General features: G+C 42.8%; 2 protein-coding genes across 2 annotated transcripts; one reads left to right on the top strand and one right to left on the bottom strand.

The window, feature by feature from the left end:
• Window positions 1-23,301: 23,301 nt before the first annotated feature.
• On the bottom strand, window positions 23,302-45,759 carry RAD51AP1 (RAD51 associated protein 1). The gene is given in 13 exon segments (XM_030538608.1): window positions 23,302-24,044; window positions 24,046-24,085; window positions 24,087-24,120; window positions 25,277-25,411; window positions 25,414-25,431; window positions 28,374-28,429; window positions 28,431-28,527; window positions 28,899-29,051; window positions 30,471-30,557; window positions 31,720-31,829; window positions 33,663-33,804; window positions 35,209-35,258; window positions 45,526-45,759. Coding segments are annotated over 13 exon segments (993 nt in total). The 5' UTR covers window positions 45,546-45,759; the 3' UTR covers window positions 23,302-23,993.
• A 39-nt stretch (window positions 45,760-45,798) lies between these two features.
• Window positions 45,799-78,898, top strand: C1H12orf4 (chromosome 1 C12orf4 homolog). Its single transcript, XM_030538600.1, is given in 15 exon segments — window positions 45,799-46,140; window positions 47,569-47,761; window positions 48,038-48,092; window positions 48,094-48,181; window positions 53,846-54,027; window positions 57,564-57,663; window positions 57,754-57,875; window positions 59,421-59,527; window positions 60,268-60,465; window positions 63,334-63,441; window positions 66,414-66,488; window positions 68,687-68,889; window positions 74,516-74,573; window positions 76,504-76,574; window positions 78,229-78,898. Coding segments are annotated over 14 exon segments (1,497 nt in total). The 5' UTR covers window positions 45,799-46,140; window positions 47,569-47,724; the 3' UTR covers window positions 78,322-78,898.
• Window positions 78,899-124,051: the final 45,153 nt, after the last annotated feature.

Here is a 124,051-nt window from a genome sequence, read left to right on the forward strand (position 1 = left end):
GAAGCCTTCTACTGCAAGACAAAGCCAAGAAAGAAACCAACAGGACTCCACTGGCCATCACATACAGCCCCCAGCTAAAACCCCTCCAATGCATCATCAAGGATCTACAACCCATCCTGGACAATGATCCCACACTTTCACAGGCCTTGGGTGGCAGGCCAGTCCTTGCCCACAGACAATCTGCCAACCTGAAACATATTCTCACCAGTAACTTCACACCGCACCATAATAACTCTAGCTCAGGAACCAATCCGTGCAACAAACCTCGATTCCAACTCTGCCCACATATCTACACCAGCGACACCATCACAGGACCTAACCAGATCAGCCACACCATCACTGGTTCATTCACCTGCACATCCACCAATGTAATATACACCATCATATGCCAGCAATGCCTCTCTGCTACGTACATCGGCCAAACTGGACAGTCTCTATGGAAAAGGATAAATGGACACAAATCAGACATTAGGAATGGCAATATACAAAAACCTGTAGGAGAGCACTTCAACCTCCCTGGCCACACTATAGCAGACCTTAAGGTGGCCATCCTGCAGCAAAAAAACTTCAGGACCAGACTTCAAAGAGAAACTGCTGAGCTTCAGTTCATCTGCAAATTTGACACCATCAGCTCAGGATTGAACAAAGACTGTGAATGGCTTGCCAACTACAGAACCAGTTTCTCCTCTCTTGGTTTTCACACCTCAACTGCTAGAACAGGGCCTCATCCTCCCTGATTGAACTGACCTCGTTATCTCTAGCTTGCTTGCTAGCATATATATACCTGCCCCTGGAAATTTCCACTACATGCATCTGAGGAAGTGGGTATTCACCCACGAAAGCTCATGCTCCAAAACGTCTGTTAGTCTATAAGGTGCCACAGGATTCTTTGCTGCTTTTAATAATGTTATGTTCTGTGCTCATTCAAGATCAATGCATTTCCTCCTGGGCCACTCCCTTTAAAGGAATATTGCTTAGTTAAGAGACACATAATTAATAATCAAACAGAAAGCTTCAACTGTGTCAAAAGTACCAGAATAAATAGTCTGTGTCATAAAATTACTATCTGCACTTAGGGCCTTTTCTTTATTGTGGATCTTTTCCATGGGTGGATGGATGTGTACTCTGACTGTTATACTGCCTTCTCTTGTTCAAGAAGCAGGTTAGTATGGACTGGGGTAGGGTGACTGTCACTGCCTCTTGGGGTGGTCTCTTCAGGAGTCTCATCATCTCCTGACTGATCATCCTTAGTTTGCTCTCAGTCAGGTCAGTTCCTGGACCCCCACCTTAAGTTAAGCCTGTCAGTCCTTCACTTTTTGGGCTTGCAGTCTCTTTCAGTCTCCTGACTGTTTTCTTGGAGGCAGCCCGGTGGTCGGCTGTAGCCACCTTGCTGTCCCAGACCCTTCTGACTCCCTTTCCCTCTCTGTACTCTTGCCTTTATAACCTCTATCCATGCTTGGCAGCTCTGCCTACATGGGGGTGTGATCAAGCTGCTTGCTTGTAAACAGGACAGACTCTCCTCTCCCCTCTATGTTCAATATGGCGTTTGTAGACCCAATTACAGTGACATTCCAGTAAGTGCCCATCAAGATTTCTTATTCTGAGCATGCAAAGAAAAAAAAGTCACAAAAATGAGCCATGCAATGGAAATGTGTGATGGAGGTTAAGCTGCACCCACAGATGTGAAAAGGAAAAAGTAGTCTGACTTCTCTCTCATTCCTTTTTTTCCTGCCTCGGAAATCACTAAGTGACAGTATGGTGACATAGTCAAATACTTTGGCTTGGTTTTAAAGAACTGAATAATTTTGTGACCAAATTTTGTGGCAATACAAGCTAAAAGTTAAGCAAAGGGAAGCTCCCACACTTCCAGGACTGCACAATTTGCCAAGAATGTCATGGGGGAATTGGTCACTTTCCTTGGAAGTGTAATTTATTAACCACTGCCAAGGGTAGAAAGCAGAGCAGATGGATTAGTAATCTGATATGGAAAATTCTATGTTCCTAACTCTTCTGTGTCTAGAAGAACATATTTACAGTAAAGTACACTTTTCCACAGAGAGTTATATTCTCCAGTCACTATGAAACTGCTTACCTTGAGAGGAAAACTTAAGAAAGCAAGGGATAGAATTTTCTCAGTAACTGGGTCACTATGGAACTCACTTGCAGAGATTAGAAATACTACAAATCTCACCACTTGCAGAACAAAGCATAAAACATGTTTTACCAACTAAAGAAGATTCAGTGGGCTGCCTCAGGGGAAGAAAGAAGTAAATGACTGTATGTGGGCCTTTGTACTGTGGTGATAATTTTTGTTAGGTTCTCTCACACTATGGTGAGACCTACTGATTAGGTTTTTTTCTTAAAATTAAAAATATATCAAGGCATTTGAAATGGGGCAAAAGTAGAACTTCACACAAAATGGACTTTGCAAAGAAATATAAGAAAATAAAAAAGATTAATTTTTGTTCCTAGAAGCCTTGACAGATATGAATTGAGAGAAAAACTCAATGATAGAAGCAAGAGAACAGACAATTAATCTTGGCTGTCTTTTCTCCCCCTCCCACCACCCACACAAAAGAAGATGAAGTGCTATGTGGAAACTCTTGGTAAATTGACATTGGCTCAAAATTGACAAGGAAAGCTACAGCAAATTGCATTAATGGAGACATAAACCTGAAGGACAGCACATTCAGCACAGCAATCAGTCACTTTTAAGTAGGACATTGTATTGTTTTGAAACTTACATTTTATTTTTGTTATCGACAAAGCATGTGAAGAGCTAAGCTACAGAACAGGTAGCAGAAGTAAAAAATTTCTAATCTCATTTACACTGATCAGATCATTTACATTGGTAGGGAAGTGTGTTTTAGTCCTGATTGGAAATAACTACTTATAAGGATGAGAGGATACATCAGTCTCCAAAGCTTCATTTCTTATGCTCACTTCTGAGATTGCCACCAGTCAGGCCAGATGTCCTATAGGAACTGAACTGAGACCACTAATTCATGTCACACATTCATTGGCCACAAAACAGCCATCAGTAGGAAACAACTTTGAGTTATTACATATCTGGGTCAATTTTAAACCAGTTACCTACAGCTAAGAGGATCCATACCTGATTACCACTTCCTTGAGGCATGCAGTACCATTACATATGCTTTGAGTGAGCCCTTTTCTGTAGCTTTATAAGGTACAAACACATTCTTTTAAAAATAATAATATATCTTTTCCTTTAGCTTTTTGATATGGAAAATATCAACAATATTGGGTCTATCTATTGTATTTATATTTCCTAATAGAAGCTCTAGAGTAGACCAGTGGTCCCCAAATGTTTTACGTCATGTCCTCCTGACCCCTAATATAATCTGTCCATGCCCCCGTGGTTGGGAGCCAGGGGTCGGGAGCCAGGGCCAGAAGTGGGGCTGTAGTTCAGGCCAAAGCTGAAGCCTTAGATGCAGCTGGAGCCGAGGCCTGGGCCAGGAGTGAGGCCAGGCTGCGACTGGGAGCCAGGGGCCATGGCTGGGACAGGAGCTGGGGGCTGAGGCCAGAACCAGGAGCAGAGCCATACTCAGGGCTGAGGGCCGCAGCTGGGGGTGGAGCCAGAGTGGAGCTGGGGCCAGAGCAGGGCTGGGGGGGTCTTGATTCCCAAAATGGGAGTTAGATACACATTTGAAAATTCCTCTAGGGGTCTGTCTGCAACTTTAGGTACCCAAATACCTTTTAAAATCTGGTTTTTAGGAGCTTACGTCTCACCGAAAGTCAGTGGGTCTTAGGGTATGTGCTGCTGTAGCAACATAGTTTAGACATTTCCTACAGCAATGGAAGGAGTTTTCTCATCAATGTGGTTAATCCATCTCTCCGAGATGCAGTAGCTAGGTCAGTGGAAGAATTTTTCCATTGGCCTAGGTGCATCTACAATGAGAGTTAGGTTGACCTAACTACCACACTAAGGGTGCAAAATGTATCAAGCCCTGGGCAAGATAGCTAAATCAATCTAATTTTTAAGCGCAGACCAGGCCTTAGACCATAGTCTGTGTTGCAAGTGCTGTTATCAAACTGAGTACTCAAATGTGACTTGAATGAATACATATCAGGCACAAAATCCGATAAGAGGCAACATCTCAGTGGGAGCAAAGCACTTAAGCACCTGCTCAATTTTAAGCATGTGAATAATCCCAATAGGATTACTTGTGCTTAAAGTTATGCAAGTGTTTGTGTGCTGTGCTAAATTAAGGCACTAGTGCAGTCTCAGTTTACAGTATGTTGCATATGCATATGTAAATTTCATTGACTAATGATAACTAATAAAAAATATTAAATAAACTAACTTTGCTTTTGAGGAGGAAGGGTCTAAGACCATCTTGAATCAGCACAAGAAAAAGTTTTGCGGTACCAAATTTATATCTCAGCATCTCCAAAGAGTTTATATCAGCATAGAAAGAGTTTATATCTCAGCATCTCCAAAGAGTTTATATCAGCATTGATTGAAAACAGTGGGACTTCTCACATTAAGGCAAGCAGGATTTGGCCAAGAGGGAGCTAAATAAGTAGATCCCTGCAAATCTGTGGATATCCACTTTATATCCTCAGATATCCATGGACCATGTTTGCGGATTATGTATCAGATGCCGATACAAATTTTATGTCCACGCAGGGCTCTGTAAATATGTGTTAAAATAGAAAGAAAGAAAGAAAGAAAGAAAGAAAGAAAGAAAGAAAGAAAGAAAGAAAGAATGTTTTTAATCAATAGTTTGATGCTGCAAAGCCTCACTCATGTAAGAAATTTATATTAATTTAAATAAAAGAGTACATATGTAAATTTTGCTTCATTTAGCTCCAAAAGAAAAATCGCACCCCTTGTGAGGAGGAAGGTTTATGTTAGAAGTTATGCTCTAGTGTTGCTATTTCTACAGAAATAGATCTTTTATAAATGGGTTTTTTTATGACTTGACGGAAATATAGTAATAAGATTCTCTCATGAATTTTTATATGGATAAGCAATTTTAGTGAGGCTATTTTCTCATTTAAATATTAGGAAAGATGGTTATAATTTCATTGCTTACCATATGCACAGGAATTAATCTGACCCAAGTTGGTACTGGTTTTTTCACAGTCTTGTTTCATATTGTGAACAACAGCACTTGCTTCCTTTTCCTGCGTGAAGGGATGCCATGAGTGAGATAAATTCAGTGACAGTGCACAAGGTAATAATGTCATTAGAACAACAAGAAATAATACTACATTTAAGCTGTAGGAAATCTGATCAGAAATTATCTTCTGGCAGAGGGAAGTGCACAGACAAAATCAGAAATGTACACAGAAGTCATTCAAAGGTATGCCAGGTATGTCGGCTGACTGATGATATAGGTCTGAATTTGGGTACCAGGCACACCTCTCACTGCCACCCAGTGGTTTAACGGATTGAAAGCTTGACTGGATCTGTGAGGTGCGGACAGGTTTAGAATGAAAGAAAGAGTGTACACAAGGATAGGTCCCTCCTTCCCTGGTGTTACGTAGCCCACTGGCTGGCCAGAGAAATGTGATCCATTGGCTCTGCCTTTGCACAATCCTTATTTTAAACCCAGGGTTTCTTGAGCGTCTGCCATTACCTTAATGACACTCTCTCCAACTAATCCAGGAGTGGCATTGAAAAGCTCTGCAGGGAGATGACATTCAAACCTTTTTGGCTGGAAGGATGGGTCCAAAATAAAGGTATTAAAAAGGAGAAATGTGAGTAGGCCTCAGAGGAGACACACACACACACTTTCCTCAAAATACACTCATTTCAGTAGAGCATATGGACCTAATTCTTATCTCACACCAGTGTATATCATAACTTCAGGGAAGTTCATGGAGTTAGTAATAAGTGCAAAACAAAGAGTTGAGTGGGAGAGCTTGGGCTTCCTACCACCCACCTTATCACAGATGTGGCATAAACCTCCTGTTCCACTCCTCCTATCAGGTCTGAGGAGAGGATGGAGAGGTTGAGAGCCTCAGGATGAGGGTGAGTCACCCTCATGGGTCTGGAGGTGGGTTTGAAGTGGGTGTCAAACTGCAGGTTGCAGAAAGAGTCTCTATTATGTTTTCAAGTATCAGAGGGGTAGCCATGTTAGTCTGGATCTGTAAATCAGCAAAGAATCCTGTGGCACCTTATATACTAACAGGCATATATATACCTGTCCTTGGAAATTTCCACTACATGCATCTGAGGAAGTGGGTATTCACCCATGAAAGCTCATGCTCCAAAACGTCTGTTAGTCTATAAGGGGCCACAGGATTCTTTGCTGCTATTATGTTTTATTAACATAACTATTATTTAACAGTTATGGTAGTGCTTAAAAGGTCTCAATCAGTTAGGTGCTGTACAAACATGTGGTCAATTTCAGGCCCTGCCCCAAAAAGCTTACAGCCTAAAAGACAAGAAATACCAGGTGCACAAACAAGCAGGTTAGGGCAAGAGAGAAGTGGTAACAAATATAACAGGATGTGCACAATTCTTATCCAAGAATTTTGTTTCCTCTTTACTACTTAATTTTTATTACTTTTAAACTGTAGTTGCCTTTGGCTCAAACATTTTTGAAATTTGTTTGTAACATCCAAAAACTGACCCTAATGTACCCAATATTAAATGTATATTGAAATATTGTTGAATCTTTTATAATTGTAGGTGGAGGAAAGTAAATACAGGCTTTTCTCCCCAGTGTGGCTGTGAAATCCAGCTTGTGCTAGCCAAGTTAATTTTGCCAGCTCTAATTCACGTATTTACTTGGAAATGGTAATCTCAAAATACAACAAACTATATAGCAGGCACTCTGTGTGCCATGTTCAGTACCTTCTGTACAGGCTAATGCTGGCCGTATAATCAGCAAGCCCCATTCCAGCATTAATAGCTATTTTGAGCATTCTCTTCTGTTCTGTTGGACCACTGATTCCTCCTGCTAGCCATGGGTACAAATGATTGAACAGACATTTGGACCAAGGCTGATACTGGGACCCTGACGGCAACTGCAGTGACAAGCCACAATCAGTTTCACTGTGTATGTACAAGCAGAATTTGGACAAACTGATGAAAGTGAAAATCATAAACACCAACAGTGACAAGAGACAACCAAGTCACCTGAGGATTGCTATCATATAGTCCACTGGGAACTTAGAGAATGGAAATCAACAATATGTTATTTTGGGGGGAAAGGTGACTACCAGTAAGAGCAGATGTTCCCTGATCACTCAAGAAAGTTCAAAGAAAAGCAAGAAAGCTATGCAATCTGCTCCATTAAATTCTACATAGTTTCAGTGACCTAGACACTAGCAGAAGTAATAGGGTATTGAACCTGTCAGATGCAATTGGAATCGATTGTTAACATAGATAAGATTTTGTTTGGAATTTCAGCGCTTTCTGGTGTTCCACTCTCACCTCTGCAAATCTTTCATCCACTCACTCTCCCCAGTTTCATCATCACATTACCATTTTCCCCAGCTTGCCCAAGGAAATTCATTGAACCCTTCCACAGAGCCTTAGGCAAAATACATTACAGTAATAATCAATAGCAGTAAAATGTGCACCATAGCCTGGCTAACAGCCATCACAATAGGTTAAAAATGTGTAAGTGACCATGTAGATTGACAACTCTAATTTATTTTCAGAGAGATTTTTTTTTCTATTCATCATTAGGCTAGGAAATCAGTCCCAAAAGGAAAAAGATGACTCTTTGTGGGTGGGGGCGTTAAAAAAATCTTACTTTAACATTATCACTTTTGTTTTCATGAGGAAAGAAAATAAATAGCATCTTTTAGAGCAATGGTTCTCAAACTTTTGTACTAGTGACTCCTTTCACACAGCAAGCCTCTGAATGTGACCCCCTCTTATAAATTAAAAACACTTTTTTATATATTGAAAACCATTATAAATGCTGGAGGCAAAGCAGGGTTTGGAGTGGAGGCTGACAGCTCGTGACCCCCCCACAATAACCTTGTGACCCTCTGAGGGGTCCCGACCCCCAGTTTTAGAGAGACTGTGGATGTTCTCCCCAAGGCTCCTTTGACAGTGAAACTCAAGATGACCTTGGGCATGTTACTTTGCTTTTTTGTGCCTCAATTTCCCATCTGCAAAATGGGGCTAATAGCACTTCCCTCCCTCACAGGGATGTTGTGAGGATAAATACATTAAAGATTGTGAGGTACTCAGATACTCTGGTGATGGGGACCATATAAGTATCATAGCGAGAAGATGGGGAGAGGGAGCTGGGACCACCTTTAAATTTTCACTGTACAGTTTTGTTCACAGCATATTACACTGACGTGTAGCATGGGAGGATGGCAGGGATATGCTGTAAGCATGGTGAGAGAGTAAGAAAATGTGAACTCTGCCATGCACCCATGATTTATGGAAAACACTGCACAGTATCAGAAAAAATGAGTCATACAGAGAATCTCATTGCCACCAGCAAAAGACAATGCCTTGATGGATCCTGATCATGGAAATGGAAGCTGGAAAAGTGGGCTTCAGAACAGATATTATAGTTAATACATGCAGTGTACTGCTGATAAACACAAGGCTCCACAGTTTCAGACAAGTACTGGACAAAAAAGGCAGCAGCACTTGAAGCACAGAAAGATAGGCAAACAGTGAATTACTAAGTAAAGAGCAGAATGAAACTAAATGCATTGCTTGAAATGATTAGTGGCTAATCCAACCCAAAGGAAAACATACATGTAATAACTACAAAACCTGTTAATAGCATAGTCCTTCTTTTATGCGAATATTGGCAGTTTACTATAGATCCACAATCACTAGCCAATGCAACCACAGCATTTCTAGGTCTAGGTTTTCAGTATTACGAAGCGAAGAAAAATGTCACAGGACAAGTGACTGCTTCATGGATGCCCTGCTTCTTCTCTAATTGACACCAATGGCAAAACTGGGCTCAGTGGGAACAGGAATAGGCCTCAATTACTTTTGCATTACTATTAATCCCCAAATCCCCCTTTTCGTTTGAGTATTGACTAGCCGGCTAACCCCAATTCAAAGTATAACCATTGTCCTGCATTGTAGACATATCAATGTGCACCGTGTGATCTTCAACTCAGTGGGCCAGATATCTCCAAGTGACCCTGCCCCTTTGTGTTGCACTGTCACTAGATTATGGCTGTACAGCTGCTGTACCTGGTTCTGTAAAGCACATCCTGCAGAGGTGGGGTCCTCCAGTGGCATAGAGCCAGGAGGGAAGCACTGAGGCCTGAATGCACAAAAGAAGTTATGCATGGTGACGCGCCGCATCACAACACCTAACTTCACAAATCCTGAGTTAGGCACCTAAGTTCCTATACAATGAACAGGGAGAGGTAGGCGCCTTAGAATGCACTTAACAAAAGACAGCAGGATAGGTAGGGAAATGCCTGCAAGCTAAACCTTGCCCCTATCATAGATGGAAGGGACCTCAGGAGATCATCTAGTCCAAACCCCTGCTCAAAGCAGGGCAAATTACCAGACTTTTTTTTTTTTAAACCCCAGTTCCCTAAATGGCCCCCTCAAAGATTGAGCTCACAATGCTGGGTTTAGCAGGCCAATGCTCAAACCACAGAGCTATCCCTCCCCCCTGAGTGCCTACTGATGGGTGGCAGGGTGGTGCCTATCTCAGCTGCAAACCCTCTCTTGTATTAGGCACCTACACTGCTAAAGAGTTGGTTGGGGGGCGAAAGAGGGAATGAGAGCGAGCGAGAGCACCTGCATATGTGCATGACAATTACTCTTTACCCCAGTGGTTAGAGCACTTGCCCAGGAAGTGGACCACCCAGGATCCAGTCCAATGACTCTCTCATTACTTATCCAGAGTGCAGTAGTTTCAACAGGAGAGGCTGAGCCAGCCCCACATTGAACTATCCCATAGCTCAGTAATTAGAGCATTCGTCGAAGGATATGTCTACAACTGCAATTGAAAACCTGTGGCTGGCCTGTGCCAAATGACTCAGGCTTGCAAGGATCAGGCTGTGGGGCTGTTTAATTGCAGTACAGATGTCTGGGCTTGTGCTGGAGCCCGGGCTCTAGGACCTTGCGAGGTTTGGGTGGGAGGTGTCCCAAAGCGCAGGCTGCAACCCATGCCAGAACATCTTCACTGCAGTTAAACAGCCCCACAGCCCAAGCCCCACAAGCTTGAGTCAGCTGGTGTGGGCCGCCACAGGTGTTTAATTGCAGTGTAGATAGACCCTAAGAGGCAGAAGGCCCCTGTTCAAATCCCTTCTCCCTCCCAAGTAGAAGTGGGACTTGAACTTGAACGAGAGCCTCCCACCTCCCAGGTGAGTTCCCTAACCACTAGGCTAAAAGTTTTGAGGGAAGTCCTCCTTCCCTCCCCTCCCTCAGCTGTTATTGTGTGAACTCACCAGGGGGAGGGAAGGCAATCTGGTAGGTGCCCCCTGAGCATGCTTACCACATTGGGACCTGCACAGCACATCATATGACTTGGGCAGCTAAACACTTATCTTCGCCTGGTTTGTGAATCACTATTGGAGGCAGAGCTAGGCATGTGGATTCACAGAGGGAAGTGGCAGTGCACACGCACAGAGGCAGTAACATTGGCACCTAGGCAGGGGCGCCAGAATGGAAGGGGGGGGGGATTAAGTGGCCGTGGCCCTCCCACTTTTGAGCTCCAGCTTCTGGCCTGACCTGGGGGCAGGGCCCAAAGGCACCGACTTTCCTCAGAGCCGGTGGGTGCTCGTGCCCCCCCGGTCCCACCCTTTCCCCCAAACGTGCCCTGCCCCCATTCCAACCTCTCCCTGCCCCTATTGGACCCCTTCCCCAAATCCCCGCTCTGGCCCCGCTTCTTCCCCGAGCATGCCGCGTTCCCCCTCTTCCCACCTCCATCCCAGCCAAGTGAAACAGCTGTTTCACGGCACAAGCACTGGGAGCTAGAGGGAAAATGCAGGCATGTGGCGCGCTCAGGGAAAGAGGCAGAGTTGAGCAGGGCAGGGGGATGGGGAGCTGCCGATGGGTGCTGAGCACCCATCAATTTTTCCCCATGGGTGCTCCAGCCCCAGAGCACCCACGGAGTTGGCGCCTATGGTGGGGCCTTGGGGACCGGAAGCTGGAGTCGGGCCTGGGTAAGAGCAGCCTGGGGAGCCTGGGCAGCTGTTGGAAGCCTTCAGCTGCCCATGGTGAGAAGGTCTGAGAATAGATTCTAGCCTGTGTCCCCACCCCTTACCCAGGGCAGATGGAGGGTCTGTGGCTCCCCAAAGCTGCCTGAGTGGCTCTTACAATGGCCTGGCTGTGGCCCCGTCCCCAGGCCAGGCCAGAAGCCAGAGCTTGGTCAGGGTAAGAGACGCTGGGAGGGTGGGGGTAGGGACACAGGTGGGGACTGCTCTTGCCCCCCCCTGCCCCGGCAGGTGTAGGGACCCAGCTCCCCGGCCAAGCTCCAACTTGGTTGGGGAGGGCGGAGCCTCATAGGAAAGAGGAGGGACAAGTATGGGGCCACGAAGAGTGTGGTGCCTAATTCCTCCCTGCCCCTCTTTTAAGAAGACTCTGTCACCCCTGCACGTAGGCAACTTTTATTCTACAAAATTTAGGTGATAAGTGAGCTGGATTTTTGAGCATTGCAGCAGTCCAAAAATTGAGACTTAGGTGCCTAACTCCTTTTGTGCATTCAGGTCTGAGTGGCCAACACAGAGGGGGATTAAGCAGGCTAAGATAGTACTGCCTGCTCCACTGACGTACATGTCCTGTTCTATGTATTGGAATGGGAGGGACCATGGTCCCTCTTGTCTCTGTTTAGGGGAATGTGTACCCCAAGACATGTGGCCTGAGAAATCCCTGAATTCCATCAAGTGCAGGATCTGTCATTATGATGCCCTTGTGTGGGAGGTGCACAAAAGACTACCAAAGCTTCTTGTGTCCTCCAACTCTGCATTCAGTCTGGCTCTTGGTTTTAACTGCCAATTTATTCCTACTTCTGGCATAGGAAAGTACCATCATATTCTGATTTAACAGGAAGTTACACCTACCTCTCTGAGATCTGCAAAGGACTGAAAATCAAGTGCTCTTACCTTTGCCTGTGTTAATTGTTGTTTTTTCCCTGATTTAATGATGACAGGGAGGACGCTAGATCTGCCTTTTCTTAGTTTTTCAGGCTTGGAAGCAATTTTCTTCCTATCAAGTGATGACAAAGAAAATTAATCAGTGGGACCACACAACTAAACACATTTTATATTATGCCTGTGCTTATGGGAAAACTATTCTGACCATCCTGAAAAAAAATGTTCTGTAATGAAGCTACTCAATTCACTGAAATATTGCAAGCAGTATCTATTCACATATAAATTCACTGGAATATAATATAAGAATATAATTTTGTTCTTTTTTGGATGAAAAATAAGATGAATAGTGTGCTGGCTAGTAAGTATCCACTCTTGGAATGATTAAAAAGAATTTTTCCTTTAGGGAACAAATTTGCATTAAAGAAAATTGAGTGAAGATGCATGGGCAGGAGATTTTTAGTAATATGTTGCTATCAATGTTCTTCAGCAATTTATTTGTAAGGAGGAAGTCAGGGAAACCCTCCTTTGCCACGGACCAGATTCTGATACCCTTACTTATGTTGAATACTATCTGACTCCATGAATGGCGCCAACAAAGTCAATGAAATTATTTATGGAGCAAAGTGCTATTAAGGATAAGTTAGGATATCAGGTTTTGGTCCTAAACACCTATTTTTGGATCTAAATGTTCTAACAAACCGTCCAGCCAGGCAGATGTTTTCTTTTTCCTTTCAGTATGTTTCTCCATCTTCGAGCTTTGGCTAATCTATGTGCCAAAAAAATAGAGCTTCCAACATTTCCTTTGGAAAACTATTCCACAGCCTAATTTTTTTCCCCTGGAGGCCACAGTGATAGGGGCGGGGTGGCATGCTCTTCAAAATGGCATCTCTTGTCCAATACCTGTCAAAACAACATCCAGTTTTATCTCAGTACCAGTCAGGGAACAAACCTTAGAAAAGGAGGACAAATAGCTTGCCTAGTGTTAGAACATATTTTTGAAAGAAATGTCTGATTGCTACCCTCCACTGTCATTCAATTAAGTTAGTGCTGTAACACGACCAAAATGAACAGATTTTCCAGATTTAAGACAGATACCAAAACTCAAAAAGCAAGAGATGCCATTGTAAGTTACCTCATTTGCTCAAGAAGGAAAACATAAAACTGCCCAACCTCTGATTTTTTGGAGCTTTCTTGGGCTTTCTATTCTGCGGCGTTTTGGCAGAACAGTAAATGTGGATTCCTGGGCCACAAGCACAAAACTGTGAAAGTGAAATTGGATCTGTAACCCCCTGCTTGCTCAGAGTGGTGCACCCCTCTAGTAAAGGGTGCCTACAGATAAAATAGAGGAGCTTGGATATCAGAGAGATGGGCATGCCACACATAAAGTAGACACACAGAGATAAGAATAGATGGAAATAATAGACCGAGGCAGGGGGTCTTGTAAAAAAAAAAAAAAAGAGGAAGAGAGACTACTATTGATTTTTGATCCTCCTTGTCCAAATTCACTTAAAGTTGGGGATTTTTATCTCTTTCCTGATTGGAACAATATTAAGATTATTTTTGTCTTTTTGCTTTGTAGTGGCAGTGGATAAAAACAGGTGGTTGACAAGGGAGGAAGCTGCAGAAAGCAAAACTTCGGGTTTTTAAGTGTGCCACTGTTCACAGGTATGGAAGCAAACTAACATCTTCCTGACCAAATCTCAAAGATGACAGTCAGCTGATCTACATGTGACACCTTGAGTGCTGAGTCAATGGACACTAAATAATATCCCACATCTTTGATCTCATCTACAATGGCCGATAGAGTCTTCTTTGCAGTGGAATGAATTAATCACAAACAGTCTTTGATATGATGTATGGCCTTTTCCATGATTTGCGTGTTCATTGATGTGCTGAGCTAAGAAAGGGTCAAACTTAGCAACTAGCTCTAGAACGGCAAGATAATTGCCATTGTGTTTTGATCCAACAGTCGTATCTGAGCCATGGAATGGCAGACCATGCTCAGCAAGAAAAGCTGTGGTTTCAGGTACATGTCTGAGAGCGTTCTTCCAATAAGCACTAGCTTCCAAAAACTGGTTTTCCATTTGGCTATCAATTCTGCCACTAACTTTCTTTCAGGCATGGCACCTGCTAACTGACCATGCATGCTGCTTACTCATTGCATGATTGGTAACATATGTAATATTCTTCCAATTATTGAAGTCTTCAGAGAACATTCCCCACTTTTTGGTATCGGAAAACAGGTGACAATAAAAACGGTACACTTTCTTCTTAGAAGGCTAATAGATGAGCCATTCTTCCTTGCCAATCTGTTTGTTAGGCTCCACATAGTCAAACATTGATATGGTCAGATAATGATTCTGATTGGTGTACTCTTGCTTTGTCAATGAAAAGTCAGCATCTAGAATCTGGCATTTCTGTGGGCACTTCTCAGTCCAATATGCAATGAGATCTTGAGAAGTCATGTCCCACTTGCCTGGATCGCTGGAGAAGGATATTTTTTTATTACTATCACTGGGAAAGTCTTCAGAGGAGTGGGGTGAGACTGCAGCTAGAGACGTCACAGGAGGCTGCTCCTTTTCATCAGGTGCAGGAGCAGCAGGTTACTTGGGTTGGTATTCGCCTGGACTTCCTCACCACCAGACTTAGTAGAAGGAAAAAAAATGTTAGGATGAAAGGAATACTGTTCAGCACTACATCTTGTCTTTGCCGTCTTTCTTTGGCCTCCTTCAATTTCTGCTATCCTCCTTTCTTTGCCATGGTTTCTATAGTCCAATGTAGGCCTTCTGTGTACAAAGTTCAGTATTGCTTGGGCTCACAAACACTTACTTAGTCCACAAAGACAAAATCATAACCACCATAAATTGAATTCACAATCTTGATGGATTAATTTGTACAAAGCAATATCTAATGAGACAAGAAAATTCCACTGGTCTCCTTACCATCACTCAGCTGTTACTTCAATATGGAATGGAGGGCCTGCAGTAGGGCCTAAAAATAGGAGGGCCTAAGGCTATAGCCTTATTAACCTATGCATTAATCTAGCCCTGAAAACACTTAATACACAATTGCATTTTTAATACAATGTACCTTACTAGTATTAACTGCTAATTCAATACGTTTCGGGGGAGAGGGCTTAGTTGGGGTGAACATGAAACAGGAATTAGACTATGATGTTGCAGTTCATTATGTCAATGTACAGCGGATGTCCAATACAGGTACACTGTAGGGAAGGGACACAGTGATCAGATAAAATGGATTGGTAAAAGATTTAAAGGAGGTATTCTTTAGAGCAGTGGAAACAAGAGAGGCTCAGGGCTTTTATGACTGATACAGCAACGAGCCAACCCCACTCCTTCACTGTCCCTCCCACCCAGCAGGTTGGCTGGGGAGCAGGATGGGTAAGGGCGAAGGCTGACAGAAGCCTCCTGGGTATATATTGAAATGATTATGGAATTACCTGCACTGTACACTTCCAGGCAGTTAAGAATAAAATTGCAGCCTAATTAAACCACATCCAGTGTCTCCTGTTCTTCTTCCAACATACCTTGATAATGAGATTATTAGAAACTTCTAGAAACTTGCTTAATATTGTGTGTGAGGAAGGCAAAGATGTAGCACATCAGAAGTGGACTTGATTCAAATAGGATTTTATTTTTCATTGCATTGATTTATGACACAATGCTGCCACACACCAGCTGCAGCTCACCAAAGCTACTTTGGAATTTCTGGACAGATTGTGGTCAAATGCAATAGACAGTTTACTGCATAGAGAATCACAGAATTAAGTGGCATGCCATCTAGTTTCTGTATGTTTGGGGTCTATAGTGACAAGGTTGTTAGTGTGTTGGGCCAAAGTCCACAAAGATGAGAATTAATCAAACATGTAAACCAGATAAATATTGATGTGCTAGGAAATACTGGTCTCATTAAGGGATATCTTATAAAGCATGGCCTGATACCTACTGCAAAGCCCAGGTGAGACTGTCTGTTTCACTGCCGCCAAAAGTGCAAGTAGAGTTTGAATGAGGGAGAGTAATGGAATTATTGTGCAGATTCATGAAGCATGAGTGGCATGACCTTATTGTTCCTGTTTTTGAAAACAAATAAAACGATAAGGATTTGTGTTGACAGCAACACTGAAATCAAAGTAAATTATGCCTTCACTACTTACCTCACCAATGCAAAGAGAGAGCTTGTAACAATAATGCAGTATCTTAAAGAGAGTGGCCAAACATACTACTAATGAGGGCTGAAGCTCAGACCTTTTTGCATTACTTAATGAATTGAGCATCACCACACTGACAAACCAAAAGCCTCTGAACTGAGAATAAATTCACAGTCTTCCCCAAAATACTAAAAGGTGAGGGAGTGATCCAGATATTTGAAGCTCACATGAGATTAAGCATATGTTGAGAACAAGCACACAAGCCATCTGGTACCTAGAAATGACTATAGCCATTAAAAATAAAGTAATATCTTGCAATGGCAGTGACAACAGGCTCCCAGCACAAAGAACATTTAAACTCCTCTGCCTGATGGATCATGGCAGCTCCAGCTATATCTGACTACAATGGCCAATCATATTTAGTGGTTATTAATATTTTTCATGTTTCATAGAGATATTACTCATGTGAACTACATTCGGCAAGATAGTTATAGATGAAAGTGTGTGTTTGGTCTCTATGTAATCTATAATCAGTTAATTTCCAATCATTTTTCATCTGCAAAATTCAAGTATGCTAGTCCGCTAGTCCATATTACCCTCAAGGGAATGGCAATGCAGAGAGAGAAGTCCAGAGCGTCAAAAGTATCCTGAGGTAGAATGAGCCATTCCAGCCTTCCTGAGCTAACTGTTTAAATAGTGATAAATAGTCCACCAGTTGTTATTAGAAAATCAAATTCACATAAATATACCATCATTTTCCTGAAACGAGAGCCTTATTGGCCAAATTATGAAAGGGTAATGTGTTATATGAAACAGAAAGATTCGTGTAAAATATTTCATGACAAAAGAAATTCTACTAAGCCCTTACCAGACTTGAACTCTGGAGCTAAAACAGTTGGCTAGAAATAGTGGATAAAAGAAAAAGGATAAATGAAATACTCCAAGATCCTATCTCATCAAAGCCGAGGGAAAAAATATTACAAATTATTTCTTCCTGCTCAGGAGTCCTGGATAGATTTTGCTGACATTTCACAAACAAACAAAAGTATAAACAAACAAGACAATTTACCAGGGCTGAGGTCATGCATAAAAAATTTAAGCTAAATGGATCATTTTTCATAAAGTTATGAGCAAGTGGAAACAAAATTTTATAATGTAAATTCCAATGTAATATTAAACAATGGCTTTTACTACTATGTAAGTATATATATATATAGCTTATTTTAATTGCTTAATTGCTTATCACTGCAGCAGTTTATATGATCACTCATCTTTATCTGTAATAATGTATTTGTGTATAGACAAAATTATGTATTGGTTTTAACTGTATTTCTTTTATTTATTATTTCATTGTGTTACCTATTGTTTATTTAGCTAATAATTTATCAGCTCTGAAGAAAACTAGAAAATAGGATGAGTACAAAAATCATAGCAGTGCTCATAAAATAGTGATACATCTTAATTCTCACTTCATTTTAAAGAAACCCCAATTGTAATTGTAATTCATAATTGCTTTAACTATCTGCCTAGGTTCTTCTACCACACCCATCACTGCAGTATTTCAGCACCTGAGAAACAATAAACTTGCAACAGTGTTTTCCCTCTTGAATGAACCCTAAGCATTTGAATACAAAATGTACTTTTCACATATTGATGAAATTGAATTTAGCACATATTTCTGTTCTAAGATGCTCATCGCAGATCTCTTTGACATATTTTGCATCTGATCAGTGAGCAAAACTCCCACTAAAGTCAATGGGAGTTATCTCTGGGATATGAACACAGACTGTGCAACCAAGTTCTGCAGCATAATCAAGAGTTAAGGAATGTGGATAAGTATTAGATCCAATGGGAAGGTCTTAATTCTAGTATCAAAGATCATTTCCAGAAGTATTTGGATGCTACCAGTCTCTCCCATGCCTCCTGATACTTTCTGCACATTTTATGAAGGCCCAACACTATTAGATAATACTTAGTCCTGCCATGAGTGCAGGGGATTGGACTAGATGACCTCTCAAGGTCCCTTCCAGTCCTATGATTCTATTGCCCTCCAATCTATCAATTTTTTAAAATAATATATTTTCTTTAATTAATACACTGCTCACATTATTAAGTCTTTCAACCTCCATTTCCAAACATCATAGACCTTTCAATATAATTATGTCATTATTAATAAACAATTAGTAAGTGTCTGCAAAGTTTCCCACCATGAATCAATAGAAGTTTCAGTTTTTAACAACTGTGGAGCCAAGGCATCAATCTTAATTTCCAACCTTTCCTCCATGGATCTTAATGCAGAAAGAAATGTCTTCCATGAGATCCCCAGAGAATCACCATTTTCAAAAATGGGGTCCCTGGGACTTGCCTGGCGTGAAGAATAGGGAGTTGCCACTGGGTGTACCCGAACATGCAGCTCCATCCCACCAATTCACCAGTACTTAACCTCAAATTGTGTTCAGTAAGCCTCTGCCGATTGTTCTCATCTGGCGATTTTCTCTTTTTCTGTGGCATTATTACTACACTCAAAGAGAGTCTGAAGTGAGAAATGCACAAGCCGATGACACAGAGAATGCCTGCAGGTAAGGAAACCTGCTGTATGCACATTCACAGCACCACCGTCCTGCACTGTCCCCAAGATTTTGCCATTTTGAATCTAGTTTTTATAAGCATGCCTGGGATCAATGCTACTGTTAGGGCCAGAGCAGCTGCATGGTGTTTGTGGCAGTGGAATTCTGCAGATTGTATCTATGATGTATTAATATTCTATATGACAAACTGGCATCTTGTTGGTCATAGTGACCAAACTACCCTCAAAGTCATGCAAATAGTTTGCTAATTTGCACGTGAGCTTGCAATTGTATTGTTTTTTATTTCAATCTGTAGGATGATGGTAGCCAGATTGTATATAGCTCTGAATACAATTCCTTGTTACTCTGGAGTGACAATCATCCTTTGCTTCAAATGGTCAGGGTCTCCATTTTATGCATTATCCAGTCTTTTTTGGCTACTTCTGTATCCCTTTATAAGTTGGGGCACAAAGGAAGCAAAACCCTTCATAGCTTGTGCATGTTCACACAACACTCCTTTGTTGTTGGAGCATGTCCACAGTTGGTGCTCTAGTATCCAGAGAGCAGTGCACTATGGGTAGCTATTCCTGTGTAGAAGCTGCTAGGAGTTGTGGGAATGGGGAATGGATACAGTGCATCATGGGTGCAGGCTCACCCATCCCTGATACATTTTTCTGTTCCATCATTCTGACTACATTCCGACTACATTTCGTGCCATTTTCAGTAGCCACTGTAAACTGTGTGCCTGCCATCTCTGCCTGAAAGCCATGGATCTTGCACGCTCTCTAGTCTTGTGATAAGTGCTATGAACACAACACGACTGATCATGCAGTATTTCATGATCTGCAAATCTGACAGGAATCTGTGGTGCTGACCCTGCTGTGTGCCATGGAAAGAAACAAATCCAGATTACTTTTGGCATTCATGGAACAGCTGCCACATGGTGGACCGTCACTATTGGGCTTGGGAAACAAGCAACTGAGTGGTGGCAGCAGAAGTTTCGGAATGCACAGTCACTTTCATGGAACTGTGTGCGGAGCTCACCCCTGCCCCACAGCACGCATACACCAAAATGAGAGATGCCTTCTCGGGGGAGAAGCACATGGGGAATCACTGTATGGAAGCTGGCAACCTCCAGATTGCTCCCACCTCAGTCATGAATCAGTTTGGAGTTGATAAGTCCACTGTGGGAGTTGCATTCACACAAGTATGCATGACCATTAATCACATCCTGCCAAGAAGGACTGTGACTCTGGGAAATGTGTGTGAAATAGTTAATGGATTTGTGGCAATGGGATTCTCTAACTGTGGCAGGGTGACAGATGGCATGCATATTCCAGTTCTGGCCCCGGACCATCTTGTGACAGAGTACATCAGTAGAAAGGGCTACTTCTCTATGATATTGCAGGCACTGGTGGATCACTGGGGTCATTTCACTGCTATCAATTTGGGGTGGTCAGGGACGGCACATGACTCACGCATCTTCAGGAACATTGGCATGTGTAGCAAGCTGCAAGCAGGGACCTTCCTTCCAGACCAGAAGATTCAAATGGAGGTGGTGAAATGCCCATAGTGAGCCTGGGAAACCCAACCTACCTCTTACTCCCATGGCTCAAGAAGCCATACACCAGAAACCTTGATAGCAGCAAGGAGTGCTCCAACAAAAGGCTCAGCAGCTGCAGAAAGACCATTGAATGTGCCTTTGACAGATTAAAGGCTCATTGGTGCTGCCTTTTTGGCAGGTTAGACCTCAATGAGGAAAATATTCCCATGGTCATAGCAGCCTGCAGTGCTCGGCCTAACATTTGTGAAACTAAGGGGGAAAAGTTCCCCCAGGGGTGGAGTGTTGAGGTGGCTCGTCTGGCGGCTGACTTTGAGTAGCCAGATACTAGGATATTAAAGGGACTCAATGGTGGACTATTTGAATCAGGGAGGCTTTGAAGTAGCATTTTGACAATGAGCCCCAGTAATGTGTCTTTCTATAATGCATTCAGCAAGGCTTTGTTTACTTGCCGCCTGGAATGACCCTTGTAATGACTGCTTCTTGAGCGTGATTAGTAGTCTGCAAATATGCCAATTGCCTCTGTGTATGAATTCCAGCACCAACCACTGTGTGGAGAAAAAGATTCATTTTCTATGAGTACATTTTTATTAACAGCAATAACGAATACATAGAATTCAATGTATTGCAAGAGAAATGACACTGAAAGAGCACTCTCTTAAGGAGGCTCTCATAGCTATTTGGTAGGTCCAGCTGTCATTAGGCAACCTGTTTGCAGGGATGGAGTGAAAGGGTTACTGCAATGGGCTGGGAACATGCAAAGAATGTATGTGGGGAGTTTGGGAAGTGGAAGGCATGGCACGGCATGCAGTTCTGTATAATCTCTCTACTCTCTTGGAGCATTTCACAATCACCATCGTCATCCTGCTCAGGTGGCTGGTAGTATATTCGTACTGATATATTCTTATTATTCAAGGATGGAATTTCTATCCCTAGAGATTCTATTATACAGTTTGAGTCATTTAAGACTTACTATATTTAATTTCATATACAGAGACACTCCCCATCCCCAGCACAACTTACTCTGTCATTCCTATATATTTTGAAACCCTAGTAGTACCATGTACCATTGATTATCCTCATTCCCACCAGGTTTCTATGACGTCTATTATATCAATACCCTCATTTAATACCAGGCACTCAGTTTCACCATCTTATTATTTAGAATTCTAGCATTTGTATGCAAGTATGTATAAAATTAGTCACTTTTTAGCTAACCGCCATTGTGATGTAATTGAATGGGATTCTTTTTCATTTGACTGTTTCTCTTCAGTTCACACATGTACTTGATCAACTTCTATTTTCCCATTTTACTAGGATGTAGAGAATCCTCGTTAATATATCCTCCCATAAGGAATGTCTCTGTCTGAATCATATGCTCCTCCACATCTGTTGGCTTTCCCCAGCCCTTAGTTTAAAAACTCCTCTACCAACTTTTTAATTTTATTCTGCCAGCATCTGGTTTTGTTTGGTTTAGGTGGAGCCCATCCTTCCTGTATAGGCTCCTCCTTTCCCAAAAGGTTCCTCAGCTTCTAATAACCCACAGTCCTCCTCCTACGACACTGTCTCATTCACACAGAGACCCTGCAACTCTGCCTGTCTAAACTGGCCTTACGCATGGAACTGGAAGCATTTCAGAGAATGTTATCATAGAGGTCATGGACTTCAATCTTCAAGCTGTGTCAGTCCCAGGACATTAGAGAGACAAAATGAGTGAGGTAATATCTTTTATTGGACCAACTTCTCTTCGTGAGAGAGAAGCTTTCAAGCTTATACAGAGCTCTTCTTCAGATCTGTGTAAGATTGAAAGATTGTCACTCTTACCAACAGACGTTGGGCCAATAAAAGAGATTACCTCATCTTGTCTCTCTGTTAGGATTAGGGTCAGTGATCAGAGGTTCTTTTGTTCTGTTTTAAATAATTTTGATGGGATTGTCAAACTATAGCAAACTGAGCTAAATACTGTGTTCTTTCTTCATTTATACTCTCACCCCCTTTGCTTTTTATTAACAAAAAAAGTATTGTATTAACGCTAGACCCCAAACTATACCATTACTTATGACAGAATATACAAATATTTACGACAGAAACCAAATCATGGCATGCAGTGAACATCTTGCTGTGAATGCATTTAGAGCTCAATACATTGCATAAACTACTGAAAGGAATTATATGTCTATCATTGACGGTCCAGTTTTTATCTAACATTGCCAGAGGGATGATTGAGGCACCCGGAGGTCAGGTGACTTGCCTAAAAAATTGAATCTATTACATAGAACCAAGAATTCCTCTTAGTTATTCCCAGGAAACCATTAACCTCTTCAGTTCTTAAATCCACAATAAATCTTTTAGTATCTTGTTTATTTTTATAATCACATTGTACTGCAAAAGTATAATTATATAAAAGGATTAATTACAGTTAAGTTATAGTTTACTTCAAACAGCATCATACGTCACAAAATTATATTCAAATATTATTCTGAACAATTGGGTATTTATCCCTTTAATGCCTTTGCCCCATATCCCATACTGAAGGGAATTAAGAAGTTAAAAACTATACTCTATTTGCAAATGATTCACTGACTCATTACCCAATCCTTTGAATTGTTATGAGGTCAAATTCATCCCTTGTGTTGGCACAAACTGACTTTTGTGGGAGTGCACCTGCTTAGACAAGATCTGCTTTTGGTTCATTGACTCATCATTTCTAAATTAAGGTCAGGTCCTAGTGGTTCAGTAACTACCATTCCAAAACTATATGAAAATCTATTTATTGTGCAATAAATAATCATAAATCCCTTGATTTTGCAAAATTTAAACATGTGCTTAACTTCAATGGGTTTGGATTTGTCTCACAACTAGTTCCACTGACTTCAAGGGACTAATCACATACATAAAGTAATGCTTACATATTTGCAGGACTAGGGCCAAAGTTTGTGAGAAATTTTCAAATGCATAAGGCAGCTACTATTACAACTAGCTGTCTACAAAATATATTTTATTTTACTTTTTTTTAAAATACAATTTTCTAAGCAAGACATTATACATTCTTAGCTATAAAATCCACACAAATACAACTATCAGTAAGTTTTAACAAGATTTGAGAATCAACTTTTCTGGACCGAGAGGAACAATGATTTCACTTACTAAAGGGATGCTTTAATTGGACTATGAACAGAATGAATACTAAAAATTTGGAATTCAAACTGTAACTTTAAGGTTACATTAAGAATCCATTCTATATATTTAGATCCATAATTGATAAACTGCTTTTTAGATTCTGTTTTTATGCAATTTAAAAATGTAATGCCTATTTTTTTTTCCAAAAGAGGCCAGACATCAGAAGGATACAGTCTCAAATATACAATCTCTTTCTTTGGGCCTGATCCATCAAGGTGCTGAGCAACCTGAGGTCTAGTTGATTAAGTAATATTATTCAGCAGCTGAAGGTGCCCAGCACTTCACTGGTGGTACACTGCACCTTGAAGGATGAAGGCCCTTTATTAGTAACAGACAAGCAACATTGACAGCATTTCCTCCCTCTGAATGAACAGTTTAATGAATAGTTTTCTGCTCATTTGTTTTCAACCCTGTTTAAAAACACAGAACCCTACCACACACCCAATTCTTTCCAACAGTAGTCCTTCAAGTGAGAGACGCTTTCATAGACCATTCAACTGCTGGCAGCAGCTGGGTGCAGCGGTTTCACTCGTGCTAATCTGGAACAGGCCAAGTCTGAGACCCTGAGTAGGTGATTTAACTGAATTCCTCCAAGTGGTTACTACTGCATCCTGAGGCAGCTGAAAGCATTTTAAAACAAAACAAATGTCAGAAATTAACAGAAAAATTGTCATCACTAACTTACAAAAAAGTTATTACAGAAGAGCTAATTAAGTCTCCTCTTATGGAAACTGCAGAAAGGCCTGAACAATTATTGCAGGAAAGCACATAAAAATAAGGTACGTTGCCAGTGGGAACATACTTGATAGCTACAGCAGAAGGATGCAAAATCTGTAGGAGACAATTTTAAGGCCCCCGCTACATGTAACCTCAGAGTGACACCAATACATTTCACTCTGCTACCATAATACAGCATTTCTCAAAATATGGTCTGCTGTACACTTGCTGGTGCTCTGCAGAGCATTAGCAGGGCTCATGGTCCTATATTCCTTCAGCTTTTTAAATCAACTGCTTTTATAGATATCCTGTCTTTATTGCCATGAAGAGGCAGGGTATATGTAAAAAACAACAGAGAACAAAAAGCCCATAGCCTAGCAGTTTACATTAGAGGCCGCTGCTACACAGGACAGATACTACGAGTCTCCCCTACAGGATCTGCTCTGCCTGAAACTGTGAGTTACCACTCAGAGCCACCAGCAGGGGCAGGACGTATGACTGGAGGATGAGCATGGAACTAGGCATTTAGCAGCATATGTAGTAGAAAAGGAGGAGAGTATGTAGTCACGTGCAAGGAAAGAGGACCAAGCATAAAGGATCCACATGCAGAAGAATAAAACAGAAAGGTGAAAAAGCAAGAGGCAGTAGCAGTGTGATCTAAGTTTCCAAAAAAGACCAAACACTTTTCATACTAAAGACAGCTACAAATACACAATACTTGCCCACTATTATTTCTGTAAGGAGCAAATAGTGCAATGCAACAGGGATGCTGGACCATCCTTAAAAGACGAAACGTCCACAATCCGTATATTGTGATTCGGCCACGCTATTGGGAAAAACTTGAGCACCTTTGTCCTTTCAGGAGAAAGTTATTGAGACAGCTGGGAAGTGGGCAAGTTAATTTTGTGTGGGAAAAGTGACTGTAGGACACAGAGATGAGTGGAGTAGCTCATGATTTGATGAGGAGGTACTCATTCAGAAATATAAATACTTTAGAGAACACCTTTTTAAACACATGTAAATAGGTATATTTGTCTACAGCTATCATACTGCATATACCTGGTGGTATCCATTTGGGCTTCTTCTTGTCTGTTGAGGGACTTGATGCGTATAAAGGTTCTCCAACAGGTTCTGGAGAACTTGATGTCTCCTTCAATGTTAACTGAGATTTTGCTTGGATTACCCGTGGAGAGAAACTACTGGAGTCACTTTGGCTGGAAAACAAAAAAAAGCTTTAGAAAAATTGCTCTTTATTAAAGAAATCATACGGCACAAAATTACTGTGCAAGTGAGGATCATTCAATTCAAAGAAATACAGGTGGATATGTCTTAAGAATCATGCCTTCCAATCAACGCAGGTTCATTTATTTGAACAGGTTATAGCCTCATATTTATTTCTTGGTTTAGAAGTAGGCACTTATCTCGTTACTGGCACACGATGTATTGTAGAACTGCATGAAAGGACAAGCTAACACAAATCTGCCATAAACTACAAGAAAAAAAACATTTCCCACACCACAATTAAACTGGTTCTGTAATATATGATTTAGCTGAAGCGTTTGAAACTAAATCACAATAGCAGGTCTGATGCATAGTTATTTAACACATATGTAAGAAATAGTTTTTTAAAAGGTGTTGTGTGATACATATGGTGGTTAAAGAGACCACGGTGACCCTGTAACTCAAGTGTGGTAAATAAATATCTAACTATGCTACTAATAACACTGAAGATCATTAAGGCTTTGATTCCCTGTAAGCAATCATTGTGGGTTCAGGGACCCACCAAGCCAGATGTGCTCATACGATAAGGACTTAAATGTAAAATAATGTATAAAACCTAAATTAATCATGGTTATGTTTTGGGGGTTTTTTATTAAAGGGATACAGTCAAATAAAAAAGAGCAAGTAAAAAATCACTTAGAAAAGTTAGATGCCTGCAAGTTACCGGGGCCTGATGAAATGCATCCTAGAATACTCAACGAGTTAATAGAAGAGGTATCTGAGCCTCTAGCTATTATCTTTGGGAAATCATGGGAGACGGGGGAGATTCCAGAAGACTGGAAGGGGGCAAATATAGTGCCCATCTATAAAAAGGGAAATAAAAACAACCCAGGAAACTACAGACCAGTTAGTTTAACTTCTGTGCCAGGGAAGATAATGGACCAGGTAATCAAAGAAATTATCTTCAAACACTTGGAAGGTGGTAAGGTGATAGGGAATAGCCAGCATGGATTTGTAAAGAACAAATCGTGTCAAACTAGTCTGATAGCGTTCTTTGATAGGATAACGAGCCTTGTGGATAAGGGAGAAGCGGTGGATGTGATATACCTAGACTTTAGTAAGGCATTTGATACAGTCTCACATGATATTCTTATAGATAAACTAGGAAAGTACAATTTAGATGGGGCTACTATAAGGTGGGTGCATAACTGGCTGGATAACCGTACTCAGAGAGTAGTAGTTAATGGCTCCCAATCCTGCTGGAAAGGTATAACAAGTGGGGTTCCGCAGGGGTCTGTTTTGGGACCGGTTCTGTTCAATATCTTCATCAACAATTTAGATGTTGGCATAGAAAGTACGCTTATTAAGTTTGCGGATGATACCAAACTGGGAGGGATTGCAACTGCTTTGGAGGACAGGGTCAAAATTCAAAATGATCTGGACAAATTGGAGAAATGGTCTGAGGTAAACAGGATGAAGTTCAATAAAGATAAATGCAAAGTGCTCCACCTAGGAAGGAACAATCAGTTTCACACATACAGAATGGGAAGAGACTGTCTAGGAAGGAGTATGGCAGAAAGAGATCTAGGGGTCATAGTAGACCACAAGCTTAATATGAGTCAACAGTGTGATACTGTTGCAAAAAAAGCAAATGTGATTCTGGGATGCATTAACAGGTGTGCTGTAAACAAGACACGAGAAGTCATTCTTCCGCTTTACTCTGCACTGGTTAGGCCTCAACTGGAGTATTGTGTCCAGTCCTGGGCACCGCATTTCAAGAAAGATGTGGAGAAATTGGAGAGGGTCCAGAGAAGAGCAACAAGAATGATTAAATGTCTTGAGAACATGACCTAGAAGGAAGGCTAAGGAATTGGGTTTGTTTTAGTTTGGAAAAGAGAAGACTGAGAGGGGACATGATAGCAGTTTTCAGGTATCTAAACGGGTGTCATCAGGAGGAGGGAGAAAACTTGTTCACCTTAGCCTCCAATGATAGAACAAGAAGCAATGGGCTTAAACTGCAGCAAGGGAGATTTAGGGTTGGACCATAAGGAAAAAGTTCCTAACTGTCAGGGTAGTTAAATACTGGAATAGATTGCCTAAGGAAGTTGTGGAATCTCCATCTCTGGAGATATTTAAGAGTAGGTTAGATAAATGTCTATTAGGGATGGTCTAGACAGTATTTGGTCCTGCCATGAGGGCAGGGGACTGGACTCGATGACCTCTCGAGGTCCCTTCCAGTCCTAGAGTCTATGAGTCTATGAATTAAAAAAAATCATGCCTCTGTCTGTTCATTTTGATTTTACTTGTTACACCTAAAACTGATAATTACTCTAACTTAAAGATTAAATAATTATTTCTAGGGCTGTCGATTAATCGTGGTTAATTCCTGTGATTAACTAAAAAAAATGAATTGCTATTATTTCCCGTTTTAATCACACTGTTAAACAGAATACCAACTGAAATGTATTAAATATTTTGGATGTTTTTCTACATTTTCAAATATGTTGTGATTTCAATTACAACACAGAATACAAAGTGTACAGTGATCACTTCATATTATATTAATCATAAATATTTGCACAGTAAAAATGATAAAATAAATAGTAGTTTTCAATTGATCTCATACAAGTACTGTAGGAAATCTCTTATTGTGAAAGTGTAACTTACAAATGTAGATTTATTTTGCATAACTGCACTCAAAAACAAACAATGTCAACTTTAGAGCCTACAAGTCCACTTATAGAGAGAGTCCTTCTAAAAACATTAAAAGTATTAGTAGCACGTGAACCTTAAATTAGAGTGAATAAATGAAGACTTGGCAATCACTTCTGAAAGAGTTGCTGACTCCTGTTGTAGATTCACACTCTGGCTGCATATTCACTAACTGTTTGTTTAGACAAGCCCTGTACTTTTTGCTGATTACATCAAGCTTTACCTGTAGCATTAATTCTGGATTTGAGGGGGTTCTTTTCTTTTCTGTTTGGACCTTTACTTAATTTCTTTCCTTTTATTTCTTTAGTTTCTTCTTTTTGCAGCAAAGTCTTCATCATCTTCCTCACTGAAATCTGAGCCACCCTCTGATTCCTCATCTAAACAGCAGAAAAAAATATATGAGGTTTGACATCTCTTTTCTAGGAGTGCAATTTATTGTTGGCCACCCTAGTTTTCTAGCATATTCTGAACAAAAGGAAACCATGTTTGGAGTCCTAGGCTAAAACACATTGAAGATCAAATATGGATGAATAAGCTCAACTGACAATGTCAAAAACCTGGCCCTTAGCTTTGGTCTCTTGAAATGCATTCAAGACACAACACTAACAACAAATTGTTGTATTTCAAAGAGGAACACAGGTATAAGATTGAAAACAGTACACATTTCACTGAAAATATTTCTCTCTCAGAATAATTAGACATATTCAAAACATATCCAATAGGAAATATTTAATAGTAGATAACTTACCAGACACAAACTCTGGCTCATAGTTATGAGCATGGTCTCCCTCATTACTGTCATCTATCAGTAACTTCTGCTGTGACACAGCTTTAGATGCTGCTTTTCTTTGCCTATGGCCATCTGTGGGGATATCACTATCAACTGTGACCTGATCGGGGCCTGCAGGATAAACATTGGTCTTATTAACACAAGTTAATAAAGGGACTGGTTGCATGCTTAATAGTAAGTAAGTACTAAGTGTTTTGCTGGACTGGAGCCATAGTTTCCACTACGGATTCTGAGTATTGTATATACTCGATCATAAGCCGGAAAATTTTTATAACCTGTTCACAAGCCAGCCCTATAATTCGGGTCAGCAACTTTGGCTCCCGGGCCATCAGGGTAAGCCGCTGGTCGGCCGAGATGATTTGTTTACCTTGAACGTCTGCAGGCACAGAGGTAAACCTAAGTAAACAAAGTGTCCCGGTGCGCCAGTGGCTTACGCTGATGGGCCGGGACAGCAACTGGTGGGGAAATTTTGGGGCGGAGAGAAGCTGGGAGTCAGGGGAGTAACCCCTGTGACCACTCCCCACATGACCCCACCCCTAGCCCGGGACCCCCACACTCTCACCATCCCATCCTTTCCCACCTTATCTGGGGAGGATGTCTCACCTGACTGGAGCTGCTCCGGCAGGGCAGCATGGTCACAGCCTGCTCCGGTGGGCCAGACCAGGTGGTGCGGCTGCAGCATGTTCCAGCGGGCTGGGCCGGGTGGCACAGCTGCAGCGTGCTCTGGCAACGTGGCCACAGGTTGCTCTGGCGAGCGGGGCTGAGCAGTCTGGCTTCAACCTGCCAGCCCCGGACCTGCAGCTGCTTCGGAGGCTGGGGGGAGAGCAGCATGGCCAGAAGTGGAGAGACTCTGGTCCCGCCTGTTCCCGTCTGGCTCTGCTGCCTCTCCTTGCTCCCTCTGTTGTGGGGAGGAGCTGTGTACCACCTCTCCCTCTCTATAGTCATTCATAAGCTGACCACCCCCTTCTCCGGTGATTCCCTTTCTTACTAAAAAAATTTGGCTTATGAACGAGTATATATATATATATATATTTCTGGAGATCATCATCCAAGTGCACAGTATCTGAGCTTCTTCAAACGTCTGTAATTCTCATTTTGTTTTATCTTTTTAAAAATTGCTCTGATGAGTCCTTTTTGCAGGTAAAAGTTGGCAATGCTATTCTGGAATCAAGGTGTTAAGAGTGAAAAGTCAGGGAATTGAGAGTACTTAGATCTTCCAAGGAGATAAGCCGTACCTTAAAATATTTGTGCATGCATATGATGCATGTGGCTTGTTCAGTGTTCACTTCTTGATGATAAATTGATAGTTCAAAAAGATCATTTGGAACTCAATTCTTACCAATTTTAAGACAAGAGCCAAATTTAGATCTAAACAGACTGAATATACCTTTCAGACCAAAGCATATCTATACAACTTAAAATTGTTTTTATTCTCCAACAGTTTTTACCTTCACTTTCCTGAAAAGAAACACTCTTACACGTAATATATATATATATTTACATATACAGACAGACACAAAAATAACTTACCTAAGAGACCACTATCTGCACTGCAGTCAGAGAGGAGGGAACTGTTATCTACACTTTCTAATTCAATTGCTGTACATTTTTTGATGCCTATATTTGAAAAAATGCATAAAATATTAGCATTTGAAAATTAGCACTATAAAGACTCAGGATATCAAGAAATGAAAGTAATTTAGCCAAAACAAGCTAAACTCGAGCAGATTCCATATAAAGCTCTCTTTAGGAGATAATGATGTCATTATTTTTCATCACAGAAAAGCTGCAATGTAATATATTAACTTTGACCAGAATTACAGTTGCCATACTGTGATGGGCTGAAATAATTTGTGATTTTCTCTCTTCTTTAAAATAAATGGAATTGCATTATATCCATGTTCACTATAAGGAAACAATGTGCAGACAGCACAGTACAGTGTTGAGGAAGAGGTTATAATATGGAGTATAAATGCAATTAAAACATTTTATCACACTTTTTTTTTTAAATTTTAACTATGTTTTTCTCCTGCCACACATTTTGGAAACAGAGAAAATGCATGTAATGTTTAGTAATACTTCTTTGTAATTACAGATCTACATTCCAGTAAAAGATTGGACAAAAAGATGGCATTATTGTGGAAAATCCACAAATTTTGAGTATTGATGCAGATTTTACTGTACACTCCAAAGACTAAATTTGCAATTGTAAAATTAAGTCTCTAATACATCCGCTTGCAAAGATCATCATCTTTTGTCAGGGATGGACAGTGTCCTCAGTAGTGTACATGCACCATTAAAACAGCTTCCGCTCCTCATTATTCCAAAGTCTAAATCTGCAGATTTTGAGGACTGCGAGACTTCATGGGCCCAATTCAACTGTCATTGAAGTTAATGGAAATTTTACTACTGACATCAATGGTGAGTTGCATCAGATCCTATGAGACAAAGTTAATATTGTTCTTGGAAAGTTTAATCAACCCAAGAGCTTTATATTTAGGATAGTCAAAGACTGAAACTTAATCTGTATAATAAACAAGTGATTCTGGTAGGTTTTTTTCAAAATTGCACAGCACTGCTTAGCATTAGCACAATTTGGTATGATAAACCTCCTCCCATCAACGAATAAAAAGAAATTTTCAAGTCTTCTCAATTAATTTATTAAAAGAAAGGATACAATATCAGCACAGTTATAAAGCAACTACAAAGGATGCCAAATACAATGAAGGAATAGCTTAAAATGGGAAAAGCTGAAATGCATTTTAACTGTAAAGAGAACCTTGTTCTTGTGAATCTTGTACTTCAAGGATGTCTGCAGATGGTTCTTTCACTGATAAGGCTAACGCAACTTCTAAATCTCGCTGGTAAAGTTTGTCATCCAAGGCTATCCTGAAACAAGTAAAAAACATCATAGGAAAAATGTTTCCAGCAAATCTAGTGAATATTATTTTCACGAACTGAAGCAATGCAAAGCTACTTCTGAACAGCTACTCATTAATGTAATTATAAATCAGTACTTATGCAGGAAATAATAAAAAATGTTACAATACATAATCTGTAATTTACTGCATAACAAATGAGCACAGGTTTGTGAAATTCACTTGATATAACAGAAATACTTTGCATTTACCAATATAGAATGCTTTATGTCTTCAAAATGATGTACACACATTAATTATCAATAACAGACTGAAAAAATAGATTTCATTTGTAGAAAATATCCTATTGGTATGGAATTCTACATAAAATATTTTCTGCCAAAAAAGTTGTTTAAAATAAGTTTTATTTGACTTTTATTAAGATGTACTTCTTAATTTCTGTAAACACGAGCTGAACTTTTGTTGAAGCCCAAAGTTTGCTCGTTTGAACCTTTCACTGTACTGCACCTTTAAGCGGAGGGAGGAGCTTGCTGGAAAGAGGGAATAGCACTGGGGGATGGAGTGGGGTGAGGCTCAGAAGCTGCTGCAAAAGGGGAGCGAGCCAGCGAGGCAACTGGCTGATTCATCCCAGGGGCTGGAAGGGCTGGGGAATTCAAAAGGGGCAAGCCCAGCGCAGAAAGCCCCTTTCCCTGGACCAGATGGAGCAGCACCTGCCTCCCTCCCCTGAGGTTGCAAAATACCAGTTTTGGTCAGAACCTGCTGTGGGAATCAGCTAGCCGCTCCTTTCTAGGAGGGTTGGGAAGGAATTTTTCCCTCACCACCCAACTGACTTAGATGGAGTGGGGATTTTGTTTTGCCTTCCCTTCACAACCAGATTGGCCTAGGTAGAGTGGAGGTTTTTTTCACCTTCCCCCATAGCAGGGTCAAGGAGGGTTTTGTTATGGTGAGTAAGGAAAGGTGTTAGACTATTATGTTGCAACTCATTATGTAAACGTGGGGTGGATGTCGAGTGCAGGTACTCCATAGGGAAGGGATACAGGGACAGACTGTATGGTACAGAATGTACAGAATGGTTGGTAAGGGACTTAAAAAGGAGCTGTTGTTTAAAGGAACAGAATGAGTGATGAGGGGTATTTGGGGCTCCTATGACTGGGAGCAAACCCCCTTTTCTCATAGCCTACCTTAACCATCGTTGAGAGTGGGTGGGAAGGGAGGATGGTAAAGTCCCAGCAACGGGTTGTCTAGGGGACCTGGCTGGAAAAAGTGGGGGGCAGTTGGAAGCCCCCCTGGTAGATATTGAATGAACACGAGCTACCTGCACTGTACACTTCTATCTGCCAGGTAGTCCCAGGCATCTAATAATGAAGTTGCAGCCCGATTAAAACCATGTCAAGTGTCGCCTGTTCACTTTTGTATACTAAGCCTATAGGCCATACAGTGTTTTCATGTACTATACTGATGGGTTCCCTAGAACTATAGATTAGGTTAGTCACAAATTTACATAATTTAGATCACAAACCTGCACTGGACCTATGCAGGCAGATCTCTGCACCAGTGTAGAGCCCTGTTGAAATCCACAGTGCTTCATGTCGGCAAAATGGTCCACCTAGCGGACTGTGGTGCAGGCACTCTTGTCATTAGACATTATTAGATTATCCTTCACTCATTAGTGAGCAAAAGAATTTGATAATAAATCTTAGACTAATATGCTAGACCTTTATTTGTAGTTATTTAAACTATACTCAAGGAAAGTGTAAAACTTGAGGAAAATTAAGAAATTGAAGTGTTGTTGAGATGAAGCTTTTCTATTGCACACAACTAACTACACGTCATTACCTCTTACCTTTTATTGGGTGTTTTCTTCGGCACTGTAGTCACCTCTCTGTGTGGCCTTTTCTGCTTCTCCTTTTTCTCTCTATTTGTCTCTGTAGGTACTACTCTAGATTTTTTTTTTAAAGGTGCAGGTACACAGGCAAAGTCTTCATCTGTTTACGAAAACATGTGCAAGTTAGAAATAGTTTAGCCCATACAGTGCAAGTTTCTCCAACAACCACGAAAAAGTCTCTCTCCTCAGAAAATGTATTTAAATCACAAATATAAAATATTCTAAAACATTTATGTTCTTATGGCTCTCATCTGAAACTATTAAACCAATTTTCAGTCTCATAATCAGATAACAGATGTAGCTGTAATGAGCTTTGAGATACTCTTGAACAAAAGGTACTAGCTAAATGTAGATCATAATCATAGTGAGACCTGATCATTCTCCCCCTTTTGCAGCAGCTTCATGGTGGTGAAGTCCATAAATGGCTATTAGCCAGGATGGGTAAGGAATGGTGTCCCTAGCCTCTGTTTGTCAGAGGATGGAGATGGATGGCAGGAGAGAGACCGCTTGATCATCGCCTGTTAGGTTCACTCTCTCTGGGGCACCTGGCATTGGCCGCTGTCAGTAGACAGATACGGGGCTAGATGGACTTTTGGTCTGACCTGGTACGGCCGTTCTTATGTTCTTACTATTTCTAACCATTTTCAAGATGTAAATATTCAAGTTAATTAATTATTATCAATATGAGGATAAAGTTTCAATCTCAAATGTGTTCTCAGAGTTCTCATTCACTTGAGATTCAAGTTCTTCTGGCAATTGAATACCATTCAATATACATCATTCTTACAGTCCTTGGTCTTTTGGAATCTTTTCCTTTTAATGATTCCCATTCTTAATGATCTCCCCCCTTTCATTACACTGCCATTCTTAATGATCTCCCCCCTTTCATTACACTGCCCCTTACAAAGTATACTTCTTTAGTCCTCCAAGGCCCAAACTGGGAACAAAGACTGAAAATCGGGGATAACAGACTAAAAGCAGTCCAAGAATTTTAAAATTTTGTCTTTAGCACAATTTTTTTTGTATAACTACGATGCAAAAAATTGCAATAAAAATAAGTGATAATATCAAGTTTGAATGGGATGGAGGTGAGAGAGGCATGAGACCTCTGCACAGATGGTCCTAGATTTCTGCAGATCACTGTGATTTACAGAAAACTCTGTGGCCTGTTCCATGGAAGGACATGGAATAGACCACTATCCCTCTGGAAAAACGTCAGAGAAATCTCTGCGAGAAAAACCTAGCAGAGCTCTCCTGCCCCAAGTCGCCTCCTACAATTTTTTTTTTCTGCAAGAGGGGTTGAACTAACCCAATATTATGAACAGGTCAGCAGTGTAAATATCACTGCTATTGTGTAATATCCTTATAATATGGATTGTACTCTAACAGGGCCTGAATTTGATTCCACTGAAGCCAATAAGAGTCTTTTCACTGAACCAATGTTTTAAACAAAGCTATTGCAGACCTTAACTCTTTCTGGTGTGGATAATAGTGGACCACTTACCATCATTTTCAAAGTCCCCAAACTGTGAATAATCAACAATTTTCTTATTCCTGTGACAAAACAACACACATTATTAGTCATTCAACACAAGAACCATTGTTTGTTAATTTTAGTTTCTCAGCATTGCACTAATTCCCCTTTTCAAATCAGTCTCTATTCATATATATAGTTAGTCATTGCTATCATATAAACTATAAGCTCAATTCAACATGCGTTAGTGTCCAGCTACTCAAGTATTTTGGCAGTAAATGGCTTTTTGTTGCCAAGTTGATTTATTTCTTCTATGTACACAATTTCTCGTGATAACTATTTCCTTCTTTAAAAAAATCTTATAAATCACATTATTGTCTCGTACAGTCATTTGAGATGTTTTCTTCATGGTACTTTTAGATTTTGTTTCCTAGACTAAATTGTAAGATCATACTATAAATATTACTATATGCAAAGACTGCATCATCAAAACTTTCAATACATTACTTAGGCCCTTGATCCTGCAATGAGTTACATACCAGCCAACTCAAGCCCACATGGAGATCTGTTGACTTTAATAGGATTTCTGACAAGCACAGGGATCTGCCTGCCTGCACAGAGCTCATAGCAGGATTGGGGCCTAAGATCTGATCCACAATATATTTATTCACTAGTGACTCAAACCTGCTGAGCACATTCAACTTCATTATGAGTGAGGACATGGAAATAATAGGTATTTAGGAGAGCAATGTGAGAAATATAGACAAAAAATAACAGTACAAGATAATGAATCTGGAAAAAAATCAGAAACAGATATTCAATGAAAGGGAAACACTGATCCTACAATGACTTCAGCACAGGTACACGGATCTGCCCATGCAGAGCTCATTGTGGGATTATAGCTTAGAAAAAAAAGCCAGTGTCAAAACTGGGGTCTTTATGTTCATTTTCTCAGACTGAAAGCTGTTTGGGGACAGGTGCAGATGCTAGAGTGTTGCAAGTCTTATAAGTCCTTCCCCATCCAAGATAGGGAAATAAATAACAGCAAACAAGTTTGGATAAATGTATGATTATATGTAGTGTTGTTGTAGCTGTGTTATCAGATATCAGAGATAAGCTCACCTCTCTCAGCGACAGAAGTTGGTCCAATAAAAGATATTACCTCACTCACCTTATCTTTTGCACATACATAAGCAGTTACTTGCAACCATATGGCACCTATCACCAAAGTGAGTGGAGAACTGTACATACCTTAGATGCATACTTGCCTAACATCAAGCTTTTAGGAGGGCTTCTCAGGCCTGGTCTACACTACATAGGTTGACGCAAGACAGGTTACATCAACCTAACTGTGGAAGAGTATACACTTACATTTCACTCCACAAATGTAACTGCCCCATTAAGCTTTGTGTACACTACACAGTTTTGTTGACAAAAGTCAGCTTTCGTCAGCAAAACAGTGCGGATATACGCACTGAAATGTTCTTCCCATCAATGTAACTCCCCTACTCTGACAAAATAAAACCACCTCCACGAGAGGCATAGAGCATTTTGTGATCTAGTTAGTGTGACTCAATGTCCGTCTAGACACTGAACCTGCTTATGTTGTCCGAATTGGCCTCCAAGAGGTGTCCCACAATGCCTATCACGACCGCACTGGTCGACAGTTTTATCTCTGCTGCCCTGCAGGAACACAGGCATGTATCCTTCAACTGATTGAAGGCCTAGGAATTTTTGAGATTCCTCTTTCTCTTTGCTCAGCATGGACTGTTCATACAGCATCTTCTCAGCTGACCATGCCGGCTTTCTGCAACAGAGGCGCTCCTGCCTGGAGTACACCAGACCTGTTGGATCTGCTTGATCTGTTGAGAGAGAAGGCTGAGCAGTCACAGCTTCAGTCAAGTTGTAAGAACTTTGATATCTATGGACAGATTGCTCATGGCCTGCAGAAGGGACAAACAACAGTGCCATGTTAAGATCAAGGCACTAAGGTGGGCATAGCAGAAGGCAAGGGAGGCAAACTATCACTCTGGTGTAGCACCAAAGATAAGTCACTGCTAACAGGAGCTGGATGCCATCCTCAGCAGCGACCCTACCTCTACTGCCCAGAGCTCAATGGATACTTTGGGGGGCTGGAGGCAGCAGCCAGCAGAGTTAACCGCAAGGACAAAGTGGTAGATCAGGAAGTGGCGTTGCGGGAGGATGTGGGACATGTGACAAAGTCGACTGGTGGCATTGCAAGTCAGGACCTATTTTTGACTCCAGGGGGGTTTAGTCAGTCCCAGCACTGATGCCCAGGAAGCACCAGATGCATGCTTTGGTAAACACACATTTTCCTTTGATACTGCACAGTGATGTGAGATTGAGGTCTCATTTACTTTGTTATATGGTAGAAGGATAAGGGACAGAAATTACTAACAGAGTCTATGCAGCTAAGTAGTGGGGGCCTGGCAGAAAAGTTTGTTAATGTCTAAGGAATCCTCCATACAGATCTCTGGGAAGCTTTCATATAGGTACTCTGCAATCCTCTGCCAACGATTCCTTGGCAGAGCTACCTTGTTTCTCCCCCGCTGTAGGAAACTTCGCCGCACCAATGAGCAATTATTTCTGCAGGGACCAAAGTGGCACATAGGCAAGCAGCATATGGACCCGCCCTGAAGCTGCATGCATGCAGAAGATGCACCGTTGAATCCCGGATTACCTTCAGGAGTGAGGTAATCGGATTTGATTACTCCAGCCTGTGGAAAAGGGTGCTAATACTCAGAATAGTCTCTCTAGACACATATAGTGATCCTCTTTGCAAACTACCCAGAATTTTTGTCCCTTCTTGCCCATTCCCTCTTCCTAACATCTTCCCCTCTCCCCCCCATCCACCTCTGCTGAACTCACCCTATTTGGGACTCTTGTCAAGCTGTGTGCTAGCCAAGGGACAGTGAGAAAGAGGTATATGCGACTATTGTGATTCACAGTTGTCAGTGCACTCACAATATTGTCTCTGTTCTTTGTTTCCTTGGCTTCTGCAGATGTTCCCTTGAGGATCAATTCCTACACCCCGGCAGAGCACCTCCATCAGATAAGGAAGAGAACCAGGAGGAGTAAAGAGAATATGTTTTGCAAGTGCTGCAGTCAACACATACAGCAGATAGCAAAACAAGATCATGGAGGGAAAACTCAGGCTGGACAGTCTAGAAAGGAGACAGGGGCAGGAGCAGATGATAGATGGACATGAGTAGATGATAAAGCTACTAGAGAGTCAGCGTGAGATGCCCAAGTCCCTCATAGTGCTGCAGTCTGAGCACATCCATGCATGACTCCCCCTACAGTGAATTCAGACTGCTGTTCCATGCCCTCTCCCAAACTTCCACAACACATTCTCAGATGTTCCCATTCCGTCGCAGTACCCCTTGCACTCCACCCCTAGAGACTAGTTTCATGATGAAAATTTGAGTTACACACAGCTCTGAGAGCCTTAATGGAGAGACTGTTCCTCATTGCCACGTCCCCCGTGTACAAAAAAAAAAATATGTTTTATCCTTTAATTAAAGTATAGTCTTTGAAACAAAATGAGTCTGTGTGTCATGCACATAGTAGTTTCTGTGAAAATTCAAATACACTGGCTATAAGTAGAGGAATATTTACTCACTACACTTTAAAGCTCAGGAAGCAAGCATTACAGGAGTCATTCAAGGAAGCAAGTAAACGCTCCTTGGCCGAATGCATCACATAAAGACACATTACTGAGGCTCATTGTCAAAACGCTCCTTCAAAGCCTCCCTGATTCGAATAGCTCCCTGCTGAGCTCCTCTAACTGATCTGGTATCTGGCTAATTAAATTCAGCAGCCAGCTGATCTATCTTAGCGCTCCATCCCTGGAGAAATATTTTCCCTTTGCTTCACAAATGCTATGCAGAACAGAGCAGGCTGCTATGACAATCGGAATATTGTCCTCATCAAGGTCTACCGTGCCAAAGGCACATTCAGTGGTCATTTGTCCCCCGCTGAGCCTGTTGTTGAAAACTTCCTTGCTGCTGTTTAGGTTCCCAGTGTAACCTAGACGGGGGCAAGAGGTATGTGGGGATCCCAGGATCACTATGGGCATTTGCACATCCTCCATTGGAATCTTCTGGTTGAAAAAGAAATTCCCAGCGTGCAGCTTTCTATACAGTCCAGTGATCCTAAAGATGCATGCATCATGAATCTTCCCTGACCAACCCACATTAATGTCAGTGAAACAGCCCTGATGTTCCACCAGCACCTACAAGACCCTGGAGAAGTAGCCCTTTCAGTTGATATACTCTGTTGCAAGATGGTCTGGGGCCAAACCTGGGATGTGCGTGCCATCTATCGCCCCACTGCAGTTAAGGAATCCCACTGCTGCAAAGCCATCAAGTATTTCCTGCACATTACCCAGAATCAGTCCTTCACAGCAGGCGACTGATGGCCCTGCAGGCCCTGCACACTTAGGGCTTGTCTACACTTACAGTTTTGCAGCGCTGGTAGTTGCAGCTGTGTTAGTACAGCTGTGTAGGGCCAGCGCTGCAGAGTGGCCACACTTACAACAACCAGCGCTGCAGCATGACCACATTTACAGCACTTGCAGCACTGTTGGGAGTGGTGCATTGTGGGCAGCTATCCCACAGATCACCTCGTCCCATTTCGGCGCTGTTGCTTGTGGGAAGGGGAAGGAAGTGTGAGGGTCTTTCCGCTTCCTGTTCCAATGCCCCGTGGTACTTTGCTACACATTTTGAGCAGTTCGGCGGCATTGTGATTCTGCAGCGCGATTTCTGCGGTTTTTGTTATAAATGGAGCCTGAGCTGCTGACGACCTTGCTGATGAATGTTGCAAGCACATCACGCATGGCAGTGGAGCTATTCCTTCAGCTGCAAAATGAGAGTGACAGTGACAGTGAGGAGTCAGACGATGATATTGAATCGCCTCACGGTGAAGACAGTAAACTGCTTGTGGCAGTAACAGACGTGCTCAGCTCCGTGGAACGGCACGTTTGGGCTCGGGAAACCAGCAGTCAGTGGTGGGATCACATCGTCCTGAAATCCTGGAACGATGAGCAGTGGCTGCAGAACTTTCGGATGAGAAAAGCCACTTTCATGGCACTGTGTGCTGAGCTTGCCCCTACCCTGCGGCGCAGGGACACGAGATTGAGAGCTGCCCTGCCAATGGAGAAGCGGGTGGCTATTGCAATCTGGAAGCTGGCAACTCCAGACTGCTTCAGATCGGTGGCGAACCAGTTTGGAGTGGGCAAGTCTACCGTTGGAATGGTGCTGATGCAAGTTTGCACAGCCATTAATCGCACCCTGCTAAGAAGAACCGTGACTCTTGGGAATGTGCAGGACATTGTGGATGGCTTTGCAGAAATGAGTTTCCCTAACTGTGGAGGGGCAAAAGATGGGACGCATATTCCTATTCTGTCACCACCCCACCTGGCATCAGAGTATGTTAATCGCAAGGGGTATTTCTCCGTGGTTCTGCAAGCGCTTGTGTATCACCGTGGGCGTTTCACTGACATTTACTCAGGATGGCCTGGAAAGGTGCACGATGCACGCATCTTTAGGAACAGTTCCCTGTTCAGGAGGCTGAGGGCCGGGACTTTTTTCCCAGACCGCAAGATCACAGTAGGGGACGTCGAAATGCCCACTGTGATCCTTGGAGACCCCACTTACCCCTTAATGCCCTGGCTCATGAAACCATATACAGGGAAGCTTGACAGGAGCAAGGACCGGTTCAACTACAGGCTGAGCCGGTGCAGAATGACTGTGGAGTGTGCTTTTGGCCGTTTGAAAGCCCGCTGGCGCTGTCTTATGGGAAGCTAGATTTGGGGGAAAGCAGCATCACCGCTGTTATATCCGCGTGCTGTACCCTCCATAATATTTGTGAAAGGAAGGGTGAAAGATTCAGTGAGGAATGGACCTCCGAGGTTCGACGCCTAGAGGATGAGTTTGCTCAGCCAGAGAGCAGGGCTAATAGGGAGGCCTAGGAAAGGGCTTCAAGGATTAGGGATGCTTTAAGGGAGCAATTTGATGCTGAGAGCCAACAGTAATGTTTGATGCATTTGATGTGCTTTGCTTTACAATATTTAACACTTCCAGCAATAATATAACGTAGTGAAAAAGAAAAAAAATCCTTTATTCAACATACAGTACATAAAAGGCAAGGGGGTTGGGGTGGTGGACTGTACATTCACAGGTTTGAATATGTCCTATTTTGATCACTATTCAATGTCTGCTGCACTTCAGGATTAGTATGCTGCAGGATAATGAGGGTGGAGTGAACAGGGTAAGAATTATAGTTATCAGGGCTGGTAGGTGATCGTACAGGTGTTGGGGGCAGCTGGGGATAATAAGGAACTGGCTGCTGGAGAAAGTTGTTTTGTGGAAATACTGGGGAACAAGAAAGAGGGCTTTGGGAGGGCTGTGGGTTACAACGGTACATATTTGTCTGCATGGCTACGAGAGACTCGAAAGACTCAGTTTGGCGAGCCAGGAGGCTTATCATCTGCTTTGTGGTTTTTTTGGCAGACTCTTGCTTTCTGTTTGCCTCCATTCATGTACACTCTGTCTCCATTCATACATTTTCTCTCTCCATTCCTGTGTCTTCCTACTTTCTCTGTTGTAGTGACTCATAACAGATTTGATCAATTCCTCTTTTGATTTTCTGGGATTCCTTCTCAAGTTCTGCAACCTACGTGAGGCCAGTGATCCGGCTGCAGTAGTCAAGGTCACTAGAAAAAAGAGAGATAGAACCATGTAATACACAGAGGCTACATTGTTTATCATCACACAGTGAAGGACTTTTTAGACTTTTGGTAGCATCCTTCTCACATACCTCACATAACACAGAGAGGGCAGAGAAGCTAAAAGTCATGGCGAGCAATGGGTGAGTGGTTTCCCCCGATTTCCCCTTGGGAGTGGGAATTGACCAATGGGTCACTGGGGTTTATCTGCAATGGGTACAGGAGGTAGCTGGTGTCCTGAAGAGGGGATAGTAGTGAACAGGAAGGTGGTGAGCTGCTTGGGGGGGGGGGGGGTGTTGGGCTTTGGTCCGCGTTCACGCCGTCCTGCTGGGGGGGGGGGAGGGGAGAGAAGCACCACGGTGCTGGATGCCTGCTTGGAGGGGGGTGCATAACACCGGAGCACACTGCGTGGATGCCTACGTGCTGGGAGGGGGGGGTGGGGAACACAGGAGCACACCGTGTGGCTGGCTACGTGCTGGGGGGGGGGGTTAACAACAGAGCACAATGGGCTGGGGAAAAGCGAACCTGGCGCCCTGCACTCAAGTATCCCTAAATTCTCAACAGGGTTTCCTACTGCCAGACATATCACTGCTGCGTGTTACCTGGGAAGAGAGGGAGGGTCTTCTACAGGAATGTGGATACCGCCCTGGCCCCTATGCAGCTTGCCTGTGTGCAGCCATGGTCCCCCCACCCCTCGCTGCACAGTGGATCGGACGAGTTAGCCTGATCGGGACAGGGACCACGGTGACTCTCCGTGAAAGCAAATTGCAAACGCTCTTGCTGCAACTTTTCAAGAGATTACCGAGGCAGATTACAGAGACGTGATAGAGCAAATCAAATGGGCTATTCCACGTTTAGGCATGCATGCAGGCAGCCATACCCAAAACCCTCCTCTCCCAAAACATAAAAATCTACTTACCCGAGCACGATCCTCAGTTTCTTCCTCACCATCAACTTCCTGCTGCTGCGATGGCTAGCCTCCTCCTGGCTTGAGAAGAGCTCCTGGCTGCCTGTGTACTGGGACTCCGGAGTGTCTCCCTCCACGCCAGTAGCCTCACTGTCGCCGTCCTCTACAACCTCCCCCACTTCTCCCTGCTCTGAACTCTCCATCGTGCTCCTAGGATTGGCAGTGGGGGTCACATCCAAGTATGGCATCCAGCTCCTGGTAAAAACGGTAGGTCGTGGGGGGCAGCTCCTGAGCGGTGATTTCCCTCACGAGCTTTGCAGTAAGCACTCCTCAGCTCTTTAATTTTGACCCTGCACTGCAACGCATCCCGTTCATGGCCCCTTCTCATCAAGGACTGCGATATCTGCCCATAGGTATCATAATTTCTCCTTCTGGAGCGCAGCTGTGCTTGCACAGCCTCCTCTCCCCAAACACTTATGAGGTCCTGCAGCTCTGCATTGGTCCATGCTGGGGCTCGTTTGGTGCGTGGAGGCATGGTCACTGAGTGATTGATTGATTAATTGCACTCCACACCTGGCTGAGCAAACAGGAAGGGGATTTTTAAAATTCCCGGGGCATTTAAAGGAGGGGTCAGGTGAGCCCAGGGCAGTGGAATTTGCATGATTACCAGAGAGGCTTCTAAGGTATGCTGGGATACCTGCTTATGCCACGGAGGTCAATAAAAACGCTGGTGGGTGTCTACACTTGCTGACCAGCGCTGGATCACCAGCGCTGGATCCTCTACACCCGAGGCTCGACCGGGTGTACAGCCAGCGCTGCAACCAGGGAGTTGCAGCACTGCCCGTGCTGTGCAAGTGTGTACATATCCTAAGTTGCAGCGCTGTAACCCCCTCACCAGCGCTGCAACTCTGTAGTGTAGACAAGGCCTTACATCACCACAACCCTCAGGATGGACTTTCCAACTCCAAACTGATTTGCAACTGACTGGTAGCAGTCTGGAGTTGCCTGCTTCCACACAGCAATCTCCACTCGCTTTTCCACTGTGAATGCAGCTCTCATTCTGGTGGTCCTTACACTACACGGTAGCGGCAAACTCTGCACACAGTCCAGGACAGTGGCTTTGCACATCCAAAAGTTCTGCAGCCACTGCTTGTCACCCCAGACACGCATCACAATGCGCTCTCATGACTCAGTGGTACTGACCTCAGATAACAAGCAACAGTCAATAGTGTGCAGCTACTCCATAATTGCCAGCAACAATCTTGAATTGTTTCTTTCGACTGCACACAGCAAGGCAGGCACCACAGATTCACCTTCTGTTTCCCAGCTCATTGAAATACTACAGGACCAGCTGCTTTGGGTTCATAATGCTTATCACCAGACTGTTTAGCAGTTCAGAACTGCTTCAGGCAGAGATGGCAAGTGCAGTTTACAGGGGCTATTAAAAAATGGTGCGAAATGAAGTTGGAAGCCCACAGAATGATCAGACAGAAAGAACTACATCATGGGATGATGAGCACAACCCCATGATTAATGCTAAAATTTTGTCACAGGTATTTTGGTAAAAATCAGGGATAGGTCATGGGCAATAAACAAAATTCACAGAAGCCTGTGACCTGTCCCTGACTTTTACTAAAATATCCCTGAACAAATGCGGATGGAGAAGATGGTCCAACACCCACAACTGCTGGGCTCCAGGGTCCCCCCACTGCCTAGGGCGGCTGGGAGCTTCAGGGGGAGAGAGGGCAGGGACAGGGACTGACAGCTTCAGCTCCAGCCCCAGCCCCACTTCCCTGGGGCTCAAGTGGAAAAAGTCATGGAAGTCTCTGGAAGTTTCAGAACCCATGACCTCTGTCACCTAATCATAACCTTACCCATCATGCACTGTGATCCATTCCCAGACCTGCCAGTGGCAGAAAGTGGCAAATTGCACAGTGAGATAACTACAAGGCAACACTCTGTCCATGCAAAAGATCTGATTGTGAACATGATCTGACGACACAAAGAGCGTTGTACAGATGTGCACAACTGATGTAATTAAAGCAGCTTATGATCAACATAACTTAAGCCAACTTAACTCTGTAGTGTAAACATGGCCTTAGTAACACCATTTCCCGAAGTGGTGCAGAGTCACAGTCAATGTAACATCAGTGAAGACACTGCGTAGCTTACATCAACTGTAACTAGCTTTCAGGGGCCATCCCACAGTCCCCAGGCAGAAAGTACAATCCACCCAACGCTCCCAGTGAGGCCCCGCACCGCGCACACACACCATGCAGTAACAGTGGCGGGGCCATGCTGACATCACTGAGCTAGACAGAGCGTCAGACTATCAAACCCCCCCCCGGCCACAGGCGCTGACAGTGACCAGGCCGCCAAGAGAGGCCAAGGGCTACGCTACAGAGGAGGAGCCACATGACCGTTACCCCCGGCCGCGGCGCTGAACTGCCCCCGGCAGACGGAGCCACCCGCTACCAGGGGTGAGTGAGACTCAGGCTGCGTCCTGGCTCGGACAGGCCTGACCGCAGCCCGCCGGGCCGGGCTCTGCAGGGGGCGGGGGCTTGTCACAAGCGACCCCCCCACCCCAACAGGTGGAGGCCGCGGAGCTGCTCCCGCGCTGCCCCGCCCTGCAACGGTCGGCGCCGCAGGGACAGCGCCCCTGGCCCGCGTGCGCTCGGGGGAGGGGACCCACCTCCTGACCGGCCGCTCCATCGCGGTGGGGCGGCGCTGACTTCCCCACTAGTCTGGCGGGCCGCTCCTCTTCCCGCGCGCGCTCGCGCCGGCCCGGCACATTCGTCACCGGCACAAAAAAGGAGGCGGGGCCCGAGGGAGCAGGAGAAGGCGAATCTGCGGCGCCGGATCCGAAGGAACCGCTCGGCGCAGCAACCCCGCCCCACTGTCCAAAAGCCTGGACCAGCTGCTCTCCCCGCCCGCTGGGGCTCAGGTGAGGGCGGGGCTCAGCTCCCTCCCCCCATCACTGGCGCCAGCGGCCAGGGCAGGGAGCCCAGGGCCGGCCCGGCTCTCGGTGGGGGGCCAGGCTCGCCACCCCCGCCCCTCCTCGCGGTGACTGGCGCGATTGACTTAGGCCTCGGGCGGGGTGAGAGGGCGGGACCGTTGGGTGTTTCTGCGCCGGAGCGCGCGGATGTTCTGTCCGGAGCCGGGGCTGCGTCATCCCCGAACGAACCCCGGTGCCGCGCGAGCCACTCCCGAGCGTGGGCAGCGCCGGGCTCGGGGCTCTAAGGCGTGTGTCGTGCTGGCCAGTGTGGACGGAAGCCCTGGCTCTCATTCAGCCTTCCTAGCGCTGCAGGTCAGGAAAGGATCGTTATGGTCAGTTAGTCTGAGTTAACCTAGGCCACCGGGGACAGAGTGTCCGAGGAGAGTAAAATCTCAGACATCATTAACTTTTCCCTTCATTTGTGCAATGGTGCAATAGGGCTTTTCTCCATCTCATCCTTCCCCCACCCTCAGAAATCCCAGGGTGCAGCTTCCCGCTGATAGTAGAATGGTGTCCTGCAGGTGACAAACCTCTTTTAATGCAGCCAGAGAAGTTCTGTCTGCATCAGGTCCCCTCTGCTCACATAAGCATAGGGGACATGGTCCTCCCCTATTCTTTTTTCATTAATGTATGTGGTTGTAAAAAGTGAAATAATTATTGGTTACTTTTTGCACTTCACCAAGTTTGGATATGACAATAAACTAGCCAGTTTCACTTTCTGTTCTCTTGGACTCGTACAATGCTGTAAGGTTTGAGTTGCAAACCTTGCAAGGCACTGTTTAAATACAAGCAAACTTCTAATTTGTCAAGTATCAGAGGGGTAGCTGTGTTAGTCTGGAGCTGTAAAAAGCGACGAAGAGTCCTGTGACACTTTAAAGACTAACAGATGTATTGGAGCATAAGCTTTCGTGGGTGCATACCTACTTCGTATTCTAATTCGTGTGTTTTTAAATTCATGAAAACATATTCATTTTAGGTTTTGTAACTTAGGTCTTTTAAAATTGTTCTATTACATTTGTATAAACCCCTCAAAACAATTTTCATTCTAAAATGTACACTTAACCCAAAATATTCCCTCCCTGTTTTAATATATCTGCATTAGGAGGAAGTGAAATCCTAATTAACATGTATGGTCTCTTTGGGTCTGAACATACAAATGCATGCTGTTGGACACAGCATTTGACTTCAGCAAGGCTACTGATGGTAATTTGCACTATGCCAATAGCATGTTTGAATTTGGGGGCCCTAAGCCACATTTTCAGAAATGGATGCTAAATCCATATTTAGTCACTAAAATCAGTGGAAGCTTCCAGGTGCTCAGCACTTCTGAAAATCAGCAACTTATTAAGTACCTAAATGTGATTTTTAGCAGTCTTAGGGCAAGTCTACACTATATTGCTACATTGGCTGTAGCGCATCCAGTAAAGACACACTGTGCCTACAGGAGAGCACTCTCCAGTTGTCATAATTACTTCACCTTGGTGAGAAGCAAAAGCTGCATCGCTCACCAGGGGATTTTTTCACACTCCTGAGCAATGCAAGTTATATCAGCTTAAGCTATAGTGTAGACCTGCCCTAAATGTAGGCACCTATATTTTTTAAAAAAAATGTTGGCTATTATGTCCCCTTCCCTGAATATTTTAATTATTGCCAAATCACATTTTGTGTTTCTTTTTGTTAACAGCTGAAATATGTGAATATATATAAAAAATACGACATGCTCTTTTGCTTATTATGCAGAAAATCAACAAAAGAAGATGAAGGCCAATAAAGGAAAACCTGCACTAGAGAGAGAGAGTTTTGTATAAATTCAATGCTGGAAATCAGCGCTTAGTGCTTACAGTGCCTCTCAAATTTCCTGTGCAAGAGAATGCCAGTCATTTGCATGGACGTCTAATGCTCCTGCACAATTTACCATGCTTCATAGAAAATGGTGAGTATTGGGTTTGTAAATGATCAGTATCATATGTATTAATGTGCTGTGGACAGACTAAGCAAAATGATATTATTTCTAAGAGATTTTAAAGAATTTTTAATAATATTTGGCTGTTTTTATGGTTTGACTGCATATTAATATATGAGGAAGGAGTGTGGTCAAGTAAACTTAGCAGTTTTTAAGTACATGTTCATACAGTTGTTTGATATAAAATAAAAGAAAAGTTCTAAGTAAACTCTGGTTGATGATGCCATTCTTTCCTTATCACAATAGACTTAAAGCAATCTCTTAGTCAATTCATTGAAGGAGAATCCATAAAGATTATGATAAGAAGCAGAGGCAGCCCTGAAAGCTGTGAAATCAGGAGAAGTGGACATGCACCAGCTGGCAAATGCTTGGGCTAAAGCTTATACAGAGGTGAGACTGAGAGTATGTCTACACTACAAAATTAGGTCAAATTTATAGAAATCGAATTTTTAGAAATCGATTTATACAGTCGATTGTATGTATCCCCACTTAAGACCATTAAAACCATTAACTCGATGGAGTGCGTCATAGTACGAGGCTAGAGTCCACTTCCAGAGCATTGCACTGTGGGTAGCTATCCCACAGTTCCACAGTCTCCGCCGCACATTGGAATTCTGGGTTGAGCTCCTAATGCCCGATGGAAAAAAACTTGCCGTTGGTGGTTCTGGGTAAATGTCGTCAGCCCCCTTCCCTCCCCGCCCCGCACCCCATGAAAGCAATGGTAATAAATCGTTCTCGCCGGTTTTTTTCCTGGTTACCCATGCAGATGACATTCCACGGCAAGCATGGGAGCCCGCTCAACTCACGTCACCGTATGTTCCTGGGTGCTGCCAGAAGTGGTACTGTAGCAGCTCATTGCCTTTTGGCAGCAGATGGTGCATTACGATTGGTAGCCATCGTCGTCATCTCCTGGGTGCTCTTTAGCTGACCTCGTGAGGTTGGCCAGGAGCACCTGGACATAAATGGGAGGACAACGGTGGCCAGCAGTCGTACTGCACTGTCTTCTGGGCAAGCAGCCAGGAGACCACGATGGCTTGCAATCGTACTGCATCGTCTGCTGCCAATCTAAGAGTATAAGAGAGATGGAGTGGATCAAAACAATAAAAGAGACCAAAGAATACAAAACAATCTGTATTCATTTGCTCCCTCCCTCCATGAATAGTGGGGGGAGGGATAACTCGATGGTTTGAGCATTGGCCTGCTAAACCAGGGTTTTGAGCTCAGTCCTTGAAGGGGCCATTCTGTGTGACAACCCTGTAAGCCATGTCATCAGTCACCCCTCCCTCCGTCAGAGCAACAGCAGACAATCGTTTTGCACCTTTTTTCAGCACAGATGCCATAGCACGGCAAGCATGGAGCCCACTCAGCTCACTGCTGCAGTTATGAGCACTGTAAACACCACGCGTGTTATCCTGCAGTATGTGCAGTACCAGACCTGCAAAAGCAAAACCAGGCAAGAGAGGCGACAGCAGCGCGGTGATGAGAGTGTGAGGACATGGACACAGATTTCTCGCAAAGTACGGGCCCTGGCAGTGTGGGACATCATGCTGTTAATGGGGCAGGTTATGCCGTGGAATGGAATTCTGGGACCAGGAAACAAGCACAGACTGGTGGGACCACATAGTGTTGCATGTCTGGGATGATTCCCAGTGGCTGCGAAACTTTTGCATGCGTAAGGGCACTTTCATGGAACTTTGAGTTGCTTTCCTCTGCCCTGAAGCGCAATAATACCAAGATGAGAGCAGTCCTCACAGTTGAGAAGCGAGTGGCGATAGCCCTGTGGAAGCTTGCAATGCCAGACAGCTACCAGTCAGTCGGGCATCAATTTGGAGTGGGCAAATCTACTGTGGGGGCTGCTATGATCCAAGTAGCCAATGCAGTCAAAGAGCTGCTGCTATCAAGGGAAATGACTCTGGGAAATGTGCAGGTCATAGCGGATGGCTTTGCTGCAATGGGATTCCCTAACTGTGGTGGGGCGATAGATGGAACCCATATCCCTATCTTGGCACTGGAGCACCAAGCCAGTGAGTACACAAACCGAAAAGGGTACTTTTCAATGCACTGGTGGATCACAGGGGACTTTTCACCAACATCAGTGTGGGATGGCCGGAAAAATACACGACGCTCTCATCTTCTGGAGCTCTGATCTGTTTCAAAAGCTGCAGCAAGGGACTTTTCTTCCCAGACCAGAAAGTAACAGTTGGGGATGTTGAAATACCGATAGTTATCCTTGGGGACCCAGCTTATCCCTTAATGCCATGGCTCATGAAGCCATACACTGGCAGCCTGGACAGTAGTCAGGGAGCTGTTCAACTATAGGCTGAGCAAGTGCTGAATGGTGGTTAGAATGTGCATTGGGAGGTTTAAAAGCACACTGGTGCAGTTTACTGACTTGGATAGACCTCAGCGAAACCAAATTCTCATTGTTATTACTGCTTGCTGTTCGCTCCACAATCTCTGTGAGAGTAAAGGGGAGACGTTTATGGCAGGCGGGAGGTTGAGGCAAATCAACTGGCCGCTGATTACGCGCAGCAGACACCAGAGCGGTTAGCAGAGTACTGGAGGCCGTGGTGCGCATCAGAAGAAGCTTTGAAAACCAGTTTCATTACTGGCCAGTCTATGGTATGAAAGTTCTGTTTGTTTTCTCCTTGATGAACCCCCCCACCACCCTTGGTTCACTCTACTTCCCTGTAAGCTAACCACCCTCCTCTCCCCCCTTCAATCACCGCTTGCAGAGGCAATAAAGTCATTGTTGCTTAACATTCATCCATTCTTTATTAATTCATCACACAAATAAAGGGATAACTGCCAAGGAGGAGTGGAAGAGGAGGGAAGCACCAGGTGCAGTGGGGGAGGAGGGAAGGACAAGGCCACACTACACTTTAAAACTTATTGAATGCCAGCTTTCTGTGCTTGGGCAGTCCTCTGGGTAGAGTGGTTGGCTGCTGGAGGCCCCCCTCACCGCGTTCTTGGGCATCTGGGTGAGAAGGCTATGGAACTTGGGGAGGAGGGCGGTTGGTTACACAGGGGCTGTAGCAGCAGTCTGTGCTCATGCTGCCTTTTCTGAACCTCACCCATATGCCGGAGCATATCAGTTTGTTCCTCCAGTAGCCTCAGCATTGCCTCTTGCTTTCTGTCACCAAGCTGACACCACCTATCATCTTCAGCCCACCACTTATCTTCAGCTCACCACCTGTCCTCGCATTCATATTGTGCTTTCCTGGACTCTGACATTGTCTGCCTCCATGCATTCTGCCGGGCTCTTTCAGTATGGGAGGACTGCGTGAGCTCAGAGAACATTTCATCGCGAGTGCATTTTTTCCCCCCTTCTAATCTTTGCTAGCCCTGGGAAGGAGAAGATAATGTGAGCATTGAAACATTTGCAGCTGGTGGAGGGAAAAAAAAAGGGAGAGTGGTAGTTAAAAAGACACATCTTAGAGAACAATGGGTAGACTCTTTCACAGTAAACCTTGCTGTTAATATTACGTAGCACATGTGCTTTCGGTACAAGGTTGCATTTTGCCTCTTATTGAGTGTATGCCGGTTTGGTGTGAGAGATCTTTCACACAGGGCCGGGCAACAGAATTTGGCGTGCAGGCAGCCATGGTAAGACACAGTCTTTTTTGGCTTCTTTAACCTTCATAACATGTGGGAATGGTTTCAAACAGCAGCACCCTCATTTCCCATACCAAGCAGCCATTGGGTTGGCCATTTAAAATAGGTTGGCCATTTAAAAGGAGGAGGGGCTGCAGTTTTTGGGTTAACGTGCAGCACAAACCCAACTAACCCTCCCCTCCCCTCCCCACCCTACACATACCCAGTTCTCTGGGATGATTGCTTCACCCCTCCCCGCACCGCATGGCTAACAGTGGGGAACATTTCTAGTTCAGCCACAGGCAAACAGCCTAGCAGGAACGGACACCTCTGAATGTCCCCTTAATAAAATCACCCTATTTCAACAGGGTGTCCAGGAATGATATCACTCTCCTGAGGATAACACAGAGGTAAAAAACTGATGCTGTTTGAATGCCAGCAAGCACCAGGACCATATGCTGCCATGCCTTGTTATGCAATGATTCCAGACTACATGTTAGTGGCCTGGTGTGGTAAAGTGTCCTACCATGGAAGATGGAATAAGGCTGCCCTCCCCAGAAACCTTTTGCAAAGGCTTTGGGAGTACATCCAGGAGAGCTTTATGGAGATGTCCCTGGAGGATTTCCGCTCCATCCCCAGACACATTAACAGACTTTTCCAATAGCTGTACTGGCCACGAATGCTTGCTTTTAAACCATGTATAATATTTACAAAGGTAAACTCATCAGAGATCCCTTTTCCGCCTGGCGGGTCCAGGAGGCAGCCTTGGGTGGGTTCGGGGGGTACTGACTCCAGGTCCAGGGTGAGAAACAGTTCCTGGCTGTCGGGGAAAATGGTTTCTCCACTTCCTTGCTGTGAGCCATCTTCAACCTCCTCCTCATCATCATCTTCCCCATCCTCAAAACCCGCATCCCTGTTGCATGCTACTCCATTGATGGAGTCAAAGCACAAGGGTGGGGTAATGGTGGCTGCACCACCTAGAATGGCATGCAGCTCATCACCGAAGTGGCATGTCTGGGGTTGTGACCCGGAGTGGCCATTTGTCTCTCTGTTTTTTTGGTAGGCTTGCCTCAGCTCCTTAAGTTTCATACGGCACTGCTGTGGGTCCCTGTTATAGCCTCTGCCCTTCATGCCCTTTGCGATCTTTTCAAATGTTTGGACATTTCATCTTTTGTAACGGAGTTCTGATAGCACAGATTCGTCTCTCCGTACAATGATCAGATCCAGTACCTCCCATTTGGTCCATGCTGGAGCACTTTTGCGAGTCTGGGACTCCATGGTCACCTGTGCTGATCAGCTTGCCACGCTGGCCAAACAGGAAATGAGATTCAAAAGTTCACAGGCCTTTTCCTGTCTACCTGGCCAGTGCATCCGAGTTGAGAGCGCTGTCCAAAGCGGTCACAATGGAGCACTCTGGGATAGCTCCTGGAGGCCAATACCGTCGAATTGCGACCACATTACCCTAAATTGGACCTGGCAAGGTCGATATCAGTGTTAATCCCCTCGTCAGGGGAGGAGTACTGAAATCAATTTTTAACAGCCCTTTAAGTTGAAAATAACGGCTTCGTCGTGTGGATGGGTGCAGGGTTAAATTGATTTAACACTGCTAAATTCAACCTAAACTCATAGTGTAGACCAGGGCAAAGTCTGAAATACGAATTTCCAGAGGTTCGCTACGTGTGTAGTCTTTCAAAATGTATGTAGGCAGCATTAGAAATTACGCTGAAATTCAGTTTTACTGATAACCCCACGTGGTGATAATTTGGCTATTCAGATAAAATCTGAGGGCTCATTCTGCAAGTTCTTAATCATGTCTGTGGAACTATCCACTGAAAGGACTACTCAGTAAGAGTTTGCAGAAATGAGCCCTCATGGTCAAATGCTCCCTTTATTAAAGGTCAGCAACTTCCATTGAAGTCTATGGGGTTGAACAAATGTAAATTGGGGCAGAGTTTATCTTTATACTTTGCCTAAGACTTTTCCTATTGTTGGACCCTTTTGAACACAGATCAGTAGGAATTTTTGTTGAAGAGATCCAACTGGAAACGATTTAACTGATTTTTTTTTGAAGTATCAACACAGGTAGGAAATGATAAATCATTTTTATTCGAACTCAGTTTCTGATAGAGAATGTTACAGGGTTATCAGCTCATCCACATTTGGAGGTTGAGCAGCCCCTGTTCTGTTATTTCTACCCTAATGTGCTGGGGGAGAGAATGATTGTGATAGAAATTAAGGGAAAACAGAAGATGGAATGGGGAAATGGAGGAGAAAGAGCAAATTTCAAAGATAAAAGTAGATGGGGGAGAGAAGCCAAACTAGAAAAGGAAAATTTTAAATTTTGAACGGTGTACATTGGCACAAAAATTAACTCTGTCATTTTAAGTGATTTTGGTTCGGTGTGCTTGTTTAAAAATTTCCATAGCATTTTTTAAAATATTTGACTTTATTACTTTCTAGACAACATTAGAACATGCAAGACCTGAAGAACCCAGTTGGGATGAAGATTTTGCAGACGTGTACCATGATCTGATACACTCTCCAGCTTCTGAAACTCTGTTAAACCTGGAACACAATTATTTTGTTAGTATCTCAGAATTAATAAATGAAAGAGACGTGGAACTGAAAAAATTACGAGAAAGGTATTTTTAAAATGTCTCATTAAACGTGATGTTTTCTATATGACTCTGTTACAAGTTCTGTAAATGAACAGTTAGCAATATAAGGCTTATTTTAGCTTTTTCCTTATTTAAAAAGAGTACAGGTCAGTTAAAATACAAAAATGTAACTCCATGGAATAACTGTTTCAACTTTGAGTCTAATCAAAAGCTAGAAAATGTAAAAGCTAAAATTATCTGAGTCACATTAATATGTCCAAGTTCCACATACATTGTGGAATATATAATTTTTTTAAGTACATAAGAATTAGGAAGCCTGTCAAGCAATCAGTGGGGCCACTGGATGCTAAAGGATCACTCAAGGAAGACAAGGCTATTGAAGAAAAGCTAAATGAATTCTTTGTATTAGTCTTCACTGCAGAGGATGTGAGGGAGATTCCCACACCTGAGTCATTCTTTTTAGGTGACAGATCTGAGGAACTGTCCAAGATTGAGGTGTCACTAGAGGAGGTTTTGGAACAAATTGATAAATTAAACAGTAGTCAGTCACCGGGACCAGATGGTATTCATCCAAGAGATCTGAAGGAATTCAAATATGAAATTGCAGAACTGCTAACTGGTATGTAACCTATAGTCAAATCAGCTTCTATACCAGATGACTGGAGGATAGCTGATGTGATGCCAATTTTTTAAAAGGCTCCAAAGGTGATCCTGGTAATTACAGCCCATAAGTCTACAGTACCAGGGAAATTAGTTGAAAGTAAAATATAGTAAAGAACAGAATTATCAGACAGATGAACGTGATATGTTGGGGAAGAGTCAGCATGGCTTTTGTAAAGGGTAATCTTGCTTCACCAATGTATTAGAATTCTTTGAGGGGCTCAGCAAAGGTGGGCAAGGGTGATCCCATGGATATAGTATATTTGGACTTTAAGAAAGCCTTTGACGAGGTCCCTCACCCTCTTAAGCAAAGTAAGCAGTCATGGGATAAGAGGGAAGGTCCTCTCGTGGATCAGTAACTGGTTAAAAGACGGGAAAGAAAGGGTAGGAACAAATGGTCAATTTTCACAGTGGAGAGGGGTAAATAGTAGTGGTGTCCCCCAGGGATCTGTATTGAGACCAATGCTGTTCAACATATTTATAAATGAACTGGAAAAAGGGATAAACAGGGAGGTGGCAAAGTTTGCAGACAATACAGAATTACTCAGGATTGTTAAGTCCAAAGCAGACTGAGAAGAGTTCTCTGTTCTGTTCATTCCCTCTGAAGTGTCTGGCACTGACTACTGTGAGAAGATGGGATACTGGGCTAGGTGGACCATTGGTCTGACCCAATATGGCCATCCTCATGTTCCTGTTGTATTTTAAAAAGGAAGTAGTATATAGACAATGCAGCATTTATTTATTTAGAGTCTAGAAAACGCAAAAAGGGCGCTATACAAAAGCTCCAGTACCTTTTAATGTGCCTTAAGTAATGCAAACCAACAACTTCCTCACATCAAAAGAGGGAGAAAAGACCTCCACTCAAGCCAATGATTATAACTTATAATACATATTATTGGAACATTGGATTCTAGATAACTGGTAGACTGTTGAAAAGCTGCAAAAGCCTCTTTATCCACTAGGGAAAGTATATGCAATGCTTTCCTCTTTAGAGCAGAAAATAAAAGCTTAAGCTGAAACATTATTATACAGAAAAATATATAACAATATAAAATATTAGTTTAAAAGGGACAGTTGTCAGGCTTCATTGTATTAACACTAAAATGTCACAATTACATAGCTTGTTGAGTAGCAAATGAAAGTAAATGTCTCAAAACATCACCCTTCTGATATTATGCCCACATTATATAGTGCATGCACACGTATTTAGTTTTTTCTCCTAGTATGAAGTTATTTTATTCATGACAGTTATGGAGACATTAAATTGCTACAATATGGGTATAGTGTGAGGTTTTGACTACTAGTGAATTATTTTCTCAGTGAATCACCTGTACGTATAAGCTGAAAAAAGAGCACATGGAAATAGCTCCACATTCTGTCTTGCAGAGCTTTGCTATTGCATAACTGTGTATTGACTTCATTGGAATTTATTTTCATGTACACCGCTATCCTGCTGTAACGCGACCCAAGATAACACAGGTTCGCATGTAGCGCGGTAGCAGCGGGGCTCCGGCGGCGCTTTAAAGGGTCTAGGGCTCCGGCTGCTGCAGGGAGCCCAGGGCCCTTTAAATCACTGCTGGAGCCCTGCTGCCACTACCCCGGGGCTGCGTCAGTGGGTCTGGGCTGGCGATTTAAACGGCCCGGGAGCTCTGCTGCTGCTACCCTGGGGCTGCGGCAGCGGGGCTCCCTGCGGCCGTAGCCCCAGGCTCTTTAAATCACTGCTGCAGCCCTGCCACCGCTACCCCAGTAAAACAGCATTTCACTTATAACGTGGTAGGGATTTTTGGATCCCCACGACTGCGTTATATTGGGTCAGTGATGTACTTTGCATGACCATGAATCTTCATATGTAAGGGACTATTGAAGTTACACCAATTGAATGTAGGCATTATATAGTCTATTTACACATGACCTGATTCGAAAACCGTGTCCCTAGGTTTTAAATAGATGTTTTGTGCCAGGTATTGCTGCCAGTTCTGTGCTATGTTGAGCTGATCTTTGCTTGGAGAAAAGTGTGCCTGCAAAAGAAATGATGAAGCAAGTGACAAAGGAGAGTTTTTAGCTGAGCTGGCTCAGATGATTGGTGATTATGTGATACTGAATCTTTCTTCCTTTGAACGTAGCTCACACTAGAAGTTGTTCAATATAAAATGATTTTATAGTTTCAGTCCAGTTTCTGGTAGTTAGGTATCCACATCAGAGAAACATTACCAGTTGATAGTCTCACAGGACTGAATGGGCTTAGAAGTTAAACTATCCTTTCAACACAACAAATACTCCCTCCAGCTCAGAACTGGGAGAAACTTGTCCTGCTCTGTTTCTGTAAAAAGGATTTTAGTATCCAGGTTGCTTAATTTAACACACTTCACCTGCTTTAATTTTTTAAAGGGAAAAGGATTAAAATAAACTGTATTTAAACTTATTTTCAACAAACAAAACTGACAGCCTTCTGATATGCTGAGATTTGAAAAGTTGCTACTGCACATGTAAAAATTGACTTTTTAAAAAATGGTTGGTGTTGTTGATCCTCAAACCGTGTGTAAAAAGTTCACTCTTAAAAGGAGTCAACCAGTAGCATTTATCTAATGCTAACAAACCATCCTATACATGGTTTGTTAGCACTGGATAAAAAGTTGCATAAAAAATCGCTTGCTTTATGCAGATATTCCCAGTGAAGTCCCTTGTACTACTTGTGTGGATAAATTGGGTGGGTTTGGCTCTGGATTTCTGATTTTTTTGCCTTCAAACTTAGGTTTAAATATAAAATTATCTTGAGAATGAAAATGTTGATGATGTAATTGACAGCTGTAAGTAGCTAAGCTTTCAACATTGGCAGAGATATCCAGAAAGTTTGCTTAATGTAACTATGCATTGGTCTAAATGATTGGCTTCTGATTTAGACAAGGAGCAGAAATGGATAAGGTGATGCAAGAACTAGGAAAATCTCTAACAGATCAAGATGTAAATGCACTGGCTGCTCAGCATTTTGAATCCCAACAGGTAAATTAAGTTCAGTGAATTGGAATAAATCATGCAAAGAATTGTCTTAAGAAAAAAAAATGAATTGGTTGGAATGATGTCTACTTTTAGGTTTTGGAGAATAAATGGACCAGTGAACTAAAACAGTCCACCGCCATCCAAAAACAGGAGTATCAAGAATGGGTGATAAAACTTCATCAAGATCTAAAAAATCCCAACAACAGCTCAATCAGGTACTTAGCTCTGCTGTAAAGTTCTCTTTAAATATTCTTTCTGTTCAACTACAGTAATGTACAGGACTCGCTTTTTAGTAACTGTTCTCTAATAGTCATTTAAATTGAAAATATACATTGAAAGGCTAAGAGCCGCTGAAAACAAAACCATCACGTTCTTTTATAGAAGAGAGAAAATGTATAACGCTTTGCATGGGCTTAAATTATGTCTTGTGTCTTCCTACTTTACCTTACCATTTAAAATGTGTATTTCTAATATAATGTTCCAGAATGCATTCTGAAGTCATTTATGGATGGTTTTGTATTGGGTGTAAGCTGGTGTAGTTCCAGAGTTGTCAGTATATACTAGTTGAGTTTCTGACCCTTGTTTCTGATTTTCAGAGTACCAAGGGCTGTAGGTCCTTAGCGCATCTGAAAATCATGCACAAGGTGTCAAGTCAGGTGGTACCCAAAAACGGAGCTACATGAACTTAGGCCGCAGTTCTGCAAATGCTTGTGGATGGAGTAGTCTTGTTGACTTTAATAGGACTACTCACAAGAGTTCACGGGATTGATGTCTTTGCTAACAGTTACAAAAGTTGGAGTCTTAATTTTTTTTAATTAAAGCTTTAATTATGCAGAAACAGATGGGGCACCTGGGAAGTGCTAATACAGCATGCCATCTCTTACTGTTTCAGCTGCACCCAGTTGTGAGAGGAGACTGAAAAGTGTTTAATGATTAATTTTAATTGATTTGGAAGATGCTATTTACACAATGGAGAGAATAAAAGTCTCAGTTTTTAAAAATAATACACAGTTATTCAACTCGATGCTCATTACTTTTTTATTTTTCCTTTTTTGTGACATTTATGTCTTAGTCTTCTTCTAATGTTGGAGAAACAAATATGTTTTATTTATTTGTGCATGAGCTGCACTAAGCATGTTGACAACAGTATTTTCTGAAAACAGTGTTTGCCTTCTGCCGGGGAATTCAGCAAGGGGAGCTTGTGTTCTTAATGTACCACAAAAGAAATGGAGATTTTCATATCATTCATTATGAGCAAACAGTGGTGGATTTTTTTCTTTTTTAAAGGACTGTTTAAAGGCTTTACTACCAGATTGTAACGATTTAAAAGTAGGTCTAATTTGAAGCTCACATTCCTTTGATATCCCATTTTAAAACATCCACAAATGGATTTTTATAAAATCCAGCAACTGCAGTATTATCTACTGGATGCTCACAACAGCTAGGTTAAGAGGGGAAATTCAATATTTTTTTTTTATCTTAAATCTCCCCTCCTTATAGTGGAATCTGTGACTTATGCTCAATTTAGAATAGAGTTGGGATTTGTAATCTCTCTGGGTCATACTGCTGTATTTTAATTATAAGGCTGCAGCAATCTGCTCTGTTTCATGCAAATTTTATGCAGACTTTTGGCTTCCACGGATCAGCTGGGCAAAATTTGTATGTCCCTAACACAAAACAAAACAGATTTCTGCCTTGGAAAAGAAGAGCATTAATGATAAACCTTCTAGAGCTTTTAAATGTATTTTAATGGATTTCAGTGAGGAAATTAAGGTTCAACCCAGTCAGCTGAGAGAATCTGTAGAAGGAAATGGAAGAATTTATGAAGAGCAGAGGCAGTTAGAAGAAAGTTTTACTATTCATTTGGGTAAGTATAGTAACATGATCCCATAGATAATTGAGCACTGAATTCTCAATAAGCCATTAAGCTGAAGTGTAGTTATATAGAATGATATGTTGTTCATACTTAGAACTGAGAATAAGTGACAAAGTATTAAAATAATACCTGGAATAAGGCATCTTGATCTGTTGTATTTAAACAATAGCCTTGCAAATAGCTAACTGAAAAACCCTTTCTAGGGAAAATTTCAAGATACAGATCAAATGTTGTTGTTTTTTTTACCTAGAGCCTGATTCAGCTTCTGTTGAAGTCAACTGCAAAAGTTTAAGAGTTGGATTAAACTCCAAAAAAAGAATTTCCAAAAATTAAATATTTAAAATGAAGTTTTAATTTGTTTATGCAATTGTATTTTTTTAATATTTGACATGTGCTGACAACCTACATATTTCATCCTCTGTCTCATGGTGGAGGATAGGACTTTTTAGAGGCCTAGATTTACCTTCCTCTATCACATACACAGTGTCTTATCAGGCCTTTTAGTCTTGTAAATTGCTACTATCGGTAGTATAAAATCTTGACACCTTTATAGATGCTAAAGGAAAGAATCTCACTCATTACCCTCATTTGATTATTTGTTGTGTATCTCCATTCTAAGTTTTGGTCACACACATACACAATGCATATTTGAGCATTAAAGGGTTGATAGCAATGAAAACTCTGTCTGAAGTTGTTTGGATTCAGCGCTCTTTGGTTTGCTTTCTACACAGGAGCCCAGTTGAAAACGATGCATAATTTGAGATTATTGAGAGCTGATATCCTGGACTTCTGTAAACACAAACGCAATCACCGAAGTGGAGTAAAGCTTCACAGACTTCAGACTGCATTGTCTCTTTATTCAACTTCTCTTTGTGGCCTGGTTTTATTGGTAGACAACCGAATCAGTTCATACAGTGGCATCAAAAGAGGTAAGCCATCTAATTCAGTGCACTGTTGAAGCGAACACCAACGTTACCCTTGCAGAATGTACTCTTGCTCCCTATCCCTTCTCAGAAAGAAGCAATTCCTATAAAACTTGATTTTTACCACAAGTCCTCCATTTCTCTCTGTATCTGACAGATCTCAAATCTTGTAGCTGAATTTGCTTCAGCTTATCTCTGTCCTCCAACATACTACTAAAATAGTCTTAAGTGTCTGGATCCCTCTCTCACTTGCCCATTCTGGAACTCGCTTAATAATAATTAATAGTATTTCCAGAGTGTGTTGTACTGCCTATACCTTTACAAAGATAAAGGTTTTCACAGTTGGGTGCCTAAAGCTAGGCTTTAAAATCCATATTTAGGCATCTAAAATAAATAGGCCTGCGTTTCTGAAGTGTTGAGCACTGCAAATTTGAATGGAAGTCAGTGAAAGTTGTATGTGCTTTCTACTCCAGAAAACGGAACTGGTAGCAGTTGTGAGAGCACTCCTTTTAAATAGCTAGACTTGTATAAATGGTTAGCCACTGTGGGCAAGGCAACTGAAATTTTATTTGCCCCAGTTCCAATCTTGGCCACATCGGCTTTCTCTGAACCACATTACAGACCTCTCCCAGCTTCCTCCTGAAATTCAGTACAAAAATGTTTACATTTCAAATGTTTGTTTTGGCCAGAGCCACTGTTACTGGTTGGGTGTCCTGTCCCTGACATCTTTTGTATCCTTTCCTTAAAAAATACTTCCAGTGAGAAGCAAAGTATTTCAAGAGAATAAAAACAGAGTAGCAGAAGAAACTGCAGCATGATATAATTGCCATTACTACTATTTCTAGGCTGCTTCAGATCCTAAAAGTATGTTTCATACTCACAATAATTATTTTTATTTTTTTACTTATTTCAGTTTATCCAGACAGACAAAACGCTGCTTGTCCTAATCCCTAGATGTCCTTAAAAATTATTTAAAAGTCATAATAAACAAAGATTAAAAAAGGCAGCAACTTCTGTCACAGGGTTAGGCAACCAATGGCACGGGTGCCGAAGGCGGCACACAAGCTGATTTTCGGTGGCACTCGCACTGCCCAGGTCCTGAACACCAGTCCAGGGGGCTCTGCATTTTAATTTAATTTTAAATGAATGTTCTTAAAACGTTTTAAAAACCTTATTTACTTTACATACAACAATAGTTTAGTTATATATTATAGACTTATAGAAAGAGACCTTCTAAAAACGTTAAAATGTATTACTGGCACGTGAAACCTTAAATTAGAGTGAATACTTGAAAACTCGGCACACCACTTCTGAAAGGTTGCCGACCCCTGTTCTATCATATATAGCAACAACTAATTAGAGCTAAGGGGGGAAAAGGTCTTCTGCCTTCTGTTTCCCAAAAGCCCTCTTAAGATTAACCGGGTCACATACCATGGATGTCAACAAGGTATATAAAAATGCTTACTACCTAACCTTTCAATCATTAGCTTCCTTATTTAGCAAATAATAGCAAAAGTACATGCATCCGATGAAGTGGGTATTCACTCACGAAAGCTCATGCTCCAAAACGTCTGTTAGTCTATAAGGTGCCACAGGACTCTGCTGCTTTTACAGGTCCAGACTAACACGGCTGCCCCTCTGATAAAAGCACTGTGTGCACTCTACACATTTTGAAGATATTTTCCCATTGTTTGTTTTTAATAACAAATACAAACTTGAACCTGGTGACTTTTATTTAGAGAGGGAATGGAGGAAAATTCTTAGGCCCTAATCCTGCAACATAAACCTACAAGTGGACTGTAGAGCCACAATGAAGATAATGGGGCTCCATAGGTGCACAGTGGTCTGCCCATGCAGTAAGCGTTGTGGGATCAGCGCCATGTTATTTGTTCAGGGCTGACAGTGTGCTCAGTACAGTAGAATAAAGAAAGTCTTATAACATACTTTGATAGCCTTGCTTATTTAGCCCTAGTGTTGCAGATATTTTAGAACTATCCATGTGAAGCATGTGTATATTATTATGCCCTGCAAAGATTTCTAAATCCTTATCTTTGCTCATGTGAGTAGTCCTATTGAAACAAGTGGAACTACTTGTGTGAGTAAAGTTAAAGATGTGTGAGTGGTTTTGAAAGACAGAAGCCTTGGTGGGATCAGTCGCTTACTCAGTGAGAGAGAGAGAGAGAGAGTGTGTGTGTGTGTGTGTAACCTAGCAAAATGGGGCCTTGATCTTGGTTGGAGCCTTTATGCATATCTGAAATACTAATAGTAATTCATTTTGAACCAAAATTGAACTTTGATCTAGAGAAATGCATGCTCTTGTTCACAGAGAGGATAAGGAATTTGCTACCAGCTGGGGCACTCTTCCGTAGTTGTAAGGTCTGTGTTTTTGGTGTTGAAAGACTGCAGTTCTGATTCTGGGTTCCTAGATACATTGTGTGAGAAATGTATCTATTATTTCATTTTGTCTGCAGCACATTTTTACACTAGCAGTCATACCAGTTGTTGGTAACTAACACTGTGACACATTTCACTAAAATATTTATGGTAAGTACCAACAAAAGAGGTTATAGCATTCAAATGTATATGTCTTACAAAATAAGAGAAAAAACTAATTTATGCACACAGTATTTTGGTTCAGGCACGGTCTTTTAGGTTATTTGGTATGTAATACCAGTCTTTAAAGATTTTCCTTTTTAAATAATCCATTTATTTAAAAAATGTTCTCTCTCTCTTGTAAATTGTTTGAATTTATTTAAAGTGGTGCACAGTAGATACGTTTGCTGTTTTCACTAGCTTGCTAGAGTACTAGCACAAAATTATATAATATTCGCAGACAAAAGCTGCAACTTGTGTTTTAAACTTACTTTCTTTTAGATTTTGCAACAGTTTGCCAAGAATGCACAGATTTCCACTTTCCTGGGATTCAAGAGCAGCTTGAAATTGTGCAGCAGGTTGTACTTTATGCTAGAGCACAACGCAGCAGTAAGTCAAAAAGACAGCATGGTCAGTGTCAATCAGAATTATTTTTCTTGAAATAGAACATCCCTGTGACTAAATGCTTTGTGTGTGTCTGTACGGGCAAGTTTCTTAATCTCTCTGTACCTCAGTTTCTCTATAGGTAGAATGGGGATGTACCTCCATAAAGCACCTTGGGATTGGGGGGCAGGGGGCAGATGACTGATATATAAGTACACAATAGTTTTATTAGATTGATTCTGTCTCTTGAAGCATAAATGGTCTGCCAAACTATGATTGTCTGAAACTAACGTACAAAATTTGCAATAAAAGTAAGCTGGAGAGCTCAAAGAAGACAGAAACATTAGGGATTTCTGTGGTTTCCAATATAAGTTCCTTTTACTTTGCTTCGTAGCAGTAATTCAGCCAGCTCTCTTTTTAATTTTTTTTTAAAGGTTCATATGTAGGCAGAAAAACATTAATCTGTTAGATCCTTTCTCTTCTTGACACTTAAATCTTTAGAGATCTCCGAAAGACAGGATCCAATATCTTTTATGTAGTAGGCAAAGAGTAATTATCTTCTTTGATATTGTTTACTCTATCTTGCACTGAATTAGTTTTAGACGCATTGTTCCTGGTGTGGAGAAAGCTATCTGGCACAATTTTGTAACTTCTACCAGTCCCTCTGTTAATGCCTGGAGCAACATCAGGATTATCTCTTTCCAAGCTACTGATGAGCAGAAATCAAGGATTCAAATATGCACTTTAATATAGTGCACATTGCCATATATCCTAAGCTTCTACACTTGTGCATGTGTATCCTGTAATGATTGTAACAGCTTTGTGTGTCGTGTCAAAAGGTAGGCGCAAGCCCTAAATGAAAATGCTATAAGAAAAGCTAATTGTTATGACATTTTCACAAACTCTGTATAGCCAGAGTCAAATTTTTAAAAGAAAAAAGATAGAGGTATTCTTCCAGTGTCCTCCCACAAAAGAAACTGTCTGCTTAAGAGGCCACTCATGATAGAGTGAGCAGATAATATGATTGTACATGTCCTCTAGGCTTGTTTACCTCTCAGTGGTGTTGAAATATACCGATACGTTCTCCTGAACTCCAATCAAGTGGCAGTATCTCCACATTTGTGAGGCCAAAATGAGATGTTAGTTATATTTGAAATACACCAGCAACTGAGTTATTGCCCTGTGTGATGAATGGGGAAATTCACCCCTCTTAGAGCTGTTGTTTCAGTCTGTCTGTAAACTTGGGTACACAATGTGGCCTCAGTTAACAGAAAAGACTTAATTAAAAAAAATCTTGAGATTCTGGTGCACAAAGTGGCAGCTTGGGAAAGGTTCTGACATACCATACCTTCTCCCTCTCTCCAATTTAAGCCTGCCTGTAGCAATGGACAAATTTTAGTCTGATTTATTTTTTTTATTTTCTGTCTAAAGATTTAGAAATTTCAATAATGTGGAGGGAGTTATGATTTTTTGCTTCACAACCATTGGGTAGTAAAGAAGAGAATATCCTAACTAACATAAGGACCAGAGGGGAAGTGCATCATTCACCACTCTACCTTGTATTTACAAGTGGCTAAGAGATTGCACAAAATGACAGGAAGTCTTCAACCACATGCTGTTGAGGCAGTAGTCATGCTTTTGTTTTCATGCAAAGAAGTACTTATGTGGTTTAAGTGAGTCAGTAACGTGAGTAGGCTCATAAAAGTATATAGAGAAACTATTTTCCTTTAAGAACCAGCATGTTGTAGTAGACAGTCTTATGAAAATAGTTTTCAGTATTTTCTTTACTTCTTTACATCTCCATAATTTTCCTTGATACAAAGTAGTACTGGTAATTCATTTCATGTAGTAAATCATTGTCGTTTTCTTATTTTTACACTCCCTTTAAATTCTTTTTGTATAAAATGAATGGCAAATTGTTGGTTATATGTTAATGGTCTTCCATAAACATTTATGTTCCTGTTTGCAAATGGAAAAAAAATCAAGTTACTGCTCTCCTCTTATCTGTAAGACTCTAATGTGACTTTAAAGCAGGAATTGGCAACCTTTGGCACACGGCCCACCAGGGTAAGTCCCCTGGCAGGCCGGGCTGGTTTGTTTACCTGCCATGTCTGCAGTTCTGCCAATCGCAGCTCCCACTGGCCACAGTTCATCGCTCCAGGCCAATGGGGGCTGCGGGAAGCGGTGCGGGCCAAGTGATGTGCTGGTCGCTGCTTCCCGCCGCCCCCATTGCCCTGAAGCGGTGAACCGTGGCCAGTGGGAGCCGCGATCAGATGAACCTGTGGATGTGGCAGGTAAACAAACCAGCTTACCCTAGTGTGCCACGTGCCACAGGTTGCTGATCCCTGCTTTAGAGAATTAAGACCACAAAAATAAATGAGAATTAGGAGACAAAGGGGGGGAGAGTGCAGCTTTAAGAAAGAAAAGCAGTGGTTCTCAACCTATTTACCATATTGAGCCACCTATGCAGCTATATGTGTTATGTGGGCCATATCCACACAGTATGCATAATGCCTGTATGACCCTGAGGATGTTACACGGGCTCCAGCTGTGTGCTGATTAGGCCATAGATGGGCTGTGGGTTGAGAACCACTAGCCTAGAGTGACTATACATTTATGCGTCCCCAGCATGATAGTATCTTAGTGCCTTGCAAGTACAGTGAAATAACAATCTTTCTTTCTTCCAAGTCTGTTCATAGCATTCTGTTTCTATTATACTTTGAGTGCATTTGGTTTTCAGAGCATCTCTCAGTAAAGGACTGCTGTGTGAAAGTGAAGTCAGAGACAGGATTTTGCAATTAGGACCTGATCCAAAGCCTACTAAAGTCCATAAAAAGATTTGCAGTAATTTCAGAGGGCTTTGGATCAGCTCCTAAATTCTTAAAATGTGATGAGTGAAAATATTTAATGTCCGTTTACCGAGGCTAATATAATAAATAGCTTATATACAATATATTTAATGGTTACATTACACACAGATTCAGTAAATAGAAATGGTGGAAATGAAGAGAAGTCCAAGAATATTGAGCGAAACCAATCAAATATTTTGCCTGGTGAGTACTATTATGAGGATTTGTATTTTTTTTTTTTAAAGCAGACTGTGCTTTAGAGATCCATATTTTTCTAGTTCTAAATTCAGAGCACAAATTTGAAACTAAACACAACTTGCCCTGAATAAGAGAGGAGGGGTGTTCTTGTGGCTAAGGCACGTGTCTGGATGTCAGGACATCTGGTTTCTATTCCCAGCTTTGCCACTGACTTCCATGTGATTTTGGGAAAGTCACTTAACTAGTCTGTGCCTAAGATTCATTTTGCTAATAAAAAACAACCCACCTTACAATATTTGAAGGAGTATTGAAATATTTTCAGAAAACAATTGTCTTTTAAAATAGTTGATACTAGTCACTATTGTTGTGATCCAGCAAAGCACTTAAGCATGTGCTTAAGTTTAAGCAAATGAGTAGTCCCACTGAAGTCAGTGGGACTACTCATACACTGAAAATTAAGCATATTCTTAAATGCTTTTTTTAACCAGGGACTTTAGGAGGAAATATCTCTCATTGCTTCTCTGTATGTGTTGTCCCATTAGTAAGAAAAGTCTATGTAGAAATGATTTGAACATCTACACACAATTTGTGCACTATTAGGAAACAGCTTTAGTTAAATCAGGGTAATCCCTAATGTGGACACTTTTTTAAAAATCACTCAATTAAATTAGTTTAGTTTAATTACAAGCCAACTTAAGCTAAAAGACATTCAAACTGATGTGAAGGTGTCCACGCTGGGGGTATGGTGGTTGCACTGATTTCACTAAAGCTGTTTCTAAACCAGGGCAGTTAAATGAATGTACAGACTGCATGTAGACCAGCCCTATAGGGGGAATAACATTTCTCCCTTGTTTTGTGTAAGCAGTGTTGACATTAGCCTACCAGAACGAAAGGCCCAACTCAGAACTTTGTTTCCCTTGTCACCTCCCATCACAAGTATTCTTTCCTTTTTGCCTCCTTTACTTTGTCTGCATTTTTTTTTTGCTGCACACACTTTTCCTTTCTATTGACCCTTTTACCTTTATAATTCTCTTGTATTCCAGTTCATTCACATACCTTTCCTTCAGCCACTTCTAAAAATCTTTGTATTTTGTGTGACTGGTGGTAGAAGAGTAGTGTTAAGTTCTCTCCTCTTTTCTCTCTTCAATTTCCAGCTGGCATGATAGCTGCTTTTACACTGCCTATAATATCCTTCATTTCAAAAATATTTTGTTTATGAAAATCCGCATCCTACTGATGCTGTTTCTATATCCCATCTTTATAATTAGGTCTCAGTCCTGCAATGAGATTCACGCAGATGACCCCCACCCCCAAGATTTCCCTCTTAACTTCAATAGGGCTAGACCCAAGTAGATCTGTTTGTTGGATTGGCATCTTAATTTGTGGTGGCTGTCCCCAAAATTTCCTCACGCCTTTATCTCTGTTACTTTGGGCTAATATCAGATCCAAGACTCCATTGCCCTTCATTGCTTCCTCCACTTTGGGGATTAAAACTGTGTTCCACCAAGTCTAAAAATACCTTTTGACAAATAGTTTTTAGGCACTTTTTAAACAAACCCCCATTACTAAGCCTTCTTTTTAATTTTGATGCTCTCTGATAACTTGCTTCATCTTCCTGTACATTCCTGTTAGATAACCCACTATCCTTTCCCACAGGCTTTTTGTAGCCTTATTTTAACCCATCCATTTTGGGTATTTCCGCCTCCCACATCTGTCTGCAGTTCACTGCTTGCGTATATGTTTTCACTGTTACACCTCCTCTTTATTTTTTTTCTCTACTGACGTCTCTACCACATATAGATCATATCTGTCTATATTGGCACTGTCATGCCTTATTACACCAGATCTCTGATGCCAACTAAATACAGTGGAAAAGCATGGAAATAAGTCTTGGGTCAATGTGAACAGGGGATGAGTGTAACTATTCTGCAGGTTTTTACATCTGTTAGTGTCTTTTCTTCTTATTTATAGCAACTGATCTAGGTTTGATGGGCAAATTTTGCCGTGTGTCTTTAAAATAACAGTAAGGAAGTACAGCAATTGATTTGATTTGATAAAGGAGCATTACACACCACATTAGATTCAGACCCTTGGTATTAAAACTTGTCATTCTCAGCATGCTTTGATGTTTATTATATATGTTTGTATTTAGTATAGATTACTAGCATGATAGAGATTACATTGTCTCTTCCATTATTTTGCAGGAGAATTTTACATCACACGCCATTCAAATCTTTCTGAAATTCATGTTGCTTTTCATCTGTGTGTGGATGATAATGTAAGGTCTGGTAACATTACTGCTCGGGATCCTGCAATCATGGGCCTCAGAAATATTCTCAAAGTTTGTTGTACACATGATATTACTACAATTAGCATCCCTCTTCTGCTGGTACATGATATGTCAGAGGTAAGTAAAAGCAAACAAAAAAACCCAACAAAACCACCAAGTAATCTAACCTCTATATTTGCACTCAGAAAAGGAGCACATTCCTACATCTGCTGGTCTAATTGGAACAGCTACTGTAGAGCTTTCTCATACTCCCAGTTTTCATTGATGCTGGTTGAAAAACAGTGGAGATGAGAAATTTAGAGCATACTAGCACTGTTTAGCTCTGTGTTCTATTTATTATTTGTAGATAGTATAAGATGGTCAGTCTTTATATAAAAAAAGAGGGTGAGAGTGAGGAAAAAGCAGCCTAACTTAAAATGCTACTTTTAGCACTGCATATTTCTTCTTCAGAAACTAATCCATCTGACCCTAGTCCTGCAAAGGAATCACCAATAGGGATTCTGACTTAAATGGCATGCCACACAGACATAGGGTCTGCACAGATTATTTTGTAGGATCCACTACACTATAGCCCAAGTCGATATACAGATGCTCCCTGGGTTACGCAAACCCGATTTATGCAAATCTGCACTTACAGAAGTAGTTCCCTACATCCCATAAGCTTTTTTTTTCCTTGCGTAATTGTCGGGTAAACGTTCCTGTCTTACACAAAATTCGACACTTGCGTAAGTCAGGGAGCATCTGTAACTTAAGCCACTCAGGGGGTGTGAAAAATCACACACACACGCACCCCACGCAACGCAAGTTTTCACGGTTCACACTGGCGCTATGTCAGTGGGAGACACTCTCCCACCAACATAGCTTTTGCTTCTCACCGAGATGGAGTAATTATGCTGATGGGAGATCGCTATGCCAATGGGAGAGCGATGTCTTCACCAGATGCGCTACAGCAGTGCATCTGCATCAGTGCAGTTGTGCCAATGTAGCACTGTAGTGTAGACTTGCGCCTCGTTTTCTGATGGGATCCTAGTTAAAAGACATGAACTAATGTGTGAAACTGAAGGATAGAATGAACACCTAGCTCTTTAGATTCTTAAATGCTAATTACTTTGATCTCCCTTTTTGTGTTGGTTTTCTGGTTTAAGCATTTGCAGAATAAACATGACCAGCATAGTATGTGTAGATGTAGGCAAAACTATATAGTCGTCCTTGATACACTTTGTGAATTGAATTGGAACTGTTGGTAACAAACAATTTACTGCAGCTGGCTGAGCTAATTTAAAACATGCAACTTTTGTAATACATTGTACAGGGAAAAGTGAACGATATCAGATTTCTGAAAACTAATCTGAATTTGGTGCCTTTGGAAACCTTGTTTTCTAAAGTTGTGTTTACCACCTACGTAAAAAATTTTTTTTGTAAAGTGGTTAACCAGGAGCACAGCTGCAGAGATGTTGAGATGTTTCATTGTGACAGGCATTCATCAGGAGCTTTCTTTGTTGTTCTGCAAAAAAAAAAAGCCCTTTTATAGATGGGTTTTTATAATTTAGCAATGGCGTGGAGTTTATTAAACTGAATGAAAGGTGACTTCTTTTTTACTGATATTGGGACTTCATATAAAGTGAATGTCACCAAAAAAAGTTGCTTTTACTGTTTCACTTGTGCCTAATGGTCCTGGTCCATAACTGGGGCCCCTTGGTGAAATGGCAGTGCAAATAATTGTAATAATAATACTGCTGTTTTTTTTAAAAAGTACACTCTGTAGACTTTAGTGCATGCAAAATCATACATTTTCTGCATTCTGTATAAACTGAGATAACTTCATACTCTTTCTTAATGGACAGGTGTTTGCATTTCATCACTGAAAACACCACAACTGGCACCTTCTGTATGGTAGTCTGAGCAGATGGACTGAACTCCTTTCAGACAGGATCCCCCCAGTCCCCTACTCAGTTCAGAACTGTTGCTCTGTTCCTCAGGTGTTGTGGTTGCTATGGATAGAGAGAGGAGGAATACTTTGTGGCCTCTGTTGCCTGTATTACTGTTCTATGGAAAAGCAGAAAATTTCTCAAGGGTGGCAGTCAGGCACCTTTTGTGACCATTACAGTGATACAGAACATTTTCTGAAAAGTCCAAAAAGTAGAAACGGAGATTTTACAATCTGTAGCATAAACTGGCTGTTTGTATCATTTTTGCGGATTATTTTGGGTATGTGCCCTTATACCACCATAAACAATTGCACTCCTCATTTCCATCAGATATATATATTATATGCTACCAAATTGGCATTTAGTCAAACTATACCTATTGTAGCCTGGTGTCCTTACTAAAGCAAATGTATTGAAATTAATTGGACTTTTCCCTGGCTGAGAACTGTTTAGAGACTTCAGGACTTGACACTCTATTTTTAGCCCTCCTAGGGCCTGATGCTGTAAAAACTTAAGCACCTGTGTGACATTCCCCAGGGTACAATCTGAACTGATGGACAGCTGTGTCCCCTCAGTTCTCCAACCTGGGGTCCCTTTTACATTGCTTTACTCTGAGAGCAACCTGTCCTTGTTCACACACAGACTCTCTAGCATGTAAATTACTCCCAGCTGAGTTATGAGTGCTCTTAGCCAGCCATTCCTGAATTATATGTCAGAGTGACACCAGCAAACTTCCAGACCCAGACTTGCCCCCAGAAATGTGTGTGGTGTACAGCCCAATACCCTTCTGGACAACACAAGCTCATAGAAAGTCTATCATTTTGTTAAGGTTTATGGATGTTATTTTCTATTATCTCAAATGAAGCTTCCCAAACACTTCAGTCGAAACACACACTGGTTTAAACGAAACAAAACAATAAAGCAGGTTTGTTAACTACAGAAAGATAGATAAAGTGATTACAAGTAATAAGGTATAAAAGTTAGAATTGGTTGCAAAGAAATAAAAGGTAAAACACAAACTAATACCTAACTTATCAAGCAAAGTGAATTCAAAGCAAAGATTTCTCTCACCACGTGCTTTATTGGTGTTACTGGCTGAACTCCTTTCAGCCAAGGTTCTCCTCTTCAGCCATGGTGTCACCACCGCACAGAGCACCGGGTCAGGCAGAGCTCTGCAGCTGTGCTGCTCGAGAAGCTCACAGCCCCACCGCCCAGAGCATTGTGCCGGTGGCAGAGTGAGCTGAGGCTGCAGGGAAGGGGGAACAGCAGGGAAGGGGCCAGGCAGGAGAGTCCCGCGGGCCGTAGTTTGCCCACCTCTGTCCTAGACAATGGCCCTCCTACTAACAAATCAAGCTCTTTTTTGATTGCTTTTAGAGGGCAAGACAGGGATGAGATCATGGTTACTGACTGCAGACCATAGCTCCCTGAACACTTCTTGTACCTCACTAGAATGATAGTATCATTCTGGGTTGACTTTTGATTAGTATCTTTTTTACCCCATACACTGGCACATAGGACCCTGCTCATCTGGTCTGAGTAGCCTTATGAATCTTAGTGGAATACTCTGCATGTAAAAAATAACCTGATAGCATCGTGAAATCATGAGTATATCACTTTTAAAGATAACACAGTAATGATTCAGGTTCTCATTCATATTTGAGTTTTTGTGGGTTTAATTCATTGACGTTCTGTGTTCAATCTGTTATTTCTGTGAGTACCCCCAACGCTTAACATCTGTACTCCTCTGATACTGTCCAAGAACTGGTGTCATATCCTGCTTCTTTGGTAGGTCCTTTTAAGGTATCAAATGTTCTCTGACCTTACTGACTGCAAAACTACTGCTAATTTGCCTTCAGGGCAACAGGACCTTTCTTTTTAGACACTGGTTTTTAAACTAGGCCAAAACAGGGATCAAAACAACCAACAAACGCCTACCTTACATGTGACAGACAGCCTGTGTAGGCAGATAAATTACAATGAAGACCCAGTATTTCTTCCGGAAAGCTTGAAAAAATATATATTTTGTTGTCCAGCGTTGTGCTATCTGATTTATTTGTTGCGTAATCTAAGGGCAAGGCAAACAGATGCTAAGGATTTGCATCATGAGAAAATTGTTTTTAAATGTTACCATTTTACGATGTTGGTTCTATCGCCACTCTAGTTTTTTTTTTTTTTAAATAATATAAAACTATCCACTGTATCTAGTGTAGGTGGGAACTGCGGCTTACAGCAACCCTCTGAGGCAACGTATAGGGTGAACTGTATTTGTGTTACCAAATGATCAGAAGTTTGATACTTTTTAAATAAGGCTGATTTTTTTTCCTGCTGTAGAGATGTTCTTTGTGTGGTGTTTGACAATCTGCCATTTACACTGTGCAGATTTAGAATGATTTGCTGGTTTTATGGAATACAAAAGTGCTTAAACTGGAAATTTGGAAGGGTATGTAGAGTAGCAAGTCCATGTTTATATGCATAGTTCTGTTCATACTGGGAGGTGCTTATCTTTTGAAGTTCCAGAGTGTGAATCATAGGAATGATTCTTTTTAAATAATGTTAATAAAATTGACATTTATCTATCTGCCACTGATGGATTACAAGTGAAATAAAAATAGTATTTTCCATTTCTTGGCTTAGATTCCAAGGAATGTCCAAAATTCATGTAGAGACACCCCCTGGGTTATGCAAACCCGACTTACGCAAATCCACACTTACGGAAAAAGTTCCGTAAGTTGGTTTTTTTTGTTTTTTTTTGTTTTGCGTAAATGTTGGGTATACGTCCCCGACTTATGCAAAATTCAAGTTACACAAAGCATTCCGGAACGGAATGCTTGTGTAAGTTGCGGAGCGTCTGTTACTGTTCTCCAGTGTTTAAACTTTTATCTAGATCTCAATTTTTTTTGACAAGTCCCTATTAGCCATGCCTCTTGGAAAACTTTATAGGCGCATACCTTATCTTGGTATTTAATGGAAGCTCCAAATTCCCTCTCCAGCTCTTCTTGTATCTGTGTCACTTGAATTACTGAATTTATTTTGTGATATAAATTCAGCCCCAATGCAAGATCTATCTGCCCAAGGCATTTTTAGTATGCCAGTGGCCATAGTATTAGGGTCATAGCTAGAGGTCCTCAAAAGGAATACCAACATTCAGTGACTGCAGTTAGGCTGTTGAACACATCCTTATTCTAGCAATCCAAAGTATGGATCTGACCATATAAGCAATTTAATTGTACCTAATACCTGAAAGCTGAGATTTTCAAAGCCGCTTATGGTAATAGTGCATGTGAATGTTCTTGAGACAAATGGGAGCTGTGCATCAATATCCCCCTTTGAAAATCTCAGCTTAAAAATGCATATTGCACTGTTCACGCAGTAGCCTGTCTCAGCACTGTAAATAACTCAGTAGCTGAGTTTTTGTGGTAATCCATAATAAACATTTCCAGAATGCATTGGAAAACTAAATGTTCTTTGTCTATGATATTATTTGAAAAGAATGAAGCAGATCAATAAACAACATTAGCAAATGTGGTCTATGACCTGAGATATTCGAGAGAGACCTCCGCTTAAGAAGAGAACTTTCTGCTTTCTAGTAGAGAAAATTGTGTTCAGCAAATGAGCAGGTGTGGAAGCTCATAACACTAGAGACTATAAAGACAATATGGGAGTAATAAAGACATTGGAATAAGATAAACACAAAAATATTAAAGACCTGATAGAAAAACATTGTCTTGCAACACTATTGTCTTGAGCCACTTGTTGATGCTTTTGTTATATTTTATTAACTTACACCAATTTTTAATTAGATTTTCTTTTTTAAGGAAATGACTATACCATGGTGCTTGAAGAGGGCAGAGCTTGTGTTTAAATGTGTCAAAGGTTAGTGCACTCTTCACCTATTATTCTATGTCATATTCACTGTCAGCAGAAATCACTTAAAATTACATGTCACAAAAGAGATGAAAAATGTGAGGAATTCAAAATAGAGCATCAGAAATAATTTTGTATCTGTTGGCACAACTTTTCCATTATGTGTATGTATTCTGTATTCTTTCCTGTTTAAAAAGTGATGAACATATGATACTATGTTAGAACAGAGGGGAAAAAGTAATATTAACACACCCTTGTCATGTGAGGATTTGTCTATACTTGAGCGCTACAGCTGCACCACTGTAAGCGCTTCGGTGTAGACACTATCTATGCCAATGGGAAGGATTCTCTCGTTTGGCATCAGTAATCCACCTTCCCTGAGGGGTGGTATCAAGATGGACAGGAGAATTCTTCTGTCCACCTAGAGCTATCTACACAAGAGGGTTAGGTTGGTATAGATCGGTCTCTCAAAGGTGTGGATTTTTCATACCCCTGAGAGATGTAGCTATATGCCTGTAAATTCCTAGTGTAGACCAGGTCTAATGCCTTGTCTACAGTACAAGGGGAAGATTGATCTAAGTTACGCAACTTGAGCTATTTGAATAACGTAGCTGAAGTCAACGGACTTAGAATCTATTTACCACGGGTGCCACACTATGCGATGTCGACTGGAGATGCTCTCCCGTCGACTTCCCTTACGCTTCTCGTTCAGGTGGAGTACAGAAGTCGACGGGAGAGCGATCTGACCTGCTAAATCGACCACCAATGCATCAATTGTTATGCGTCGAACCCCTGGTAAGTGTAGACAAGGACTAAGTCTAGAAGACAAAGATGAAAAAAGACACATTGCATCATCAAGACCTTTATCTGACAGTGCAGAATTGTTCCTTCACAGTATATTTTCCAGTATCTCATTCAGTTGATGTTTAAAATGACCACCACAATGGAGCTTCTACTTGTTTGTGTTTTTTGGGTGATTATTTCAGAGGTGAATGAGCAGGAAGTTTCCTGATATTACCTCAGTTTTTTCCCTTTTAAATTTAGCTTTATTGTCTGTTACACGCTCGTTGTACGCCTGTGCCCTACGTTTAAATAAGTCCTCTCCATCTGTGCAGTTCAAACCCTTCAATATGAGTTGAATGTTATGCCCCCTATACTAGAAGTTAGCCAGTTTCTTCGTAGATGGTGACCAGTAGGTGGGGGCTGTATGCTCATTCACAATTATACTACATCCTTGTGTCAGCAACATAGAAAAATATGATTAGAAGTGTTTGTTTAATGTATTTTGTCAGCAGTATGGTATTGGTGGACTTATACTGGTCCATGCCCATATTTGGGACCCCTGGTCCTATAAACACCACGTCAACAGCTGGCCAATCTACATGTTTTGCTCTTTCTTCACAAATCAGTTCCTCGTGATAATTTCTATTGCCTGTTTCCAAACTGCATCCAGTCTTCAATATATTTCTGGTATTAGAGTGCCCAGAACTGATTCAATAGCTGCTGACACCAGAGTTACATAGATAGCATAGCTAGTTGTTGAAGCAAGTTGTCAAAATAATACAGATCTAGAAAGTATCTTGTGAATGCCTACTGCAGCTCCATGTTGACCCAGCACCATATTGTGCAGTTTGTTCAAGTGCTAGAACTTCACACCCTTCAAGACTAGAATGGTATCTTCATAGTGGATCATCAGGATCTCCAGGCTGACCAGAGATTTGAACCAGCAGGTGGCCAGGCTAGTGAGACTAAGGGGCCAGAGGTGCTGATCTGGTTTATGCAGCTCCACCAGGTTGCTAAAATCATAAATATATATATAATATATATATACACACATACACACAGTCTGATAAGTATCAGATTATGATACCTTGATAAGTGTCACTAAAAGAAACCTAATGCATATAGTATGTAAGATAGTGTGACTGTTGTCTTTTAGGCTTCATGATGGAAAATGGCTTCATGGGATGTGAGGAATTTCTCGGACCGTACAATTTCTGGTACCTGCAGGTAGGTTAATTGAGAAATTAACTCCTGGTATGGTCCAGGAGACAAAAATAGACAGGGCCTCTGGGGTGCTGATAAATCTGGGTTCTGTTCCCTGCTATGCCTTAGCCTTTCTATATAATCTTTAAAAAAAAACAGTTAACCTCTCTGTGCTTTAGTTCTCTCATCTATAAATTGGGAATAATACGTGCTTTAGAGGTGGTTGTGACACTTAATATTTGAACCACTTTTGCCAGCCCCAGATAGAAGGCATTATAGATTATATTATTATCTCTACTTAATAACAGACACATCAGATACTGGAGTCAAATTCACAGTGTTTTAGAGGATACATATTTATCATTAATAAAAGATATGACTTTACTGCTAGTTTTCTTGGAAAGTATGGAGTGTAAGCTTAAATGACTTTATTTTAAGCTTTCAGTTGGTCTTCTCCAGCATCTTTGAAAGTGTGGCAAGAACCCAATCATGCTCCCACTGAATCAGTGGCACAACTTCCATTTACTTCAGAGGCACAGGATCAGGCCCCAAAAGACATGCACTAGAACTATAAAGTTGCTTGTTAATAACTACCAAATTGTTTGAATTCTGGCTGATCTTCAGAAGCAGGAAGTCATCCAAAAGTTGTGATCATGCTAAGTTTTATTCATTTGCTCTGGTCCTTAGAGTTAATACATTTCAAAGTTAACTGGAAGTAAGTATTATTTGGAAGCATATTCATAAGTTTAAAAAATTACTTGTCAACACAAAGTTATGAGCCTCTAGGCAGTGAGAAACGAGTAGACTACTCGCAAAATCAGATCTAATTTTGGAATTCAGAGATTGAGACACCAATCTGAAATCATGAAAAGAACTATGCTAGGTCTACTTAAGAGAAAGTTAGTGACTGGAGGAGGAAATCCTCTTTAAATAGATAATGTTGCTAATGTAAATACAGAGTAATATTTGCAAGTAGGTTTTGTCCTATTAATGACTAGAATTAGGTTATAGCTAAGACCATATTTCGTTCGCAATATTGTGGAAATTACAGATACTGCAATATTAGGCTTCCACCACAATTTTGTTGTTAATTAGCTTATTGTGCACAGATCACATTTTGCATGCATTTTGAGCATGCAATTCGTTCTGCACTAATGTTCAATACCTGTAAAATGTAAAAGGCTAATGTGACTGGTCTTGATTTCTATTGCCATTGTGTTAAGACTTAATTTCCTGAATTTTATGCTGTACTGGTCACTTAAAAAAAAAAAAAAAAAAGAACATAGTTGCAGCAAAAAAATGGCTTACAAAAAAATTAGCAGGCATAATATAATACTTGTGTTTATATTATTCCAGCAATTTTTTCTTAAGCAAATAGGTCTACTCTAGCTTTTCCAAATTACTGCTATTAATAAAGGTCCATTATTACTTTTCTGCAATTTTCCATGTCTTATCCGCAACTCAGGTACATTTATTTGAAGATCATCCCATGATTCAAGTAGGGCCCTAGTCATAGCATGAGTGGCTGGAAACCTCATCTGGATGGTAGATGTCCTGCTATAAGACTCCAATACCGAGTAAAGTACTGGAGGAGAACAGAGAATATAGAGAAAATGGTTTTGACCTCATCCAAATTATAGCAACAAATCAATGCTTTTTGTTGTCTTCATTTTTACAGACTATATCTGAGGAAATGTTTTATCAGCTGAGTAATATGCTCCCCCAGATCTTTCGAGTGTCCTCTACGCTGACTCTGACATCTAAGCACTAACCCCGCTGCATGTCACTGAAAGAGATGAGAGTATTGATTTAAATACCAGAATTTCTCCTCTGTATTTTTCCCAAAATTGACTGTTTATTTGGAAGTTAAATTTTATTGCAAGTTGCAAACAAAATAATGTATATCCATTTAAAAGTTCATAAAATCAGTGTTCTGTCTTGATGTATTTGCCAAAAAAATCAAATACAGTCAGTCTTTCAGCAAGATATTAATGTGAAATTTCACCTTTTTATGCATATCACATACTGTAAATGTTTGTTTGTGTGACCTAAAATGTGTGTATTTAAATGTTATCTATGGAAGCATAGTAATTTTCAAACCTAAGCATTTACAGTAGCAGGAATAGATATCTATACATTTTGTGGAAACATTCTTGTTTTCTGAATTTGCCCAATGCAATTTAGAAGAGCATGAATTATGTCAGGCAAGCCTTCTTAGAATAACTTAAATAATCTGGAAACATTGTAAAAGCAACTGTAATAAGGTCACCCTGACCATGAGAATAAAATTGACACCCCCTCCCATAACAGTTACAAAATGAAAGGTAAAATAAACTGAAAAATAACCACTAACTTCTTGTATTGTGCAAATCATTCAGTAGATAATATACTCTTGTGACAGTGATTATGGGTTTCAAGTTTTGTTAAAAAACAGAGTATAGTAATTTCCATTTTCACAATGGGTTTTTTTTCTTTTTCATGTCCTGGTATTTTTAGTGTAGCATCTCTTGTTTAGTAAGAAGATTTGGCATTGGTGGGACTTCCACATAGGCAATTCAGTAATAGTATCAGAGCTATTTTTGTGCATTGTACAGAAAAGTAGGCAGGATTAATTTAATATTAAATTTGAATCTTTATATTCAGAGTAGAAGATATCTGGGATCTGATATGGATCACAAAAGTACAAAAAAATATTTTGCTAAGGGCCATCTTTGAAGGCAAAAAATTAATATCACAAAAAATGGAAACCCATTGCTGTATATTGCAGCTTGGTATATTGATTCTACAGATCTTGTTAACTTCAAAGAGGTTTGGCTTTGCCTGATAAATGTGAAGAACATAAAGGTCTCGTTTTGGGGGAAGTCAGGCCTGGATGCACAAAAGGAGCTAGGCATTGTGATGTTGACATCACAGTACCTGATTTTTAGGTGTCTGCAATATCAATGTAGTTCACAAGGCCTGAGGAGGAAGCCTAAGCTCCCAATATAATGAATAGGAGAAAGAGATATTTTATATGATTCACAGAAGTCAGAATGCGGGCAGGGAGCTGCCTAATTTAGACAATGAGTGACGTGGACAAGAGAGATGTGCAAGTCCAGGCTACAGTGAGGCGCCTTTCTCTGCTTGCGGTTCTCAGCAAAGAACCCTCTCTTGGGCTACAGCTACACTGTGAGCTTGGGATGCGAGTCTTCTGCTTGTGTGCACATGAACTAACTTTCATGGAGCTAGCGGTAGTATAAATAGCGGTGTAGCCAAGGGGAGAGGTGGTGGAGGCATAGCTGAGCTGGGCCAAATACATACCAGTGGGTTTCAGGCAAGGTTGTTCTCTCCGGGTCTCCCCTGCTGCTACTGCAGCTACACTGCTATTTATACTTATGCTAACGCAATGAAGGCTAATGTACTTGTATTTGCATGAGCCAGGGAATTACAGCCCCAGCTTGTAGCATAGACAGTCTGGGAGTTGGGTGCCTACTATGCTATTTTTACATGACACCCGGAGGTAGGGGGTGCAGAAGAAGAATAACTCCCTCATAAAACTTCTAGCCCAGGCATTAGGGTACTCAATTTGGAAGGGATTTGAACAAGGCTCTGTCATCGCAGGTGAGTGCTCTAACCATTGGGCCATGGGCTTTTCTGATGGTCCTGCAAGCACTTGTGAAAGTTGTTGAACGCTGGAAAGATAATGAAAGAATTATTGGGCCAGAGAGAGAGAGCGCACAAGCATGAGAGTGACACTGTAGCCTGATGGTTACAGCACTCCCCCAGGATGTGAGAATCCAGTCCCCCTGCTCCAGTGATTGACTGTCCAGCTTGCAACAGATGTGACTGAGAGAGTCCCCACAGCAGAATATCCCATAGTCCTCTGCTCCGTGCACTGCCCTAAGAGGTGCCCAATCCTTCTTCACATCCCTTTTCTCCCTCACATGGAGGGGCAACTTGAACCAGCAGTCTCCCACAGCCCTAATCACTGGGCTAAAAGCTATGAGGGAGATGGGCCTCTTCCTCTCCCAGCTGTTTTGTGTGAATTCACCTGAAGGTTTGTCAATCACAGTGGAGCCTAAAACTGAGACCTGGCACCTGACTTCTTTTGTGCAGCAGGCCTCACTAATAGTCTTTTGGCTGGAAGCATTTCCTAATCATTTTATAAGGCATTTTACTGAGAAGCTAAATACAAGTCCTATGTAACAGAAAAATGTGAACCAACAAATAGATTTGCATAACACTGTCGTCCTCTGAGAGCTACACACACCCTGCACAATGGAGCCAGTGGACATCTCCTGCTGAGGTGCTGAGTGCCATTTGTTCCATGCTAGCAGCTTCTAAGACAATTGTAAGTATTGCACCTTAATTCAATGTGCAAAAAAAGAAATGGGATGTAAATGCAGCCATAAGAAACTGGAATAATCCTGCTAGAGCTCATTTTACACTGCTGGCCTGAGCCGAAATCAAACCCGGGTCCCAGAAAAGCAAGTGCTCTAACTGCTATCCCATTTAATACAGATGCAGTAGCATAAGTATTCCCCTTAGGAGTTGTAAAGGGTCTGTACACTGTGTACTTTGCCAGTTTTAGCAGCCAGAATATCTATTAACTAGAAATGAGCACAGCAAAAATCCTTGGGCATTTGGAGAGTCTGGATTATCCCTGTGGGCTGCCTGTAATGCTATAAAATGTATGCCCAAATACTGCTCTGTTACTGTGGTGTACACCCAGAATAACACTACTGATGTTAGTAGTTGCTCAGAGAACCTATATTGGTGTAACTGAGAGGAGAGGGTGACCTTCCTTTTAATCCCGGGCTCTCTTCCCACCTCTTGATTTTACAAATCCCATTGCCTTCAACAAGAATGCTGCCTGAGTAAAGCCTGAAGAACTGAACTCCTCTAGAAACTTTTGGGTATAATTAACTGTCTAACTGGTCTTCAGTACCAGTATAACTTGTGGCTTACTAAAACTTAAGAGGCGGTAATTTATGGGACAATTACTATTTCTAATGGAACCTGTATTGGAAGCCTCCCTAAAGTCTTAATATTGTAAACGAAATACACTGCATTGTTTTTGTCCACTGAACCTGTACGTTTGTCAGATGCTTTTGACACAATATATTGCTATTTTTCCTGCTGCTTTTCCTACCATACAGCTGAGAAGAGAGCCATGTTGATCAACATTTTTGCTGCCACTTTTTCATATTGCATATATAGTGTAGAGCTAGAAAATGCTATTTGGGTCACCCTGGTTGGTCCACACTTGACAGATGCATGTATTTAATGACTAGAGAATCAGCAATAGACAAAACAGCAGTCTAAAGATGAATTGCCATTTGAGAGATCCTGTATGGGTCAAGGGAAGCTATCTGAGAATAAGAGGAAAATGACTTAATAGGCATGATGATTGCTATTTGTATGTGCAATGCAACATTCCTTGGAAGGATGACAGTGCTGTTCACTGTCTTTACTGCCTTAAAATACTTTTTTAAATTGTGCGTTGGCAGCAGGTGGGCTGGGCTCCTACTGAATAATTACTAATAAGAGAAACAAGCAAGGAATGTGACACTGCCATTGATTACTAGTGTACTGACCTACTCACCATAGTTAATTTAAATTACAGTGGTTTTATAGGAACAGAATTCAGGTCATTAAATAAAGTTAATTAAAGAGAGTCTCTGTTTATTCTAGATGCAACTGGCAAACCTCCAGCAGGAGAAGGCCAATACGCTATTGTCTCGCGTTGTATGATCTGTGGCACTTTGTGTGGATGTCGACTGACACACAGGAAGAGAGGAATCATGCAAACAATCGAGACATACAGCTTCTTTCTGGTCCCTAATAGGAGAACCTGCAGTAAGAACAAAAGGCCAAATAGAATACCAGTGGCTCACACGAGGTTGGAATTTGAGCCACAGTATTCAAATATGGGACCTCCCTCTGCTCTCAGACCTGTTTTACAGGGGGGTAGTTCCAATGATTTCACGCAAGTCACTCTTGATTTACACCACCAGGAGAAGAATCAAGCCTAAGGATTTTTTTTCTTCGGCAATAGTTTTCTTTTGGTAACAGAATATGGTTGGTGAAGCATGGACTGGAGCCACAATATTTTTCAAGTGACTTATTACCTTGCCCTTTACATGACAGGTTAGCAGAGCCAATCTAAAGGAAAGCTGTGGAGAGGCAGTATAGCCTAAATGAAGGAACTGGGGTTGAGAATTAAGATGTCCCGAGTTCTAATATGGTTGTGCCATAAACTCTTATGTAACAGTGGGCAAGTTACTTAAGCTCTGTCCCTCACCTTTTTCCTTGTACACCATGGGGATATTAGCTAATGTTTGTACAGCATTTTGATTATGTAAAATACTCAGGATTACTATTGTTTCCTGTCTATGGCAGAGCCAGGAATACAACCAACTTCTCCAGGGTTTCAGTCTAGTGTTTTAAACATAAGAGAACAGTCCATCTCCTCTTGCAAAACTCTGCACCTCATTCACTGTCCATCTTATGCCCTGAATGAGGCAGGGGTCATGTGTCTTCCATAATATGTGATTATGTAATTAAAACACATACCACAGTGCATATGCATGTGTAATCTTAATCCTGGCCTTTTCTGAGAGCTTGACTTTACAATCTTAACGTTCTTTTAAAATTTTTAACGTAATTTCCCCTGTTCTTTAGCAGCAAACTGAACAAAACAGAAATTCCATTATTGGAAATGATAGTGACCACCCACATAGGCCATCAGCGGTTGAAATCCTGGACCTGTAAATTCACAGCACCGACCTCTACGCTTGAGATAAAGGAGTGGCTGGTAGGACTAGTAAACTGTTATCCTTTAGAAGGAGACACAACAACGACTTTACTTCCCACCTGTGAGAGAAGTGACTTTACTCTGTTTCTCATCTGTAATGTGGGGGATGATACTTGTCGGCCTCCTAAAATAGGAGTCCTTCTCAGTAATGAAGACTATGAAGTGCACAGATTTGTTAACACCAGTCAGTGGAAGAACTCAGATTAAAACTTCCTGCCACCCACCTCATACTGAGCTCTTGCCATGTGAAAAGCACTGTGGGGCTGCAGCATGCTCAGTGCAGTTGGCATGTTTGGGAGTTCTGAGTGGCGGGAGCCTGCACATCACAAAGTTCTAGAAAGCAGGGAAATCAAGCCATGAGCTGTCTCCTTCAGTCCTACTGCCAGATGGGGTGAACAGGCTTGAGTTTCCTCTTCCTCCAGTTTCCCATGGAGACTCAGGGTCAGATTAAAGTATAGTCATTATAGGTCCATGTGTTAGGCCCTAGCTCTTGGAACCTGAGCTTTTATTTAACAAATATCTAAGTTTCTAGTCCTTATGGTTGAAAAGAAAACATGAACTGAGTATAACCGATGTAGCAATGTCTGGCTGAGCCTGCAAACAGTGCAAAACAATCACTAAGAGAGGTGTGAGTTCCCCTAGGCAGCTCACCAGAGCATTAACTCCAAGGCAAATTCTCAGAGGGGCCTTGCCAACACCACCCTAGCAGAGAGCTCTGTGTGGCAGGAGAAAAGTGCAGCAGGACTGGTCCACCCACCCAAGCAGGTATACCCTGGCTGCTGAGGTAATTACAGGGGTAGATGGGGTTTTGCTTCCAATTCTGTCTCTTTGAGGGAAAAAGAGGAATCCTACTGCTGCTGCTTTCAGGAAGAAGGAGGCCCCAGGCCATGAGCCCTGTCTCTCTGGGAGGGGAGATATGTCCCTGCCCCTGTGTCCAAGTGGGGATGGGGCCACAGGGAGATGGCAAAGTCCTTTGGTGAATAACTGTTGTACCTAACATTCCAAATTACTCAAACCCAGCCTTCTTCAAGGCTAGGAGTGGGGAGAAAGGGTTGGCTCATGAATTGCTAAATCAGTGAGACCAGAGAGTATGTGCGCATAAGTGGCTGTTTCCACTGCTTTTGTCAAAAATTGACTTGGTGGAAAAGGTGGGCATAAACAAATCTCCAGGACCAAATGAGACTTCTTCCAGCAGTCACTGGTGGGACTTTTCACTGAGCCCGTAGTATGACCGACTGTGGCAAGAATGTTTTAGTGCCCTTTGGAAAGGGATGAACTGATGAGCTTCTTAGACACAAACGGTAAGCGAGACAATTGCTGCGGTGGGATTACAAGGAGCAACTCCCATTTCACCCAGAGAATTCTGTGAGGAAGCTGGATGGTGAAGTGGTGAACATAACGTACTCTGAGCACAGTGAGGCTTTTGATAAACATTTTGCATGAGAAGTTAGGCCTCAATTCTGAAAGTTCTGGCTGCCTCCCGAGCAGCATTGCTGAGTAACTTCACCTCCCGCTGAAGTTGGATCCCAAAACAACAGGCGATAATGAAGTTAAGTGAGAACCGAGGGCACTCAGCACCTTGTAGCATCAGAATGTTCAAATGCAAAAGCACAAATATGGCCAGAGTGATGACAGGGGGAAATTTTTGGTAGGTGGAAGAATGCAGGGTGGGGGGGAGTAGAAACAGGATGACAAAAGTTTTTTTGGTGCTGGGGCCAATTCTTTTTGATACTTCCATTACTGCCTTTGAAATCAGAACAAAATCTATGCTGTTCAAATTCACTGATACCATTGCAATAGCAAGAAGAGTAGCAAGATACATGGATAACCTAGAACCACACAACGGACTAGACAGAGCAAGGCGATATGGAAGAGAAACCAGCAAATGGAATTTAATATTGCATACTGTGAGTTGCAGCTATACGCTCAATGAGATATAGCAGAAAGGTGAAAAAAAGGAAGAGACTCTAAGCTGGCACTGAAGGATTATATGAAGACTTGGATGCAGCTGAACTTTGGCAAGAAGATATATGTGCTCCTCATGGTCACCTTCCCCAGCATGCAGTAGAGTTTCTTTTGGAAAATATATATGCAGAGCAACTCAGAGCCTGAAATCTCTTCTTGGCTCATAGAGTAATATTTCTCCTTTCAGAAGGGTCAACAAACAAAATGAATATAGGGCACAGCTTCTGACTTGTCTGTTACATCTTGGGCTGGGAAGAGACTGAGAAATTTTTTATCTTCGGGACAACCACCAATACCCAATGGGAAAATTAATGAAATCACAGAGAAGAAAACAGTTTTTATTGTTAGGGCTAGAAGTACTGATGATCCTTATATTTAGGTAAATATGAAGCACCTGGTCCCAAATATTCTTCTGTGATTAAAAACAAATGTGGGCAATTTATGCTAATAAATACAGGGGGAAAATTGAGTTTGGTTTTATGTAACAATCTTATGCAATCAAAAGCAAGAGGATTGTGCTGTTATTTCAGACCTTCCCACTAGTTCTAGCCTTTATTTTAAAAAGAGTCAACTTTTGCTCTAACTACCCCTCTGATACTTAACTTTTGCTCTGTTACACTGGTGTAAATCCAAAGGAAATCTACTGAAGTCAAAGTCTGAAGTTCATGGAGTTGCTCCAGAATTACTCAGATGTAACTGAGGTCAGAATTCGGACTTATGTGCCATTTTTGAGGAGTGAAGTATGAAGGAATACAGAGTAACAGTGGCTAAATGACAGCCAAAGAGGAATATCAAAACCATCTGGAAATCCTGGCCATGTGTAAACATCAAGGAGGAGGAAGGTTTATGTAGGCTGCTCCAAGTGGTGTTAAATAACTCACAGTAAGATGGTTAAAATGGACATAGGAAAATGTATGATGAATTAGAGGGAAAATACCTTAAGAGTGAAGTGTATGGAACAATATCCCAAAATGAAGTGATATCTATTATATAATTTACAAATAAACTGAAAAAAAGCAGTCAAGACTATGCACTAGGGACCAATCCTAATCTAGCTGGGAGATGACAAGATGTGACCTATTTTTGTCTTTATGCTGTGTTCAACTCAAGTTAACAATTCCCTCTCCTAGTGTTCATAAGGCCAACACATGGGAGCTATCAACAAAATGTTATGTGAATCAAGACCAGAAGTGGCTTTTTCTTAGCTTATCTTTATAATAAACTGACTTGACCATGGAATAAAACCCTTTTTCTGGTAGTGGCTGTTTTTATGGATATTCCATCTTTACAGAACTGAACTGTCCTCATTCTAACTTGGTGGTTTTGTGCATGTGAGACGCCGTGGGTCAGCTAGATACTAACAGCATTGCTCATTTTCTGATTTGGCTTCAGCTCACTACCCTGATTCTTATTACAGTTTTATGGCTGCTATTCCCTATGTAATTTATACTAATCACGGCAGTACATTCTGTACTTCATCCAAATGTCTGCAACTGGATGTCCAGGGATAAGGGTGTTGTCAGAGCTCTAACTGGGCAGAAGAACAGTGATGTATTTGCCCCCACCCATAAAAATCAAAACTGGTGGCTGGTGAAAGAAACAACACATCTTGGGGCTTCAGAGCAACCTAGCATTTTACTCAGATGTCTCAGCTGACATAATTTTGGGTGTCTCAATGATTTTGGTGCCCAACTTGATATCTTAAAGGGTCCTGACTTTCAGAAAGTGCTGAGCACCCATTTCTTTGATTTTCCGGGAACAGCCTGCTGCCCTGGACTGGAATCAGACTAATCCATTCAGCTCTACATAACAATACTAATTAATAATACCTAGCTCTTATGTTGGGCTTTTTATGCCTAGATCTCAAAGCACTTTACAAAGGAGTTCAATATCATGGGCCTCATTTTTACCAAAGGGGAAGTTGAGGCACAAGGAGGGACATGACTTGGAGTGACAGAGCCAGGAATTGAACCCACCTCCCAGTTCAGTGCCCTATGCAGCGGGCCACACTGCTTCTGTGCTTCCCCACCCTTGGATGCACTGGGACCAGTAGCTCCTCTGCCAGGTCCCACTTGCTCTGCTGTTTTCAAATCAACTCCTTGATGAGCACCATGTGATAAAGAGATAAACAGCAGCAGGTGGTTTCTTTTAAATGAAGTGGTTGTCTCTTCCCTACTGAGAAGAGTCTCACCTGACACTCTAAAATGGAAGTATGGACTTGGAGTTCAGAGTACCTGGCACCTTTGCAGGAATGGACCCTGTAAGTATAAATTTAAGAGTGCCATGAACTGGAAAGTTAGCAGACTTGAAGCGGGTTTGGTTGTCTCCCAAATATCTTATTTTAAGTGACTTGAATTGAACCATAATGGCTTCTGCCTGGCATAAATTATAATCCTCCAAAGTGCTCTGTATTCACTCACAACAAGTCATTTATAGGGATCATTTTGAGCTTGTTCCGAAGACGACTTTTAAAGCCAAGCAGAAATAGTATCACTCAACAAAGAAGAGGGCTTGCTTCCTTCTCACACTTATTGCGCTTACAAGCCAGGAAGATTCAGGTTATTTCTGAAGCGGAAATCCTACCAGTACAAGCAGGCTACATCTCCTTTTTTGAGGCATGAATCTTTTGGCACTCCCCACAGACTGAGAAGTGAAAATTGCAGTGGGTCACTGGCACGTGTTTTCTCTCAAGCTTGACCAGCCTCACAAAAGGATGTGGATAGCTACTATAGACTAGTTGTGGTGAAACCACTGTCTGACCACCAGTTTTTATCTTGGAAATGTTTTTATCCGTTTCGGGCCATTCTCCCTGCCCTTGGAAATGGTTCTTCCTTTCAAGCAGTGCCTTAATTATGGACATGTCTTTTAAACCTGATGTTACTACATGCAAAACAGCACACTCCACTGTCATGTTGATAACTAACCTTGCTAAGCTCTATTTATGAATCCTTCCTGTAAGTGCTTTGAGCTGCAGATAAAAATATACTTTTGGAAATTGCTATATCTTTTTTCTTAAGTTTGTTTATGTTCCAATTTTGTTGGATTTAAAAACCTTAAACACAAGCTACAGAAACATTGATGTTGCACAAAGGTGAAGGGTATTTTGTTTATCCCAAGGGCAACACCTTTTTTGACGTTTACTTTTTAAACATATTCTAGAAGATGGTATTGGCCATGCAGATTGAACCATTGATCCTTTATTTCTGCCTCCAGGAGTGGACACTGTCTGATATTTTGCAGGAAAGTGAAAAATGTCCCCTATAACTTGGCACATGTATGGTACTTTTCATCTGTAGATCCCAAAGCACCTCACAAAGAATGACTATTATCATTATCCCCCATGGGGAAACTGAGGCACAGACAGATTAAGTGACATGTCCAAGGACACATAGTACAAATGGTCAAAGAACTCCTGTCTCCCACTCCAGTGTCCTATCCACTTTGTCATAGTGCACCTGGTCAATTACATAGACTCATAGACTCTAGGACTGGAAGGGACCTCGAGAGGTCATCGAGTCCAGTCCCCTGCCCTCATGGCAGGACCAAATACTGTCTAGACCATCCCCGATAGACATTTATCTAACCTACTCTTAAATATCTCCAGCGATGGAGATTCCACAACTTCCCTAGGCAATCTATTCCAGTGTTTGACTACCCTGACAGTTAGGAACTTTTTCCTAATGTCCAGCCTAAATCTCCCTTGCTGCTGTTTAAGCCCATTGCTTCTTGTTCTATCATTGGAGGCTAAGGTGAACAAGTTTTCTCCCTCCTCCTGATGACACCCTTTTAGATACCTGAAAACTGCTATCATGTCCCCTCTCAGTCTTCTCTTTTCCAAACTAAACAAACCCAATTCCTTCAGCCTTCCTTCATAGGTCATGTTCTCAAGACCTTTAATCATTCTTGTTGCTCTTCTCTGGACCCTCTCCAATTTCTCCACATCTTTCTTGAAATGCGGTGCCCAGAACTGGACACAATACTCCAGTTGAGGCCTAACCAGCGCAGAGTAAAGCGGAAGAATGACTTCTCGTGTCTTGTTTACAACACACCTGTTAATGCATCCCAGAATCATGTTTGCTTTTTTTGCAACAGTATCACACTGTTCACTCATATTAAGCTTGTGGTCCACTATAACCCCTAGATCTCTTTCTGCCATAATCCTTCCTAGACAGTCTCTTCCCATTCTGTGTGTGTGAAACTGATTGTTCCTTCCTAAGTGGAGCACTTTGCATTTATCTTTATTGAACTTCATCCTGTTTACCTCAGACCATTTCTCCAATTTGTCCAGATGGTTTTGAATTTTGACCCTGTCCTCCAGAGCAGTTGCAATCCCTCCCAGTTTGGTATCGTCCGCAAACTTAATAAGCGTACTTTCTATGCCAACATCTAAATCGTTGATGAAGATATTGAACAGAACCGGTCCCAAAACAGACCCCTGCGGAACCCCACTTGTTATACCTTTCCAGCTGGATTGGGAGCCATTAACAACTACTCTCTGAGTACGGTTATCCAGCCAGTTATGCACCCACCTTATAGTAGCCCCATCTAAATTGTACTTTCCTAGCTTATCTATAAGAATATCATGCGAGACTGTATCAAATGCCTTACTAAAGTCTAGGTATATCACATCCACCGCTTCTCCCTTATCCACAAGGCTCGTTATCCTATCAAAGAACGCTATCAGATTAGTTTGACACGATTTGTTCTTTACAAATCCATGCTGGCTATTCCCTATCACCTTACCACCTTCCAAGTGTTTGCAGATGATTTCTTTGATTACCTGCTCCATTATCTTCCCTGGCACAGAAGTTAAACTAACTGGTCTGTAGTTTCCCGGGTTGTTTTTATTTCCCTTTTTGTAGATGGGCACTATATTTGCCCCCTTCCAGTCTTCTGGAATCTCCCCCGTCTCCCATGATTTCCCAAAGATAATAGCTAGAGGCTCAGATACCTCTTCCATTAACTCCTTGAGTATTCTAGGATGCATTCCATCAGGCCCTGGTGACTTGCAGGCATCTAACTTTTCTAAGTGATTTTTTACTTGCTCTTTCCTTATTTTCTCTTCTAAACCTACCCTCTTCCTGTAAGCATTCACTATACTAGACATTCCTTCAGACTTCTCAGTGAAGACCGAAACAAAGAAGTCATTAAGCATCTCTGCCATTTCCAAGTCTCCCGTTACTGTTACCCCCTCCTCATTGAGCAGTGGGCCTACCCTGTCCTTAGTCTTCCTCTTGCTTCTAATGTATTGATAAAAAGTCTTCTTGTTTCCCTTTATTCCCATAGCTAGTTTGAGTTCATTTTGTGCCTTTGCTTTTCTAATCTTGCCTCTGCATTCCTGTGTTATTTGCCTATATTCATCCTTCGTGATCTGACCTAGTTTCCATTTTTTATATGACGCCTTTTTATTTTGTAGGTCACGCAAGCTACATACTACTGTACTCCAGGGAATCTTACCTTCCTGATCACTGCAGCCACCAGTTGATGCCCTGAAGCATGAACATTGATTGCCCCAATTTAGGCATGCAGAGAGATTTTCAAAGACACAAAAGAGAGTTAGGCACCTAACACTCATTGTCTTTCATTGAGAGCTATGCACCTAACTCCTCTAGTCATAAAGTTCTCCAGCCCTTTTAAAACTCCTGTCACAATATTTGACTCTCATACCTCCTGAAGCATTGAATTCCTCAGGTTGACAAACGCTGCTTAAAGAAGCATTGACTTTTAGTATTTGTCCTGCATTTATCTACCATTCATTTAATCAAGCAATTCTTTTTCGTCATATGAAGAGGCAGTGTAAAAAAGAAAAGAATGATTAATTTTCACTTCACCAATCATTATGTTGATTATTATTACTACTTAACATTTATCTAGTGGTAGCACCTTGAGGTGCTAGACTGTGTAAACACGTAGTAAATGACAGTCGCTGTACCAGAGCTTACATTTCCAAATGAATAGCAACTAAAATATTGAAAGGAAAAACAATAGGCAGGAAACTATTTCCTTCTTGTCGTCCCACCGTGGTCAGGTCTCAGGCCAAAGTTAAATTCTCTTTGGTAACCAAACAAACTGTGGTTTTGAGTCTGACGGGGAAGATTCCTTTACACATTTTTTCATGTGGGCTAAGACAACTTTAAAATGGTTGAGATTTAGGTGGTCAAATGCTGCACATTGAGAGCATGTAATGAGAACTAAATGTTCTGCTAAGTTTGCAAACATTCATTTAGTAATCACAAAAATCACAATATCTACCTAGGCCTTGATTTTGCACTTGGATCTGTACAGAACCCCATTGACTTCAATGGGTTGTATTGCAGGATTAACCCCCACATAAAAGGAATGCAATAGGTTTTAGGGATATTTAGTTTTAAAGTTTTCAGTTGTGCAATTTATATATGGCATTATAGTTGCTGGTGGATGACATTAAGGAAGAGGGAAAATAGGCTGTATATCAAAACGACTTTTCGGAGTGGGAGAAGTATTAGGCTGTAGAATAGCCTCCCCAGGAGGTGATAATCCTTTTGCCTGGGATATTTAAAAGTGGACTGGACAAAGCACAGGAAAAATGCATTGTAGGGAATAGTCCTGCCCTGGGTGATGGGCTGAGTGGGCTAATAGTCTCACTTTCAGCTCTGTCCTCTGAGTCTGTAGAAGCAGGCTGTGAAACCCTCGCTGATTTCACTGCAGTTCTGTAGTCAGACACATACTCACCACCTCCCACAACTCACTCGCCCACACTCCCCTTTAATTTCCTCAGCTCTCTAGAGCATTTGGAATGTGATCATTAGATGCAGTCAGAGCACTCAGCAACTCATTCCACCAGCTTAGGCTGCCAAGGGCCAGATTCAGTATCCAGTGAAGTTAATGGAAATGACAAACTCCCACTGACCGCAGTGAGCTTTGGATCAGGCCCTAGGAGAAGAATACTGTACCCAGTTCACATCAGGAGAAGATTTCAAGTCAGCTGGGACCCTGCCTAGAATTTCCCCACAACTCTGACACAGTTGCAAAGAGTACCACGGAAACTTCAATACTCACATGTGGTCAGGATCTCTTGGATCAGCCCTGCCAGTCCTTGAGCTGCTAGTGTTGCTACCACTGGTGATGAATAGTACGTCCCATTTTTGCCAGCATACATATGGACTTGGAGGGGAAAGTGCCATCTGCTGAACAAAGACTATTTCCTGAGGCACCTACATCTTTCTTGAAGGGCTCCCATTTAAATACTTACCCAGTCTGGCCATTCTTCACTCTCAGCCTTCATCAATGTGGGTATGATGCTTCCAGCTGTATTTTGATGTGCAGTCAGCTTTTAATCCACATTTGTGGGTGTCTACTGCAGATATACAGTAAAGAGCATTTTTAAAAAATATATAAAAGGAACTTAATACAGCTAGGTAAAAGGCAGTTGGAAATAACCTATATTTATCATACAATAAAAAAACCCAGTACTAACACGATGTGTTCCGATCATCAGACTTCGCCTGTGTGCTATCTCCCAACCTTTGTCAGCCTCCCCGCTTTGGAGACTGTAAATTCTTCGGAGGAAGATCTGTCTTTTGGTTATAGATTGTACAGCACGTTTCACAACTGAGCCCCCAGTCCCTAATTGTGGCTTCGAGTTTCTACCACAATAATGAATGATGATTGTCATTATTATAGCATGCTTGGGTACTACTGCCAAATACATAAATACAACAGCGCATACAAGAAAGCTGGTGTTTTCAGTCAGAACTCTGTTTTTCCACAGATTTTAAGGCCAAAAATATCAAAATTAAAGGTCCCATAATTTTCACTCCCAGAGCCAGGGTTGATCTGGGATTTGACCATGATGTCTCCGACACTAAGAAAGAGCTCAACTGCGAGGCCACCAAACAGACCATTAAATACATTCTATTCTGTGCAACTGTAACAATCCCCTTCCCGCCAGCATGCATCAGCATCATGGTTTGAACCTAGAATCTTCTTGAATCTGCCATTTCTTAAGGTACAGGACTCTAAAATGACCTTAGGTTTTTTCTGTCATGTACACTAGTATAAAATCTAGCTAAATGTAACTCCTAACAGATTTTTTTCTCCAAACTAGATACATGTGAGAAAAAAAAGAAAAACATCAGCTGTTTTACTAATGAAACATTCTGTTCAAGAGAATGATTTAAACAAGTATCAAGAGCAATTTTTTGAGTAACTTTTACTTAACATGAAATGAAAATGAGCACTGTCAGCAGAGTGGGACCTTTTCAGACGGTTTCTAGGGAGTCCGCATATTTTAACATTCCCCCTAGTTTGCCCTATAAAGAGCATCACTGGGCAGCCTGCTATCTGTTTCCTTCTAGAGTGGAGAGCCTGAAAAGCCCAGGCACAAAACCTCTCACACAATGCCTTTCTGCGGGATGACTCCACTTCATAGTCGGACTCCTGCCCTCAATTACACAGCTCAGCCAAGCTCAGAGCTGTGTGTTTTAAACAGATGTAGGGTGTAATTCTGGCCCTATTGAAGTCAATGGGAGCTTTGCCATTGACTTCAGTAGAGCCAGGATTTCACTCATGGTGTTTATCTTGGGAATATGTGAAATTTAAATAAGAAAAAAAGTGTGTATAAAATGTGTAGGGATTATCAAATCTCTGCAACTCCCCCCTGAACACAATGCATTTAGCAGCATGGTTCAGTGCCGTGGGGAGTCAGAAGGTCTGGGTTTAATTCCTGATGCTGTCACTGGCTCATTGTGAGTTTGGGAAAAATCATCTCTCTGCACATCTGCTTCCTCATTTGCAAAATAAGGGCAATGATAGTCATGTTTGCAAAATGCTTGGAGATCATTGGCTGAAAAATGCTACATATGTGCCCAGCATTACTATTTACACCATGGGCTTATATTAGCATTGGGAAGATGGATTCCAAAGACCTTATCGATCATACCCCATCCCTGGCAAAGTAAATATTCCCAAAAGCCCCATCCTGCAAAGGCGTATGTGAGTAGCTTTCTATGGGACTACTCACATTGATAAAGTTACTCAGTTGCTTAAGTTTTTACAGGATTTGGGCCTAAATAGAAAGATGGGAAAGCGCTGAAGTGGATAAATAAGATACTGTTAAAAAAAAATCAAACTAAACTGAATCAGATACTGTCTAGTGCAGCAGCTGGAGTGCTCTAGTTGGAGTATTATTCTTAGATGTACAGTAATAACAATCGTGCCTAAGGTTAGATCTCTCTCTCTCTCTCATGTCTATAATTAAAGGGACACAGTATGTTTAGAAGTTAGTTCAAAAAAAAAAAAAAGAAAACAAATTCTTTATATTCTAAAGAACTCATTAAGGTTATTAATGGGAAAAGCAAGTAAAATTAAGCATCACTGATGCTGTTTGTTTACCTTTTTCATTCCCCTCCCTCCCTCAGTTTGGACAATGAAAATAGGTTTTACTTTTAATAGTGAGTTTCTAGTCCATTTCATTTTCAGATTTCATGCATCAACATTTGGTTTGCAAACACTACCAGGGGAATGTTTGTTTATCTAGAATACTGTTCCATTTGGATTTTTTTTTAATTATGGAAGTTTGTTGCACGAAACCTAATTTTTTAGGCAAATGTGACCTGAATGTGGATCTTTAAATTGTTCCCAATATGATAACAATTCTGTCTCAGAATTGTTCAACTCCAAGTGTTCAAAAATCATCAGTCAGACTCCAGAAATAATGAGATTGACTTTAAAAGCACTAGATTTTAAAAATAATAAATTTGGGTTCTTTTTATTTGCCTTCTGTTTTTTCAGACTTTAAAATTCATATTTTCAAGCTTTTCTCCACAAGCCTGAGGGCTAGAAATGTACTTTCTTTTTGACATGACAGGAGAGATTTTCAAGTAAGAAAGACACCAAATATTGCAAGTCTGGTAATAAAATTGTGAGAGATGGCAAAAACAGCAGTTTTTTTTTAAAAATAGATTACCTTTGATTTTAAGATAACCTAATTCTGTCAATGTGGGAAGAATAGCCAGAGTGGGCCAGATCCTCAGCTGCTATAAATTGATGTAGCTCCATTTAATTCAATTAAACTATATGATTTACCTCAATTGAAGACCTGATAGATTTCACACACTGGGTAGGATGTTAGATAGAAAGTGTATACCTAACATAAAATTGTCAAATAGTATATAAAATAACATTTATTTGAACAAGGGAGCTGTCAACAAGTTTTTGACAACTGCAATGAGATTTAAAACTAAAATTCAATTTAAAAACGTACCGGAATATTTAGAACAATCATCCCAGATTTGAAGCCTAGTTCTATTCTGAAAAGAGAGTTGGTAAAAGTAGTATGTGATTGTTTTTGTTTAAACCAGCAAAAACATTCTCTGATCTGTCCTCTCCCTATTTTACAAAAAATAAAATAATACTTTGCATTCCTATGCCACCTTTCATCTGAGAGTTTCAAAAGGGATCAGATACTTCGTCACGATGAGCGATAGCTTTAGAGTGACCAGACAGCAAATGTGAAAAATTGGGATGGGGGATGGGGGTAATAGGAGCCCATATTAAAAAAAGCCCCAAATATCGGGACCGTCCTTATAAAATTGGGACATCTAGTCACCCTAGATAACTTATACTTCTGTCTTACCACTAATAAATCTGACCAGTTGTATACAGAAATCACTTCAGCCAGCACTGAAATGCATCCAGCTCTGGGGTGGAACAAGAGAGTTGGTTGCTTACAACAACACCACAGAACTGTTTAGGGCCCCACTTTAGGAAAGTACTTAAGCATATACCTAACTGTAAGCACATGAATAGTCCTAAGATTAAAGCTAGGCACATTCTTAAATCAGGCCTGCAAACAATAAGGACTTGTGTTCATTGCAGAGCTGACCCATGCTCTTACTTGGGAGTTGCCTTTAACCCAGCTCCTGACCACACATAAAACCATCTCACCTCGGTTTGCTGGTGCTTCAGTCAGAGCTAGCTGGCCTTGCTGGGGCTATAGGGTAAAGTTTGGATAAGGCTATCACTTGGGCTGGTAACCAACCCATTTCACAGTGAGGATACAGGTTAAATCACTTGAGTGCTGCTTATGGTCCTCCCGTGCCTTCCCACAATTCCCTGTGTGCCCAGGTGAACAGAAAAGTTCTCCCACAATTCACCAGGAAAGAATCATAAAAGACAGCTTATCTTAGTGCAGCACAAAAACCCCGGGAATGTGCCCCTAGAGGTCCTAGCGAGACACACAGCTGCATGTAGCACCAGTGAGCAGGGCCACCCAGAGGGGCGGGGAGCAAGTGGGGCAATTTGCCCTGGGGCCGCAGGGGCCCCGCAAGCCCTGGCCCGGCGGCAGTCCAGATCTTGGGCAGCATTTCAGCAGCAGGGGGCCTTTCAGTGCTGCCAAAGATGTGGATCGACTGAAGGCCCCCCCACTGAAATGCCGCTGAAGACCTGGGCCGCTGCCGTGTGAGTACAAACGCCACAATCCCCCACTTTGCCCCAGGCCCCCTGAATCCTCTGGGCGGCCTTGCCAGTGAGGGCACAGTAACTCAGGTGTGGGTTTTCACCATGGCTGCTCACCATCTGAGCAAGGCTAACCCATGTGTCAATCAGTTGAGTTCACTCTGCAGTGAAGACATACCATCAGTGCATAATATCACAAGCAATAGAAGTTGGTAAGGGAATTGAATGAGGTAGAATGCCATTGGTAGTTTTAATTTGGCCAAAACACTGGGGCTAATCCCTCTAATTCTTATGCAAAATACCATGGGATGACTACTGCTCAGGACCTTGGTTTTGCATGACATCCAAAAGACAGCAGTGTTTTGACAGAGGTCAGCTGGAAGTACAGCAGATGCAGGAATGCACAGCAATTACATATTTGTTGCATTTTTAAAGAGGAAAAAATATTTGTAGCACAATATAGAATGTTAACACCAATGTGCTATAGGTCAGATTTTCAAAGCAGCTTAAGAGTTTGGGCTGCCTAATTCCCATTGAAATGAATGGGGACTGGGTGTCAGTCTCCCCTTGTGGCTCCAGAAATCTCAATCTGAATATCTAAATGAAAACTCTATATGTCCGTGGCCAAGATTTCCAAAAGGGACTGGTGATTTTTGAATACCCACCTTGAGCAGCTTGGTTTTCAGATATGGATACTAAGCACTTTCTGAAAATCAGGCCCATTTTTAATGGGTCTGAAGTAGGACACCCCAAATCACTAGTCATTTGAAAATCTTGGCCACCACTGTGTAATGTAAGAATATAAGGCCACAGCTATGCTATTATTACCACATGTAGTGCTTACCACCAGTTGGAGTGCTTGCTTTCACGAGTAGTCCCATGAGTTGACCTGTAATGGAACTACTCTCTGTAGTAAACACTGTGCCCGGAAATAAGGGCTTGCAGGATTGAAAGACAATAATTGCATATTGCATAACCATCATATTTTGATAGTGGACTCACATACAAACCAGACTAGCCAACCACACAGAAAAATAAAAACAGAGCAAGAGCAAAGACAATATAAAAAGTGCAAAGCAAACTATGAAAACTAGGGATGAAGTAATTCACGAACCCCAGCAAGAACCACACAGGAGAGAGTTAAATATTTGTATGTCACAGCACAAAGAGAAACACAGCACAGAAAATAGCAACAGATGGTCAGAAATTGCTTTCAGGCTCCATCAACATGCATTTCTATATCCAGCTGGTCATCAGTATAGACTTATTCTGCCAGAAGCATGATCATTTTTCATACCTTTATTTTTATTAATGCTTATGAAAAATTATTAATTGCAGCATCTTTCTCTTCCATTGCATTTTGCAAAGAAAGGAAAATGGCAGACTGGGAAGGACAGCTGGGGTTGCATATGGTATATGTCAATTTACTTATGTGTAACCATTTTACTGCTGTAGGGGAATGCAGCAGAAGGTCAGTGTTGAGACCCTACTGAAGAAAGTTCAGTGCACATTCCGGCTGTGAACATATGGTCACTACGTAGCTGATCAAAAAGGGAGTTTCAGTGCTCTGCTGCATGCTTACCTTGACCCTGCTCCATACCACCCGTCTTACGTGCATCACACAAACTATTCTTTAATCCCACGTGGAATATGCATTCTGTCTAGAACATACTTGGAATAACCGCATTTCGTCATTAGTGCAGCAGCCATGAATTGGGCCTATCTATATGGAGGAGTGTGCAATGGACACCACAGTAAGTAAACCACACCCAGAGAGTAGGGATGACAAATACCAAGATGGTAGGTACCTTATAAATGCATAAAATAGAGAGGTGATAATATTTCTTAGCCCTTAAACAGCAAATTCCACCCATAGATCTCAAAGTTCTTCTTCGAGTGATTGCTCATATCCATTCCAGTTAGGTGTGCGCGCGCCGCGTGCACGTTCGTCGGAGAAACTTTTACCCTAGCAACCTAGACAGGTCGGCTGGGCGCCCCCTGGAGTGGCGCCGCCATGGCGCCCAATATATACCCCAGCCGACCCAGCCACCCTTCAGTTCCTTCTTACCGCCCGTGTCAGTCGTTGGAACTGTGGAGCGCGGCTTCGCTGACCTCCACACTCCCTAGCAGCTCATTTCACTATCGTTGTATATAGTAGTTATAGTCTATTCTTGTACATATATATAATTATTAGTCAGTTAGTTAACTAGTGTTATTAGTGTAGTTATTAGTCAGAGTTTGAGGGGATCGGGGACCCCCCCCTTCCCCGCACCGGGAGCTGGAGCTCCTGCCCGGCTCATCGGGTTTCAAGCAGTGCTCGGCTTGTCACAAGCCCATGCCAGTTGGAGACCCGCATGACTCCTGCTTGAAGTGCCTCGGGGAGTCGCACTTATCGGCTAAGTGCTCGATTTGCAAGTCCTTCAAACCAAGAACCAAGAAGGAGCGGGACATTAGATTAAGGCAGCTCCTTATGGAAGCGGCCCTGACACCTTCGCCCTCGGCACCGAGCACAAGTCAGCCGGTAAGCAAGGGCACCGCCACCGCACCGAGCGCTGCCAGCAAAGACTCCCGGCACCGGCAGCCGCCGGCACCGAAACCGACTCCGAGCCGCTCCCTCTCCCCGAGGCCGAAGGCGGCGAAGGCGCAGATCACCCCGACATCAACTGCCTCGCAGTTAGAGCCTGCGCCAAAGACGGACCGCCCGGCACCGATACCTGCCGCGGCACCGTCTAAGCAGTACCGTTGACTCTGACCCCACGAGGGCCGTCGAGTCCGGCACCTGGCGGCTCCCCGGTGCACACCGTGGTAGAGCCTGCTTCGCCTTCTACCCCTGAGACGTTTGCCGCAGCGAGGGATCTCATTGCGATCACAGAGGCACCGCTGCCCTTACCCCCGGCACCGCCGGTGCGGGTACTACACTCCATGGGCAAACCGACCCTGACCAGACCAGCTTCGGTCAGCATAGCAGACCGGCACCGCTCCACATCACGGACCCGCAGACGTTCGGCATCGAGGCATCGCTCAGGCTCTCGACGTCGATCTTGGTCTTGGCACTGGTCAGACTCCCGGCACCGATCACCTTCCTAGCACCGGTCAGGCTCCTGGCACCGATCACCTCGGTACCGGTCAAGATCCCGGCACCAGTCAGGATCCCAGCAACGGTCGACGTCTCAAGCGTCAACCCGGTACTTGCGGTACCGCTCCAGCTCATGGCACCGCGGTGGGCGCCGCGCCTCCAGGAGCAGATCGAGACAGAGGGACTCGAGATCCCGGTCGACCTCCCGGCACCGAGCCGGTCGCAGGTCCCGGTCTCGCTCTCAACACCGTCACCAATACAGACACCGGTCACCACAACCCAGAGGTGTAAGGTCTGTCGGTACCTCGGTGCCAGCTTTTGCCGCTCCACCTTGGCCGTCTAGAGGCACGTCGGCATCCTCCCAGACGGGTAGCTACTATGAACGGGACCAGGATCCCGAAGTACCGCTGGGAGTATTCCAGGACTCCCGCCCGCAGGATGCAGGTGCCCAACAGTGGGGTTTTTGGACACCCTGGGCATATCATCAGACCCAGGGTAGCCCCGGGCCCCGGACATGTTCTACCGCCTCAGAACATCGGGTGCCAGAGGCTACTGTTTCCCGCCCCCCCGTGGTTGAGTCGGATAAACAGCCGCCACCAGACTCCCCGGGTCAGCTCGAGCAGGAACCAGTCCAGACCGCACAGGATGCCCTCATTCCCGGAGTATCCTCCTCCTCCTCCTCGCCAGATGAGGCTGTGGCTGGGTCTTCAGCGTCAGGACCCCCACCGATAGACCTCAGGGCCCACCAGGACCTCCTCCGTAGAGTGGCCCTTAATATCAACCTACCGGTAGAGGAGGTCCCAGAGGTTGAGGACCCGGTAGTGAGCATCCTCTCTGCCGATGCACCTACCCGGGTAGTCCTCCCATTCATAAAGACTATCCAGTCCACCGCCGATAACCTGTGGCAGTCACCAGCCTCCATCCCACCGACAGCTAAGGGAGTGGAGAGGAAGTACATGGTACCCTCTCGGGGGTACGAGTACCTATACGTTCACCCTCCTCCTTCCTCCCTAGTTGTCCAATCTGTTAACGACAGGGAATGGCACGGCCAACAGGCTCCGGCCCCCAAGGCCAAGGAAGCTAGACGAATGGACCTCATGCGGCGCAAGGTGTATTCAGCTGGGGCATTGCAACTCCGTGTGGCCAACCAACAGGCCCTACTGGGCCGTTATAACTATAATATCTGGGCGGAGGTGGGTAGGTTCTCCGAGCTTCTACCCCAGGACTCCCGCCCGGAGTTTAATGCGTTCTTGGAGGAGGGTAAGAAGGTGGCCAGGACCTCTCTCCAGGCCTCCCTCGACGCGGCTGACTCGGCAGCCAGAACCTTGGCCTCGGGAATAACCATGAGGTGCATTTCCTGGCTTCAGGCCTCCACCCTGCCTCCAGAACTCCAATATACCGTCCAGGACTTACCCTTTGACGGGAAAGGGTTGTTCTCGGACAAGACAGACTCCAAATTGCAAAACCTGAAGGACAACCGAGTCATCATACGCTCGCTGGGGATGCATACACCTTCTACCCAGCGTAGACCCTTCAGGCCCCAAGCACGACACCCATACTTCCCACCCCGTCAAAGGCAGGACCTCAGTAGACAGCGTGGTCTGGGGGGGCCGCAGACGCCAATCCGTCTCCCAGGGAAGCCAAAGCCAAGGGCCCTCCAAGGCACCACCGGGCTCCAAATCCGGCTTTTGAAGGTGTGCCCGGGGACGGCGTACCAGACGCAAGACAGGATCCTTCCCCTACCTTCTCCAACCGCCTCTCCCACTTCCTCCCGGCGTGGTCCCGGTTAACTTCAGACCGTTGGGTGCTGCGTACAGTGAAGCAAGGATACCACCTGCAATTTGCTTCCTCACCCCCTTCCCGCCCCCCTTCCCGGTCCCTCTTCAGGGACCCCTCTCACAAGCAAACCCTTCTGCAGGAGGTTCGTTCTCTCCTCACAGCAGGAGCGATAGAGGAGGTACCTCTAGGCGAGAGAGGCAAGGGGTTCTACTCCCGATATTTTCTGATCCCCAAGTCCAAGGGAAGTCTCAGGCCCATCCTAGACCTGCGGGGCCTCAACAGATGGATGCTCAAGTTGAAGTTCCGCATGATCTCCCTGGGAACCATTATCCCATCCCTGGATCCTGGAGACTGGTATGCCGCCCTCGACATGAAGGATGCGTACTTCCATATCGCCATCTTTCCACCGCACAGGAAGTACCTTCGCTTCGCGGTCAGACATCAGCACTTCCAGTTCGCAGTCCTACCCTTCGGCCTCTCCACGGCCCCGAGGGTGTTTACCAAGTGCATGGCCGTTGTGGCCGCCCACCTCCGTCGGCGGAAAATCCACGTGTTCCCGTACCTCGACGACTGGCTGCTAAAGGGGTCCTCCCAGTTGCAGGTACGGCGACATGTCGAGGTAGTTACGGACCTCTTTTCCCAGCTAGGCCTGCTTCTCAATGCCGAAAAATCCAGCCTGGTCCCCACACAGAGGTTGGACTTCATAGGCGCGACCCTGGACTCAACTCAGGCCAGGGCTTACTTACCTCAGCCCTGCTTCCAGACTATCATCTTGATCATATGGAGCTTGCAGGCCTCCCCAATCACCTCAGCTCGCACGTGCCTCACACTACTAGGACATATGGCCGCATGCACTTACATGACGAAGTATGCCAGGCTCCGAATCAGGCCCTTCCAAACGTGGCTTCATTCCGTATTCCGCCCGGGCAGGGACCACCTAGATGTATTGGTGACGGTCCCCCCCGACCCTCTCCGCTCCCTCGACTGGTGGATGACCCCATCCCTAGTATGCGCGGGGATGCCGTTCCATCCACAGCCACCATCGATGACTCTAACAACCGATGCATCATCCCTGGGGTGGGGAGCCCACCTAGGGCGCCTGCGTACCCAGGGCCTCTGGTCGTCCCAAGAGCTGTCACTCCACATAAATGTCCGGGAGTTGAGGGCAGTCCGCCTCGCCTGCCAGGCGTTTCAACGATGTCTGCACGGCCGTTGTGTTTCCGTACTCACGGACAACACAACGGCCATGTACTATATCAACAAACAGGGGGGAACCCGTTCGTCTCCCCTATGTCAGGAAGCCATTCGACTCTGGGACTTCTGTATAGCCCAGTCGATAGATCTGGTGGCATCCTTCCTCCCAGGGGTCAAGAACACACTGGCGGACAGACTCAGCCAATCCTTCCTATGCCACGAATGGTCGATCAGACTGGATGTCATCCATTCCATCTTCCAGAGGTGGGGATTTCCCCGCATAGACCTCTTCGCAACCAAGTCCAACAGGAAGTGCCAGGAGTTTTGCTCCTTTCAGGGCCTCTCTCCCGGGTCGATCTCGGACACATTCCTCCTGCCATGGTCCCACAACCTACTGTATGCCTTCCCTCCGTTCCCTTTGGTGCACAAGGTCCTGTTGAAACTACGCAGGGACAAAGCGCATCTAATCCTGATTGCACCCGCATGGCCCAGACAGCACTGGTTCACCACCTTGCTGGACCTGTCTGTGGACCCTCCAATCCCCCTTCCTCTCCACCCAGACCTGATCACGCAGGATCACGGCAGACTCTGTCACCCGGACCTACGAGCCCTACACCTCACGGCGTGGCTCCTGCATGGCTGAACGTGGCGGAGCTCAGCTGCTCCGCACCAGTCCAGCATATCCTCCTTAACAGCAGGAAGCCTTCCACTCGCTCAACGTACAGGGCCAAGTGGAAGCGCTTCTCCTGCTGGTGTGCTACTCAGGGGGTGAACCCCACGCAGAACCCGATTCCCACGGTCCTGGACTACCTCTGGTACCTTAAGCAGCAGGGCCTGGCATCATCCTCCTTAAAGGTGCACTTGGCGGCCATATCCGCCGTTCGACCAGGAGAGGGTGGCCGCTCCGTATTCTCCCACCCCCTAGTCGCCAGATTTGTTAAGGGCCTGGAGCATCTCCACCCCCCCGCACGCCGCCCTGCCCCTACCTGGGACCTTAACTTGGTCCTAAACAGGCTCACGCTCCCGCCATTTGAACCACTAGCGACTTGCTCGCTCACGTACCTGTCTTGGAAGACGGCCTTCTTGGTGGCCATTACATCGGCCAGACGGGTCTCCGAGCTGAGAGCTCTCACAGTGGACCCACCCTACACCGTCTTCCATAAGGACAAAGTGCACCTACGACCCCACCCGGCGTTCCTCCCTAAGGTTGTGTCTGCCTTCCATACCAATCAGGACATCTTCCTCCCGGTCTTCTTCCCGAAGCCACACTCTTCTCGGAGAGAACGGCAGCTACACTCCTTAGATGTACGCAGAGCGCTCGCTTTCTACATGGAGCGAACAAAGCCATTCCGGAAGTCCCCTCAGCTGTTTGTGGTGGTTACAGAACGGATGAGGGGTCAACCAATCTCCTCTCAGAGGATTTCCTCCTGGGTGACTGCATGCATTCGCGCATGCTACGACCTAGCTCGTGTCCCCTCTGGCCATCTCACGGCACATTCCATGAGGGCTCAGGCGTCGTCGGCAGCCTTCCTGGTGCACGTGCCTATCCAGGAGATATGCCGTGCAGCAACCTGGTCATCGGTCCACACATTCACCGCACACTATGTGCTAGTCAGACAATCAAGAGATGATGCGGCCTTTGGCGTAGCAGTTCTAAATACCGCCACATCTCACTCCGACCCCACCGCCTAGGTAAGGCTTGGGAATCACCTAACTGGAATGGATATGAACAATCACTCAAAGAAGAAAAGACGGTTACTCACCTTTGTAACTGTTGTTTTTCGAGATGTGTTGCTCATATCCATTCCAAACCCACCCTCCTTCCCCACTGTCGGAGTAGCCGGCAAGAAGGAACTGAAGGGTGGCCGGGTCGGCTGGAGTATATATTGGGCACCATGGCAGCGCCACTCCAGGGGGCGCCCAGCCGACCCGTCTGGGTTGCTAGGGTAAAAGTTTCTCCGACGAACGTGCATGCAGCGCGCGCACACCTAACTGGAATGGATATGAGCAACACATCTTGAAGAACAACAGTTACAAAGGTGAGTAACCGTCTTTTCTCTACAATGCAAGATAGGGCAGTATTACTGACCTTCTTTTAGAGATAGGGAAACTGAGACCCAGAGCGGTTAAGGTCACATAGCTAGTTAGCAGCAGAGCCAGGAATAGAACACTCAGGGCCCCTGTGGATTGCCCTATCCCCTAGATCACACTGAGGGTACTTTGGAAAGATCAAAGAGAGCGCTCAGCCAGAATGTCTCTAGGAGTTATAGCAGAGCGCACATCAGGGCAGGAGCTCTGTTATCATTTTGCAGCATACCTTGCACTCCCAACTCAGACAGAGGCCGCCCTATGTACAGGGTGCAAAGACCATCTTTGCACTCTTCCCTTGCGCACTCAAACAGGTCTGCCATAATGTAGCCCTGTCTGAATCAGGATATTGGTTGCACAAGGAAAGGAATGTAATATTATGTAGCCCTTAGAAATATTATTTTCTGTCACTTCTTTACAAGCGTAATCTCCTAGACATGGTCAGAAGCGTTCAGTGTCAGAAGGAGAATTCTGTGCTAATAAAATAAGCGAAAAAGCTGCACCAGTTGTTAACTCAGTTAGGCCTTTCAAAATTACAGAAGAGGAGTTCCTCTGGCTTCAAGAGCTTTCAGCTGATTTAGAACATGCCCTCATAACATCACTTGATAAAAATAAGACACTGACTTTTTAATAGAATGAATTACTTAAGTTTTATATTTAACCACAGTCAGTGTTGAGGCTATTACTAGTTTTCAGAATATTTTAGGAATCTAATCTTGATCTTGCATATGCTAAAAGCCATCACAACAAATGTCTTATGCCGTGGCTGCTGGGGAGGAAATAGCAAAGGGGCTGTAGCCGTTAGCACCATGTTTCTTTTCCTTTTCGATTTGTTGCTGTTGTGTCAGTATAAGCATCTGAAACAGTCATTTAATTGCAAGTAGGAGCAGGGAGGCAGTCATGCACCACCTAGACTTACTCAGCTGGCTCTTCATTTGAACTGAGGAAAAATTCTTCTGATTTTTCAGGGTAAAATTTTCAAAAGCCCCTAAGCGATTTAGTAGCCGATGTCCCATTTTCAGAATGGGTGCCTACATTTAATTGAAAGTCAATAATATCTAGACTCTAAAGTACCTAAGTCACTTCTGAAAATGGGACATAGGCTCCTAAGTCATCAAGGTGCTTTTGAAAATTTTACCCTCTATCCATTGAAGTTGATCCAGTTGACAAGATTAGCTGCTCTGGGTTCGGTCACCTCTCCTTGCTTTTGGGCTGCTTTGGGAGTAATTAGCGGAGAGCTTAGCTGTATAATACAGCTGTACAATGCTAGTGACACAAAATCATGCCTTGGTTCAGGTCAATAAGTTTATAGTAATAGGTTAAAATCAAAAGTTCTTTGTGTCTTTTTATTTAGCTTTCGTTCCATATGAATGCATTGCTCAGCATCAGTGTAACGTGTTAGTTTCCTTGCTGTTTATACCGGGTGGGATAACCAAATATTACAGAATCACAATTAATAATAATTTGCATAGTGGCAATAATGTGATGCTGTAAATAGTGGATATTTGGGATGGAATGGACATATTAAATTGTTGTGTTACTGTATATCCTCCCACCACTGTGATATTGGTCTCTGTTTTATATGCCCAATTCAGTGTTACCTAGTCTAATTTTCAATAAACCCAGTGGCAAAGCTTCAAAACTGGAGTAATCGCCACAATCTAATTGTCTTGTTTGATGTTCAGCCTAAATTTCCCTTTACACAATTTCATCCTATGACTCCTTTGTATAACTAATTCCTCCCCTCTTCCCCAGTTATCATGGGGCCGGATACGGCCGTTACTGAGCACCTTTTTGTGCTTCACACAGATGTGTGCAATAGGGGCCTGCTGGCAAGACACTCAATTTTACTTGCTGATTCCACTTTCCTGACGTGAGAAGGGTGAAAAATAACAGAACGTTAAGATTGCAGGGGTTAGCTCTGAAAAACTAACTCATTATCCACATTCAAAACCGTCCTCAAGACTTTGCCAGGATGCCTGCAAAATCACAATAACAGCTAGGCTGAGATCACAGCCTATTGTTCTGGCCAATATTCTCTCACTGCGTCCTTGTACTTCCCAGCCTGTCTGTAGCCATCGGTTATCGCTTGTGTTATATGTAGATTGTATGTACTTACTCCTTTGGGGCAAAGACTCTCTTTGCGTTCTGTGTGTGTACAGCAGTTATCGCAATGGGCTCCTGGTCACTGACTAGGGTGCCTAGGCACTACAGTAACACAAATCATTAATAATTAAAGTCAGCAAATGCTCCAATTAAACTTGCAACTTGAAAGCTGTCCATTTGTGTGTATGTGCTACAATACAGCCCTAATAAGCTAATCGCATGCTATCCAAATCTAATACCATACCTTTATTTTGCTGCAGCCTTAGAGCCAATCCTGCAACATCTTGGTCTAGTAGTTTTATTGGCTAGTATGGGTGCACAAGTGGCTTTAACACATCCACCCTAACTGAATTGGCCTCGTTAGCACTGACCCCCCTACTTGGTAAGGCAACTCCCATTTTTTCATGAGCTGTATATTTATACCTGCCTACTGTGTTTTCCAATGCGTGCATCTGATGCAGTGGGTTATAGCCCACAAAAGCTTATGCCCAAATACATTTGTTACTCTTTAAGGGTTTGTCTACATTACCCGCAGAATCGACGGGAAGCAATCGATCCGGGGGGGTTGATTTATCGGTTCAAGTCTAGACACGATAAATCAACTGCCAAGTGCTCTCCCATCAACACCGGTACTCCACCGGAGCAAGAGGCACAGGCGGAGTTGACAGGAAGCGTCAGCAGTCAACTCACCATACTGGAGACACAGCGGTGAGTAGATCTAAGTACGTCGACGTCAGCTACATTATTCACGTAGCTGAAGTTGCGTAACTTAGATCGCTCCTCCCCGCAGTGTACACCAGACCTAAGGTGCCACAAGAACTCCTCGTTGTTTTTACTGATACAGACTAACATGATTACCCTTCTGAAACCTTTAACTTTGGCATTTCCTGGCACTTGAGTTGTCACTTGAGCAAAGGCTCTGTAACCCTAGTATTTTAGACAGATATGTGTAGAGTTTGTGATGCACACTGTGATGCTAAAGAAATTGCAAATGTAAAACGTTGCTATTCTGGAGCATTATCTGGTGACATGCCAAATTCCCTTAGTTCCCATTAAAGGCTCCAATTTAGCAAAGCATTTGAGAGCAGATTTAACTTTAAGCTCATGGTTAAATCCCATTAAAGTCAATACTTATGTGCTTTGCTAAATCAGGGCCAAAGCTAATTAGAGATGTGCTCAGCACCTTGCAGGATTGAGCTCTTTTTTTTTTTTTTACTAGCCTCTCAGTCCCCCTTCCATACTTCCACAGGCGTTTAGATAAACACATCCATTCTCATTACTCTAGTAAGTTCTCGTGCAGCACTGTGTGAAAAGCTTGACTGGAGAAGAGAAAGAACATACCTGGTATAGAATCATAGAATATCATGGCTGGAAGGGACCTCAGAAGGTCATCTAGTCCAACCCCCTGCTCAAAGCAGGACCAATTCCCAACTAAATCATCCCAGCCAGGGCTTTGTCAAGCCTGACCTTAAAAACCTCTAAGGAAAGAGATTCCACCACCTGTCTAGGTAACCCATTCCAGTGCTTCACCACCCTCCTAGTGAAAAAGTTTTTCCTAATATCCAACCTAAACCTCCCTCACTGCAATTTGAGACCATTACTCCTTGTTCTGTCATCTGCTACCACTGAGAACAGCCTAGATCCATTCTCTTTGGAAGCCCCTTTCAGGTAGTTGAAAGCAACTATCAAATCCCCCCCTCATTCTTCTCTTCTGCAGACTAAACAATCCCAGTTCCCTCAGCCTATCCTCATCAGTCATGTGCTCCAGCTCCTTAATCATTTGTGTTGCCCTCCACTGGACTCTTTCTAATTTTTCCACATCCTTCTTGTAGTGTGGGGCCCAAAACTGGACACAGTACTCCAGATGAGGCCTCACCAATGCCGAATAGAGGGGAATGATCACATCCCTCCATCTGCTGGCAATGCCCCTACTTATACAGCCCAAAAAGCCATTAGCCTTCTTGGAAACAAGGGCACACTGTTGACTCATATTCAGCTTCTCATCCACTGGAACCCCTAGGTCTTTTTCTGCAGAACTGCTTCCTAGCCATTCGGTCCCTAGTCTGTAGCAGTGAATGGGATGCTTCTGTCCTAAGTGCAGGACTCTGCACTTGTCCTTGTTGAACCTCATCAGGTTTCTTTTGGCCCAGTCCTCTAATTTGTCTAGGTCCCTCTGTATCCTATCCCTACCCTCCAGCGTATCTATCACTCCTCCCAGTTTAGTGTCATCTGCAAACTTGCTGAGGGTGCAGTCCTCGTCATCCTCCAGATCATTAATGAAGATATTGAACAAAACCAGCCCCAGGACCAGCCCTTGGGGCACTCCACTTGAAACTGGCTGCCAACTAGATATGGAGCCGTTGATCACTGCCCATTGAGCCCAACAATCTAGCCAGCTTTCTATCCACCTTATAGTCCATTCATCCAGCCCATACTCCGTGGTACATTTCTTTCATTCCCTAAGGTCCCAATCTTGCAGTTTGTTAAGCAGGGGCAGAACCCTACTCCCACACACAGCCCCACTGACTTAAGATAAAGTGTGTCAGAAGGTGCTGCAAGATTTATCTTCTTATTTCTCACTAAGCTGTTCCCGGTTAAGTACTTACAGACTTCCCCATACTATTTGTTTATAGGTTTTTCCGTAAGGACCCACCCCATCACTCACAAACATTAACACATTTATCCCCCAAACACCTTAAGAGATAGGGAAATAAAATTATTCCCACACTTCTGGGGAAATGGAGGCATGAATCTTTAGTAACTTGCCCAAGTTTTCACAGGTAGTCTGTGGCAGAGCCAGGAAGGAAGAATTCAGTCCTCCTGTGGTATACCCAGAAGGCCATCTTTTTTCTCCATCAGTCAGAGTAACAGGCTCTCCTTTCCAGTTTCAAAGGCTGTTGTCATATCACTTCTGCTCCAGTATCCTCCAATATTTCTTTGGTATTCTTCCAGTTCACCCTGACTTTCAAAAAAAAGTTTGCTAGTGGCTGAGAAAGTTCTACTAGTTGTCTTAGGACTCATGAATATCTATCATCTAGTTCTAGCTGTTCACATATATACTGTTTGTAATGTTGTTGTAGTTATGTTGCTCCCAGGATGAGAGAAACTCAAGATGGGTGAATATTGGACCAACTTCTGTTGGTGGAATAGAGAAGTTTTTGAGCTTCAGAGAGCTCTTCCTCAGGTCTGGAGAAAGCATCCAGAATGTCTGAGCTAAATATAAGGTGGAACAGATTGCTAAGCATGAGGGTTTTACACACACTGCAGGAGACCACTTAACTTGAAGTGGACAATTAAGGGTTAGCGGCAGTGAGTTGCAAATTGTCATGAGCCATTAAATCCATGGTTTTTAGCGTCCAGCAGAGTTAAGAATTTAAGTTCCAAGGCTTGTCTTTTGAAAGTGTTGTGCAGGCTTCCTAAAGGCACAAGGAATCAGATCAGACATTGAGTGATATTTTTGTGAAAAGTGTTTGCCTGCTGGTGACAAGGTGCTTTGTCTTTTATCATTTTTCCACGTGAATCCAGTCAAGAGCATAGTGATTATCTGGTTTCACCTGCATACTTGTTGAATTAGTTTAATACCTTTGGGGTTCACTGTATTAAAATGGAATTGTTTGTGAGTTATTGTAAGATTTATGCAACTTTTCTAGGAGGCTCACTAATGTAAACATGGGGAGAAATATTAGGAATTTCAAAGATCTGTTTGGGACAATACATGTGAAGTGTGTTTCCTAGGAGGTATTTAGAAGGCCTTTTGAAGTTATGCCTTATGGAAAAAACCCATTGTCTGTTGAGTACCTCCGCCTGGAAACTCCAGATCAAAGACCCCTAAACTGTATAAAGAAGGGACTAAACTTTTCCTGACTGCGTTAGTTCAGAACTGAGGCTGTTCTGAACTTGCAACTGTTTGTGCTAGAGCCCAGGCTGGAGCCATTTGGGGGCAGGGATCCCTGGTAAGCTTAATAGGCGTGTAGATCCTTTTATTGATTTTAACATTTTCTCTCTAATGCTTCAACTTCAAGAATAAATATGCTTGGGCAGAAAGTGTTTTTGGTTTACAACAGTAGCAACTGCACCGTTAGCTGTCTCTAAGGAGAAAGGCAAGCAGACTGTGCTGGTGAATTCACAGTAGAATCAGGGAGTTGTGCAGCCTGGAAATGCCTGGTCAGGAGGCAGGGAAACACAGGTCTCCAGCTAAGAGAGGTCACAGCCAGGGGAGCGTGGGTGCCCTTGCTGGACTATGCGGGGGAATACAGATACAGTTGCCCTGTGACACAAGGTTACTTCCCATGCACTAAATAAATAAATAATAAAAAAAGATTACAAAGCGTTAGGTGAGTTCAGGGGAACTCATCACATGCTTAAGCACCTTGCTGAACTAGGGCCTTAGCTATTGTACTACCTTGAACGTATCTTTGATCTGCAACCTTTATTTTTTAAGCACCTATAACACTTATGATTTGTGAGAGTTTGTTTTACCTTCTACCTGCTCTGATCTTTCCTCTGCATCATTTTGTAGACCAATGTAGTTCCCACCTTATGTCCAGGATCAATTGTTCTCTACCTATCATATTTGAAAAAAATTCTTCCTCCCACCCTCTTTGGCTATTGTTACCTCATTCTGCTTTTGACCTGCCCTTACCTTTCTCCTGTAAACCTTAAATGACTGTAGATTTTTGCTTTATTCCTGCCCTATTTCTCCATTTCCCCTACAGGGTTTTTCTTATTCTCTGATCTTTGAGCCAATCCCTCGTGAAACTGCAATAGCCACTTCTGGTTTGCAGTTTCCTTTATCAGTGAAATCTCCCATTTCCAGCTCCTTCCAGGTTCATGGAATTTAATACTTCCTCTTATTACAACAGGATCATGGTTTCTCAATGCCCACAGATCTGCTTTCTCAAGGTGCAGTAGCCCACTGCCACTGCATTCTACAGACCCAGTCTTTAGGATACTGAATTGAATAGCCTGTGGGTATGTGCACCCACCTTACCTATTTATCTTTTGAGGTCTCAGTTAATTTGCTGATAGCTTTTGATAAGATGTAGATGCAAACGTAATTTCTTCTCTGGGTAGAGTCTTTACTTTCTGTGTCAAAGTTGTCCTGTGATTAAACAAAGAACCCCTTTATCCTCCATGATTTATTACCTTTGTTACCCACAGATACCAGGAAAGATCCCTAGGAGAAATAATCCTGCAATTTCTAGTAACTTGATAATAAGTCGTGGATATTTTCATTCTGACTCTTCTTCAGTGCTTGGTGTAGAGAGATCTGTACCAAATACTTATGACTGTTCCTCCTTTGTTACTGTATCCTAACCCAAAGTGTTTAACTTTACTATCTTGAGTATCAGATTGTAGCTCAGTGGCTACAAATATTTTGTGACATAGTGCCCCAATACCTCTTTCCCCCTTCTTATGCATAGTACTTAACTAACTGTCAATACTGATATGTCATATGTGCTGCTGGTCTCAGTTATACTCTCTAGACATCAGCTACGCTACCTCTCCACCTTCTGTCTTACCATTCTGGGAAGTGTGTGTCAGACCAAAGGTCCATCTAGCCCAGTATCCTGTCTACTGACAGTGGCCAATGCCAGGTGCCCCAGAGGGAGTGAACCTAACAGGCAATGATCAAGTGATCTCTCTCCTGCCATCCATCTCCATCCTCTGACAAACAGAGGCTAGGGACACCATTCCTTACTCATCCTGGCTAATAGCCATTAATGGATTTAACCTCCATGAATTTATCCAGTTCTCTTTTAAACTTTGTTATAGTCCTTGCCTTCACAACCTCCTTAGGTAAAGAGTTCCACAGGTTGACTGTGCGCTGCATGAAGAAGAACTTCCTTTTATTTGTTTTAAACCTGCTAACATTAATTTCATTTGGCGGCTCCTAGTTCTTATATTATGGGAATAAGTAAATAACTTTTCCTTATCTACTTTCTCCACATCACTCATTATTTTATAGACCTCTATCATATCCCCCCTTAGTCTTCTCTTTTCCAAGCTGAAAAGTCCAAGCCTCTTTAATCTTTCCTCAAATGGGCCCCATTCCAAACCCCTAATCATTTTAGTTGTCCTTCTCTGAACCTTTTCTAATGCCATTATACTCTTTTTTGAGAAGATTGAGGAGACCACATCTGTACGCAGTATTCAAGATGTGGGCATACCATGGATTTATATAAAGGCAATAATATATTCTCCATCTCCTTTTTAATTAATCCTAACATCCTGTTTGCTTTTTTGACTGCCTCTGCACGGACATCTTCAGAGAACTATCCATGATGACTCCAAGATCTTTTTCCTGATTCACTGTAGCTAAATTAGCCCCCATGATATTATATGTATAGTTAGGGTTATTTTTTCCAACGTGCATTGCTTTACATTTATCCATTGAATTTCATTTGCCATTTTGTTGCCCAATCACTTAATTTTGTGAGATCTTTTTGAAGTTCTTCACAGTCTGCTTTGGTCTTAACTATCTTGAAAAGTTTAGTATCATCTGCAAACTTTGCCACCTCACTTTTTACCCCTTTCTCCAGATCATTTATAAATAAGTTGAATAGGATTGTTCCTAGGACTGACCCTTGGGGAACACCACTAGTTACTCCTCTCTATTCTGAAAATTTATTATTAATTTCTGTAAGGGAGTGGACTCACCCCTGCAGCACCTCCTGCTAGTCATCCATGGGAATTAGCACTTCCAGCATCCTGGAGCACCCCCTGCAGGCTGGTGATCCACCTTACCACTGGCCCCTGTGTCCCTCCCAGGACACAGTGCCCTGTTATCTGGGGCACTGCCCCCTGGCAGTAGTCCCTCAGTCTTAGGGTCTCCCCTCCCCAGGGAACCCCCACCCACTGTCCCCACCTCACCTCAGTTTACAGTTACTGCCAGTCATTGTCTAGCCCACATGCCCTCAGGCAGACTGCAGTATTAGCCTACTCATCACTGGCAAGGTTAAGTTTGGACCTGCTGCCTTTGCCTACCCCTGGGCTGCCCTCTGCAATCCCCAGTACCTATTAGCCTAATGCTAGGCCACAGCCTGGGGCTTTCCAGGCTGGAGCTCCCCAGCTCCTCTGTCTTTCCTCAGCCCTGTGCCACTCAGGTACTCTGTCTCTAGTTTCCTGCAGCCAGGCCTAACTCCTTCCACAAACAGAGAGAGACTGTCTGGGCTTCTGGCTCACAGCCTCTTATAGGGGCCAGCTGGGCCTGACTGGAGCATGGTCACAGCTGAGCCTACTTTCCCCAATCAGCCCAGTCTTCTTGCCCCAGCCACAGCCCTCTCCTGGGCTGTTTTAAGCCCTTCAGGGCAGAAGCAGGGTAAGCACCCCGCTACAATTCCTACCCTTTGTTCCCTGTCTTTTAACCAGTTCTCAATCCAAGAAAGGACCTTCCCTTTTGTCCTATGACAACTTAATTTACATAAAAGCCTTTGGTGAGGGACCTTGTCAAAGGCTTTCTGGAAATCTAAGTATACTATGTCCACTGGATCCCGCTTGTCCACATGTTTGTTGACCCCTTCAAAGAACTCTAATAGAGTGGAGGGGGAGAGATAGCTCAGTGGTTTGAGCATTGGCCTGCTAAACCTTATGAGTTCAATCCTTGAGGGACTCACTTAGGGATCTGGGGCAAAAATCAGTACTTAGTCCTGCCTAGTGAAGGCAGGGGGATGGACTCAATGGCCTTTTAAGGTCCCTTCCAGTTCTAGGAGATACATATGTTACCAAATTAAAAAAAAAGTAACACAAAATTTCCCTTTACAGAAACCATGTTGGCTTTTGCCCAACAATTTATGTTCTTCTATGTGTCTGACAATTTTATTCTTTAGTCTTGTTTCAACTAATTTGGACAGTACTGATGTTATACTTACCAGTCTGTAATTGCCAGGATCACCTCTAGAGCCCTTTTTAAATATTAGTGTTACATTAGCTATCTTCAGTCATTAGGTACAGAGGATGATTTAAAGGACAGATTACAAACCATAGTTAATAGTTCCACAACTTCATATCTGAGTTCTCTCAGAACCCTTGGGTGAATGCCATCTGGTCCTGGTGACTTGTTAATGTTAAGTTTATCAATTAATTCCAAAACCTCTTCTAGTGACACTTCAATCTGTGACAGTTCCTCACATTTGTCACCTACAAAAGCTGGCTCAGGTTTGAGAATCTCCCTAACATCCTCAGCCCTGAAGACTGAAGCAAAGAATCCATTTAATTTTTCTGCAATGACTTTATTGTCTTTAAGCGCTCCTTTTGTATCTTGATCATCCAGGGGCCCCACTGGTTGTTTAGCAGGCTTCCTGCTTCTGATGTACTTAAAAAACATTTTGTTATCACCTTTGGAGTTTTTGGCTAGCCGTTCTTCAAACTCCTCTTTGGCTTTTCTTATTACATTTTTACAATTAATTTGGCAGTGTTTATGCTCCTTTCTATTTACCTCACTAGGATTTGACTTCCACATTTTAAAAAATACCTTTTTATCTCTCACTGCATCTTTTACATGGTTGTTAAGCCACACTGGCTCTTTTTTAGTTCTGTTACTGAGTTTCTTAATTTGGGGTATACATTTAAGTTGGGCTTCTATTATGGTGTCTTTAAAATACGTCCATGCAGCTTGCAGGGATTTCACTTTAGTCACTGTACCTTTTAATTTCTGTTTAACTAACCCCGTCATTTTTGCATAGTTCTCCTTTTTTAAATTAAATGCCACAGTGTTGGGCTGCTGAGGTGTTCTTCCCACCACAGAGATGTTAAATGTTATTACATTAAGGTCACTACTTCCAAGCGGTCCTGTTATAGTTACCTCTTGGACCACCTCCTGCGCTCCACTTAGGACTAAATTGAGAATTGCCTCTCCCCTTGTGGGTTCCCGTACCAGCTGCTCCAAGAAGCAGTCATTTAAAGTATTGAGAAATTTTGTCTCTGCATTTCGTCCTGATGTGACAATTTCCCAGTCAATATGGGGATAATTGAAATCCCCCGCTATTATTGAGTTCTTAATTTTGATAGCCTTTCTAATTTCCCTTAGCATTTCATCATCGCTATCCTTGTCCTGGTCAGGTGGTCGATAACATCCCTCATGTTATATTCTTATTAGAGCATTAAATTACTATCCACAGAGATTCTATGGAACATGTGGATTCACTTCAGATTTTTACTTCATTTGATTCTACATTTTCATTGACATATAGTACCACTATCCCCCTGCACGACCTGTTCTGTCCTTCTGATTTGTACCCCGGAATGATTGTGTCCCATTGATTGTCCTCAGTCCACCAGGTTTCTGTGATGCCTATTATATCAATATCCTCCTTTAACATAAGGCACTCTAGTTCACCTATCTTATTATTTAGACTTCTAGCATTTGTGTACAAGCACTTTAAAAACATGTCACTGTTTATTTGTCTGCCCTTTTCTGATGTATCCGATTCTTTAAGTGAATATTTCTCAGCTGATCTGGCCCTTATATTATCCTCCTCCATCCTCTGCTCCTGACTATAACCTAGAGAATCTCTATCAATAGACTCTCCTCTAAGAGAAGTCTCTGTCCGATCCACATGCTCCTCTGCAGCAGTCGACTTTCTCTCATCTCCTAGTTTAAAAACTGCTCTGCAACCTTTTTAATGTTAAGTGCCAGCAGTCTGGTTCCACTTTGGTTTAGGAGAATCCCATCTCTCCTGTATAGGCTCCCCCCATCCCAAAAGTTTCCCCGGTTCCTAATGAATCTAAACCCCCTTCTCTCTATACCATCATCTCATCCACACATTGAGACTCTGAAGCTCTGCCCGTCTACCTGACCCTGTGTGTAGAACTGGGAGTATTTCTGAGAATGCCACCATAGAGGTCCTGGATTTCAGTCTCTTCCCTAGCAGCCTAAATTTGGCCTCCAGGATGTCTCTCCTACCCTTCCCTATGTCATTGGAACCTATACGTACCACGACCACCTGCTCCTCTCCAGCACTACCCATAAGTCTAGCCAGATGCCTAGAGATCCACAATCTTTGCACCAGGCAGGCAAAGGTTGCGGATCTCTTGAGGCATTTGGCAAACAGAGGCTAGGGACACCATCTCTGCCCATCCTGGCTAATGGCCGTTGATGGGTCTATCCTCCACGAACTTATCTAGTTCTTTTTTGAACCCTGTTATAGTCTGATACACTATATAGAGCAGTGGGAGTTAGGTGAATTTGAAGCTTTCAGTTAACAAACTGCCTCCTTTGAACCCAAGGGATGATAACCTACTTGTTCCATCTGATCCAAACTGTTGCCTTCTCACCACAGACTACATCCCCATGCTATGCCAATCCAAACCGCTTTTCTTTGTGCTCTCAGCCCTATCCAGGGGCTGATCTCTAGCATTAGTCTTCCTCTTCCTTCACTCATGCTTGGCACTTAAAACACCTTAGGTAGGGCTACGTGCAGCAGTCTGAGCTGTACTTATTTCCTCAGGTCACTGAAATCAACATTCGGGTTCTATCCAATCTCTCGCGTGTATGTCCCTGGTTCCCATGGGAGGTCTATAATCCTGAACTCCCCCGGCATTCCTCAGGATCGCCTCTACCCTGCTCATTACATGTCTTGTCCTGGTGCCCAGGAATCATATACTATCCCTGTTCTCTTGTTCACAAAAGGAAGAGGAGAAACCTGTATAACAGCTGAATGGCCGCTGTCACCTCTGAAAGCTCATGCTATTTGTTTTAGTTCACGGAGCTGACAAAACTATAGATCTCTTTTGAAGCAGCCCCACATTGTCACTCAGCTGATGCCTTTTCTGTTTAACTGGATGTAATTCTGGTGGTGGAAGAAAATGGCCTTTGGCCATTTTTACAGACAACTGTCTGAGATCTTATCCTGGAGTTTACTAGTTGTCTGGTAATAAGACACTATTATAATTTATATACTTGTTGAGAAGGGACTCAGAAGTCATCACTTACTCCTGTAGGTCCAGATTCAGTAACTCACTTAACGGTGTTCAAATTCTATTTGATCAATAAATATTATTTAAATAGATTTACACAAAGAATGAAGTAAAAGGACAAAGGCAGCCGCCACCTTTGGGCTCATCTGACATTTTGGATCAGCTGGAGACTCAAACTGACACTCCCTAGATTTGTATCCTTAGGGGTTAGGAGCAGGGCATGTTCACTGGTGGTCCCTTGAGTCTGGAATTTGCTTCCCCCATGTATATTGAACATTAGGACATACTTAAAAGACTCTCTGTTTATTCAGGCTCTCTTTAAGGGGGTGGGTTGAGTTACTGTTTTCACACATAAACACACTGTGTAAACTGTGTGTGTGCAGGGAGAGAACAAAAAAAGCACCCAAGGAAGAGCCACGATGTTATCCAGACAGTGCAAGCACCTGGATGAGTCTGAGCTATGAACTGCTGAGTTATATCAGAAGGACGTGGAAGTTTCATGGTTGCTGTAAGGAAAAGAAATTGGGAAGCCGACAGTTTTGGCCAGCAGGTGGAACCTAACCGGAACAGAGACTTATTCATATTTGTTAGAAGCCATCGGAAATGGAAAAGGTTGGGGGAGTCTTATTTTTCCTGTTCCTCATTACATTCTTAATTCTGTTCTAGTTCTCTGGCACTTTGGATCCATACCCTTGAGACTGTGACAGATTTTATGTAACGTGTTAAATCTTCGCTCCATAGATCCCCTTACACTGGTAAAATTCATTTGGAGCTTTTAACATAGAAATGTATTTAGCTATAACAAGAAGCCCAATGTTTAAGAAACCTTTGTGTAGGTCACTTGAACTAGTCTGCAATCCTGCACTTTTATATTTGCCACCCACTCTATTAACCAACACTGCAGCACAAAACAAAAGCAAACATACAAATTTGAGGTCGTTGGCAACTGGCAATTTCCCTGCTCTAGCACATCCTAGGAGGGTAAAGCCAGAGGTGAAAGTAAGCTGGTACGGGCAGGTACAGTGGACTGGTAAGAAAAGGAGACTGGCTGAGGGAGGGAGAAGCCTGCCACCTGCATAAGAATAGTTTAAACTCAGCTGTTCCCTGAGTGGTTCAGCCCTCGGGGTTAGGAGTGGTTTCTGGCACCCTTGTTAATTTCACTCACAGTAGCTGGGGGGAGCGGGGAGGGTGTGTTTGATCATGGCAGGGGCAGTCCTTGTCTGCCCACAGGATGAGGGGATCATGTCTCCAATACTAATATACACAACAAATACAAGCATTTGGCTCCACCGCTTAAATCCAAAGCTAATAAAAGCAGGTGGAAGGGGAAAAGTCACTGTCACATTGGTTTCTCGTCTCCTCCCTCCCTCTCCTCCAGCCAGGCTGCAGACAAGGCTCTGCATTCTTCCCCCACTCCCCCCAGCAGGGGTTCTCCTCTAGGCTCTAGCTTGCAGTAGGGACACTGGCTGAGATGCCTGCTGCTACTGCCTGCATAAGAACAGTTTAAACTCAGTTGTTCCCTGCGCAGTTCAGCCCCCAGGGTTAGAAGCCGTTTCTGGCATCCTTGTTAATTTCACTCTCAGTTGTTGTTGGGGTGGGGAGGGTGTGTGTGACCACGGCAGGTCTCTTTTCTGCCCCTGGAATGAGGGGATCTCCTATACACAGAAAACACAATCAAAATCAGGAACCATTTCCAAGTTCAAATCTGTCCCATTCCCTCCCCAGCACAGGATCATGGTTGTGATGTCCAAACTGCTTGCAGATCCTCTTTGAAATGTTACTGAACCGTGCAGGGAACAGTTGAGTTTAAACTGTTCTCATGCAGGAGGCAGGCTTCTCCCTCCCTCAGCCCAAGACACGGAGAAAAATGTGACAGAGAGTTTTCACTTTTTCAGGCTTATTCCAATAGTAAAGTTTTATTACAGACACTCCTGGTAGTTGTAATAGCAGCTTTATTTTCTCTATCTATGTCATGCAATGGGAGGGATCCATGAAGTACATAGGAGAGATGGGTTGCTTGCAATTGGACCATATGGGTAAGAAATGTAAATTACTTTTACCCCTGCCCAAACCCAGGGCTCCCAGCCGCCTCTGCAGCTGGTAGCTCCGGGGGTGATTTAAAGGGCCTGGCTCCTAGCTTCAGCTGAATCCCCGAGCCCTTTAAATCCTGATTTAAAAGCCCTGGGATTTAAAGGCCCCACCTCTTCTGATAGAGGCCACGCCTCTTCCGGTTGAGGCCCGTCCCCCTCTGCAGGACTCTGGAGTATCGGCAAGTCCTTTAAGTTACTTTCACCCCTGGATTAAGCACATGCCTACCCAACCATATAGAAGAGAAATAAGGCTTAGTCTTGCAGAAAGTGGATCTGGTGCATTCTTAGAATTTTGTTCAGAAAAAAGATTTACATATTCACGGATGTCGTTACTGGACAGATTAGAGAATGTCCAAGCCAGGCATCACTCCTTTTGACACTGTTGACCCACCATCAGAATTTTCAAAGTAACTGACTAGCATCTGCTTTATCTGAATCTTTACATATAGCCCATTTACTTCTGCACTTCCAAAGCTATCTCCTTCTCTCTTTTACTTTGGAGAGGCAAAGCATGTTGTAGACTGAAGGCCAGAACCCCACTGTGACTCAAAGACTACTCAGTTTCACATAGAATGATACATCCCCATCTGTGTGGGCAAATGGCATGATAGGCTGGGGTTTTCAAAGATGCCCGAGGGAATTTGGCTTCCAGCTCCTATTGAATATGAATGAGAGTTGAACAGCCTTAGGTACCTTTGAAATTCCCAGTCATATTAGTTAAACCCAAAGTGTGAGGTGGGTTTGCTTTTCTTCATATCCAAGATTAATACGGGGTGGCTCAGTTGAAAGTAGCAGTCTAATGCTATTCTGAAACCCCCCGAAACTTGGGTTCATATAGAACAAGACTGCACTCTAACATTCTCCTTAAAGACCAACTCCTGCTCCCTAAATACCAGAGATATAAGGAGTTTCACTCCCACTCACCAATAAGTGTGACTTAAGGTATCTGGGATAGAGTATCCACAGCCTGGCATCCCGCTACATTCCCTTCCCCTTTAGCCCCTATTGAATACACAAAGGCATTTCACCAGCATAGCAGAAGGGTTGGAGAAGTAGGAAAGGGCAAGACTAAAATGAGGGGATCATCTTTATGGAACCCTCATAGTTTCTCTCTGAGCTTCTGGCCTTTGGTACTGTTCTTTCGGCAAAGAATAAGACAGACAAAACAGCACCAGGGAGTGAGACTTTACAAATACTTGGTAAATCCCAATTAGCAGCAAAAAGGACAATCTCTCTAGGATTCACAATCCTCTACTAAATTATAGGAACAAAAGACACGGATCTACAGGATAAGTTGTTAGGAAACAATTCAAAGAAGTAATGGAGAGACATGAGGCAAAGAGCCAAATTACGTGTACTCGTATCCAAGAGCAAGATAATGTACTAATGGTGCATGACACCAATATGACTGTGACAAATGTATGGCAACCCTAGCCTGACAGGTGCTGGCATAAGTGTGAGAGGACTGGCTTTCTTCTTCAGATGTGATGGGAATGTCCAATCACCACGGAACTTTCAAAATCTTGCCATCTTCTACACTGAAGATCTGATTTCCCACCAACTGTCCTGGGTCCCTGTCATGGTCCTTTGAAAGGAAAGAGGAAGGTAAACGAACCACAGATCTCCTGGTAATGGCCTAGCAGAGCCTTACAAAATTGCCATGAAAAGGTGCCAGCTGTGGCTCAAAAATCACTTGCTCTTTTTCATGAAGACTGATGATAACGGAGGGGGGGAAAGAATTTTTAAAACCCTATTATTCAAAAGTACCCTGACCTGCCAAAAATAATTACTTACCCACGTAACTGACAAAAAGTTTTGCAAGATGCCCTCACAGTCATACTGCAAAAAAGAGGAGAGACCACCACTCGTGTTGGATAGCCATCGTATGAGATGCTCTTGATATCAAACACTGACATTCCTTAAGCACCGATAGGGGAGTGACTATCTAAAAAGCTTGGCTCCCAATTTTAGAGGTTGGCTTCTGGAACTGAGCACCCACATTTTTTAGGCAAAGACATTAGATTCGTGCTTTTTCTATGAACGATTCTCCCAGTAGCACCATTGTTCCTGCTGCGACTGGAAAGTGGAGACACATTAAAAATCAATCCCAAGTTAAGCTTATTTCATGTCACTCAGTAGCTCCTGTCTCCTTGGTAGCACTGGCTAGATGGGTGCTTACAGAGAGTGGGTGCAATTACAGGTGCTGTCTGTGGTCTCGATTTTTTTTGTGGGGGGGGTGAGGAACATTCAATGTTTTGTTCTCATAGTGTGCAAATCCTTTCATCATGGGCAAATCTAAGAGACAAAAAGTAGTAGCAGAGAGGCAGTGGGGTTTAGTGAGCAGGGCAGTAGCCGTGGAGTCAGGAGATTTGGGTTGTGCCACTGACCTACTGCATTACCCTAGACAAAAAACTTCGACTCCATGTGTCTCTGTATCGGAAAGAAAAGAATAGCTGTGCTATCTTTGCAGAGAGCTCTGAGGTGCTCAGATGAGATGTACTAAGTATATGTGAGAGAGAGTGAGTTGTGTGTTAGCAGACCAGATGCACTAAAGATGCACCAGGCCAGTGTAAAATGCACCTCCCTTTGAGAACCTTGCATTGGCAGACAGATTCACCCTTCAGTATTTCCACTGCTATTCTCCTTTAGGTGTCATTCAAGCTCCGTTACCGGTGAGAGGAAGCACTGAGTCAGTGCATGCACCAGCTGCACTGGCTATGCCCCCTTCCCGGGCAGCATTGGCTGCCTTTGCCTCCCAGCCCCCAGGCTGTAGATGCCTTGCACCACAGCAACTTTCTTTCCTGGAGGAATTCCCACCAACAGATTCCTGTGCCATGGTTTAAATTGGTATAAACCTGGGCTGAGTCTTGCCCAGCAACTATAAAATGTCAGAGCTAAATTCTGCTCTCTCTTCCTTCTGTGTAAATCCACAGTAACTCCAGTGAAACCAATACCAGTGTAACTGAGAGCAGGATTTTGGCCCATAATCTGGAAGTTAATAGTTGCATGGGAATGCAGAGGTAAATTGTGTTTCACAAATATGAACCAAACTTTTGTGGCATCCTACAAGGAGCAAAAGGTTTCCTAACACTGCTATTGGTGTGGAAGCTGTTGTGTTTGACACTAACTCCACCTCAAGTCAGCACAGACAAACACAAAACAATTTTTGAAGTGTGTGTAGTCCCCACCTGAAGTGGTAGAGTCCACTTATTCCTCCCTCCTCACTGGCTTCCTTTGGGATTGGTGGCTGCTGGGTTCTCTTTGTGCCTTCTTTTCCTTCCCTCAGCGAGCAGGCAGAGGCCATATCTCCACTGCTGCGGGAAGCCAACCCACTGTAGCCAACTCCTTACCCCAAATGCTGCCTCTCTGGGCAGTTCCAGCTGCATGCAGGCTATCCTGGGATTGCAGTTGGTTGCCCTAGCATATCATTCAGGCACCCAGTCCAGTAACTTCTCCTCTTCTTCTGTGTCCCAGTCTTTACTACCAATCTGGGTTTCACACATGCGCTGGGCAAGCAATTTCAGTTTCACAGCCTCTGCTTCTGTGCTGCTTTCTGCCTGTGGGAATGACTGGGAGTTTGCTCCATCCAAGCCCCTCAATAGCAAGGGACTTTCAATGAAATTGGCTCCTAAATCACTTTTGAAATGGGATTTAGGAACCTAAGTCAGTGAAATGCTTCTGAAAACTACTACATTCCACTGCTTGAATTCCCTAGACAACCTTGAAAATGGATCTGTATTGCTGTGTTCCAAAGATGCTTTATTTTCTAATATTGTACTGAAATACTGTCATCTAAGACCATTGTTGGAGAGATGCAACTGGCTTTTGGCCTTAAGATCTCAAGGAAGTAAGGGCTGAGTCAGGTAAATTTTCCACCAGATTGGTATCTGTAGGATTTAAGTGTGGCTTCTCTCCCAGCAGGAGTGTAATTCCTCTCCAATTTCTCAGAGTACATGATTCAACTTCTCACTGCTGTCTAGAAAAGTACACGAGATCACAGCCCCTTCTCCAGTAAGGGAGACATCACAAGGCAAGATTAGACGTAAAGCAGAGT

This window comes from Gopherus evgoodei, chromosome 1, assembly GCF_007399415.2.
Source record: "Gopherus evgoodei ecotype Sinaloan lineage chromosome 1, rGopEvg1_v1.p, whole genome shotgun sequence".
In the NCBI taxonomy this organism is placed as follows: domain Eukaryota; kingdom Metazoa; phylum Chordata; order Testudines; family Testudinidae; genus Gopherus; species Gopherus evgoodei.